Source organism: Malania oleifera, chromosome 4 (genome assembly GCF_029873635.1).
Source record: "Malania oleifera isolate guangnan ecotype guangnan chromosome 4, ASM2987363v1, whole genome shotgun sequence".
Taxonomy (NCBI): Eukaryota; Viridiplantae; Streptophyta; class Magnoliopsida; order Santalales; family Ximeniaceae; genus Malania; species Malania oleifera.
In genome coordinates, this window is record NC_080420.1 from 78,465,737 (window position 1) to 78,609,915 (window position 144,179).

General features: G+C 36.5%; 1 protein-coding gene across 1 annotated transcript; it reads right to left on the reverse strand.

The window, feature by feature from the left end:
* Window positions 1–3,070: 3,070 nt before the first annotated feature.
* On the reverse strand, window positions 3,071–75,490 carry LOC131153375 (probable protein arginine N-methyltransferase 6). The gene is made up of 13 exons (XM_058105645.1): window positions 75,056–75,490; window positions 74,800–74,865; window positions 74,413–74,481; window positions 64,498–64,533; window positions 52,539–52,604; window positions 31,110–31,178; window positions 30,870–30,947; window positions 29,074–29,152; window positions 28,356–28,450; window positions 18,557–18,641; window positions 17,740–17,942; window positions 3,617–3,735; window positions 3,071–3,516 (listed from the first exon to the last, which is right to left on the reverse strand). Exons 1-13 carry the CDS (start codon window positions 75,296–75,298, stop codon window positions 3,474–3,476), a joined length of 1,251 nt encoding a protein of 416 aa, XP_057961628.1. The 5' UTR covers window positions 75,299–75,490; the 3' UTR covers window positions 3,071–3,473.
* Window positions 75,491–144,179: the final 68,689 nt, after the last annotated feature.

Genomic DNA, 144,179 nt, shown 5'->3' on the forward strand with positions numbered 1-144,179 from the left:
TCTACCTAAACCTACCTCAACCCCAAACCCAAACCGAGCCCAACTTAACCCGAGCCCAATTCCACAAAAACCCAATTAGGTTTGGCCAAATTTGACTTAGCCAAAACCAAACCTAAAGCTAAACCCAACCTGCCCCCAAACCCAACTAGGCCTAGCCACACTAGCTTGGCCCAACTTAACCCTGACCCAACTTAACCCTAGCCCAACTCAATTAAGCTCTAAACTCAACCAAAGCCCAAACGAAACATGAAACTCTAACCTAACCCAAGCCCCTAACCCTAATGTAGCCTAACTAGACCCTAATCAAACTTAACTTGCCCTAACCCTAACCCTAACCAAATCCAAGCCTAAATTCTCTTACTTAAACTGGGTTAATACCCGGGTCAACCAAAACCTCAAGCTTTGTTTGGATCCTAGGAAAATCCAAGAAAAGACCTAGATTCTTAGAAAATGACAAAAAAAAAGAAAATGAAAAGAGATCAATGAAGAGAAAGGTATACCTTAAAAGGATCCTTGGGGTCTAGCCTTGGATTTGGTTTTAGGGAGGCAAGGCAAAGAGCTCAAAGCTCTCTGCCCTTGTGGTTGATTGACCAACCTACAAAAACAAAGAGGGTGGGAGGGAACTAGATATCTTGATTAAGAAAGAGATCTGAAGAGAGGAAATAAGGGAGCGAGGACTTTACCAAGCATCACCGTGAACAACGGAGACTGTCGGAGATGATGGCTGGGGCTGGCAGCTGACAATGAGGAGAGAGAGAGAGAGAGAGAGAGAGAGAGAGAGAGAGAGAGAGAGAGAGAGATAAGGGGATGAGAGAAAGAGAGATCGAGGGGGAGCAAAGATGAGGGAAAGAGAGCGGATCATAGAAATAAGGGGTTGAAAGGGGAGAGAGAAATCAGAGAGAGATTGAAGGGGATGAGGGAGTCAAAAAGCAAGAATGAAAGAGGAAAAAAAAGAAGTAAGCAAAGAGTTGAGAAAGTAAAGAACAAAGAGATTAGAGAGAGAGAGCTAAAAGGTGAGAGAGAACCAAGATTATAGAGGTGAGAAACATGAGAGAGAAAGAGAGTGGAGAGAGAGAGAGAGAGAGAGAGAGAGAGAGAGAAAGAGAGATCAAAGCAGAAAGAGGGCTGAGAGGGGGACTTGAGAGTAGAGGGGGGGAGAGAAAGAAAGAAGGAGAAGTTTCGAGAAAAGAAAAGAAAAAAAGGAGACTTAAATTTTGATTAAAAAAATTGGTTGTAGTGGGCCATGTGTCATCCATCGAAGGGTGACATGTGGCACATCCTAAACCACGTCTGCTGGGTGATGTCACCAAGCAACATGTTACAATTTTGGTCACCCACAATGTGTTTTCTGCGGATGGATGGATCGTTGTCACGTCAACAATTCGTGTTTTCAGATCTATCCAAGCATGTGTTGCCATGTGTCACATGTCAACTACAAGAAAAAAAAATTTAAGTAGGACACATGTCACCATTTGGGTGGTGACATGTGGCACAACCATGACCGCGTATTCTGGGTGATGCCACCCAAAGACGTGGCACGATTTGGGTCGTCCATTGTGTGTTTTCTTTGGACAGTCGAATCACTGTCACGTCAGTGATCCATAACTTATCTTTGGGGTTAGTGTAATCTTGCCACATGGTAGGTAACGTCGCCCAACCACATGTCCATCTAAAAAAAAGTTTGATTAGGCTGCTTCTTTACTGCCACTTGTCACCCACTGCATAGGTAACACATGGCAGGTCCAGGTTATTTCTTGCCTTACCTTCACCTGAATTTGACCAACTTGGTTTGACTGTGTTGACCTAGTCAAACCTATTGAATCGATTTGACTTGGTTCAGTTTGGTTGTACTGCTGCCTTTTTCTTTTAATTAATTTTTTTAATTTTTTTTAATTGTTAAAAATTCAAATATATAAAAATCAAAAAAAGCAAGAAAAATTAGAAAAAAAAATTCATCAAGTCTTTTCAGCCTAGGGGACCAAAAAATATTTTAAAAATACCAAAAATAAATAAAATTGGAGGAAATTCACTAAAAAATTTGGGAAATTACCAAAAAAAAAAATCCTAAAAATTCTAGAAGAATACTTGAACATTTGGGATTATTTTGGAGATCATTTGCTTAAATTTGATGCATTCTCATTATCATTTTACATGTTTAACATTTATATGCATGATATTTTGTGTGCTTGTGTATGTGTACTACCCAATGAGAAAACAAATGGTAAAGAAACGTTTTCAACTTCCCTATATCAGTTCTAAATGGGATTTTACCTAGTAAGACCCCCTATTTTGGATATCTTTTTAGACATTCCTAAATGGATGTGTACGCTTGCATTGCCACCATGCAGACGGCACTAAATGCAGGAATCGTTAGCTTCACATTCTTCTCTAATTTCTGCATGCACTTAACAGACATGAATATGAGAGCTGCTCTCAATGTCAGATCCTATGTAAATTTTGTTTCTCATGAATGGCATGCACTAGAGATGGTTCAGGATTCTTTAACTCCTTGAGGGCCAATTAATCTTCTAAATTGAAACTTTGTAAGTCATTACATTTTACTTACTTTTTATAAACCCAAAAAATGGTCTATTTTATATTGAATTAGATTCCTATTATTAATAGATGGTTAATTTTTAGTGATCCCCATGAAGTTCCTATCTATCACAAACCATTCTAATTCTTACTTTCTAGAATTTAAAATAAGGTGTTCAAGTATTAGAATAGATGATTTCCTATTATGCAAATTTAATGAAATTGGAGCCAAGCCCCAAGCTCCAACTACGTGACTCAAAACTTAGGAATAATGCCTCTTTAAAAATCTTTCAAAAGATTCAGAAGCAAGTACCAAAAACAAAAATCCATATTTTCACAGACCTTTTATTTCTTAAAATATAAGATTTTTTTTTTTTTTTTTTCAAAACTGATAGGATTCTATAATGTTGCATTTGGGATCATGAATTTCAAGCATTAAACTTGAATTTGGGTAAATTTAAATAAATTTCAATGCAATTTTATATTACATTTTATCCAAATCCAATACAACCCCAAATATAATCCTCTCCAAACATAGGATAAACGTATATTTTAAAAAATTACCCTCCATAGCCTACACCTATATGCCAAATATAATACAATCTGATCATCTAAAACTGGATTGTAAACACCAGGAGCATAATACATTAATTATAGAGAGAGAGAGAGAGAGAGAGAGAGAGAGAGAGAGAGAGAGAGAAATAATTAACCTACAATTGTATTTAATAATAAACTAACCAAAAGTAAATTCATGTTCTAGGTTTCTTAACATGAAAGCAGTATAAATAAGTAAAGCAGACATGCATTTTTGGCCTGGGGTGCGATTGCAGAAGCATGTACTATAGTAATTGGGGCAAGATGGACAAAGCTAGATGCACTGCAGGACTTGCATAGGCTTCACTTCAAGAAGCTCCAAACTGCCAATGTCAATCCTCTAATCACCTCATTACTGACTCTTTGACAAACGAACGTCCACCAGAACTGCGCATGCAAAATAGGAGGAAAATGTAAGAAGACGGTTTTGCCTAGATGGCTTTGCTGAATCCTCCAGAGTAGTATGTGTTATTGTGCTGGCACTCACGCATATTCAAGATGAATGTTCATGAATCGGGCGTTTTCCTTGCTCTGTGATAATGTCACAGAGCCTTCGATAAGTTGGTCTTGCTCTACCTCTAATGGATCATAAAAATATATCAACGTCTGCAAAATTGAACAATGAACAAAAAGGCCAAAACATAATCCATCAAAAGATTATCGCAAAGAGACTAGCAAAATGAGAAGTATATCAATCATCTTATCTATCACGAGCCAAGCTTGCTTAAGGCATTATGCTTACTTGTGACCGTTTGTCTAGTTCACATTGACTGGGCAACCATCGTGCAAATATTATTATTATTAGGTTTTATTCCTTGGGTAAAGTAACACATTAGAGAAAAAAATGGATTATAGCTCCTCAGTGACACTGATGTTTCCTAGTGCTAGAGTGAGATTAACATAGAAGGCTTTTAGGGGGAGGGTGAGTGCTCATCAATCATTGTAAAAGTTACTATTGTAAAAATATTTAGCCTACTTGCTTCTGTCACTAAACACATGTTGCTTGAGGAAGTTGATAATATAAATTATATTACTTTACTGTTTACGCCTTAACTCATGTTTACTTTTATGCTTGTTCACTGCTTCTACTTAATTTGCATTCGATGCTTGTAAATTGTGGTGAATCCAGAGTTTATTTTCAACTATCTAATTAAGTTTGTGTGCTACAACTAGTGTCATACAGCCCTTCACATGGTGTGAAGTGTTTAGCCCATGACCGAGTAAAAACTTGTACCAAGTTCCCCAAGTTCCATCATAGTCAACATCCTACCTAAACTACAGGGGAAAGCAAGATTTAGGATTGCTCAAACTTGCTTTATTATACACTTTTTCTTAGTCCAACTTCAGGACAATCTCCTTACTCATCAAATCCTGAACAACTTCATTACCATCCAAAACTGAACAAAGAAGACAACACCCTGATCCCACCCTTCCCCCCCACCCCTACCTTTTTTTGATCCAATGAAAGTTATGTACAATAGGGAAATAGGCAAAACCCAGAACAACATGAGACCAAAAGCATTACCAAACCCCTCCTCAAAACAACATCCCCTACCTCTGGTGTAAAAGGTCTCTCAAGCCACCAATTTGCTCTTCCGAAACAGATTTTGATACAAAAACCAAGAGCCTAGAACCATTGTCATCAAAACACAAATCCTTACCAAAATAAGAGAGCCCTTTTATCTTCTTGATCTGAACAGTAGGCAAAGTTAGCAAACACCGTCAAACTTATCCAACTCAGCCACCTATTGATGCAACTCTTTTCACCCTTAAATCAGTGAGGACTCCCTTATTCCAATTTTTTCTAATTTTAAAAAAATAGAAATTTTGTTAACAAGAACAAGTACAAGTAGGAGCATAAGAAATTCTCCTTAAAAGAAAAAAGAACCTATTGTGAAATTAAGACCTAAGATTATACGTGCACACACAGCAAATATGAAAATTAGATAAAATCATAAAGGAGGAGAAGAACACGAATTTACATGGTTTGGCAATGTTCTTACGTCTACGGAGTCCCTACGCAATTTTCACCATTAAAAGAAAAACTGCTTTAGGATGTCAACCCTCGGGTACAATATGTATAATAGTCCTATATGAGAACCATAAAATACCCTTATATGATCTACAGTTACATTGCATCATAACTCAAATATATTGTATCATGCTGCAAGATGGTGAAGCCCATTACACCCCTCAATGCACCCCCACTTAACAAGTTTAAGCAGATAAGGAGGTGTCCTGCAAGGCACTTGAGCCCCCCAATTGGTAACAGTCTTCGAGTGTATGCCTCTAAAATATGAGTCACAACTCAACAATATTTACCTTAACAAATATTCACCCCTTTGAAGCTTTCAGACATATACCTCCACGAAAAGTTGCACAACATTCTTTCAGCAACTAGTAATATGGAGTAAGTTCAAGCAATTCAAGAACTTCTCCTTAGTAACAACCTTCGTCAACACATCAGCTGCATTTTCTCGTGCAGCCACCTTAACCAATTGAATCTCATTAGTACCAATCAACTCTCGTATCTTGTGATATCTAACTGCAATGTGCTTTGTTCTGGCATAATAAAATTAGTTCATTGCTAAGTAAGTAGCACTCTGACTGTCACAATGCAAATGAATAGTTTGCTGCTATATGCCACATTTAGATATCAATCCCTTCAACCAAATAATCTCCTTTGTAGCCTCTGCAACTACCATGTACTCTGCCTTAGTAATAGATAATGCAAATGACTGTAACATGGATTTCCAACAAATAGGTCCACCTACAATAGTGAATACACAACCTATGGTGGACCTTCTGTCATCCAAATCTGCTGCATAATCTGCATCAACAAATCCTTGTACTAGAACTAAATCTTGTCATGTACCGAACTTAATGCCAAAATCTATACAATGCCTTTTGAGTACCTAAGGATCCACTTCAAAGCACTCCAATGTTCCTTTCCTGAATTTGTCATAAACTTTCTCACCATACTAACTGCATGAGTAAAATCCAAACGAGTACAAACCATGGCATACATCAAGCAACCTACTACATTGGCGTATGATATCCTTGACATCTCCTCTACATCCTCCTTTGATTGTGGACATTATGTTGAAAATAGCTTGAAATGATTTTCCAATGGGGTAGACATCGGCTTAGCATTACTCCTGCTAAATTTCTCCAACATCTTCTCTATATAAGCCTTTTAAGAGACCAAAAGCTTCCAATCTTTCCTGCCTCCACTTATTTCCATCCCAAGGATCTTATTTGCAGCACCGAGATCCTTCATCTCAAATTCCTTAATAAGTACTTTAAACAATTAACATCACAGGTATTCTTTGCAGCAATCTATATATCATCAACATGTTATAGCAGAAAGATAAATGAACCATCAAATAGACTTCTAAAATAAGAACAACAATCATACTCACAGTGGGTATATCCGTACTCATTACTGCTTGTATCACTGCCTTAGCGATTGCTTCAAGCTATACAATGATTTCCTCAATCTCCAAACATAATTCTCCTTCCTAGATTCTATGTAACTTTCTTGTCGTTCCATATAAATTTGCTCTTCTAAATCACCATAAAGAAATGTTGTTTTAACATCTAATTGCTCAAACTCCAAATCAAACTAAGCTACCATAGTCAATAAAACCCAAATGGAGGTATGTCGGAGAACAAGAGAAAATACCAAATAATAGTATATCCCTTCCCTCTGAGATTACCCTTTTGCCACTAGTTTTGCCTTGAATCATTTACCATCTCTTTCTGAAATATCATTTTTCTTCCGTAACACCCATTTGCATCCCACCGCTTTCCTTCCCTTAGGAAGTTCCACCAACTCCCAAGTTTAATTTTTATACCAAGACTCCACCTCTTCCATCATAGCTTCTATCCACCTTTTACTCTAGACCAAGAACTGCATCCTTAAGAATATGGATCTCCACTACCACCAACTAGAGCAAAAGAGACCATATCCTCAAAACCATATCACTGTGGTGCACGGGTTATGCATATAGATTTGTCTATAGCTACACTGTGGTCATCTAATTGTTGCTGATCATGTTGCTCAACTGAGAGCACCTTTGGTTGCTGGTCCTAAAGTTTACCGAGAACCACCTACACCTTTGGCTCCATTTTCTCAACTTTGCTGCCTTGTCCCATCTTTGTATCTCAACATTAATGTCTCATCAAACACCACATCTCCGCTCATAAATACCTTTTTATCCTCTAAATCCCGTAACTTGAGCCCTTTAACTCCGTTTTCATGGCCAATGAAAATGCACCTCTTAGATTCAAGGTCTAGTTTGGATCGAAGCTCACCAGGCAGGACAACATAAGATCCTCAATGTAGAGTAGTCAACCTCTTGACCTGTCCAAACTTCCTCAGCTACTTTTCCATCCAACTTTGCAGAAGGTGACCTATCAATAATATAATAAGTTGTGCCGACTACATCAGCCCAAAAATTCTTAAGCAATTCTGCATGTAGTCTTATACTCCCAACTCTCTCAAGTAGGGCTTATTCATCCTTTTAGCCGCCCCATTCTATTATAAAGATCGAAGAACTATAAAATTTCTGAAAATTCCCTCAAACTTGCATAAGTCTACAAACTCATCAAATTTTTACTCCAGCCTATTATCTAACTTGAGGCATTTTACCAATTTTTCCCTTTTATTTCTCAATCTCTGCCTTCCATTGCTTGAATTTAGGAAATACCTAATTTTTCCTTCATGAAGTAAACCCAAAGTTTCCTAGAGTAATCATCAATGAAGCTAACAAAAAATTGAAATTCATTCCTAGCAAGTACCCTTACGAGTCCCCAAAAATCAATGTGAACATAATCCAGAATACCTCTACTCTTGGAAAGATAGCTTGAATTTTACTCATCCTATTTATGCACTCCTTCAACCCTTTCATCAATTTTCTCTTATGGAGTTCTATCATACCTCACTCATTCATTTGTCCTAGGCACATATGCCAAAGCTTAGTGTCAACTATGTCGATATCCAATGAAGTGGTTGCTCCATTGCCTACAATTATATTACCTATTAGCCGATACAGATTATTATCGACTCGTTTACCCTTCATAACAACTACAGAACCCTTTGACACCTTTAGGATTCCACCTCTAGGAGTTTTGAAAGCTCATACAGAGTCTTTTCTAAGTAACCTAGAGAAAGCAAGTACTTTTTCAATTATGAAACATGTCTAACATTTTGTAATGTTCTAACAATGTCATCAAACATTCTAACTTTCATAGTACCAACTTCAATTATAGGACAAGGATGATCATCCCTAAGAATTATCGACCCACCATCACATTCCTTGTAAGTATCAAATCACTCCTTACATAGACAATAATGAAAGGAGCAACCAAAATCCATAGTCCTAGTATCCTAAAAAAAATCGTTGCTTGAAGCAACTAGCAATAGCTGTTCATCATCTGAACTATCTACCATAACATTTGCAGAACTTGAAGGTAGGTCTTTCTTGGCTTTCTCTTTCTTCCAAAGAGGACAATCCCGCTCATAGAGCCCCTTCTATTTGCACTTAAAGCATTTAATGTTCTTGACCCTTGATCTAAACTTTGATCTGCACATTTGCTTATACTTCTCATTGGATTTTCCTTTCTTGTGCTCGGCCTTAGCAACCAAGCCCTCTAGTTCATAGTCCTTTTTGTTGAGTCTTCTTCTAGCCTCATTTGACATGAGAACTCCAGAAACCTCTTTACAGCTTAAAGTGGATTTCCCATAGAGTAGTGTCGTAATCAAGTGTTCAAATGAAGCAGGAAGAGAAGATAACAACATCAATGCTTTATCTTTATCTTCAATCCTTACATCCACTTCGAGCAAGTCGTTGAGAATCTAATTGAATTGATTCATATGTTGATTCAAATCTCCACCCCCGAGCATACGAAGGAACAACAATGACTTCTTCAAGAGCAATTTATTAGTATTGCTCTTCGACATATACAAACTCTCCAATTTCATCCACAAACGCTAAGCAGTTTTCTCCACCACATCGAATACGATAGAATCTGCCAAACAATATCGAATAGTACTAAAGTCAATCTATTCTAGTTCCATCCATTCATCTTCAACCATATTCTCTGATCTCTCTCCTATTAAAGCCCTATGAACCTTCTATTGAACAAACATATCGGTTACCCGCATCTACCACAGGCTAAAGTTTCCTTCACCATCAAACTTTTCAAATCTAGTCTTCACCTTGCTCATCCTTGTTGTGATTCAGACGCAAACCCTAAAAAAACCTAGCACAAACTTGTACTCTGATACCAATTGTGAAATTACGCCTTAAGATTATGCGTGCACACATACAATAAATATGAAAATTAGAGAAAATCAAAAAGGAGAAGAGCATGAATTTACGTAGTTCGGCAATGTCGTTACGTCCACAGAGTCCCTACACAATTTTCACTATCAAATGAAAAAATCCTTAGCGTTTCAACCCTCGGCTACAATGTGTATACATAATCCCCATGTACCCCCACTTAACTAATTTAAGCAAATAAGGAGGTATCGACAAGGCCTATGAGCCCCTCAATTTGTATTAGTCTTCAAGTGCATACCCTCTGAATATGAGTCACAACTCAACAAAACCTTTGTTCCACATTTTGAGCTTCTCAACAAATCTCAACTTTTTTCACAAAAACCAAGCAACACACCACATAAAACCCAAAATTATTTTGGCAATCAACAACTACTTTACTAAATTTATGGTGGATGAACCTCGTATTTTATAAACAGGGCCCCAACCTCACCTAATTAGATTCCAACACATCATAAAGTCACTAGACACAAGCATAAGTGAGGAAACAAAATTCAAAAAAAGTATCTCCCCACTCGATGCTAAACTAAAGAAGATCATTATGAGCAATCTAAGAATCCATGAAGGTCAAAGAGTAAAGAACTAAGTGAAATGATTGCTTGACATAGGAACATCCCATCAGTCACAATCATTGACGAATCCATTAAAACCTTCATACTTGCATGAATGCTCAAACCCACAAACATATAGGATGTGCAGCTCATGTTGATGTGGGGTGGTTGGTTGTGTTTTAATGTCATTAGGACTTCTAAGTTAAAGGTTCCCAAGATGACAATGAGCATCAGTAGGTTTGATGGTTTTAGTTGTGAAGGTGATTTGAGAGAGATTCCCTCGTCAAATATGCTAATTTTACATTATTTGTGTCAAGGGATAGGCAGGTGATTCCACGTTTCAATAGATTCCTTTTTAGTACAGAATGGGATGACTACTTTGTTGATATTGTTCAAGAAGTCCGCATCAGACTGGTTTTAGGTCACTTTCCTATAGTTCCTAATTAGGTAAACAGTGGTCCTATTTTCATTTAAAAATATGTGGTCGACTTATTATGATTTAAATAACTTACTGGCTGGTTGTGGAGTGAATGTCATTTCCAAAGTTGGGTCACTTTGGTTTGATGCAAAACTCAAAATTTTAAAAAATAAGGTAGAAATCTAGAAAATTGAGTTTTTGAGATGTGAGGGTGAGGACAATTGACATTTTAAGGGAGACTCAGGTGTTAGGTCAAATTTAAGAGGGGACATTGATGGAGGATGAGGAGAGAGATAGAAATAATCTAAGGAATGAGTATGAAGAGATTTTATTAAACAAAAACATTAGTTGGTGGAAGAATATTCGAATGACATGGCAGGAGGAGATAATAACATCTTTTTTTTTTTCATAGGAAAGCTTGGGGAGGGAGAAGAAAGAATATGATTAGGGAATTAAAGGTGGAAATGGCATAATTTCTAATTCAGATCTTATTAAAAGGAACTCATTTAGCTTTATAAGTTGTATTCTACAAAGAATGAGCTCAGGCCTATGATTGATGATTTGTACTAAAGCCCCATTTCTGAGGAGCAAGGTGGGTGGTTGGAGAGACCTTTTACAGAGCAGTTGAATGAGGCCATGTTTAGCATGAAAGGGGATAAAGCACCTAGACTAGATGATTTCACATGGTCTTTATCATTTTCATGTATTGTGAAGAAAGCTTTTTCTGAAGATGGGTTTAGAATTTTAGGATAATAGGGTTTTTTGAAAGTGCACTAACTCCACTATTCTTACCATAGTGCATAAGAAAGTTCAATCTTTGCAAGTTAAGGATTATAGGCCAATTAGTTTGGTGATTGGAGCATATGACATTTTGAAAAAAGATGTTGTCCAAGAGATTGTGTAATGTGTGTCAAGCACTACCATTTTTGTGTCTGATGCCACATTTCTTAAAGGTAGATATATTTGGATGCTACATCTATTGAGAATGATGTGGCAGGGGGTACTAAGAGGAATAGGAGAGGGGCTCTGCTTAAATTGGGCTTTTGAAAATATTATGATAGATTAAGTTGGAGTATTAAGTAAAAAAGGGTTAAGAAAGGAGATAACTAGAGAAAGTGGATAAGTGTTAATTGTCTTCTATGTTTTCAATAATAGTTAATCGTCAATCAATAGCTTCGTTCTCAGCTTCGAAGGGTTTTCATCAAGGTGATCCTTCATCTCCTTTTTTGCTTATGTTAGTGGTGGAGGGTTTTGAGAGTGATGCTATTTAGATGTGAGTGTTTAGACATTTTGTAAGGCATTTTTATAAGGTAGGGAGGAGCACGGGTTTCTCACCTTCTGATGATACTATTTGTTCCTTAAAGAAGGTTCAAAGGGCTTTAAGAAAGCCCTAACTGCTTTACAGATTTGTAAGGTTCTGTTTAGGATTGGGTAACTTTTTTGAATATAGTTTGGTTTGATTGAATCTCATTATGCAAGATCTCTCCCATTATGCTTCTTTAGCCGATGTAAATTTCAAGAACAGCCTTTGACATATTTAGGTCTTCTAGTGGGAGGCAATCCACAAAGTATTTCCTTTTGGGATCCTGTGGTAGAGTAGGTTGCTAAGAGGTTGGATGGGTAAAATGTAGCTGTTTTATTCTAGGAGATTGTATTACTGTTATTCACGTTTACTTCATCTCTTTTTAAGATTCCTATAAGAGTGGCTAAGTATTTGAAGAAACTAATGAGAGATTTATTTGCACCAATTAGGGGAAGAAAGGATTTAGTGAGTTGGGGTTTGGAACATTACAAAAAAGCCTAAATCTAAATGCAGTTTTGGATATAAGGGATTTAGCATTTACGGACATTTCTTTAGGGGTAAAGTGGTTGCAACATTTTCTTTTTCTTTTGACATTTGGTTACTAAAAGTAAATACAAACTCTGCAGGAATAGAAGCACCAAACTTCTCCGTCACATTTATCCTGCAATTTTTTTACTTTGACTCAATATAGGGAGAGAGATGGTTCTTGGGTTCATTTTTGGACGATGTGTGGTTAGGCCTCTTCATGATGCATTTTGTTCACCAATAGAATCTTTCAAACATTCATTATGCTCCTACTTTACATTTCTATAATCAGGATGACATAGATCATTGTTGGGAATTGGGATCATTGTTTTTCTCATGATTTCAGTCATAGGGACGTGGATGAGTTTAGTTCCTTGAGTTCATTTCTTGATTCTTAAAGGTTTCAATTTTCTTAGGACAAGAGAATTTGACATTTTCATAGATTAAGGACTTTCACTTGTAAATCCTTTTCTTCTTATGCTATTAAGTTTGCAACTAATCATCTTTTAAAAATAAGGCTTTTATTGGGTGCATGATTTGAAATAAATAAATATATATTAATGCCTGTTTGCGGAGGAGATGCCAAGGCACCCAATCTTTTACCTAGAGAATATGGAATTATCTTCCTAACATTGTTGAGAAGAATGTTGGGTTTGTCTCGTGCTCCTAGCACAGTGCAAGAGTTGTTTCTCATTAGATTTTGAAGTTTTGGCAGAAGGAAAGATTCTAAAATTTTATGGGTTTGTGCTTTAGTCACCATGGTGTGATGCATTTGGCAAAAGAAAAGATTCTAAAATTTTATGGGTTTGTGCTTTAGTCACCATGGTGTGATGCATTTGGTTAAAAGGAATTTGAAATTTTTTTTAAGATAAAACCTTCCCCAAGTGTTTGCCTTTGGAGAGGCCAGTCTTCTATGCTTCTCTTTGAATGACAAAAACTAGTGCTTTTCCAGGAATTCCATTGTCTTATATTGGGAGTAACTAGTGATCCTTATTATAATTTCTTTATGCCTTTTTGTTGTGATATTTTGTAATTTTTTTTTGTTTCTTTTCGGCATGAGCTTTTAGTCCTTTCATTTGCACATTCTTTCTTCCTCTGAAAATACTCAAACCCACAAACCAGATGACTTCTCAACTTATGGGCATAACCTCCCTGAGCCAGCATCTTTTACAAGCACCAAAATTGTTCCACCCTCTTCACCATCTCAATGGAAGTCCATTAGAAAAATGCCATTCTCGCAAACAAAATAGAATTTCCTCATTACTTACAATTACATTAGAAGGACTGGACCAATCCTATTAGAATTTAAAACAGATGAACAAATAGGGACCAACTGAAAATTGTGGTCAAAATCGTTGTCATTTCCAATATGAAAATTACATCCAAAACGTTGTTGATTTTTCCCCACCAGTCAACTTCAATTCAAAGATGCCCCAACTAACTGATGCAGATGCAAGAGTAGCATCAAGGATCTACAACCATGAAAGAATGTAGCCGAATAGAAAGGAAAAAAAAAAAAGGGAAGAGAGGTGAGAAGAGATACAAAGGGGAAATACGTTCACTTTCTGAATTCAAATTCAACAACTGCTACAACATGGCCTTCACACTATTTATATGAAAGCTTCTTCATCCAAAATTACACATAAACCCCTAAAACCACATTACATTACAAAAATACCCCTTAAATTCACAAATACTACAAACAAGCCCACAAATACATGTAATCCTATACTAGTTAAACTAAACACTCAATTAACTACTAACTAAACCCAACAATCCCTTGACCCAAACTTCTTAATTGTTCTCCAACAAGGATCTTCTCGAGATCTTGCTTCTTGCCCTACATCAAATCTCCCCCGGTCAAAAAAACTTCGGCCTTAAATTTTGAAATGCTAGAGGATCAAAAGTATGAAGCAAACTTGGGCTCTTTGAAAGCTAGTGCTTGAGTGACACAAGAAACCATGCTCCGCTGGCAACACCATAGACCTAAACTGAGAATTAGCATCAAAGGACCTTTCATGAATGACAAACTCAACAATAGCAATGTTTGAGAGGCTTTGGATGTCTTCAAACACATGTATTTCCTTGCTTGTAGTGCTTTCAAGTTGAGCAATTGTAACTAATTCTTTGTCTTGGTTGATTGGTAGAGCAAACTTCAAAATGATTTTCTTCCCATTATTGTAAAAAACGTATGCTCTCATGTCCTTAAGTCACACCCAAATCATCCAACCAACGAGAACCAATGAGTACATGACCAACCTTCATAGGTATGATATTACACCTTGGATAGGAACCAAACATCTTTCACAAACATGTAAAGCAGTGTTATCAACCCAAGATATGTCATAAGGCTTCAAATGGTGTTCCATAAGAAGTTGCATACAAGTGACTCCATTCCTAGAAATTATATTCATAGAACATCTTTCATCAATAATGAATTAACAGAATTTTTCCCCAAACTTAAGAAAGGTATGGAATGGCTTGATATTATGCCCAGAGTGTGACTCAAGTTGTTCATTTTTCCAGTAAGTTGTCACCAAGCTCCTAGGTTTATTGATACATACTACAACTATATCATCAAAAGCCTTAACACATTTTTTACCCAAGACCCTGACTCCTAATTTCTCAAGAACCTTCTTCAATTCACATGTAGCCTTAATTGTCATGCTGAAATGTAACAAAATTCACTTACGTTGTGTTTAGGAGCATGGATTTCAAGCCGCATTGAATTAGATGGATTTCAATAAAATTCAATATAGTTTTGCATTACATTTTGTCCAGAACCACAAATCCAAATTCAAGACAATTCCTAAACATAGGGCTAGAAAATTCACAAAATGGAGCAATAAACTCGATTTTTGGTGCTTATAGTGGCAATTTCTCTTCTCTTTTTTTATTTTTGTATCAAATAATTACCCTTGCTAGCAAATTAGTAGATCCACAATTGAAATATCTCATTGCAAGTCAAAATCTCATGGAGAAGGTTGGAACCAATTTCTCGCAAGTTTGCAAGTTGCAGGACAGGGGGGAAATTCAACACGTGCACCGGCGCAAGTGGGGTGCCATCTCTAGTGATGATACTCCAAGAAAAGGTAGATCAGGGGTTGGTGAATGCAATGTTGGTGGTGCAATGAGAAAATCACAAGTTAATATTCAAGAGGGGCATACGGCTAGAATTTTATGGTCAGTGTGTGGGAATCCTTAGGTGGTCAAGCAAAAAAACTTCAGGAGCTAGGGTTTTGGTGGGTTTTGTTTCTGTTGGTGTGCATAGTGCTGGAAATTAGGGTTTTGAAAAATGGAACACGATTAGAATTTTTTGAAAAGTTCAAAACTTGTTTTCATTTTTCTTTTCTTTTCTTTTTAATGTCGAAATTTGATATCAAAGATGATGATTAAAGGTACTTTTCGTGGAGGGTGTTGATATTAAAGATTAATAGAGAAGGAGAACGATACATGGAGAAAACAAAAGATGAAAGAACAAAGAGAATTTCAAATTGCAGAATATCTGAGAGGAGAAGACAAAGCAAAGGATGAAAAGAAGAAAAGAAAATGCTGCAGGACAGAAATGAGAATAAAAGAAGAAGAGGAACAAGAGGAGCCTGTGGGGTAGAGAGAGAGATAGAAGGGAAGAAGAAGAAGAAGCAGCAAACAGGGATAGAGACGTTACGGATCAGTAGGGAGATGGAAGAAGAAAAGAAGAGGGAGGAGAAAAAGAGTGAAAAGGAAAGATGGGGGAATTGAAATGAACGACTAAGATTGTGGTTGGGTTCTAGTACCAAATGATGCAAGGCAACATCAAGGATCCACGGCCATGAAAGAATGCAGGTGAGGAGAAGGGATGAGGAAGAGGGAAGGGAGGAGAGAGGAGATTCAGGAGGGAAACATGTTCACTTTCTCAATTCAAATTCAATAACAATTGTTACAACATGGCTTTCACACACTATTTATAAGAAAGCCTCATCATATGAAATTACAGATAAACCCCTAAAACTAAACATTGCAAATAATCACACATCTCTTAGAAACCACAAATACTTCAAGCAAGCCCCCAAATACCTATAATCCTATACTAATTACGCTAGCACACAATTAACTACAAACTAAACCCAACAACCCTTTGGCCCAAATCTTCTTGATTGTTCTCCAAGAAGGATCTTCCCAAGGTCTTGCTCCCTGTCCTACATCACTTTGTTCTACCGATGAATCTCAAAAGCAAAGCTTCCATTAAGTTACTAAGTACAAGTTTTAGTTCCTACTTTTGATCATCTAGCACAGGGCTTTGGGTACAAGTTGTTTTCCCTTCACTCAACTTCACAGGAAAAATGTCATGACTGGCCATCAAGCCAATGTAAACTGGAAAAAGTTGAGATAGGTACTCAAAACCAACAACGAGAAGATCAAAACCAAGAACCATATTTACCAGAAAATGCAAATACCACAAGGAACCATGAAGTGGCAAAAGTGTTCCGAAACATGGTATGTTTTCATTCCATAACAATAAATCTAGCAAAATAAGGTTTTAATTCAATATTTTTCACATAACGTATCGTTTCCTAGTTAAGTTGGAGAATTATCACATTGTAATTCTATTCATTCATTATTAATCTATTTCACGCAAATATATTTTAGATTTAGAAGCGCACCAATAATATTTCTGAAATATACAAGCTCCATGACATATTTTTATTAATATATCTATATAGATAATATACCCAATGGTCTGCATTTTAGAGATAATACACAATATCATTCTTGTTCCATAGACAACATTCCATGATCTAGGTAACATTGCCGGAAACAAAAATTTTACTCTGTAAAACCATCGAAGCTTCGCTCGTGAGGTTCATGGGTAGAACAAAGTCCTTGCAGTTAAACAAGTTAAACAAAAAAACCAATAATACAGGTCTGAACACCATAGTTGGACATTCCTGAAAGTATTTTGGGGTGCAACCAACCACCACCCTGATGCCTCCACCTCCAACCATCCAAAACTAGAAAATACAGAGACATGGTCCAAGAATCACTTTGAACATACAACCCACATTTCACAATAGACCTTAACCACTGGATTAGATGCCCTGAATAATTTCAGGCATGGAGCACCTCCCTTTATATCAAAAAATGTCAATTTTTGTCACCATTAAGCCTTCATTAAGTCTAATGTGATTGTGGACAATGCCAACACCCCTCCCCCCGTGTGGAGCCCTTTAACCGTAAGGAAAGCATATTCCTCTTAACTACCACGGCTCTCTACATAGGCATCTACATCCAAGCAACCATCAACAGAGAAGTTAGTAAATCGCTCTAATTTTATTCAGCAAATTACATGTGCAACCGCACACCCTTGTATAACATGTGGATATGGATATTGTGTTCCAAGACGACCAACAGGCATGGTTTATTAGTTCCATTAGATGGAGGCACCAAACAAGATACTGCATCAAACTATTTAAATAATAATAATAATACCTGTTGCCAATGTGTTGGAGGGTCCTCAGGTGCAGTGGAAAGAACAAGAGCTTCATTGGGATTTGCACGTTTCTTCCTATGATGCCCATCTAAAGGATTGTTGTTGTTCTCAACATGTAAGGATGGTGCACCAATGTTAGTGGGAGATGTTATGGGCCCACTAAATTCAACATCAAACCAAAAAGCAAACCCATGTAGTGGGACTGAAAAACAAAGAAAACTAGAGATAATAAGAGTTATATCCCCAAAAATTAAAAAATATTATGGATAACAAGAATGGAAAAAACCTATTTCTTCAAAGCATAAAAATCTTCTTGTTTCTGTCCCCACGGTGGAAACAGCAAGAAGACATTGATTAATGATATTTTATGTTCGCAAAAATTTCTTATGGAGAAGACAATTAAATTCATCCGACTTTTACTCCCAAAGAAGAACAAAGAAGCGTAAAAAGTAGATGGAGCAAACCAAAAAGCCCTTGCATATATTTTTCAAGCAAAGAAGTATGTTCCATCTCATTAGAAGACAATGATTAATGATATTTTTTGTTCGTAAAAATTTCTTATGGAGAAGAAGACAATTAAATCCATCATACTTTTGCTCCCAAAGAAGAACAAAGAAGCGAAAAAAGGAGATGGAGCAAACCCAAAAGCCCTAGCATATATTTTTCTAGCAAATAAGTATGTTCCATCTCAATAGAAAAGCCTCTTGAAAGAAAACTTATTAAAGAACATAAATGCATATGTACAAAAATGTGTGTGTGACTGTGCGCATGCACATGTGAGAGAGAGAGAGAGAGAAAGAGAGAACGAGCTCTTACCACACATCATTGACTTGAATTTATATTGTGTTGTAACAGATTCCAGCTCAGAAATAGTGACAGTATAGCAGTCCACATGCTTCACCTGTAAATGAGTGAACAGTCAATATCCACTGCTAGTAGTAGTTATATTAACTGCAATAAGAAGCAACATTAATGACTTATTCGTTCATAAAACCATAAAAGATAAACTTGATGCATACATCTTGAAGCAAACATGTCACAGAAAAATCTTCAAGAGATTAGTTTTGTTCTAGGATAGCATAAGACAGCTTAACCATCTTTTCTGACGGTCAGTTCTCTAAAATGGCATATTTCATTCTGTGTAATAAGACCTATGATGCATCTAATGTAGCTAAGTTGCTTTAAGGAGGGTGGTCAATTCCCTAGTCATAGTATCTGATAAAGACATCAAGTTTATTTAGTGATTTTGGAAGACAGTCAAGACATTAAGGAAGAAATGAGACTCACTTGATAGTAAGGTTTAGCACAAATTTACCATAAGCAATATTGACTATAACATGTTGCTAATGTGCCTTGTGGGGCTGAAGAATTTAATGATGGTGAGAATATCATGGCTTGCATTATCCAAGGAAGCACCAATACCAATATGGAACATGAATACAACATGATACTGACATGCTGATACGGTAATTTTGAAAAAAAAATGACACAAGGAAGAGATATGTTAATTAATTTATATATACAAATAGGCTTGCTTTTCATTTCAGAAAATTTGAAGGGTGGTCAACTAGGGTACCTTCAGGTGGTGCATGGAACCATACCCCTTGTCAGGTGAAGGTGAAATTGCAGGTTAGGGGGTTTCCATGGTGACTGTCTGATGGTGAAGGAAGTGTAGTGAATTGCTGCATAGAAATTAGGGTTTCAAAATCAGGAGCATGACTGTAATTTTCAGAAAAGTTGCAGCCAGTTTTTGGTGAGATTGTCCTGTGGTTTCTGAAATGAGTTGCTGTAGTAATTGATGCCAGTGGAAGAAACAGCAGTTGCATGGTGGATACAGTTCGAGTCCCTGGAAAATCCTTCAATGGAGGTTGTTGTAGGAGTAAGAAATTTTATGGAAGAACAGCAATGAGGAAGGCTCGGACTGAAAATTGAATTTTTCTCTGCTACCAATTTGATGTAGGACAGCAACAGACACAAATAAAGAGAGACTGAGAATTATGGAAGAGAGTAGAAAGAAGAAGAGAAGAACAGGGAAGGGGAGAGAAGAAAAGAGGCTGCTGAACAGCACGGACTGAACAGGAGAGTTGGAGAAGAAGAGAACTAAAAAGAGGCTAGACAGGCAGAACAGAGAAGTGAAGGGGAAAGGAGGAAGAAGGAAAAGGGGGGAAGACTGCACAACAGGGAGAGGGAAACACTCCACAATCTGATTTTAAATAATTAACTGTCATATTACTTACAAACCAGGTATTTATGCCCACCACTACTAAAACACATTTAGATAAGCACCAATAAAACAAGAAATTACAAAATAACACCAAAGTACTTAAATGTACAAAATAAACTTAAAATTAACTAAACTTCTAAAATAACCAAAGTTTTCCTAAATTAAACTTTTTTTAAACAAAGGAGCCTAGCTACAATATAAACATCTAAAGTTCTCCATTGGTGATTCTCCACCCAAGATTCTGACAAGGGCCCTGACAACAACCAAGGTGGTCCTCAGTCACCAAGAATCAAGAAGCTTAAAGGACTGGATACCAACAGTGCTCAACTCCGCCTGTGATGCAATTAATGTTCAATTTTTTCACACACAACCGGTCCCCATCCCGGGTAAAGGAGCAGGGTTGCGTTAGGTAGCTAAGAGCCAATGTAAAATTTGTCAAATCACTATGATATGAATCCTTACCGAATATTTGTTGGGGCGTCCCCTACGAGCGAAGCATTGCACTTGTACCATCCGGATGTAGCAAAAAGTGGGCGAGGGTGGGCTAGGTCGTCGCCCCAAAGCGAGACGCCATGTCGGCACCCGGGTACAGTATCAAATATGCGAGGGTTCTTGCATCATTCTGGACGTGGGCAGGTAAAGACGTTAGCTCAGGAAACCAGGATTAGATTAGCAACTTGGAATATAGGGACACTTACGGGTAAAAGCATGGAAATTGTGGACACAATGATCAGGAAAAAAAAAAAATTAATATAATTTGCCTTCAAGAAACTAAGTGGGTGGGGGAGAAACCTAGAGAAATTGATAAATCAGGATTCAAACTTTGGTACACTGAAAAAGAAAAACATAAGAATTGAGTAGGAATTATTCTAAATGAAAATTTAAAAGATAACGTTGTTGATGTAAATAGAGTAGGGGATAGAATTATAAAAATCAAGATGGTATTAGAATAAGAGATAATAAACATCATTAGTGCTTATGCTCCTCAGGTCGGCTTAGCAGAAAATCTTAAAGGACAATTTTGGGAAGATATGGACAGGATTATACAAGGCATACCAGGGACTAAGAAAATATTTATAGGAAGAGATCTCAATGGATATGTTAGAAGGGCTAATAAAAATTATGAGAGGATACATAAAGGATATGGATGTGGAGACAAAAATGAGCCTAGTGAGATGATCATAGACTTCGCTATGTCATATGATTTTAGTATAATGAATACTTGCTCTAAGAAGAGAGAAGAACACATAATAACCTTTAAAAGTGGACAAAATAAAAGTCAAATAGAAATTTTTTTTTTTAACTAGGAGGGTAGATCGTTTATCATGCAAGAATAGTAAGGTTACTCCAGGTGAAAGCCTAACCACACAACATAGAGTCTTAGTGTTAGATATAAGCGTAAGAGAACTAGATAAAATTTAAAGATAAAATGAAAAAAGATGGGGATTGAATTATAGAGGATGGAATAGATACAAATACTCTTTGGATTAGATTAGCTAGCTCTATTAAAAAGATAACAAAAGAGATTTTAGGTCAATCAAAGGGAAGATTTTCGAATAGCAAAGAAAGTCGGTGGTGGGATAAAGATGTACAAAAAGTCGTAAAGACAAAAAGAATTTGGTATAAATGTGGCAAAAATGTAGAAACAAGGATAACTTTGAAAAGTACGAGGCGAGAAAAGATGCAAAAAATGTCATTAGAGAAACTAAATACAAATCATTTAAATAGTTTGTATGACAAATTAGATACAAAATAAGGGGAAAGAGATATTTTTAAACTTGCTAAAGCTAGAGAAAGGAAGAGTAAAGACTTAGGAAATGAATATATAAAAAGTGAGGATGATATTGTCTTGGTTAAGGGCGAAGACATTAAAGAAAGATGGCGAAGTTACAATGAAAACCAAATAGAAAACTTAAACTTAGAATTGTCAAATGAGGAAAAGACTAAAAATATGGGATTTATTCGCAAAATTAGAGTTAACGAAGTTAAGTTTGCACTAAAAAAGATGAAAAATGGGAAAACTATGGGATCAGATAACATCCCAATTGAAGTTTGGAAATGCTTAGGTGATAACGGAATTATATGGTTAACTAATTTATTTAATACAACTATAAAAACTAAGAAAATGTCAGATGAATGGAGGAAAAGTACATTAATACCTGTATAAAAAAATAGAGATATTCAAAATTGTAATAACTATCATGGAATTAAACTTATGAGTCATACGATGAAACTATGGGAAAGGGTAATTGAACAAAGATTAAGGTTAGAAACAAAAGTCTCAGAAAATCAATTTGTTTTATGCCTGTGAGATCTACCATAGAAGCTATATATCTTTTAAGAAGATTAATGGAAAAGTTTAGGAAAAAGAAGAGGGACTTGCATATAATATTTATTGACCTTGACAAAGCAATAGATAGGATACCTAGGGAAGTTCTATGGTGGGTTCTAGAAAAAAAAGGGTATATGTAGTAGGTATACTGATGTCATTAAGGACACATACGATGAAGTAATGACTAGTGTAAGGTCTATAGATGGGGAAACTAGAGAATTTTCAATCACCATAGGTGTACATCAAGGATCTGCTTTGAATTCTTATCTTTTTGCTTTAGTGATGGACCAACTGATTGAGAGTGTTCAAAAGGAGGTTCTACGGAGTATGTTTTTTTGCAGATTATATTGTATTAATTGATGAAACTAGGGACGGAGAAGAGACTCAGTTAGAATTATGGAGAGAAGCTTTGGAATCTAAAGGCTTTAGGATAAGCAAAAATAAGACAGAATATATGAAATGTAATTTTAGTAATGATAGGAGGAATATTAGAGACAAAATTAAACTTGATGATGAAGAAATAAATAGCACTTGTAGAGTTTGATACCTTGGATTTATCATGCAAGCTGAAAGAGAAATTGAAGATGATGTAATGCATAGAGTTAAAGCAGGTTGGGTAAAATGGAGATGTGCTTCAAGTGTGCTCTGTGATCGTAGGATACCCTTAAAATTAAAAGGGAAGTTTTATAGGAAAGCTATAAGACCAGCTATGCTATATGGATCAGAATGCTGGGCAACGAAGAAACATAATATCCAAAAAGTAAAAGTTGCTGAGATGAGAAAGCTTAGATAGATGAGTGGTATAACATTGAAAGATAAATTAATGAATGAACATATTTGCCAATAAGTTAAGTGTAGCACTTATAATAGATAAGATAAAGGAGGGACAACTCAAATAGTATGGACACTTGCAACGTAGGTCACATAGTGTACCAGTGAGGAAGAGTGAGTTAGTTACTGTGGGGGGCAGTAGAAGGAGTAGTGGTAGACCTAAAATAACTTGGGAGGAGATAGTAAGGATTTAATATCCCTAAATCTATCAAAAGAAATGGTCCATGATCGCATAAATTTGCTGAAAATGATTCATATAGCTGACCCCACCTAGCGGGAATTAAGGCTTAGTTTTTTTGTTGCATACTGACAGTGCTTGCTTCAAAGAGCAAGGCTCTGACTAGATTCTCCACAAGATGATTATTGTTAGTAAGACTATTAGAGCGTCCTTTGAATGAGTTGAAGATAAAGCTATGAGCCTCTTTGATGAGATATTGAAAAATTAAGAGAAGGGAAACACAACAACCAAAAATCTTAGGACAGCAGCAAGAAGAAAGATACAAAAAGTGTGAACTCTGTTAAAGCTTGATAGACATTGTTGGCCCACAACTAATGCCTTAAGCTTTTAGTGAAGTGATAATGTAACATGGTATCAGAGTTGGTTAACAGGAGGTCGTAGGTTCTAGTCTTGTTGCCCAAATTTATTGTGGTGTTTAAAAATTTTTTTATTCCCTGTAAAGGGTGTCGTTTATCGTTTGTTTCTCTCTCCATGTGTGAGGGTTGCACGTGCGTGGGGGCGTTAAAAGACTGATATAAATCGTTGGCCCACAACCTAATAGCTTAAGCTTTCAGGTAAGGTGGTAATCTAACAAACTCAAAAGACTAGAATTCTCTGTTAAATATGATCAGAATGGAGGAATTTTTCCTCAGAGAAGGCCGGTGGCCGCTGGAGATATTTACTGAAATTATAACAATGACGATTATCTCTTCAAATGTTAGGGGTCAGATTGACAGATCAAGAAGTTCCAACAGTTAAATGCTTTCATAAAGATTGTAAAGGTGATATTATATGCTTATAGGGAACCAGAATAGGGAATGTTGAAAGACTTATGAACAGCAATCTCTTGGGTACAAAAAATGCAAATGAGTCTACCTTCGAGCTTCTGCAAGTGCTGGAGGACTTAATTGTTTTATGGAAGGATGATGTGAAAGAAAAAAATGATTGATCACAGAATATGTACACTCTCAGTAACATGCCTCTTCAGGAATTTGGAAGAAAACTTCAGTGAAGGGTGAATTTTCAGTCATTTATGGCCCACTGGACAGCTGTTGTGAGAAGCTTTCAGAGCCAAACAGGATGCCTCTTGACTTATTGGGGGAGACTTTGAATTTTCTCTTGTGAAAGACGCAGTGGAACTTCAGAGAGCAGAAGCATGAAGGAATTGTTAGAATTCATTGACAATAATGCCCTCATTGACCTTCCCCTCCTTGAAGGTTCTTTCAAATATCACATGGTCTAACCCAAGAGATTCCCTACTGCTCAAGGACTGACAGGTTTCTAATCTCAACAGAGTGGAAAAACATTTTCCCAAGGTTTCTTAAAAACTCCCCCCAAAACAACTTCCTTATTGCTAGATACGATGGGAGTAAATTCAGGTACAGCTCCCTTCCGTTTTGAAGATATATAACTTGAACACAAAGGTATTGGTGAGCAAGTTAGGTTTTGGCAGCCCATTCTCCATTTTTGTAAGGCAACCAAACTTTATCACTGCTTTCAAATTGAAGAGGTTGAAAGAAAAGCTGAGATGGTGGAACTTCAGAACACTTTTGGAAACAAAAAGGACATGATACTTACAGAACCCTATGATGTGGGGGTTTAGATGTATCCAGGAAGGTTGGAATGGTTGACAGCTTTGCAGTCACTCTTTCTACAGAAAACTCATCTCTCTTGCGGAACCAGAAGCAAGTTCCCCTGGAAAACTATTTGGAATTCACCTGCCTCCACAGAGGTTGCTTTTTTGGTGTGGGAGGCAACCCTTGGAAGATTCTTACACTTAACAACCTCCAGAAAAGGGATCTGCCCCTAGTTAGCTGATCTTTCTGTGTGAGAAAGAAGCTGAATTTATTAAACATATCCTCCTGCATTGCTCTTCAATGAGATCCAGGTAAACCTCTGATCAGACAGCGGAGGTTTAACTGCTAAGACTCTGGAGAATGGAAACTTAGGAAAGGGCTTGAATTTATTTTCCCTTATTATTATGATTTTAATTCTTAAAACGCTAAAGAAACTGTGAAATTACCATAACAAAATGCTCTTTTTTTTTTTTGTATTGAGTTTATTTTCGTGCATTTTCTCGTTTATGCATGCATATTTTTATTTATTCAATTATTTTTCTTGTTTTTTCTAAAAATTACTTTAAAAGCCCATAAAATTTTGAAAATTCAGAAAACTGGAAAAAAAAAAAAAAAAAAGTCCAGATTTATTTTTTGTGCATATAAATATTTCCTTTTCAAAAGATTTTGATTTTTCCTTCTCTATTTTGAATAGGTCATTAGATTCATTTTTTTCTTCATTTAGGAAAGATTTGATTTCTCAAAAGAAACCCACTTAAAATCCCAAAAATGCAAATTAGAGAAGAATTGGAAAAAAAAATTTATTTGAGGGTTTTCTTTTGCTTCTTAAGATGGTATCTGGAGTAAGTAGGTACACATGTGCTTGTGTGTTAATTTATATTTTGGGTAAAAGGCACGACCTTCCCTGAGGTTTCAAAAATCCTAGGAACCTCTCTTAAGGTTTCAAAAATTTTGTAAACCTCCCTAGAGATTTGCCAAAAAGAAATAGACCTTCCTTCATATTTGGCAAAAAGACAAACTTTTAGAGGGGTGCAAGCATCCCAAAAATCAAATGTCAAGGAAGGTATGAGGGATTTTTGAAATCTTGAGGTATGTGGGATTATTCAAATCTCAATGGAGGTCCTTGTCTTTTTTGGCAAACTTCAGGGAAATTCAGTGTCTTTTGCCCTCATACTTTTGGTGCCTTGATTGCCCAAATAGCCTTTGGTCATCTTATTAATTAATCTTTCTCAAAATAGATAATAGAAGTGAGTTGTCATAGAAATAATATCCAATTGACCTAAATAGGGTTTTGCCTTCTTTGAGGGGTTTCGTCAATCTAACAAAACCCTAGGAGAACATTTTCAAAAGCAAGGTTTTGATTTCATCTTCACCTTCATATCTCGCACACTATTTTTTAATATGATTTTCAAAAGGAAAATTTTAATTAGATCTTGATCTTGATATCTTGCATGTTTCATTTTGAATATGATTTGCATCCTGCTAAACATATTTCTTGAGCCAATGTTTTAGAAAGCTCACTTAAGGAATGCCTAAAACTCATTGAGGCTCAATCTAGAAAGCCAACCTCGAAAAGGCTAACACATTTGACGTTGAGGCTTTTACATTTGCATAAAGGGCACACCTTTTGTGCCTTTTTAGTTGAGGTTTATGCATTTCAGGATGTGATTATCAAGTTAGATTTGGCTAGAAAATTTTAACTACTTGTTTATATAAAAGGAAAGTCATAATATGAGTTGATTTCTAAAATTCTTGAAACTTAATCTTTCAAAAAAAATTGGGACTTGTATCTTAGATCTTGAAAATAAATTAAACTTTGTTATGTTACAAATTATATCTGATTCTTTTACATTTTATTTGTGATTTTTAATATATATATATATATATATATATGTAATTTATTTACATTTTTTTAATCTAAAAATAAAATTCTCAAAAGGCTTATGCCTCAACTCCTTAAGGCTTATGCCTCAACACCTTAAGGCTTACGCCTCACCTCTTAAGGGTAAAATGTCTCACCTTGCACCTTTGCCTTTTAAAACATTGTCTTGGCCAATAAATAATGTTTTGATCACTCCAATGACAGATTCCAAGATGCACCAGCACTTTCTTAGGATTTCTTGAGGTGAGATTTGTAGCATATCTAACAGTGTTGGAAGGGTGCAAAGTGCCTCAACATTAAATGACAGCATTCAATGTTAAAAAATCATGGTCATAAATTTCCACAAAATTGTCGAAATTTCGTCAAAATTACTGATTTCCATCATGGCAGTCGATTTTCACTTTACTTAATTTCGATCGAAATTTCAACAAATCATTCAAAATTTATCAAAATCTCAAAAGTTTAGCAAAACGTGACGAAATTTTAACTATAGAACAAAATTTTCTCGAAATTCAAATGAGAGATTTAGGAGCAAAGTGAAATTTCTCTCTCTTAATTTATGTTATTTTTTTTAATTGAAAAAAAAAAATTATTACAAGAGATTTTGAAATTATATGAAAATATAAACTTGAAACAACATTTTTTTTATCTGAGCATTCGTGTCTAAATTATCATTATTTGTATAATAAATAATATGTAAATGATTTAGAAAATTCATTTGTATTAACTAAATAATTTTAATGCACATTATCTTATACACAAATTATATTACAACTTTTCCACCTCATGCACAGCATAGATGTATTTAATTTGCAATATACTAGTCCTAAAACATATGTTATTACATCTATTAATCATTTCTAAAGTTTCATAAAAGAATTCCATGATTTACTACTAATTTCCATTATTCTTTCAAATCGAAATTGAAATATAAGACCTCGGTTAAAATAGAGGGTGATGGTGAAGTAGTTGAGAATATTTAGCCATGTTGATTTTATTAAAGACAATTTGAGTTTAATTAGCTAAAGTTTGTGGAATAAGTGTACAAGACGTGCAAATACCTTCCCCTATATAACCATACTCCCAATCTTAGCTTGATTACATAGACCAAACCCTACTTGCTTTATGAACCTAAGTTTGACATAGGATTTCATAAGTTGGTAGTTAATTGGGTAGTTTAACCACACTAGGTTAAATAAAAGGTTAGCAGTGACTTTACTGAACTTAAAGGAATAGAAAACCCAAATCTCCATACACTTTTTCTCACCATCCGTTGAGGCATTGGATCTCCAACACATTGTAACAATAGAAATGAATTAAAAAATAAGAAGTTATTATGTTTACACATGTAACATATTTTTTCCTAGAACATCAGCAAAAGAATCCGAAAATGCAAGTGAAACAACTAGAGAACTAAAATGAGGAAACCAACATGAAGGGAATGGATATGATTTTTATGCTTATTAATGGATCTATTTTCTCAAATCACCAGAAAATAAATTCAAAAACACAAGATAGGTGAATCAATGTGGAACTATAACTAAGAACTCACCACATGTGGCCACGTCAAAACATTCTCACCCGTTATTGTTTCCACAGATGGCTCTTCAAATGCACATTGTTTCGCTAATGGTAACATAGCAGACACTGCAGCCAGTGACAAAGGAATCAGAATCGCATACACAAATCCATCAGAAGAAGGAAATCGGGGGAGAGAACACGCAATGATTGCAATCTAACTTCTCATTGGCCATAAATTGCTGGATTCTAACCCTCTTTTTCCAAGCCAGATGTGAATCATACAATCCTAACCTTTAGAAGATAGTTCCACTAACTCATACAAATTCACATCAATTAAATTGGATGGTGTTTACTGTGTGCAGCAACTAAGTGTGTTTTTTCAACAGTCATGTCCTCCCACATAGGCTAATATTACTCCACAATAAAGGCTCTATATTCGCACAATCTTCCCACCTGAGATGGAGGCAGTAGTAAGTTTCTCCTATTGAAATTTTATGTAGCATATACAATTTCATGAACAATAACAAAAGGAGGAAAAAAATATAAATCTGAAAACATTTTATATAGAAGTTTTTGGTTTATATAGAAAAGTTGTGTGTTGACACTGTAAACAAACAATGCATGTAGATGGCTTCATGGCTTGAAGCCCACACCCAGCCATAAGAACATAAAAGAACAATGTTACCCATTTTCACAAAACATGACTTCCATAGAACTTAAAAGTATAAGAATATGGTTAGTTTACTCACTATCAATTCCATAAACATTCCGCCAAAAATCAATGCTTTCACTATATCTGTCAGAATTTGTGACTGGTGCCATGTATAACTGTAAACAATACAAATTCAGAATCAGCATTATGCAGGCGAATTCCAACTCTAGCCAATACTGGATTCAAAAAACAAACTCAACAACTATGGAGATGATTTTATAGAAAATAAGAATCACAGCTTGACTATATTATAATTGCACACTCATATGTTGTATAACTGAACTTTGTAGCACACACTAGCATTGTCTTTCATCTTTAGTTCAAATTGGATGGTTTGAAGATGGTGTATTTGTTGTTTGGGGGTCATGTTAGACACATTACTGCCTCACTTCCCACCATTCCAGTTTATTTCTTTTTTCTTTTCTTTTTTTTCTTTTTCTTTTTTTTTCTTTTTTTTTTTTTGAGTGCCTCCGAAAATTGCCAAGGCTTTAGAGATGTTGATGTGTGACTTTCTTTGGGCGGGTTCTGGGGAGAGCAAGAGAGAATTTGGCTATTTGGGCCCAATCCTAAGGGGGACTGAGGCTTGGCAATGTGGTATCCAAAAACATCTCCCTAATTGGTAAATGGATCCAGAGTGCTGTAAGTAACTCCCTATGGCACAAGGTGATTCAAAGTAAATATGAGCTCCACTGAAATGATGGGAGACAAGAGGAAGCAGTATTATTGTTCATGCATGCCCCTGGACATTTGTATCCCAAGTGGTGAGTCAATTTTGTCCTCTCACCAGCTTCAAAGTAGGAAACGGAAATAGGGTTTGCTTTTGGGAGGATATGTGGGTGGGTTAGATTTCTTTGAAGCTGAAGATGCCTTGTTTGTTTAAGATTTCTTCTCTCCATAACACACCTATCAGCTCATTCATCTTCTCCGAGGGGGTTCTCTTTTATGGGACTTCCATTATTTCAGGACTCAACCAAAGAGAGGTCGATGAGCTCACCACCTTGCTTTCTGCGTTGGCTTGGTTTGTTCTTACCTATAGGGAGGATGAGAGAGTATAGGAGGGTGATTCTCCACAGCTGTTCTATTCTAAACATCTTTTCTCACATCTCTTAGAAACCCCTTCTCCCAACAATTTTTCTTGGAGCCACATCATCTAGAAGGCAAAGGTTCCTTGAAAAATCTGGACCTTACTGTGAACTCTCATGCTGAGCAGGATTAAGGCACATGTTATGTTACAAAAAAGACCTTATAGATGTGCTTGATGTGCCGTGAGTCCAATGAAATGAATGCAAATCTCTTTCTGCAATGTAAGGAGGCACCATGCCTTTGGAATGCTTTTTTCTTTTGCATAGGCAAAGCTTGGGTTGTGCCTTCGAATGTGGGAGATCTCTTTTTCATGAGGCAATTTTGGCTCAAGTAGAAAGGGTTGTGCATTACGGAGTGGAGAAGTTTTCACTGTATTATGGACCCTTTGGATCAAGAGGAACACAAAAATCTTTAACAGCTGCACATCTCACCCTAGGTTCTCATGGGGTAGTGTTCTTGGCTTCATTTTGGGCTCACTCTTTTGGTTTTGTTGGGGTTTAGCACAGTCCAATCTTCAAAGGGATTGGAAGGAACTAAAGTGTAATATTGCTGGTTGTAGATTATTGTATCCAGAGGACATATTGTCCTCATCCATTCTACATTGTTTTGGTTCTTAATACAATTTTCTCTTATCCCAAAAAAATACAAAGAATAAGATGAAATTCCATGTAGAACAATTAATCTATTGAATTTCATCGCAGGAGTCAAACAATCAAATTAACTGCTAAACAAGACAGTAGGGAACTATACCGTTGCATTCGAAGGAAGTATAAGACCTCCAGGCTTTAGCCAACGATCTCTGGCAGTGATAACACTCCCCAGCATGCTCTACAAGGACAGGCAAGTTCCACAAAACAGTAAAACAGAATCCAATTTTGAGGAAAGCAAATGAGAAGACTAAGCACAAAACTTAAACTGTTACATGCAAACCAATGCACATCATAAAAATAATTCAATTCACAACCATGCATTCAAAAACTTTAGGGCCACCTCATACAGAAGCATGTAGCCCATCCACTCTGAAATAATAACATCAACCTCTTCATCAATGTCAATATCCTGCAAAGATCATAAGTGTGATGTTAAGCCCAGCTAGCACACACCTCCGCCAAAGAAAATAAAGAAAAATAAAAGAAAAGAATTCAGAGAGTGGAAAACTAGTTGACATCACCAGACCATATAGGGAAAAGAATTCATAGCAAGCAGACAAGCATACAAGATTACAAGCACCGCCATTCATGTAAATGAAAGGTGCATAATGAATGGAACATCACAGCAATGTCATTCTCATGGGCCATCAAAGAATTTTGAGAAGGCTAGAAAATTTTAAGGGCACATTTAATTGTAGAAAACATTTTCCATTTTCCATTTTTAAAGTTTTCCAAAGAACTATAAAAAATTTGGCTTAATTTTCAGTTTTTCAAGATTTGTAATAAAAAGGTTGAAATAAAGAGTCTGTTTAAATATGAAAAATAGTTTTTCATTTTTTATTTCTATAATTCAAATTAATTACAAAAAAAGCAACTTATTTTCAATTTTTCAAAAATTATATAAGGTAATAGTTGGAATCATGAATTTGGGGATTTGAAATTGGATATGTATTGATCTAAAAAAAAAAATCTAAACATAATCCACACAAATCAAAGCCCAAGATCCGAATTTTATGCTCCTATATGCAAGCAAGGGTTAGAAATTTAGAAAATAATAAAAATATTTTTCCCATATTTTTTGTATAAACTTAGGAAATTAGAAAACAAGGTAGCATTTTCGTAATTATATGAAAAATTAAAAATGGAAAATATGACTATTTCCACACGCAAATGGTGCTAAAACTATTTACTATTGTTCATTTATTTCATACAAAGGTCGAAAAAGTAGCTAACTACTGTAATTTATTTTTGGAAAACTGAAGTTGAAAATGAGAATTATTTTTCACAATTAAATGGGCCCTAAATATTTTTTTTGGGCAAAAGACACTCACCTCCCTTGAGGTTTCAAAAATGTCACAAACCTCCCATGAGGTTTGGCAAAAGACACAAATCTCCCTTAAAAAAACTTGTCTTTTTGTTAAATATAAGGGAAGGTTTGTGTCTTTTTGGCACACCTCAAGGGAGGTCAATGTCTTTTGCCTTATTTTTTTAAGTTTCATTTTTCAGCACTTTGTATTTATATTTATGTTTGGAATGCAGTACTAGGGTGAGAAGCTTTAGAATCTAAAGTTTTTAGGATAAATAGAAATAAGATAGAATATATGAAATGTAATTTTAATAATAATAGGAGAAATATTGGAGACAATTAAAATTAATGACGAAGAAATCAATAGCACTAGTAGATTTTGATACCTTGGATCTATTATGCAACCTGAATGAGAAATTGAAGAAAATGTAATAAATAGAGTTAAAGCAGGTTGGGTAAAATGGTGAAGTGCTTCGAGTGTGATTTGTGATCGTAGAATACCCTTAAAATTAAAAAGGACGTTTTATAGGACGATTGTAAGACCAACCATGTTATATAGATCCAAATGTTGAGTGACTAAGAAATAGAATATCCAAAAAAGTAAAAGTTGCCAAGATGAGAATGTTTAGATGGATAAGTGATGTAACGTTAAAAGATAAATTTAAAAATAAACATATTTGTGCTAGTTAGGCGTAACTCCTATAAAAGATGAGATAAGGAAGGGACGACTCAGATGGTTTGGGCACTTGCAACATAGGTCACATAGCACACCAGTGAGGAAGAGTGAATTAGTTACAATGAGGGGCAGTAAAAGGGGTAGTGGTAGACCTAGAATAACTTGAAATGAGATAGTAAGGATTTAATAGCCTTGAATTTGTTGAAGAAAAATGTCCATGATCTCATAAACTGGGGGAAAAGGATTCATGTAGCCGACCCCACCTAGTGGAACTTAAGGCTTGGTTGTTGTTGTTGTTTGGAATGCAGTATTTTTGTTTGAAAGGGATTACCTAATCCAGCAAATCAATATGCTTAGTCCCCCAACGTAGTGATCAACAAATTTTCTTATTTAACAGGTTTTGATCAGTTTTTTGGGAAATTAAAATTTTGTTTTGGAATTACCTTGTGTTGTTGAGTGTTTTCCCTGCACCAAAGTGGTACTAGAGCCTCATCCCACGGCCACCATTGTCACATTATAATGCTACCCTCCTTCCCACAAAGAAAGTTTACCCCCAAGGCAATTGATAAACATCACCAAAATGCTAGAACAGTAAACAATCATCCAAAACAAAAACAACCATGCTACGTCGATTACTCAATGACCCTACAAACCAAAATGGAAGCTAGTGAGTGCTGACCATCAATAACTGGATACTGATCCTGAAATAGTGGACAACTCAAAAATATAAAATTAAAAAAAAAAATTGAAAAAAAAAAAGAGTAATGTTTTAAAAGGTTCAACCGAGGTGCGCGACTTGTCACGAAAGCATAGTCTAAATACCAAAATCCTAATGAGAGGCTTATGCATTTGCGCAAAGCTGCAGCTAGTTAAGGCTAGTGCATTTTCGGTTTGTCCATTTTTTCTCAGATTTGGTCAGTAGACTAGGGCCATCAAAAAATTTAAACAGTGTATATATATTCATAAAATAAAGAATTCTCTAATCTGAGGAAGCTCTAAACTCGTGTACCTTGACCATCCTAAAACAATAGAGTTGCAGCTTGAATCAATTTTACAATGTTATGATTATCTCTTAGCCTGGTTTATTTGGATGTATTTAAGTTTGTACATTTGAATTTTATTTTTTAAAATTTTGTTTGAAATTTTTCTAGTTATTCAATTTTTTTTTTTTCAATATATATGTACTTTATTTATTTGGTTTTCTATAAAAAATGAAATTTCCAAAACACTTATTTTAGAAGAAAATAGGTTACTTCAGCAATTAGGTTGTGCGAGTGGAGGTAATTTTGTCCATAAGATTTTTATTATTATTAATATATAAGAGGGCGGAGCTGGAGCTGCACATAAGTTTCCAGAAACCGCAGCCTCATTCTTCTCCCCCCTGCTTTCTTTTTCTTTTCTTCTCCTCTTCTCATCTTTTCTTCTACTCTCACCCATCTCTAACTTTACAACATGGTATCAAAGCATTTAATCACCTCTAAATATGATTATCAGAGCTGTTCCTTTGGATACTCTGTTTTTCGTTTTTTCTCTTATCTTCCCCTAATTAGTTCTCAAATCTGATTTTCTGGTTGGTTTGAGAGTCACTTCACAACATGGTATCAGAGCATTAATCACCTCTAAATCTGATTATCACAGCTGTTTCTTTAAATACTCATTTTTTTCGTTTTTTCTCTTATCTTCCCCTAATTAATGCTCAAATCTGTCCTGGCTGGTGTAGGCATGATGAAGCTGTTCTAATTTTACGTATTCATGACCCTGCACCTTCTTCTAGTTGCTGCCAGCAACAGTTCCTGCAGTTGCTGTGCTACCTTTTAGTTTATTAAGTTCCTGTTGTGCTTGCATGCACTGCCTGATTCTCCATAGTTGCTGCATTATTCATACTCGAAACAGGTGGGGGGTTGGTCTTGATGGCCTCTACAGAGAGCTTCGGCTGATACTGTTAACATACAGATCACAGCCATCATATTGGCTGGATCCTCCAACTACTAGTTGTGGACTCAGGCACCGCACATGTATATTAAAGTGAAAGGGAAGTCCAAGTATCTGCTGCATTCTCCTCCATCCCAGATTCCAAGGATTATGAACATTGGATGAAATAGAATGATAACTGCTTGTGTGGTTCTAAAATAGCATGAAGCCATGAATTGCTGCGAACGTGATGTTTCATAGAACAACCAAGACTATGGATGATCTTCGTGAAAGCTTCTCTCAAGATAAAAATCAAACTCGTATATTTGACCTATAAGAGAAGTTTTTCAAAGATGGCCAAGAAGGTAGGTACAATAGTGAGTATTATAGCACTTTGAAGGGTATGTAGGAGCTCAACGTCTATCAACCAATTAGTTCCGGCATTGAGATGACTAAGAAGCAAAGGGCAGAAATTTTGGCTGCCAAGTTTTTGTCTTGGTTGAGTTTTGAGCTTCAACCCATCCGCAATCAGATTCTTGCCAATGAGTACATACCATCCATGAATGAAGCATACGCCAGAATCCAACAGATGACAAACATGGCTCTCAATCATCTCCTTAAGATTCTTCCTGTGACAATTCAGCCATGTTTAGCAACGCCTCCAATCATAGTAAGGGGAGTGTTGGAGGACGAGGGCTGGGTTTGTAAGGCATAGGTAGAGTATATGGCCAAGAAGCCTGTCGTGGCAATTCTTGCATTTGCACACATTGTGGCGAGAAAAACCATGTTGGTGATTATTGCTGAGATTCCATGAGAAACCAACTTGGGCTAACAAGTTTGTTACTGAGAGTGACAATGTTATTGAATGTTCAAGTGTACCTAGCCACTCCATTAGGGAGTTGAGTATATCATCTACCATGTCAAGAGAAGTGTATAACAATCTTGCTCGCATGGTTCAACAACTCCAAACTCATTCTTCTACATTTAATGCTACCGTGGTCCATTAAGGTACAACCAGGCCTCTTGCCTCTTCATCCTCTTGACCTTGAGTTATTGATTCTCTTGCCTCTCCTCATATGATAGGTAGTCCAAATTTATTTAAAGTCCTTGAAACCCACTACTTTACACTCAAAGGTTACTCTTGCTGATGGTTCATATACACCGATTTCCAATTGTGGCAATGTTCTCTCGATTCCTTCTATGTCTTTTTTCTTGGTCTTATATGTGCCTAAATTTCCCTTGAACCAATAATCATTTAGTAAACTAACAAAATCTCATAATTGTTTTGTGACCCTCTTCCCTTCTCATTGTGTAATTCAGGATCTCCAAATGAAAAAGGGGACTAATAGAGGGCTTGAGAAGGACTACTTGTACTATTTCAATGGTGGTGGTGGTGGATCTAGTTCTTGTCAAACCACTTCCTCAATTTCTACTCATGGTGTTTCTCTCAATCAGTGACACGCCTATTTGGGTCATCCATCCCTTCAAAAAGTACAAGAAGTTTGTTCCAATGTTCAATCTTGTTTATCGTTTTGAGTGTACTGTGTGTCAGTTGGGAAAGCATCTTAGGACATCTTTTCCATCTAGAATTAAGTCTAGTAGTAAATCAGTGTTTTTCCTTACTCATTCAGATACTTGGGGTCCATGTGAAGTCAAGAATTTAACTTGCCATCAATATTTTACGTCCTTTGTGGATGATTTTTTGCAAATCACCTGGATATTTTTTTGTTAAAAGATAGATCTGAAATTTTGAAAACTCAATTCTACCAAGAAATAAAAACTCAAATCTAGCATTGGTATTCAAATTTCTCTTTTGATAATGCACTTGAATTTGTTCAAAAAGAGCTTGAATCTTTCCACTTGGCCAAAGGGATTATTCATCAAACATCATATATACATAACCCCTTAATAGAATAGAGTAGTTCAAAGAAAAAATACACATTTACTCAATATAGCACGGTCTTTCCTCCTTTATATGCATGTTCCTTAAACTTTTTGGACTAATGCACTTACAACTTGTTTTTTTCTTGATAGGATGCCCTCCAATGTTCTAGGGGAACAAATACCCTTTTCCATCGTGTATCCAGAAACATCCATATTCTCTTACATGCCTTATGTCTTTGGTTACACATGCTTTGTTCTTGTTCCACATATTGGACAAGACAAGTTCTCTCCTAATGCCAATAAAGAAGTCTTAGTTGAGTACTCAAGAACTCAAAAAGGACATAGATGTTTTTCTTATTTTGATAATAAAAGGAGATATATTAGGAAAGAGAATGTACAATCATAGGGAGGATACCAAATCCTCAAAAAGAAAAGGAAAAAGAAAAAACAAAATACAATCATAGGGAGGAAACTAAATCCTCAAAAAGAAAAGGAAAGGACAAAAGAAAAAACAGAAAAAAAGAGAGAAAAAAATAAAATCAAAATCAAAATAATAACTATTTCAATCAACCAAGAAAACCCCTCTTTAATCCCTTCCCATCATAGTTCACTAAATTGCTAATTCCCTTTGACCCTTCTTCACCTTAGATTTGCCACCGTCAAGCCTAACCTCCTTTCCTCCTTTGACTAGGAAACATGAGGCCCAAGCCATCCAACAAACTGTGAGTTTTGAGGTTTTTCCTAGAAATTTCTTGAATTGGAATAGGCAAAATTCCATCCTTCACCTTATGTTCTTCTTTAGGACCGTCAAAAATATTAATTCCATCAAAGCCTTCTAAAAGAGGAGATGGCACGCAAAATAAATCCCCAAGGTGATCAATAGAAGAATTAGAAGAGTAACTATGTTGATCCTGAATTTGATCAAAAAGTAAGTCCCTGTCAAAATCAAAATCACTACTATTTGCACTATCGCCATGGAAAAATGCCCCCATCTCTTACAATCCTTGTCAGTTAGCCCTCTCACCAATTGGTTCCTCCACTATACTTAACTCACCTCAAAATCTCTCTTAAGAATTTTTTGTGGTTTTACTAGATGATTCTCAAACTTCTTCAAAATATTTCCTCAATTCCAAACCCTTTTGCACTTCCTTATGCCCAAATGTAAACCTTTTAATATATTTAATTATTTGAATTAATTGTTGATATAAACCTCAAAGAGACTTTGACAATAGAGGATCTGTACGTGAGAAGCACAAACTCACAAATTCGCACCCCAATTGAGAAATTGTTCAACATTACGTTTAAGGAAATAGGCAAACAAAAGTGCATCCAACTAGGGGCTCAACTACCATATTCGCTACAACAGCTTTTAAAGTTATTACAAGAATACGTAGATATCTTTGCTTGGTCTGCTAACAACATGGCAAATATCAACCCTGCGGTCATTGAACATAAACTCCAGGTGGACCCTAGCCACCACCCAGTGAAACAAAAGAAGAAAAACTTCGCTCTTGAGCAATCAAGGTAATTATCAATGATTGTATATTCAACAAATGATAAAAATTCTTAAAATAAATACAATCATTTGATGAAATTATGGAAAAAAAATCTACTCTTCAAAATTGTCTTCCTCTTCCTCCTTGTCATCATATAATGAGCACCACTTATAACGCAGCAAAAGACAAGCACTACTCAACAAAAAAATCAGTCTATCTAATGAGCACTGCTTATAAGGCAAAAAAAAAAAATAAAGAGCCCTAATTGACAAAAATTAGTCCATCTGATGAGCACCACTCATAAGGCCCGAAAATGCTCATCTGATAAGCACCACTCATGAGGCAACAAGATATCGGCATTGCTCAATAAAAAATCAGCCCATCTAATGAGCATCGCTCATGAGGCCCAAAAATGTTCATCTAATGAGCACTGCTCATGAGGCAGCAAGAGACAGGCACTGCTTGGCAAAGTATAGGCTCATTTGATGAGCACCACTCATAAGGCAACAAGAAATGGGCACTACTTGGTAAAGTATTGGCACATCTTATGAACACCGCTCATGAGGCCCAAACATGTCCATCTAATGACTTAATCTAAATCTCATGATAATAAAAGGACTTATTGTAAATGTAATATACTCATGAGCCAAAAAGGTAACTCGAATACTTGAAAGAAGGGGGACAACTGATATACCTAAGAGTCCCTAACATTAAACTCAGCATTAACTTATATTAGACTAAAAAATGAAAAAGACATGAAGGGATTAATGTAAAGGAGGTAACGTCCATTAATTAAAGCAAGGGGTTAGCACACCAATCTTTACTCCCTAGTAACATATTTGAAATGTAACCTCTACGATCCATTAGTGGGGAAATCAATACGGATGTACCCTAAATGCCTACAAAAGGGACCCCCTAACAAAGTTAAGGCATCTCATCTCATCTCATTTCCTTCTCACTCACTCCTTTACTATTGCAATCACATAATCCTTCCAAATTTCCTAACTTAAGCATTGGAGTGATTCCTCGAACTACACGCCAGGTCCTCCAAGCCATTTTTCTCTCATTCTAGTCAAGCGATCGAAGTCATGATTAATCCCAATTCTCCCGAATAAATTTTGGCAACAACAATTGTCTTACCATCTGACAGTCCTTCAAAACCCACAATAAAATCCTAAATTTCATTCTCACAATAATTAATATTCTCAGATAAATCCTAATTACATTCTCAAAACCCTGCCCACTAGCATACTTCTTCTGAACAGGAAAATAATTACACTCAATAATATTAATTGAATCTTTAGAAACCAACCTTTCTATTCCCATCTCCTTCTCTTTTCTATTGTCAGAACAACTACTCCTCTCCTCTTGACCACCATGGGTCTAATTTGATATTAGCTGATTCGCTGATGCAATCACATATTGCTTCTGCTTCGGAGGAAGTTGAAGTCCTTCTGCCTAACAAAGACTTAAAAACACCATTAGGAATAAGCCTTTGGGCCTGCCCATTCAGTTGGCCCAATTAAGGCTTAACCAAATTGCTTACTTTCTCATTAAACAAGTTCAAAGAAGGATCAAAATTATGACATTGGTCCTCCTTAACTAAAAGGCCCATCATATCATCTGTTTTAAAAGGATTATGTTGACGCCAAATAGCCATCCAAGGTCTAGCATTATCATAAAAACCCCAAGCCCAACCCATCCAATCTTCATCACTCCTTCGTCCAAGCAGGAAGCCCTAGCTACCTCTAAACTCAGCCCCTCAGTCGGAATCCTCGCATTAATACTCAGCCCCTCAGCTGCCACTAGACTCAACCCCTCAGCCTTCACTAGACTCAACCCCTCTCGCATATTTCCCCCAAAATGAACACACATCACCTCCAGCTTACACTTAGAACTCGCACGAGTAACAAATTTATTATTACCTGAAACTACCAGACTCCGTGAATGATTATTATTACTCTCAACACCATTAGTGACAAGATGAAGAGAGTTTACCAGAGCACTAAATTCTTCCTCAAAACAAAGCCATCCATCGCCTTTGGACCCTTTAGGAACAAATATAGAGTATCTCTTGCCTCTCCAACCATGCCGTAATTCCAAGAACTTACCTGCCAACATTGCATGTATCACCATCCAGTGTTCAATGAAACCAATCCTAGATCTCCAAACACCCTTGCTTGACCTTCCATCAAGAGACAAAAATCCCTGCGAAAACCATGTTGCAGCAGCCAATGAAAGTCTTACCCATCGATTGCATATTTAACCCTTCTCAAGAAACAGAGCTACCACCTTACCCACTTCATCCAATTTCAAGTCAAAGGATTTCCCTTCAATCTAAACTGAACAAATCTCCAACATTGAAATCTACCAGCCCCATGACAAAACACGATATTGATATGCAAGATAAGAACATTTTTATATGTGAGAGAAAGCCATCGTGAAATAGCGTCAACATTGGAGCACTACTAGGTTAGAATCGGAATAGCACCGGCTACATTTGAAACCCTAGGGCTATCGCTAACAGAAAATAAAAAGTTATAGATGTTATAATCCCCACACTCGCAGAAAATATGTTAGTGCATATGTCACCATTTTCAAGGGGCACCTAATTTCTCTAGCAAAGGGTCCTCCTTGGATGAATCTTTTATGTCCAACGTTTTTTGATTCCCCTTCATGTGTTGATCCTTTGATTCCTTACGTTATCCCTCTCCAAAATCTTCCACTCACAACGAAAAACAATTGATGGTTTATGAATGATGAAAAGCAAGCGCAAACATCACTACCACCATGCAATCGCCTCTTTTGTCCATCACTATTTCAACTCTAATCCTAGAGATCCATTCTAGTGTGGCTTGGATTTGCCCATTGCTCATAAGAAAGGTACTCGAACATGTACACGGTCCTTAGTTGCTTATCCTATAGCTCATTATGTTTCAATCTTCACCTTCCTAGTCCAATGTAATCTTTTTCCTAGTTTGTTTCGCTACTTCTATTCCTTACTCGCATGTTGAAAGTGTTTGCCAACCCTAGGTGGAAGCATCCAATGGATGTAAAAATGAATGCTTTGACCACCACTCAAGGGACATGAGACTTGGTGGATCTTCCTCCCATTAAGGAGTTGGTAAGGTGTTGTTGGGTCTACACTATTAAATATCTTCCTAACAACTCTATTGAACGACTTAAGGCTTGATTGGTTACCAAGGTGTACACCCCAACCATATGGTATTGATTATTTTGAGACATTCTCTCCTATTGCTCGACTAAATTTTGTTCGTATGTTGATCCCATTGGCAATTAATTTTGATTGGCTCTTATACCAGTTGGATGTGAAGAATGCCTTTTTATATGGATATTTGAAAGAAGAGATTTACATGGAGCAACCTCTTGCGTATGTTGCTCAAGTGGAGGATGGTAAAGTATGTACATTGCATAAGGCCATTTATAGTCTCAAGTAGTCTCCTCAAGCCTAGTTTGACAAATTTAGTGTGGTGGTCTCTAAATTTGGCTTCATCCACTGTTATTTTGATCATTCAATCATTTTCCATAAAACAGGGGTAGGTTGGTACTTCTAGAAGTTTATATTGATAATATCATCATCACTATTGACTAAAGCAAGATTGCCAATGCTTAGTAGTGGCTTCAAGCTAAATTTCAAATCAAGGACTTAGATACTCTGCATTACTTTCTTGGTATGGAGATTGTGCAGTGTGGGTTGAGTCTATCTTAGCAAAAACCAACTAATACTCCTTTGGATCCTAACATGAAGTTGTCTGGGGATGTTAGACCGGAATCTGAAGACAAGTGTTCGTATAGGCAACTAGTTCGCAAGTTGATCTACTTGACTATTATTAGATCTAACATCTCTTTTTCAATAGGGTTGGTGTGTCAATTTATGGAAAACCCCAAACAACCACATTAGGATGTTGTTTGTAGGATTTAGTGGTATCTCAAAGGCTCCCTCGACAAAGGTTTGATGTACAAATGTAATAAAAAAATAGTGAGATCATAAAATACTTTGATGCAGATTGAGCTAGCTTTGTTGATGATCGAAAGTCTACTATTGGACACTGTACATTTGTGGGAGGTAATTTTGTTACGTAGCATAGCAAGAAACAAACTATTGTAGCAAGATCTAGTGCCAAAGCAGAATACCGAACTATGGCTCATACTATGTTTGAACTTATCTGGCTAAAATATCTTATGTCAAATATGGGGTTTTCAGTGAGAAAACCAATGGATATGTTTGTGATAATCAAAGTTGCCATTTACATTGCTAGTAATCCAGTAATCCATGAGGAGATAAAGCACATTGAAGTTATTTGTCATTTTGTGAGGGATGTTGTATTGAAGAAGGTCGTGAGTACTCTTTTTGCGAGATATGCAGATCATTTAAGCTATGTTTTCACAAAGCCATTAAGCTTGCCTTGTCCGATGGCTGTAACAAGTTGGGTTTGGGTGATATTTATACACCTCCAGCTTAAGGGGGAGTGTTAGGAAAAAAAATAGGTTATTCAGCAATTAGGTAGTGAGTGGGGGTATTCTTGTCTATAATATTGTTATTATTATTAATATATAAGAGGGCAGACTTGAAGCTGCATGTAAGTCTCCAGAAACCGGCGCCTCATTCTTCTCCCCCTACTTTCTTCTTCCTTTATTCTCTACTTCTCTTTTTTTTATTTTTCTCTCATCCATCTCTCACTTTACAACACCTTACATTTAAACACCATGAAGCTTACACCTTGCCTCATTAGGATTAAAATGCCTCACATTCAGCATACACCTTTTAAAATATTGAATAGGAGTGTCCTTGCTTTTTATTATCAAAAAACTAAAAATTTATTAATGGGCATCAAGGAGGTGCCACCATAGTTGTCAAATAGAGATTCGAATAGTGAATCGAAATCCCAATTTCATGAATCAAGAATCAAGAATCGAATTGAGGGGTAAGATTGGGTACAAAACTTGAAAATTTGATTCCAAATGACTTGCATTATAAAATAGTAAAATATGTTGCAATTTCAACAAATATGGATCAACCATGTTGTAATTGGAAGGGCAGGCACTTGCTTCTGAAGCAAGTTTTGTAGTTCAAAATCCTACCAAGATCTATTTAAATCATGCATATATTGATATAAACCAAAGACTAGCCACATAAACAAGATACACCATGATCTAAGCATTCCACCTCTATCAAGTATCAAATTAAGCAAGTTCTATGAAACTATAACACTTGTTATGTGACTCCAAACTAAAGCTAAGAGATCAAGATACACTAAAAAGTAAGATTATACCCACCAAATATTTTAAAAAGTTAAACCTCACGCTTATGGTGTAAGTTTACATGTAAGATTATACCCACCAAATATTTTAAAAAGTTAAACCTCACGCTTATGGTGTAAGTTTACATGTTTAACAATTAAAAAGTTCATGTGCATGCTTAAAAAATAATAATTAAAAAAAATATAGGTATCAAGGAAAAATTGAACTTTTCAGTTTTTAAGGGAATGAATCAATAAAAACAATAAAAATTTGAACTTTATGATGTTTAATTAAAAAAAATTATTTCTAATGCATGGGTTAGTTCAAACAACTAAAACAAGAAGAAAAAGAAAATAAAAAACATAAACAGAACTCATTAAAATATAAAAACTTTGGTTTTCTTCCAAGACTGGTTTCATTCTCACCCATCAAGTCGACTTTGGTTTTCTTCCAAGACTGGTTTCGTTCTCAAACTCTGGTTATCTTCTAATCTTATCTAAAGGCAGAAAAGAAAGGTGCAGAATGAGAGGACCAACAGACTTCTTTCTTCTCAGGACAGAACTCATGTAAATAGCAATTAGAAGGTCACCATGAAAAAAGGACAAAATCCAAAAATCTTTTAAGAGGAGTTGTATCTGAATCAAGCAATTCGTATAATTCAATTCAATTCACCAGGTGAATCGTATGATTCACCTCGACTCACAGCTTTCTGCAATACTCCCATTTGATTCAAACTTATTTATGCCTTTCTTTATATGAATCGTACAATTATAATCAAGAATCAAACGATTCTAACAAATATGGATGCCACCCACGTACATACAATCTAAAGAAAAAATCATCCACTGTATGCTGCCAAAAAGTTCAAGGATTGTATGAGGGTCATCAATCAAAATTAGCCATTGTGCCAACCAGTTACGGTAGCAACCATCAGTCTTTGATAACAATATTTCTTTTTTATCAAAAATAACATTATTTTTTATCAGCAAAGAAAAGGTATTATTAGAAAAAGTCTGGGCAACAAGAAGATGACAGTCAAGTACAGTAAAAACTAATAAAAAAATGCACCAGCAACTGAAGAATGAAGTACATCCAGAAAATCAAGAATTACAGAGAAGTCCCTCTCAATTGTCCCACTCTGCCAACTATAGATCACAGAAATTCAATTATCCATGACAGCCTGCAAAGAAAAGGTTGTCCCATCAAAAGCCCTTCTGTTCCTTTCTTTCCAAACTGCCCAAAAAATTACAAGGGAAATCAAGGAAAGAGCTTTCCTTTTGAACTTGTTGGAGCGGATCCCTTTCCAAGCCCAACTCTCACCCTCAATCAATGCTGCGATGACCCATCTAATTGACCATGGAAATGGCCAAGCTCTAGAGAATCCTGATCAAGGGGCAGTGAAGGAGGATGCGGTCCACAAATTCTGCTTTCTTAAGGCACAGGAAACACCTATTCACAATAGAGAAGCCCTTTCTTTGGAGATTGTCAGGGGTGAGGATCTTCCCCAGAGCAGCCTCCCACATGAAAAAAGCAACCTTGTATGGGCTGCTGTTTCCCAAATGGGCTTCCAAGGAAAGGAGCTGATGCACTTCACCTGGCCGCTAAGATGATTATAATAAGATTTCACTATGAAAATTCCTTCCTTGCTAAGGGATCACAAGGGTTTATGTTTATTGGAAGAGGCCAAGCCTTTGAACATTGAAAGGATATTGTAAAAGTTAATGAGTATCAATCTCCCAATCTTACATTCCTGATCAGGGGAACTTTCCAAATGGTCACATGGATTAAGTGTTCCTGATTTTGGCAAATGAGGGCATTTTTATAACAGGCAAATCTTTAAATGGATGCGAATGAGATGCTAAGCTGGGAGCCATCACATCAGATGTCATGCCAAAAAACACACTGCCCCATTTCCCACGCTAAAAGGTAAGAAGGGATCTAAAACCAAGCCTTCCCTTATGCACGGGTTGTTTGACAACGTCCCACCTCACAAGAAGATATTTGAATTCCTCTCCTATGTTCCCCCAAAGGAAACTTTTTTGAATGCCCTCCAATCAATTGGCAACTGCACTAGGGATGCAAAACAAGGACAAAATAAACTGGGAGAATGGCTAAGGTTCTTTCAATAAGAGTGAGTCTACCACCCATGGAAAGATAATTCCTTTTTCAGACCAGCCAAGTTTCTTTCATATATGTCAATTATAGGATCCCTAACACCCTTGCCTTTGAACTCGGCTCCCAAAGGGAGGCAAGGTAGGATATAGAAAAGCTTTGGAGGTCGCAGCCAAGACTGCCTGCAAGGAGGGGGCCACAAATCTGCCTGATCTACGGAAATCATCAAAGATTCTGATTATATCCTGCTTGACAAGGACCCAATTTGCCTGGTAAAAATCCATAGTAAAACCATCAAATCAGGCGCTTTATCAACATTGTTCTCTCTAAGGGCATGAAAATTTTCCACCTCAACAAAGGGCCTGTAAAGCCATTGCACTGTGGAAGAATCCAAAGGGCTGAAAGCCATGCTATCAACTGTTGGTCTCCAAGTCTTGGTTAAGTGAAAAAATTAAAATAAATAAATAAATAAAAAAGCCTCTTGTTGAATTCATAAACCCTTTCAGTATCTGCTTGTTATACCAAAATCTCCCCTTAATTTCAATTCCTGTTGGAGTGTTAAGCCTGCAATGTGCATTTTCTGTTTGGAAGAAGAAACTAGTGCTCCAACATCAACACCCCCCCCCCCCCCCGCGGGCGGCGGGAGGTGATGAGCCTAAGGCCCTAGATTTTCATCTCAAGGTAAATCTCTCCCACACTAATGACATCAACAAGCTCTTTTCAGAGCAAAACCTTCTTGCCTTACATGCACCATTGAAGCCTTGCGCTAGTTCTTCATCATCCAGCTCCTTTATGCCACTGAGTATCACACACTTTGTTCCGTGAATATTCTAGAAATTTTTCTCTTTATACCATTTTGACTTTGCCATCAGTCCCTTCAATTAGGAGGCAGCTACTAAGCTTGCTTTCCCTTGAAATGAAGTGAAGACCACCATACTTTGAACTGATCTTTGCGCTCAAGCAGCATGTTCTCAAACGGTCACCATTTATGCATTCCTGAATAGGGAAATGATCTGAGATAGGCCTTCTGATAAGATTCTAACCTTAGCGAAATGTTCTTCCCAACCTAAAAAGATTATAGACATGTTGACCCTTGAATAAGAGGGGCTCTCACAGGAGTTAGGCTACCTAAAAGTGCCAGGGAATAGGGGAAGATCAATGAGAGCATTCACATTGATGAAATCAAGGTTCAATCAAGTGATGCACTCCGAGATTCCTCCACTTCTTTTAGTGAGGCAAAAAAAGACCATGTTGAAAGCCTCTTCCAATTACCCAAGTGGCATCTTATTTATCCTTGACCTCAAGGAGCTCATTCCACCAATGCTGCCTAGAGGATCCTTCACTTGGCCCATAAACACTGGTGAAAATCCATTTGAAGTTATCCTCCAAATTCCTAAAAAGGCAAGCAACAGAGAGAATTTTTTGAGTGGCCAACATTTCCATACTTCATCCTTCATAAAAATAGAAGCAGTTCCAAGGTAAATCCACTTCCAATTCTTATGCCCCCACAAGCTGCTAACAACAAATTTATTTACAGATTCAGTTTTAGTTTCTTGTAAGCATGTTTTTCTTTCTAATTCTGCTTCTTTTTTTTTCTTTTTTTTTTTTTGGGGGGGGGTGGGGAGGGGGATAAAAAAAAGATATATGAAGAAATAGTATGTACAATCAGAGCAAGGATACTATATCCTCAAAAAGAAAAAGAAAAAACAAAAGCAAAATGAAATACAATAAAAATAACAATAAAATCAGCCAATGGACCCCCACTTTAATCCCTTCCCATCGTAGTTCACCAAACACTTCAAATCAGCTAATTCCCTCTGACCTTTCTTCACCTTAGATTTACCACCATCTAGCCTAACTTCATTTCCTCCATGATCAAACTACATGGTGCCCAAGTTATCCAACAAACTTAGAGTTTGAAGGTAATTTTCAAAAATTCCTACAACAGGAGTGGGCAGGATTCCATCTTTTACCTTCTGTTCTTCTTTAGAAACACCACCCCCAAAAATGTTAACTCAATCTAAACCTTCAAGAGGAGGAGATGCACATAAGAAAAAATTCCGAGACAATCAGAAGAAGAGTCTGAAGAAAATCCATGCAGATCCCTAATTAGATCCAAAAGTAAACCCTCTTCATATTCAAAATCTCTACTCCTACACTATCATCGACCAAATCATCCCCCCATCTATTACCATCCTTACTCATATCATCCCTCCCACCAATTGCCTCCACTATACTTAAAACGCTTGTTAGAATCTCTCTTAAGAATTTTGTTTGTTTTCTCACCAAACAAAGCTCATTTATCTTCAATATTTTCCCTCCTTTCAAAACCCATGTCCACTTCCTTCCGGCGAATGTAAACCTTTCAATTTGTCAAATTATCTGAATTGGCTCCCTTACCAGCTGACCCCCCGATTTCATCCCTAGAACCCAGCTAATATCATTCTCTTCTTGAATAGGAGAAACATCACCCTCTAGAACATTAGTTGGATTTTTAGAAACCCACCTTTTTTATTCCACCTCCTCCTCCTTTTTGTTTCCAAAGCAACTACTTATCTCCTCTTGACCACCATAGATCTTGTTTGAAGACGAACGAAGCATTGAACCAAACTAACTTGTTCAACTCTGAAAGGAAATGAATTCTCAAGCCTCAAATGTTTAAAAGAAATGGATTCACTTTTATTAGGGACCTGAATAGTTTTTGGCCTGCTCATTCAATTGGCCTAGCTATGAATTACCCAACTGAATTTCTTTCTCGCTAACCAAGCTCAATATAGACTGAACATTCTACTCTTAGCCCTCCTTAACCAATAGGCCCATCAGAGAAATTAATAAGCCATTATTATTTTCAAATTAATAGGCCTTTATTAGTTCTTGACAAAATTAAGCTCACTAGATCACCGAATTCATCCCCAAATCGGGACCACTGTCACCTTTGGATCCTTCATGGACAAAGATAAAATACCTTTTGCCTCTCCATCTATGTACCGACTCCAGGAACTTCCTTGCCCTCATCACATTAATCATCATCCAATAATCAACATAACTCATCCTAACTACAAAACCCTTGCATAAACTTCCAACAAAAGGCGAGAAGCCTTGTGAGAACCATGTTGTTGCACCTGAAGAAAGTCATATCCACCGATTGCATTATCGATTCTTCCCAAGAACGAATAAAGCTCCAACCATCCCTATTTTATCCAATCTCAGATCGAAAGATTTTCATTCCATCTAGACTAAATGAACCCCCAACATGAATAACTAGCAACCCCATGGTAGTTTGCAATAGCAAAATGAGTGACAAAGAGTTCTTCACGCGAGAGAGAATACCACACATCTCTAAGTGAATTTATGGAAAACATATCTCCACTCGTTCTTCTAGCACAAAAATTAAATTTAGCCTCAATTTGTTTAGTTTTGTTTGTTTATTTCTTCAAAAAGGCTTGTGGCCTTTTCATTGAGGCCTTCAAAAGACATGTCGATGGTCTTAGTAACCTCTTCATCTTAAGGAGGACCCAATCAAAGACCTACTCCCTAAAACAAACATTGTCTACACCCAACCCGTTTATCTCCACAATCCTAGAGGTGGGAGGACTATCTGCATGACATCCAAGCATTTATCAAATACCAAAATCAATGGCCAAGTAGCCTTTTTTCAAAGGAGGGGGAGGTGAAAGATTGCAAACAAAGCCCTCATGGTCTTTTACACAATTTGTGCTTCATGAGTTGAGAAACGCTAAAAGGAGTTGAACTGACAAGCGGGTGTAGTCAAGGAGGACCAAATAGAAAAATCACCGATATCAGCAATTAAAGGACCCAAACAAATGCCTTACCCAAGATCAACCACACACAAAAAGGCCTTACACCTATAAGGGTGTGCCTGAGTATCTTATAAAATAAAATTTGAAAAATAAAGAAGAAGAAAGGACAGTTTTCTTCTGGGTCCTTCCTCACGATGCGTGCAAAGGAGCACGTGGCCTCACTCATCTTCCCCAATTAGTGTGTAAGTTTTCTACTACGGTTGAGTGAGAAATTGATGTTTTGTCGCAGTGTGGGCAAAAGAACTCAACCCCTGATGGAACCAAAGTCATGGCTACTTCAAGGGATGCCCTTGGCTTTTATGTTGAGCTGATTTAAATGAAGTTCCCACTGCAAAATGCAAGACCCTCTTCCCCCTTGAGGCTTGGAATGACTACTCCCTCCCAATTTTATTGCTACTCTAGCTATCTTGTGCAATCTTTATGAATTGAAGCCACTAGAAAGGCAACATTCCTCCAACCTCATGTGTTAATCTTTGTTAGGGCTAGAAACTTCTCAAATATATTATTTTTCATGAGTTAGCACATCTGAGTTCCTTCTCTATTCCTGTTTCAGCAAATTCAGGAAGAAAGAACAAACCTTTCCTTGTTGCTAATCCAAAACTCCTCCCAAGAGGCAATGAACCACTCTTTTTCTTCCACTTCCTGCAAGAAGGAGATTTTTCGCCCTTCAATATTTCGTGATTCCAAGGAGGTCAACATGCACTTTGTCGATAACCAAGTCAAATTTCTTCCTTTCAATAACCCCTGGCCTCCTCACGCCTCATATGAGAGAGATACAAGCATTAAAGAGACAATGCTTCTTTTGTAGGAAGTTCCTTCCTTTTTACATGAAAGGAGAGTTAAGTGGAACATTTATTCACATTAAAAATCCTGTGCTTCACCATTCCTCCCTAGTCGCCTCCTTCCTCACAATTCCACCTTTCCACTCCAACCCATCCTAGATTCCCCCAACCAAACCTCATTCAAATTCTAGCATTTTGCATATTTGAGGGAAGGTTTGGTTATATTATGACTATTCTTGATCTTCAATTAATTTTTTTTTAAAAATGATTGGAACACGTATTATGCTATTTTAAACAAGAGGATAGAGATGGCATTACCAAAGATGATGAAACAGAACAAAAGGATTTTGATGAAAATGTAGACAAATCCATTAGCATACAGATGTGATGTAGAAAACCAGGCATAGATCACTTCAAAGATGAAAAAGGTGATCCTATGAACTACAATGCCATGAGTAGTTCCTTTTGGGAAATTGATACCCTTCATCATCAATACTGCCCTCACGTCTCAGAGAAGATAGAAGGGGGACCCAAGAGTTGAAACATATCTCACAAATTGGATGAAAATAAAAGCCCTATTTGTTGGTGGAATTGATATTTCCTAGTTATGTCCTCCTCTACTTGCGGCTCTTATAAGCAACAATAAATATTTTTGGAAGAAAGTCTACAACCATGACCAAAGGATGAGGGAGGATTCAGCCATGATTGCATTATAGAATCATGGGGCAAGAAAATCTCTTTTGAGAACAGGGAAGGTTATTCAGAAATACTGGAATTGAAAGTCCATGGTTAAAAGGCTCACCTAAATGTATTATGTTGCTCCATTGTGAATCAACGATTATGGAAGATTTTTCTCACTTTTTATGCACATGCACAACTTAATGGCTTTGTGTTCCTGATGACAAGAAGGCAATCAATTGAAAAGTGTCATTTGGCGTGGTGAAGGGAACAATCAAAGGCAGCGGCCACAACAAGCCTTTGAGCTTGAGTTACAAGGGATCAAATAGTGATCTCAAAACTATTTTGGGAGGGGTGGGAGAGGTTTTATGACAGCTGACAATGTTTTCACAAAGACTTTATTGAAAGATGCCTTGTCTAATGGTTGTAACGAGCTGGAAGTCTTCATGAAAAAATCGCCCAACTGATCACAGATTTCACAAATGGAGTTCTCACAAGTCACAACCTTCTTCAACATAGCATCCTTCACAAAATGAAGGTCAACTTCAGTATGCTTTGTACACAAGGCGTCAAACCAACAGAGCCAACCAGTGCCACTGGATGTTCGAAAAACACACCCCTTTACAACAACCTGAAGAAAAATTATAAAAATGCAGGAAATCCTATTCTATCCCTAAGTGACTACAACAGTGAATGGCCACGGGACACTATACCTGCAACTATGATCATTCCTCTCCAAATCCAACCAAGTGTTCAGAGCCAGCTCCGCAGTCATTTCTGCAAATATGACTACTCCAAAAACAAAATCCAATCCCCTTCCCAGCCACGAAAGAAGCAAAGGGAACATGACTTAGCAAAGGGTGGCATTGAGGACTAGGAAAAGCAACAAAAAAATAACTACTCCTCAATCACATGTACTCCCAAAAACAAACCCAAGAGTCATCACCCACTTAATATTTGGAAAAATGGAACTAGGGCAGAAGCAGAAATTTGATTTTCTTTTTTTTCTTTTTTCTTTTTTTGTGCTTTTTGTGGGGGTTGGTGAAGGGGGTTTGGAAATTACACATATAATTGAATTAATTGGAACCACCTAAATATTTATGTGACCTAAGGAGAGCCATAATAGTAAAATAAGAAAAGAAGAAACAAATTTTAGTAAAAGTTATAACTCATAAAAGGGGATCGTGGAGGAGAGAGCCATGACGGCCCTTTGTCCCCCCACTTCACCCCTTAAGCTCTAATGAATAAACAGCAGTACCAATGTTTCCATCTGAACCTTTTTTATGCAAACCACCACAACTTTTCCCTATGGAAGCAATGTTCTAGATGCCAAATTACAAAGGCCCAGACTACCCTAAACCTTAGACCTACAATCAACTTCCGAAATGATGAAGTGATCCCTCTTCACACCTAAGCTAAACCAGAAAAAGTACATCGTCACTCTCTTGAACTTAACCACCACCCAGAATCCTAGACAAAAATGAAAAGCAAAATAGAAGAAAGAAGGGCATAAATCAAAGTCATGCTTACATCCAAAGAAAAAGGAGTGTCTTTGATTGTATATCCTTTCTTTAACCCCTCATACCTGGGTTGGCAACCGCTTGGTGCAATTCAATCTACACTCATTCATTAATCAAAAAAATCATCTTCATCTTACCAATTACAAATTTCAATTGACAACTCCTTCACCTTTTGAGCAAGTATGAAAGTCATGAATGCAGGTTATTTGTATGCAAGCCAATTAATGAAAATGGGAGAATGATTTCAGATGCCAGACAACAAAAACTATACCCACCCTTCTCGAAGGATAGAGACATACCATGTTGCTTACAGAATCGTACCTCAACTCGTCCATGCAAAACAATGACTGCATCAGACAGTTTATTTGCCTTCACAACCTCTTTCGCCTGTTCAAACATTCACAAAAACCAATTTAACTTAATTTTGAACAAAGTTTATGATCTCAAAAGAGCTAATAACATACGAAGTTTATACACATCATACATAAGAAATAAGTAAAATAAGAAAAGAAAGAAAATACACACAACAACAACAAGATCAGAGTCATCAGACACAACAGACAGGCTTTTTATTCATAAAATACCTGCAGCATGAAAGCACCATGACAAATTGAGTTTCACAAATACGTGTGAGTCGATAAAAGTTGCTCCATTTTTTTCAGAAGAGAGTGGGGAAGTTCATGTGGATGTAGAAAGAACATTGCACAACACACAAGACCCTCATAAACAAACTTGGACACATCAGAAAATATCTCCCAAACTCTAAGATCCTCAATTATAAGGGCAAATTTTCCCCAGTTCATGTGCAGTTTTGTTGCTGACAAATCTAATATCACATTTACGTTTCTTGTACGGGTCGTGATTCCATCAACAATAACTTGGGCAAAGTCACTAGGCCTATGAAGAAAATAGTATTGAAAAACATCTTTAATTGAAAACATCTGAGTTGCTTCACTAGAAACTTTTTTTTCTCAGAAAACAACTTTGGGATTCTTGAATTAATGCAAAGAAGTCTTATGAATAATAGGCAAAACAAAAAAAGGAAATTGGCCTTGGAAAGAATACAATAAATGAATAATTGTTCTATAATACAGCTAAAAAAAATGTTTGCATTCACCAAACTCGTTTACATTGAGCTTTACTTACTTTATGTATATGACATCCTTATCACAATTTATTTTCATGTGCTCACACTAGTTATGTTATATATTTCTTGTACCAGATACATTACAACATCACAAGGCAAGTGCATTGTGTCTTCATGCCAACCTGTAGTACATATTTATAAGGATAACAAGGCTTTTAGAAAGTTCAGCAACTAAGGCTTTCCTTTATTCCAAATGAAACTGAAATAGTTAAAAAAAAGGGGGGGATGAGCAACAACACGCTCAGTAGACATCCTTAATACGCTTACTCATTTATGATTCACATATTTAGAAAGTAAGTGTACATATACATATACTACAGTAACAAACATAATCACCATTATAAAGAATCTCCTTAGCTAGAGTTACCATAACAAGCCTTTAAAGTTGCATACCCATTTCAGCATAGCAATGAACATTTCAATCAAATGCTAATTTCTAGCCCAGCCAACCAATACATGAACATAAATACCCTTCAGATTAGGGCTTCACTAAAGGGAACATCAGCCCTGAGTTACCATAACAAGCCTTTCAAGTTGCATACCCATTTCATCACAGCAATGAACAATTCAATCAAGTGCTAATTTCTAGCCCGACCAGCCAATACATAAACATAAATACCCTTCAAATTAGGGCTTCACTCAAGGGAGCATCAGCCCCTAATTGTTTGAACTTCACAGCATTTCAAACACATCAAGCGCACGCAGTCACTCACAGCTTACATATTTCTAGATTTTTCACACAACAAGAATCAATAGACAGACACCCTCTAAGTTTTAGTTTAAAGATAGTCCAACTGGGTTCAAATTGGTGTCATTTGTCCTCAACATCCATTATATTTAAAGCTTAATCAACTAAAAACAAGTTATAGGCAGTCAGTCCTGAAAGTGATTGACATCTTTTAGCATGACTATCTCCCTTAACAAGACCGATAAACATAGAAAATAAATTATTCCTGCCATTCCAAGACATAGCGACTCTGATAACACAAGAAAAACACTTGTTTTGGAGTTTGTTAAACAACAAAACTAAAAAAAAAAAAAAAAAAAAAACATGACTTGCTTATGCTCGTTAAACAACAAATAAACAAACTTTATTGCTTTAGAAACTTAGACCTAACAAGTCAATGTCACCGGATGTGTCCCCTTTGTTTCAAGAGTGGAGACACTTGTTCATACCTGCTCTTACATTGTCATTTCTCTGGGACCTTTTGGAGCAAGTTGCTTGGGTACATTTGGCGAGCATTGGGTGTGCCATTCCTCCTCAGAGGAGCTTTGCTCTTTGATGTTTAAGGGGTTCGGACAGGGGAAGGAGAAGAAGAACTTTCTGGCAGTGTTTGATTATGATTATCTTTTGGTGTATTTGGTTGGAGAGAAATGCCTGAATTTTTAAGAACTTCAATCACCCCTTTAACTTGCTTTGGAATAGAATAGAGTTTCTTGCATCACTGTGAGTTCAATGTTTTCTCTTGGCATCTGCCTCTGGCAGATTCCCAGCAGGGCAAGGCAGCTTGCTTTAATTTTTCTGGATAAAACCCAAAGATTAGTATGCACATTTACCAAATCTTCAACATGTTTAGCGATCTTATTGCTTTTCAATGAGTGGATAATAGAGTGTGTATCCAAATTCCACTTACAACAAGAGGACAAGGAATAGTGCCTTTAGGTTTAAAGGCTATCATTTGATGCATAGGTGCCAATGAACCATGGCTTGGATCCAAAGTCCATTGTATCTTGTATGGAGTTGGTGGCACCAAATACATTAATGAAATTGGAAAACCCAGCAAATTCCATGTTTACATTCTTCGTATCCTCGGCGCGGGAAAAAAACTTGTAGTACATTTATTCCAAATTTCCCAATCTTTGTGTGGAGCAACACAGCTGGTAAACAAACCCCCACCCCTCACCCCAAAAAAATTCATTGCTTGCTATAAAACCTAAATAGTTCATGTAGGTTTGCTAGAGAAGGGAATGAGAGCATAACATTTAAAGAATTTGAAGGGTAGAAATAACCTCAGATCCAAGGAGTAAGGCATACAAAGAAGTGGTGTACATTTTTTGGTCCATCAAGAAATTAGTATATCATAAACCACCTCATGAAAGGATATATGTCTAATTCCACCAAGCCTTCACGTCAATATATTGCTTTACTCACATCTTCTTTCGTGACACCCAACATTTCATACACCAAATGAAAACTAGGCTTATCAATTACTAATGCTGGAAGCACATCTTGGATAAGTAAAGGATAAAATGTAACCAACTTTTTCCCATCAAAAATCATTTAACGTAATTTCTTTAGCATGCATAGCTTTCCTCACCAATGACCATGGCTGGGAGGCTTCTCTTATCAGCTTTAATCTTTTAAGCATAACTACTAGGAATCAGCTATGGTACACAATTTAAGAGGCACATACTCAATTGAAAATTGCTAATTCCATTTAGTAATTCATTATGAAAGCACATATCAAAGAAGCATAATCTACAATATTGGTTGTCCAACTAAGTACCTATAAACAATCTCATTTGTTCAGTGCTGTTTCCTGCACATATATTCCAATGCTTTCTTTGTGGACCACTCTAGCCATTGAATACAACATTTATGTCTTTTTCTCTCCAGTCCCCTTGAATGCCCGCAACATCCTTTCAATACATGCCTTCTAATTTTATAAACTAAAGGTTCTTTGAGCATTACACCCAAGAGGAACAAAACAAGCAATAGGAGTATAGGACTATGGCTGCATAAGTAAAAACATCCACACAATATGGATTTCAAGCAAAGTAGAATAGCAGATCACCGGTATATTCTAGTTATCATACTCTTCAAATCATCCCTAGCTTCCATTTGAAAAGCCTTCCAATGGGGAATTTCCAGTCATATTTTTCTTCTTAAACAATGAAAAGTATGGGGTGGTAGACTCTGCAAGAAGTGGTGGGTGGTGGCTGAGCTGACGTAGCAAGGGCACTTGTTTAAGCTTTTTTAATTTTCCTTTGCATCTTCCAAACTTTGTAACTCAGCTAGAGATTCATTAGACCCCTTTGGACAGCACCTTACCATATACCTGCAATTTTTAGTAAATGTGCTTTTATCCTAGCATATGAGCCCTTGTAAATGCGCTGACAATAGTTGCACTGAAAAGTAGCAATTAAAAAAAAAATGTATGCGCATTTAAAGCTAACACATTAAAGCTTAATAGCCTTTTAACACAATCAGAAATAAGCCAATAGCCAAAGAAGAAAAAAAAATAAAAATAAACAAATAATATCACATTATCACAAGAGAGGAGAAGAGTTGAGAAGCAGAGCCATAAGGAAATTATAGATATTAAAAAAATAAAAAATAAAAAAACACCACCTTATCACAAAAGGAGAGGGAGAGATCCAGGCAGTGAGCTGAAATTTAACCAAAAGAAAAAAAGAAAAGAAAAGAAAAGAAAAAAAAAAGTGGATATCATATCACAAGAGAGGGACAGAGCCAAGCAGCAATGATTAGTAAACCATCCCAATTAGTAAATTTTAAAAAAGAGAAAGAGAGAGGCCACAGAGCCATCTCACATCTGGGAGGCTGATGGACAGAGAAAGAGAGAGGAGGGAGAGGGAGATAGACTGTGTTTATTGTAGGGCAAAAGAAAGAGATGAGGAGTACCTGCCATTGCTCCAACAACTCCCTCAGGCCCACTGCACTGGCAGCACCCTCCAGCCATCACTGCTCCAGCATTGCAGGCTGGTGATGTGTGCTTTGTGCACAGCACCAATACTCATTTGTTGACAAAGGAACAAACTTTAAGAAAAGGGGAAATGAATGGTTTGCCACTAGTTTTCCAGGGTTGGGTTTTATACCGCAGGGGCAAGGGGGAGAGAGAAAGAGAGATAGAACAGGTGCTGCATTTTGGAGCAGGTCATGCACGACATTTGTCTCAAACGTGTCCAGGAATTTCCATCCGTATCAAAAAGCTTCGCTCAACAGTGAATAATTTAGTTACATCTCAGAGTGTCTCCCAGGTGTCTGTGCCTATCGCATGACTGATACTGACACTCGAGGTCTCCATAAAGTGTCAGGTGCTTTCCTAGACCATCAGCATTGCAAGATCCAAAATCAAGTTCAACTTTTTCATCTTCCTGAATGATATGTTCAGCTCCATGCAATAACTTCTGTCGAGCCATGACCTTTATTTGCATCCACAGAATGTTCTTTTACAACCATATCACATGCCATTCTTCAATGCTGCTACCTACAAGATCTGCTTAGTCAAACTTCTTGCAGTTCTCCCTTAGCAATGTCATGCCTTTTTGCTATCATATTTGGTTGTATCACTGAATGGTTTAATCTCGTATGTTATTCTCCATCCTTTCCTGATCTTTCAACCAGTGATCGTGGTCTATAAACGCTGGCTCTGACTTTGTTAGCATCCTTCATTTACCTTCAGGTACAATTCCTGCATACGAGCAATGTGTCCAAGCTCTAGGTGGTCACAGAATTCAGCATTAGCCATCTTCATTAGAATTTATGGATTTAATCCATTTTTTAATCGAGCTATGGTCATGCTTTTATTTTCAACAACTCCACAAGTTGAATTGAAATAATTGAGTTTCAAAGCATAGTCAAGAACAAACAATTACCATGTTTAAGCAAAATCATCTCATCAAAAGGCCATTTTCTCATCTTCTTTCCAAGCTGTAATTTACTAAGTCCCTTATCATGCCAGTCCACACGTACACATTCTTTTATGTTGTGAAAACATAATGAAGAAGCCGAAGCTCTAACAACAAACTAATTCAGGCCATATTAAGGAATAGTCTGTATACATGGCTTAGAAGCATTTCATTAAGTATAATTAAGCATTTTAGGGTTTGTCATCATGCTAAAAACTAAGATTAGGTTTGAGAAGTCAACTGGGGATAGGTTTAGTAGGAATTTATTCCAAAAAGAACTCGAATAGATGGAACAGGTAGCAGCAAAAGTGCAGCAAAAGATAAATAAATAAATAAATATATATATATATATATATATATATATATATATATATAAACATTGGATTTTAGGTAGCTAGGATTGAGGTTTTACGGTCGTAAAAGCCAAAAAACATCCAGGGTTTTAGAGCTGTTATTGGCTACAAGGATAGAGTCGTGATTAGGGTTGCCAAGAGTAGGAAAAGAAGTTCAGATTCTGTTAACAGTACCAGAAAAGAAAAGGAGGACAGAATGAGAAGTATAAAACCAAGGAAATCCACCCAGGTTTTGTGAGAAATCCACTTGCAACCACCACACTCACAATAACCATGAAAACCACGTGGCCAAGACAAAGCACTATGCTGGAAATTTCTTATACAGTCATCTTCCAAAATTAAAAGATTACAACCCTTTCATAGACTCCGCATCATAGTTCTCTGGATCACTCCCCCCACCCCACCTCCCCTGGGAACTGCATTCGAGATTGCCAATACCAATTCAAGGGTCAATAGCATCCCAATGGGGATTAAGACCAACATCACCAAAAGTAGAAACCCAGATTTCTTAACCATCTTCAAATAAAAAATCATACAAAAATATTCAAGAATTTTAAAACAAACTGTAAGAAAAAACGCAGATGAATAATCTATGAAGAATAAAATTGCAAAGATTTGTGTCCATTTGTATAAATTAAATCAGCTTGGACTATGGAACCAAGAAGTTTATAGATTTGTGCAATTTTTGTTGCTGAACTGGACTGCTGAATTTTCTTCTGCAAACTCTGCAGTATGCAGCTTTCTTCTGTAGTTATTCTAACATCTTTGCTAATGTATGAACTATGAACTGTGATGCAATAATATTTTTAAATATTGATATATTCTACATTAGATCCTAAGTGAATAATTCAAAAAGTACAGCAACTCAACATAAAGACCCAACTAAATGACCCAAATAAGGGCCTCAATTGTACCACAATCCAAAATGGTGAACCAAATAACCGTACGCCACTATGTGTACCTCTTAAGTAGCGTACCCTGTTCCTGTGCTCATCCCATGACCAAAAACCCCACACTCCAGGTGACCATGCTCCACACCAATCCTACCAGGACTGAAGATGCATGGAAAGAAAGGAACTTCTAAAACCAACCCATGCTTAACTTCCAAGCATATAAGTTGACAACCAGACTCACTAAGAATTCATAAAGCTACACTAAATATAACCCATGAAAATAACCAGAATACGAAAAATATAACCCTGCCCCCTGAAAGTTAAAATTGAAACTCTGCACCTAAAATTTGCTGCTCCAAAAACAACAAACGGCAAGTTGTGCACAGAATTCAGAAGTTGATCAAGTCCTCTAAACTTAAAATTTTAACATGCCTAGTGACCCAACAGCAACCACCCACACATGCACAGCAGGCAGATAGAAGCATACCCATAACTCACCCATAAAAAAATGGGTAAATCCATTGAAATTCAAACAATCAGTCAAATCCACAACAATGAACAGTAAACAAATAGCCAATAAGATATGCAAAATGGAAATGGGAGAAAGACAAAGGGAATCAGGCTCAACAAAACAATAGTACTCGACTGAAAAAATTAAGGGTATATTAAATTCTGTAAAACAGTTTTCATTCCATTTCCAATTTCTAAAGGATTACAAAAAACCACCTCGTTTCCCCAACTTTGCAGCAATTGTATGGAAATCTTGGAAAACCATTTTTATTGTTTTTCACATTATCCATATAAATGTTGGAAAAAAAAATTTTAAAAATAAGATGGCATTTTTTGTAACTATTTGAAATATTGGAAATGGAAAATGAAAAATATTTTCCACAACTAGCAAGCTCTAAAATTTTCCCTACATTTTCTTGAAGCTTAGATGCAAAGAGATTAAATTAAATAAAAGTTCCTTTGCAAAACAAACATCCTTTGGGTGGTGTTATTATTTTTACTTCGTCCATTTGGCATAAAGTAATAAGAAGTAAGTTTGGAATGGATGAGAATGGTAATGTTAATTCAAGATATTCCTTGGGTAGCCCGTGAAGGTCCATTTCTCTTCTTTCACCCCTCACACTAAACTTGAGGTGGGAAGGGATTCCCATCTCAATTTTTGGAGAAAGACCCTTGGCCAAGAGACTCACCATTCCTACTTCGTTCCTTCATCTCTATCATCTGAGTTCCAGGCAAAATAAAGTCATACTTTTATTTTCTGGTGACTTGAGAGTCCTTTGGTTTCTTGGAATCTCAACTTTAGGAGACCTCTTAACAATAGAGATGGTAGAATTGTCATCTTTGTTATCTTTATTGAATGGGAGGAACCTTTCTTTTGAGAAGGATGTTCGTTCTTGGTCTTTGGATCAATTGAGACTGTATTCTTGCAAATCTTTTTTTGAATTTTGATATGTTCCAACTCTTCTTTCTTGCTCTATTCTACGATCTGGAAGGCCATCGTTCCCCCAACAATAAAGGCTTTCACTTGGTTGGTTGTGCTTAATAAGATTAAATACTAATAACTTGCTGCAAATTAGGAGACCTTTGAAGGCTATCTCTCCTGATGTATGTGTGCTCTGTTACAAGAACTCTGAGACAGCTTCTCATCTTCTATTGCAATGCGAATTTGTTTCGGGAATTTGGAGTATCCTTTTTGGTATTATGGGAGAGAGATGGGTATGTCCTTCGGTGGAAGACTTGTTAAACATCTTATTCATGGGCTTTGGCAGAAGGAAAGGGAAGCTTTCTGGAACTGCGGCATTTTTTCTATTTATGGGAAATATGGATGGAATGTAATGCATGGATATTTTCTGATAAAAAATTAAACTGGGTGCTGGTTTGGGAGAATTCAGTACTTGGCATCACTGTGGTGTGTGGGTCATGGATATTCAGTTCTTGGCATCACTGTGGTGTGTGGGTCATGGATTTTTGGGAGGAACGCGTTGACTTGATGATCTCTTCTCTCTTTGTTGTCTTTCTTTGTTTATTTCTAATTTCTCAGTTTTTCCCCAGAGATGTCTCATTCTCCCTCTTGTAAATTCTTTATCTATTAATATAATCTTCTTTTGTTATCAAAAATGTATATATTAATATTTTTACTAAAAAAACATTGAGATGCAAAATCTGAGAACAACCTTTAATCATAAGAAGTTCTAATATGGTACCGATAACGTTGGAGAATAAACGGTTTTACGATCATAAGCGCCAATAAAATCATAAGAAGTTCTAATATGGTACCGATAACGTTGGAGAATAAACGGTTTTACGATCATAAGCGCCAATAAAACTGAGCCCATTCACTTACACTTTCTAAATTAAATTTAACCTCAACGGAAAAAGATGCAGCCAGCATAGCTTAAATCTTCTAGAGAAAATGTTTTATCCGACAATCAACTCATGTCTGTAGTTTCCCACACCTTACTCTTACAAGGTTGTTTGACATGAGTTTTGCTTCTTTTTTATTTCTTAATTTTTTTCTGTACAATTAAAAGCAAATGGTAACAATGTGCTTGTCAGCATTGCTAGTTCTAATTTCTGTTGTCAATTTTCAGAGCTTGAGCTCACGACTGAAAACCATACTTTTTGGTTTTCACTTGCTGCAACATGTGACTGTCTTTTAATAACTAGAATTCACTTTTGTGGTTTGAATCATTATGTATAATTTTTTTTTCATTGAAGAAAAATTGATAAATATCCCTGTGCATTAAATAAAAATAAAACTACTGATAAATTTTCTTAAATTTAACTTATATTTTATAAAATTTTCATTATTCTAATCATATTTATTGTTAAAGCTTGATATACCTTGTCAGACCACAAAGCCTAAGCTTTTAGTTAAAGTGGTAATCCAACATGGTATCTGAGTTGGCAGGTCTTGGGTTCCAGTCTTGTTATCTGCATTTATTGTGTTGTGTTTAAAAATTATTGTATTCCCTGTATGGGTGTTATTATTTTCTCCATGTGCCATTGAGCTGCATATGCCGGGGAGTGTTAAAGCTTGATATATATTGTTGACCCACTACCTAGCAGCTTCATCTTTTAGGCAAACTGGTAATCTAACAATTGATATTTGATCCAAGGACAAAAGTGAAAATGTTTTTTCCAAAAATGTTCAACTTGTTCAATTTTGGGGTTTAAGCAAATTTCCAATTCGCAATTCTTTAGGGGGTCCATTGGTATCGCAGGCATATATTATGAAAATGAAAACCAGATACAAACACTAAAAAACCGATTACCTATATGATTAATGTTCCCAAAACTGACTGGAATCAAAATAATAATAATAATAATAATAATAACTACACCTATGATAATAAATATAGAAGTTAATTATGATCATTTTATTTAACTAATATATTTTTAAACTCAGCTTTTAGTGCTCCAAGAACAATCAAAAGTACATGAAGGTCAAAATGGGAGAATATATATTTTTTTGTATCAATTTTTCAATATTTTGAACTTTTAGGGACTTTTTATTTTAATTTTTTCTTAAATAATTGCTAGACAATTTTTTTTTCATTTTTCATTAAAAAATTTGTCCGCATTGATTTCATCCACAAATGTGAATTTGAGATATTAAAGTACAGTTGACAACATGTTGAAAATAAAAATTTTGCTTTTCAAATTTGGTGTCACTTTTGTTTTCCATTTTTGTTCAAATAATGAAAATGCAAATGTTTACATTGCCCATTTTCTATTTCTATTGTTAGTTTTCAGCTGTTTTTGAAAAAAATTGAAACATAGATTTTATGGTTTTTTAGTTTTCAGAATACTTTAATATCCAAAATTAACTTTTGTGGATTAATTCATTCATTTTATTCATAATTGTTAATTAAAATTCAAATAAAATAACCATACGAATTTAAAATATAATTAAATAAAAATATCCATAATATTTTAAATTTTTTAAATAATAAAAGCCATTTAAAAATTATTTTTACTATTTTTCAGTTTTCATGTAGATTAAGATTATTCTTGTAAAGTGACATCTGGAATATAATAATTAAGTCAAATGATTATAATAATTTTAATTTTTTTATTAAAATATGATGATTTGTATTCTTCTGTGCTTTTATTATTTTAATCATATTTTTTAATTTTTATTTGAATGAAGGACAAAAATGTTATTTGATTGAAGGACAAAAATAAGCATTTCTTCAATCAAGTTTTTAATATGTTTTGGTTTTTGAAATATTAACCAAACAGGTTGCTTGTTTTCTGTTTTTAGTTTTCATTTCAGGTTTTCAGTTTTTTAATTTTTGACAATGATACCAAATGGCCCCTCAATTGTTCTCATAATGGCTGAAAACCAACAACAGACGAACTTGCCACGAATTTCCCGACTCTATTTGATCAAACACAAAAGGCAGAAATGACACCAAACAGCCCCTCAGGGCCCATTTGTTTAAGGTATCAGAAAATGCATAATGCAAAAAAAGCATAAAGGATTCGTGTTTGGTTAAGTATTTTTGAATTTTCAGTAACATCCAAAAACACATCTAAAAATTCAGGTTTTCAAGAAACAATTTTAAGATGTTTTCTGTATTTTGCGTATATAATTTTTTGTATAATGAACACAAGGTATAGGGTGTGACCCACTTTTTTTAATAATAACTATAATAGTAATACTAATAATTATTACTATTATCAATAAATTGCCACGTGAAGCAACCTTAGCTAGGTGCAGCTCCTCTGTTTTAATTTCCAGAAACAATTTCGAAAACAACAAATCAACTTTTTGAATGTAAAATATACATGATACAGTCCCTTGTTTTCATTTTCAAAACTAACAATACTGAAACTTGTCTGGGATCTTTAACCAAACAGGCACTTAGTTTTTTGTTTCTTGTTTTTAGCTTTCATTCCTAATTCTGTTTTCATGTTTTTTACACTGATATGTGCGTAATAAAGTTGGCATTTTTTACACTAAACAATCCATATGTCCCTAATAAAGTTGGCATTTTATATCAACTCATCAAAAAATTGACATCACATTTTAATTAAAAATTAGTGGATTTATTTGAGAAGATTATTGATCCACACTGAATCATTGAAATAGTACAATGACCAAATTCATGGAAAAAGAAACAAAAACTATTGGAACGGTAAAATGTAAAATAAAGTAAGATATAGACAATAGCGGCTAGACAAACATAATCAAATGATGGAAATGAGTAGCAACAATGTACCTGCACTGCAATATCACTTGCATCCACAGCATATACCTGTTACCACAGTTTTGCTTGCATGTTCAGTAAAAATGAAAGTGTGGGAATGATTCAAAATGATGAAAGTTCAAACTAAGTCACACAAACCAAGCAATACTCAAATGCAAGTTTTTAAAAAGCAAGGGAAGCATAAATGATCTCGTGGCTATAGAATAAAGAGTAGCCAGAAGCCTTTTTGTTGTTTTTCCTTTTTTCATGATGATGAGATGGATAGGAAAAGCTAAGAAATAGGAAGTATGCTACAAGAAAAAAAAAATTGTAAACAAGGTAGAGATGGAAGATCGGGGATAATTCTAAGCAATCATATTTTGCTTGAAGATTTGGAAATTAGAGATTTTTTAAGGATAATTTTGAGTTTTTCCAGTTATGTTGAGGTTATTTTACAATTTTTATTGTTGTGATTAAATGTTGTCAATTTTGGGGAAAAGAATAGGGGTTTGCACATGAATTTATTTACCTAGAGAAAAGGTACATGTCAGTAAGGATATGTACCATAAGGTAACAGCCAGTGTTTAGGACTTCAAGTGGAAAGCATAGGGAATCTCCAATCACAATAGGTGTATGTCAAGAGTATATTTTAAGTCCTTATCTTTTTACTTCATTAATTGATGAACATACTAGGAGTATCCAAATGAGGTTCTATGGTGTATGTTGATTAGAAATGATAGTCTTGATTGATGAAAGTGAAGGTGAAGAAGAATCTAACTAGAAATTATGGAGAAAATGTTTAGAATTTAGAGGTTTTAAAACAAGCTTAAAAAAATAAATAAATAAATAAAATAAAATAATAAAAAATACACAAAATCCAATTTTAGTCATTTTAGGAGGAATATTGGAGTAAAATTAAATTTAATGGTCAATAAATTTTTAGTGCTAGTAGAATTTGATACTTCAGATCTATTATACAAGTTGAAGGAGAAATTGAAGAATAAATAGTTAAAGCATCTTACGTAAAATGGAGAAATGCTTTGGGCATGTTGCATTGTTGCGGTCCTGCGGATAGAAGAATACCATTCATATTAAAAGGAAAAACCTATAGAATGGCTATAAAACTAGCTATGCAACCTATGCTTTATGGATCAAAATGTTGGGTAACAAAAGAAACAAAATATCCAAAAACTAAAAAAGTTCATGAAAATTAGAATGCTGTCTATGAATGGTAAACTCTAAAAGGGAAAGGTGGTTAAGATGATTTAGGTAATTGCAATCTATGCCAAATAACTCATGAGAGAAGAGTGAACTAGCCCATGTTAGTGGCAATAGAAGGAGGAGGGGTAGACCTAGGATAAACTAGTCCGGGATATTAAGGATTTGGCAGCACTCCAATTTTTGGAGGATATTGCCCGAGATCATGCAGAATGATGAAGGAGGATTCATGTAGCAACCCACCTAGTGGAACTTAGGGCTTAGTTGTTGTTGTTGTTACTGTTTATGTTTGTGTCAATCAGTTGGCTAGCTGTAAATTGAAATCTAACTTCCCCTATGTTACTCTCTCCTACCTTCCTCTCCTCCTTCCTTCTCCTTCTTCCTCTTTTTGTTCTCCTTTTCTCCTTCACCCCTTTGCACTCTATCCTATTCCCTATTTTCCCTGCCTAATCTCCTCTATTTCTCTCTCTTCTCTATCTGCTACGTGTCCAACATCAAATTAGTATCAAAATAAACACTAATCAACCACGCCAGTCATTCTATTGAATACTCCTGCTCCTCCCTTCATCTTCCACAGCAACCTCCATTTATCGTTAGTCCATCTTAGTTACCAAAAAATATCATTTTGTTCATCGCTGTTTAGCCACCATAAGCATTGAATCCCCCAACCCCACACCACTTTCTCTTATCCTCCTTCCCTTCAGGACTTCTTTTGTGAAAAAATTTGCTCTCAAATCTGATTCTTCGGCCCATAACATCAGGGAGTCTGCCTCTTTCCCATCCCCCAGCTGAAGAGCATTGTTATCACCCAAACAACCATCAGAAGTCACTGAATAATCCATTCACATTGAGCATGCACAGAGAACCAGTGGTATCTGCTGGAAAATTCCATCACTGCCATTTTTGAGATCTACAGCTGTCAGTCCCTTCTGTTTTACAATGCCACCACCATACAGCCCAAGCACTGCTTCTACAGCAGGCCACCAAGCCCCATCCTTGGAAACTGCTCCAACCTTCAGAGAAGTTCCCACGTAAACTTGTGGGCTGGCACTTGATGCATTGTGGGATGGAAAACCATCCAACATATCATGGTAAATGGAACCAAACCAAGAGATATTGATTCTGTTTGCAGGTAAGTTGAAGTAGATTTGTGATATTTTGTTACTGCTTAGAGATATCGAGTCTCTGTCCAACGTTTTTAATATCCTTCATGATAAATTGAATCTGTTTATGATATTTATGGGATTGTGGAGAAAAACTGACCAAGACTCACAATAAATGAGGACTTGTTTAGTTGTGGAAAATAGTTTTTATTTTCAATTTTTATTTTTTTAATTACTGACCAAAAAAAAAATCTAGCTTAAAGAAACAGGGAAACAATAAAAAGTTTCAGCACTATTCACTTCTCGAAAATAGTTTTATTTTCCATTTCCATTGTTTCAAATCACTACAAAAATACTACCTTGTTTTCCAATTTTCTATGCATGTAGGAAAGTTGAAAACACTTTTTTCCTGTTTTCTAGATTTTTAGAGTTCTTATATAATTTTTAGAAAATTGAAAAACAAGGTGTGATTTGTAGTTATTTGGAGATCTACAAATAAATAATGAAAAGTGTTTTCCAAAACTGAACATAACCTTTATTTTCTACCTTTTAATACAGAGCTTGGAAAACTGAAAAATAAGCTAGTATTTTTATACTTCTTCGGAAAACTAAAAATGGAAAATGAAAATTGTTTCCACAACTAAACATGTCCTTCACTTTGCCAAGTGAGAATTTCAAAAATTTTAGCAAGAAATACTTGTCACATAGCTTTCAGATTTTTGTTATTTTTTGTGAGAAAATAAAATATGCTTGTCACATGGTTTTAAATAGTGATTATGACCGTAACGAAATGGTTTTTTGGGTTTCCAATACCATCATGCACCACTAAATTAGTGGGAATAAAAAACACAGCCATAGTGGCAGTTACAAACCGCTACCCGTAATGTAACACTACTACGGCTGTTACGTGACCACCACAAGCCGTTGTAGAAAATATATCTATATATATAAACATGTATTTTCTTTTTTTACTTCTCATTTTTCATTTTTTTCCCTACCCATAAATTATTTCTGATACCTGATGTGTAAAGAGGGAGGAGAAGATTATAATGAAGATGATAATAATGCAAAAATTATTGATTTTTTTAAATATTTACAAGATATGCATTAACTAACAATTTGACATTTTGAAAACACTATCTTGTCCAAAAAAATATATATATTTTTTGATAATATTAGTAATTTTATATTACTTTTCTATATTTTTCACGGTCAACCTTCTTTTCTTTTCTAGCTTTTTTCATGTCTCAATTAGCACTTTATTTATTTCATGTTGGGGCTGTAGGCAATTTTTTGCTCATGAGATACAAGGATTTTAGGAGTAGGAAGGGAGTACAATAGCCCAGTGTGGTGTTTGCTATTTTTTGAACTAAATGGATCGCAAGGAATGCATGAACCTTCATTGATCACATAACCTCCGCATTGTTGTTGTGGATAGAGCAATCTTTTTGGCTTCTCTTTGGGTCAACTCTTTCAGGTTCTTTAGGGGTTTGCCACTGCCCAAACTTGTTAGGAATCCGAAGGCAGCCCTTACATAATTATTTTTGGCTGCATTTCATGCTCTTCTTGGGAGGACATCTTGGTTTCCCTCATTGTACTTTCTGGTTTCGTTCTTAATAAATATCTTTTTCTTGTCAAAAAAAAAGCATCAGTCATAGTTGTACAATATATCTTGTTGGTCTAAATTTCTAGATTTTTACTACTTTAATAAACAAAATAATGGAACTTGTTTTTCTGATCAAAAAAATTAATGGAACTTGTTTAATAAAACTAGGGATGGTAGAATCTAAGTTAGAATTGCAAAGAGAAGCTTTAGAATCTAGAGGCTTCCAGACAAGTAGAAAAAAAAAAGACAAAATATATTAAATGTAATTTCAGTTATGGTAGGAGAAGTATAGGAGAAAAGATTAAACTTGATGGATGAGAAATTAATAGACAACTAGATTTTGTTACCTTGGATAGTTGGATCTAATATGCAAGCTGAAGGAAAAATTGAAGATGTTATACATAGAGTAAAAGCAAGATGGATAAAATGCAGAAGTGCTTCGAACATGTTATGGGATTGTAGAATGCCCCTAAAAATAAAAGGAAAATTTTATAGGATGGCTATCAGACCAACTATTCTATACAACAACAACAACCACATCCAAAAAGTCACATTTCCGAAATGAGGATACTAAGTTGGATGAGTGGTATGACGTTAAAAGATAAACTAAGGAATGAACATATGGACCTACAAAAGATGAGATACAAGAAGGGTCCATCAGATGGTTTGGGCATCTACAGTGTAGGCTAAATAGCGTACTGTTGAAGAGGAGTGAGCTAGTTACTGTTTTTGTTAGTAGAAGGCGTAGGGGTAGACCTAAAATAACTTGGAATAAGATAGTGAGGATTTAGCTCCTATTTGGAATCTCTAAAAAAAATATGTACTTTTTCATAAAATTACTTTTTATAAGTATGCATGTAAATAAGTAGTGTTTGGTATATGCTTACATAAGTACTTATTTCAAGAAGTACTTTTCCAAACTACTTTTTTAAGGAAAATAAATATTTTCTAGAAAAATATTTTTTCTAAAAAAATCCTAACCTGAAAAATTACTTATAATAAGTAATCCTAGACTATTTTAAATAAATACTTTTTCATAAAAGTACTTTTCCATCAGTGGTTCCAAACAATCCCTTAAATGCCCTTGAATTGTCAAGGGAAATTGCCTATAATTGTCTAAATTGCAAAAAGGGTCCATGTAGCCTACCCCAGGTGGTGGGACTTAACACTTTGTTCGTTTGTTTTTGTTGCATGTTCCTACTAGATTAAGGGAGTGTATAATCATCTTGTTTTATTAATTAATTTATCACGCATATAATTAATAAAAAATTGAAAATATATATTTCTTTTTGTCAATAGCAGTTCAAGGGAACATACCTAAGACTGCAATCCCAAAAGAAAAAACGGAAATTTCTCATACTACTAGTCACCCTTGATCCCCCAAACTTTTCCCTGGAGGTCCTTACAACATTTAAATTCCACCTCCCCCCCCCCCCCCCAACCTACCACCCAACAGGGATTGCAAAGCCCAAATAAGCTAATCAGCTTTTCAATAAAGCCTTTCTGTTGGTAGTGTTGTGTAGAGTCAACCACCACTCCTCAACAACCCTAATCTCAAGTAAGACAGACAAGGAGAATGAACTGGAAATACAATCTTTACAAATGGCTAGCCTTGTATCCCAAGGCATAATCTGACCTCCCAATGCTCCTAATGAGGGTAAAGACACCCACTCCTTGACTCTATTGTCCTAAAGGACATAAGAGCTAATCTCCCCTAATTTAGACTCTTGTAAAAATATATATAGAAGGGCAGAATCTATTCGCCAGGTCTCTAACAACCCTTCTCTTATCTTACACACCCCCCCCCCCCAAGGCTCTAACATTCGAAGACAAAAGCTTCATTTTGTAACACTATCAACCCCCAAAAACCACACTGAGGAGGCTAATCTAACTAGTTCTCTGCTCAATTTATTACCCTTTTTTCCCACTCCCCTAAGCCCTCTTTCTTAAGCCTAACTAAATCACCAAAGGGAGCTGTCAAGCTAAGATCCAAATCATCAAGAAGTTCCTGCACCTCCTAGTTTTCTCTTCCACCCCCTAAAAGGTCAAACCCCCAGGCTCTGACTCCTTTGGCATTTCAGCATTTCAGGGTTAATATAAAAAGACACAAGTAAACAGACTACCTTCCAAAAGTCTCCAGTTTTGCTTCCTAAAAGTTATTTTCCAAATAACTTGTCATCTCTTTGGTATTGATAAGAGAATTTGTGGTTCAGATTTATCGAAGGGTTGACAACATGTGGTTGCTGTAGAAAGAATAGTTCCATTTAAAAATCTAACATCATCTGTACTCTGATTACTCGTACTTAGACCAATTTGATTCTCGGAAAATGAAGACAACTCTGATCTTAAGCTAGCTTCATATCCTAACTCCTTTAAGGCCTCAAATTTGAACAAGGACAGCCTTCCTCGTCTTCTGCAAAAAACAGAAAGAACTTCATCCTGACTCCAAGAATCCACAATTTATGTACCCTTCTTCTTGTCATAGAATTCCTCATCACCAATCTTCTTCTTCATTCAATCATAGATTCCTGACAATCTATGCAAGATCCAAGATGAAACTTTAGCTTCTTGAGACCCTGCCTCTGCCCCTCCCATTCCTCTTTAGAGCTCACTGTTTACTGTCTCTCTGAACTTCCAAAAACGTGTCTGTTCCCCTGCTTACTCTTCATCAGACAGTAATTCCTCTAGCTGCATTGAAGATTTCCTCATATGCTCTTTCTTCCAGGCCCAAAAGAAGTGCTCTCTTGAGGAGGGGGCTCCTGCCCACTGAATTGAGCATAAGCCCAAATTCCTACTAGCCCAACAAATCCTTGGCCTCTTTGAAATTCTGGTTCGGCCACATTTGAGCCCAAATCCTCCACCCCAGGCTTCAAGAATTGGCTGTAAGTGGATCCCCTTTGGCTGGACCTGGAGTACACCGGTTTAAGCGGCCCAACAAACCTATTCCTTCCAACCCAATTGGTCTCTCCAAACCTCCTAAATGCACCAGTTGTTCCCTGAAAATTACTTCCCCTATTGTGTTGGGAAATCTTTGATTCCATCTCTAAAATCTCTCCCCAATTCCCCCATTTGAGGAGCAGTCAAACTTTCCATGAGCAGAACCTTTCTTTATTTCCTTCACCAAAGTTCCTCCCTCTCTGCTGATCTTCTCTGGAAATCTGCCCACTCCTTTGATCTGTTACTTCACCTAACCTCGGGGTGGGTTCTGTGCTCTCACAGTGAAACAGATATGTATTCCCAACTTCTGTTGCACATTTGTAGAGCCAGAGCCCATGCAACATATTATAGGCCCATCCCTACGGTTAGCACTTTCATTTTACTGTTCTTATTTTATACCTTTAACTGTCCCAAAAAATCATTATTCCTACCTCCTTCCCTTCCAGAGCACAAATCAGCTGCATCATACCGTTGTTTGGGACCTTTCTATGGATATAAAACTACCAGAGCTGTTATCTTTCATTCATAGCATAAAAAAATGGCATGGTGCTCTGAAGGTCTTGATCCAAGGGTTCTCAGTTTTTGTAAAGAGAAAGCATTGTAACTGTTCAGAAAGCCAATTTCTTTCCTCTTTTGTTAGGAGAATATGATGAAACCAATGTCTCTCTTCTTTGTAATTTTGAAGATCTCACCATTGATCACAAACAAAAAAAGCTTTTTGCCTAACAAACAATTTGCCTCTCCCATTTCTTCTAGAACAGACAAAACCTAACTCAACTTGATGCAAAGAAACGTGTTTGCCGAAGGAGCAGAGGCAAATGTCAAGTTGATAGCAAAATGGCTTCATCAGAGGAGCTATTCACCTAATTTACTCTCTTTTTTTCCTTTTCTTTAATTTTACTGGAAGATGTATATCAACTCGACAACAAAGCAACTTCGCCAGACAAGTCATGGTGGATCTTCATCTCTGTCAAACACATCAAAACGTGAGTTTTCACCTTGGGAGAATGATGTGAGAAGAAAGAAAATTTCAGATTTTCTTTCACCTATCATTAGCTATCATATCTTCTGACAAATGTAGCACTACAATCCTCCTCCATAACCCATTGAAATCTAGTCGTTTTGCCTGCAACTCATATCCTCTTTCAATAACAAATCCTCTTAACTAATTCTTTAGATTCACTCTCTTATGAACCAAGTCTATTATAGCAGTATTCAAACCCTCCAAATGATCTATATCCTCCATGTCCTTTAGAATCCTGGTCTTCTTATTCCTTATCTTACCAAAACCCTCCACATTCCATTTCTTCAAGGCTAATTAATGCAATTTCAACCTAGGCAGTTCCTTCAAAACTTCTCAATAAAATAACAAAAAGAAGGATAGTAAGCCACATATTTTCAAAATGAAACAAATCTTTAAGCCCATCTAAATTTGGAAATTTCCAAAATAAGAGGAAAAATATCAAAATGTAGATTAACAAGAACCTTGTGCGTAATATAAGGAAAAACATCCTCCCACTCACTACCATACCAGAACCTACCAATACAAATAGCCACAGACATTCCCCACAACAAACCAAGTAAACAAAGCATTACCCGGAATCCACACTCTAATAAAACTATCAAAGCCTACATAATGAGGTAACAAAACACACCCACCCAACTCCTCTGACAGAAGAATATAATAAGATAGTAAAAAACAAAAAGGACAAGATTTGCATCATTTGAGCTTGTGGGATATGCAGCTGATGGGTGGGAAGAAAAACAATCCTATAGTACTACTAAATACACTAAGATAAGACTCCAAATTAAGTTTATTTTAAAAATTAAAAATGTGTTAATGTCAAGGTCTTTTCCTAACTATTATGACGAGATTCACTATCGTATCAAAATACGAATGTATTCATTTTGGGCAATATGCAATATGAATGTTAAGAATTTCATGGGCTTCAAATCCTGCACCAACCTATAAAATGAAACTGATGATCAAACAGAAATAACAGTCAGCCTTAGAATTGGGGAAGGGACCAAAGAAAGAAAGAAGAGGATAACAGAATGTGTAGAAGAGAAGGGCCTGCGACAAGCTGTCTATTATCTTAATAAAAAAGAAAAAGAAAAAAAAATCTGCAAATTAACGAAAACATAGAAAGGTTAAGCTCCCCTGGGGGAAACAAAAATTCATATATAGTGTGTTTCCTTATATCCTCCCTCAAACATGTTTCGTTATTTTTTCAAGATGCCAAGATTTGATGCATAGAGCATCAAAAAGAAATTAGAGGATCATTTTTTGGCCCATGCAAGGATGTGCAAAACAACTTCAAGTACAACAAACCACTAACCCATTAGTTTTAAAGTGTTTAATCAGCTGCATAGCCAGCATACCTCAAGAAGGAATATTACAGTTGTGCTAGAATGTTCCCAGTAGAGTATTCAAAAGGTACTAATACATCATCCCTTGGCAAAAACTGTAGTTATCTTTCTATAGATATTATGGCTAGTGAAATTTTTTTATTCCAGAAAAACTGGAATATAGATGTTTACAATAAAGCACTATTTGACATAAAGGAAAATCTTCTAAATTATCAAATGCATGCTTAGTAAGGCCTGTCATTTAACACGGGCTAGAATATTATACTAGGATAATTGAATTGATATTATACAGGCAAGGATTTAAATTTCAGTTTTGAGGCCTGAAGAGCATGGGAATTTTTTATGGAAATTTCAATGTTGATGTAAATTTTGATTTTCACCTTTAAAATGATGGAAATTTGCAGAAAAGCAAGGAATTTTTTTATGAATATCAGAATTTGTTAATAGACATTATAATTTAATATTTGCAACTAAAGTATTGTAAATACAATTCAATGACAAGTATGCAAGCTATAAGGTGCAATATCTATATAACAATTTTTTTATATAGAAAAAACACATTACAATTCTGGGTTTTGAATCTCACGATTCAATTTCAAGGAAACTAGATTCTATAGTCAAGTTTCACCGAAATTTTGAGATTTCAATAAATTCTAGATTATTTGAGGAAGTTTCTATGGAAAATCGAACAAATTTATAATTAAAGAAACTTGCCCTTTTTGCACCAGCAAGAGCGCAGAATATAGAAAGAATGCCTGTTCCACAGCCAACATCAACGACAACCTGTAAGTATGCAACCCAAAAAAATGAGGAAGCAATCTGCAGAAATGTATAGTCGTCTGAATATATTCTTTGAACCAGGCAGTCCCTGTGTGCAAAATTCAAAGAATTTATGCTGACAGCTAGATTTATTCTGATATCATGGGAGTATTCCAACGAGCACAATTAAATACTGAAAAAAAAAATTGAAAAATTTGAACTCAGCAGACGTCTGCCTAAACACATATAAAAACGACCAGACATCCTATAATCTCCTTCTACGTCTTCACAAAAAGTTTTGTGTATGAAAATCGCCCTAATATAGAGAAATAACACCATTACTTTGCCTGCAATGGAACTCTGATGTTGCAAGATTGCCGCCCTATATGTTTCAGTCCGCACGCGATCCTACATCGTTCGAAAAAACAATAGTGAGATATTTTTCCCAGTTAACCAGCAAATTTTTATAACGGAAAAAAGTAATATTCGATCAGGAAAAATTCGATGAAACTGAAAAGTAAACAGGGCCACAGAGTGCAGCGCGACCCCCACATACTAAATGCTCAATCATTAAGTGCGACAAGCAGAGAAAGGTAACCTTGATCATCTCCTCGTGGATACCGAGGTGTGAGTAAGAGTGAAAATAGGCCATATCGAAGTCCGTACAAGGAGGTCTCTCCTGCCCCGAAACCCTAAGCCCATTGCCACTGCCATGTCCCTCCCTGGAGTCCCGCGCCCTCCTACTCCCCTTCCTGAATCGGTCCCTGTGAGTGGTGCCGAGTCGCCTCTCAGACGACCCATGTTGCTGGTGACCATTACTGTAATCCGTGCTCGACAACATTCCGACCTCACCTCACGCAGAGAAGAGAGAGAGAGAGAGAGAGAGAGGTAGAGGGGTTGAAGACGGGGAATAGAAAATTGGACAAGCCCTCTCGACTCTCCAGTCTGCAAACAGTAAAACGATCGGCGCTTCTGCCGCTCGCCCCCACGGCCCCAACCCCAAGGGTAAATTGAACAAAGTGCTCAAGGTATATTGTCATTTACGCCCTCTTAGGTTTTTGAAAATTTATTTGTTTTTGTATGAAAATCTATAATAATAACTTAACGAAGGATTTTGGAGCTTTCTTACAGTTGTCCACGTGGCTATTAATGTAAAAGTTATTTTATTTTATTTTATTCTAATCTTAAGAGATAAAAATAAGTGGGCACTTCTTCAGCTCCGTCCATGTGTTTCAATTTTTAGGTGTTTTATAATTTTTGCTCTTCATCTTTCATTCCATCAATTTTAATTCTGATTAATAATCTAGTTCATTCTCTGTCTCATACTCTCCGGTCACTGGGTCGATTCTTATGCTTCTAATTAATTTTGGTCATTCATCTACTCTTTTATCTCAACTCTCTCAAAATTTCTCTACTTAAATGTACACAATGGGTCTCTATAGCTACACAGCGGCAAAAACTCTGCTATAGTTGTATGTCATGCAATGATTGAATTCTGCTAGAGCTGCAACTTCCCTTTATGTCCTCAAATTCTAGGAAAATGTTCAGTGTCATTCACAAAAGGGAAAAAATATTTGGAGAGAGAGAGAGAGAGTGTGTGTGTGTGTGTCTTTGAACTTGTTATTGTTCTAAAATCATGCAGATTGTGTTAGATATAATCTAGTGTGGATAATGCCTAGAGTGTCTTTGAATTTGACTAAAATTCACAATTATTATAATATGTGACTCATATGTTAAGTGGAACGCATGCACAATGAGAAAACATGGTAAAAAACAATAGATGCGGTTTGTAGGAGCAAACCGTCGACAGTTTCCCTATAATCATCGACGGTTTTGTCAGGATGACAAGAAACAACCAACTATTTTGGTGTTATTACTTCAACTGTTTGCTCTCGGTATTAAATCATCGATGGTATGTCTGAAACCGTCAATGGTTTGGCTTGGTAACTCAGCATTGGTTTTCGAATTTTGAGTTTTGGAAGTTGTATGGGTTGGGTTTCGGGGGAAAAACCTCTAAGAGGGTTATATATACACGGTATATGTTGTAATTCTGTAATGTTCATGTTTTTGGACACAAGATAGTGAAAAATGTTGTCGTTTGCTCCCGTGGATGTAGGCATTACCGAACCAAGTAATTCTTTGTGTTATTATTTTATTGCTTTCATTATAATTTGTGTGATTGTGTTTTCTATATATTTCACTATTGAGTGTTGCATTGTGAGATCATTTGTTTCCGATGTGCATTCAATTTTCACAACACATTGGTATTAAAGCATTGTTGTAATGGCTTCTGGAATTTCTTCTGCAAAGTTTGATGTTGTTAAGTTCGATGGAACAAAAAACTTCAGACTATGGCATAGAAGGGTTAAAGATATGTTAGTGCAACAAGGTATGGTGAAGGCATTATGGAGGTCAACCGGAAGGCATGGATGAAACAAGTTGGAAGGAATTGGAAGCAAAGGTTATGTCGACTATCAGGCTTTGTTTGGTTGATGACTTGTTGTATCACGTCATGGATCCTCCGGCGGCAATTTGGCAGAAACTGAAAAACTATTATATGTAAAATTCTTTATTGAACGAGTTGTTTCTTAAGCAAAGCTTGTATTGGCTTTCTCTTCAATTTCATATATTTCTAAAAGTGCATGCTCACAAACATTCCATCTAGAGTTTTTGTATTCCAATCACTGTTGAAGTTGCAAGTTTAAGCCTCTATGGCTCTTCCCGGCTCTGTTCTCTTTTCACTCTCTCCTCTTGTCTTTCATTTCATTTCTTATTCGTTTAATTTCAACAGTCCATCCAAAAGTAACAACAAACATATTGCTATTTAGAGAACACAATCTTCAATTCAACACGAGTATGAATGAAACTTGATGTTTCAACATAGTATCCAGTTACATTTTTGAATACAAATATGCACACAAAGACTTAACTTTGAAACAAACATGACACGAAGGTTATGATTTTCATGAACTCTTGGGATAAAGCTTGGGATTTTAGCATAAGCATGCAACAAAAACTAAAATTTTGACACATATATAAAAGAAAATTCCAAATTAAACACCAAAATCAATGGAAGTTCAAAGTATTTTGGCCTGAACATGCCATAAGTTTCAAGAATGCATTGATAAAAACATTCAAACAACATGAGAGTGAGACGTCCTTGTTCTTCGTGAAGATTTAAATATCAAGAAGCCTCGATAATCAAAGAAACCTAAAAGAGAAACAATAAACTTCAAAAAAAAAATTCTCTTTAAGCTTGTGCTCTATAAACCCTAATCACCCCCTTTCCTCTTATCTCCTGGCCTAACCTTGGTGCAAAATACGAAAAAAACAACCCCCCCCCCCCAATTGAATACAACAGCTGCTAACAACCTAACTTGTAGCCCCTCTACTACCTTAAAGATGTATACTCACAAATGACAATGTAAAAAAAAAAACGCTTAAATGACTTCAGTATGAAGGGTGAAACATACCTTGATGCATTTTACCCAAAATATTTAAATAGTACACGTAAGAATGAATGAACTTACCTCCAAAACACCACCTTCACGAGATCCCATGTAAGATGCATCGGTTCTCATTCGGGCTTTGGGAGTTCTCCCTTTCTTCAAGTTCTTTGCGTGGTCTTAAGCTTCCTCCTCCTTCCTTGTGCTTGTTCTTCCTCTTAGAGTGAGAGACCCCTCTCTAGGGTTCTTTCTCCTTCTTCCTCCTCTTTTGATTTCTTTTCTCTCTCTCCCTCCCTCTTGTGCTTTTGTGTGCAAGCATGTAGACTCCCTTCCCTTTGCACTTTTTTCTCTCAATCTTTTTTTTTTTTTTTTACATACACCCTTTTTTTCTCCTTTTGTACACACACACACACACACACACACACACACACATATATATATATATATGTAAGAACTCTTCTCTCTTTTTTTCACTCTAGCTCCTCTCTCTCTCTCTCTCTCTCTTCTCTTCTTTCCCCTTTTCTATGCAACTTCTCTTGTGCCTTTTCTTTCTCTCTCCCTTTTTTCTTATCTCTTTTTCTATGTAACCTCTCCCCCTATTCTTCCTAACTCGCCTTCCTATTTATAGGCGAGGAGGAACTAGGTCTCCCCTATAGGGGCTTCCCTCTTTTAAGCCTACTAGCTATTGTAAAAGACCATTAGGTCAAAAAATGGCATAAAAAAGAACCAGTATTCATCAATATAACATGGTAAGGAACCAACACTGAGTCGGACAAATCAACCAGGAACCAAGAAAGAAGAAAGTTAGTCAAAAGGAGACAAAGATTGTATGCCATATATTAAGGTGCAATTGAGATCAATCCAAGTAATACAAGATGGAGGAGTAGGTGACTTTGAATATCTCTAATTCTTCATAGATGTGGTACTTCCAAAAAAGTTCAAGGTTCCATATTTTAATAAATACAAAGATAAGGGTTGTGTTAAGATTCGTCTTCAATTGTATGCAAAGAAAAAGGCTCTAGATGCAAAGAACCAAAAGCTACTTATGAATGTGTTCCATGAAAGCTTGACTAGACCACCATTAAATTGGTATGCTTCATTGGACAAAGTAAAGTGCAAAAAATGGAGAGATCTAGCTAATTTGTTGCTAGAGCAATGTCAATTCAAGACCGACATTACTGTTGACTTTTTAAATTTTTGGCTTAATTAAAAAACCTTGGTCGATCGACCCATTCAGTTATAAACACCTCGATCAACCGAACACATTGTATGTGATGACCCCAATGTATGTAAAAATAAACATAAATAAATAAATAATTAAAATAAAATAAAATAATAAATAATATATTATTTATTAATCAATTAATAAATTAAGGATTTTTAAATTAAAATAATTTAATAAATGATGTAAAAGATATATAGGTATATATATATATATATATATATATATTCTTTCTTCTCTCTGCTTTCTCTCTCACGCTCTCTCTGGCTCACCTCCATCTCTCTCCCACTCTCTTCAATTTCTCGGCTGATTTTCGCTCGATCGAAAATCAGAAAATACCGTTAGACTCCATTCTCCACCACCGACATTTCTATTGGAGTGGATTTATCATAGGAGCGGCGTAAGCATATCTCCTGGGGTAAGCTCAATTCTCACTTTTACCTTAATTTCTCGTAAATCTTAAACCCAATTGACAATCGCACACCAACACGAGAATCTATGGATGATTCTCTACAAGTCTAGCAGAGCAAATTTCCTATGGGGTCGTTGTAGGCATAACCCCAAAATTAGGCTAAGGGGCTTATTATTTAATTATTGTAGATTTGGAAATGTTAAATATTGGGCATTCTGAGGTTGAATTAGGATCATTGAATTCAGGGCTCGGGTAAGTGTCGTGGGTGTAATTTCGGGACTCTGCAGGCATAATTCAAGAAAACCAAGGTAATTTGATTATTTTGGAGTTTAACAATTTATTTAGGTTAGTGGGAGCCTAGGAAATGTTTTATGGAAATTATGTTGAAATTTTATTAAATGTTATGAGGAAATCGAAATTGTAGATTTTTACCAGAAATGCCACGGGCTCAAGATTGAACTGTGTGGGCATCTTAGTAGGCCAGGTAAGGGGATAAACTAATTCAATTTTTTTTTCATAAAATTAATCATTATTTTATAGCATTTAATTTCAGGCAAATATGTATATTGTATAACTATGTTTGGAAAATACCGCAATTGAACAGAGATATGATTTTAATGGGTCACCAAAGAATATGATTTTAGAACAAGTTTTATGTTCCGGATGTTACCCATTTCTGTGTGGTATGAGTATTATTTATCATGAAATTTATGTCAATGGAATATCATGTTTTCCCAAAATTATCACGTATTTTCAGTTTTCAGGAAAATTATCAAACAGTACATGAACCATGAATTTATGAATATCACGTAAAATAGTGTAAGAAATTCATGTTTAGCATATTACGATATGCCGGCGCAAATGCCAAGATTACATGCTATGTTATACTAGCGTAGATGTTGTGATTCATGTTGGCGCAAATGTCATATTCATGTATGTTATGACATAATTCGTGAAATATTATCATGTCAGATATTATTATGAAATATGAAACAGTTATGTTCAGTATACAAATCATATTATATGATATCAAAACCCGAATGGTATGGTTTAGTTCAGTTTTCGGGAGCACGGTACCGTAACTATATGTTCAGAATTATGATAGTGCTACCACATGACTAGTAGTGTGAGAGATGACAGTCGATGTGGGTTCAATGTAGAGTGGTGATGTTCCCCTGGCAGTCTGAGACCAGGTGGGGCAGGCCCATCGTACTTATAGACTTATGTTTGATCTAGCACGGTCGGCCAGTCATTCCTAGGTCCCACCTTCAGGCTGCACAACCCAATCATGTGGGGTAAGACATGACATCAGCTAGCTATCCATCCTGAGTGTAATTTCAGTATAGTATAATTATATAAGATGTTTTCCATGTACAGTATGCAATATGTTATATTATGAATTGACAAATCATGTTTTACTCAATTTCGTATAGTCAGACTTTTCTAGTTATGTTTTATGTATTATTTATATGTACTACACGAAAATACTCATGTTGCCACACAATGATACTAATTTATTTCCTTTACTAAGAGGTGTCTCACCTCAGCATTAAAACATTTTTAGAAATCTAGGTAGAGGAGTAGATAGAGCTCTGCGACAGTAGAGTTGGACTGTGCTACCCTATCAGAAGGGTGAGTTGTTTTGCTAGGGTCAGATTTATTTTAGGAATTGGCCCTAGGATACCTTCAGTCTTATGGTGGATGATAGTATATATATATAATTAGCGGATTTAATAGAACTCTAGTATTGTGATTGATTGGTTGGTTATATGTAAATTACGTTTCTGGCTACTTAGGTGTCAAAGTTGTTTGGCGGGTATGTCCCCGATACCCACGGGTCTGGGTGGACCATGTTTATATCAGTATAACAGGGAAGCAGGGTAATTAAGAATGATATTATGTTTTTATGTGAAAAAAATAATAATAATATGGTAAAATAGGCATGTCCTTACATTGTAGGCCAAAAGTCAAGAAGGGGAGTCTCTGCCCCGTAAAAGAGATCGATTCGGTTCAGCCTGGTAATTGAACTAGGGTGTCTCCACCCCGTAAGGGAGACTAGTTGGGCTCAACCTAATAATTGAGTTGGGGTTTATCTTTACCCGTAAGGAGAGGTTGTAACGGTTGGAGAGTCTCTGCCCCGTAAGAGAGACCGGTTCAGTTCAGCCCAGTAATTGAATTAAGGTGTTTCTGCCCCGTAAAGGAGACCAGTTGGACTCAGCCTACTAATTGAGTTAGGGTTTACATCACCCCATAAGGAGAGGTTGTAACGGCTTCTGCTCCACCCATTTAAGTGAGCAGGGATAGTGTAATCCTTGGGGGGTATGCCCAAGGCGAGGATGTAGGCTGGTTTGATCGAACCTCGTTAACAAATATCGTGTAACTCTTTCTATCTTAATTAAATTATTTCACTTTAAATTCCACACGTATATGCCTATTCATATTTATTGTCATAACATTTTGCATACATCCATTTAATTTTAATAAGATACAGCAAACATGTATGCTTGTTTTCACTGCTTAAATTATTTTACATACAAGTGTACATTTTGAATGGGATATGACATGTGGGGAATCGACAAAAGTTTAAATTAGCCAAAATATTTTAAAACCCAATTCACCCCCCTCTTGGGATCACACCAATTCTAACAATTGTTATAGATGAGATAAGTTTGAAAAATATAGAGAAGAAAGGTCTTGAAACCTTTAAGTATTATGCATAGAGATGGAGAGAGGCTAAGAGAGACTACTACACAAGTGAATCCATCATTATCAGACACAAACATGGTAAGTACCTTTGTGGGTTCACTAAAAGGAATTTGTTATGATAAACTAATCTTGCATAGCTTATCCAACCTTTCAAAGTGGTGGCAATTGGTGAGAGAATCAATAGTGGCTTAAAGTCAAGAAATCTTACTGACTATACTACTTTGAAAATGACTGAGCAAGTCACTACGAAGAAGACTTTCATCAAGAAAGAGAAGAAATAGGGGGAAGTCAGTGTGGTATCTTAGGGGCAAGGCACATAATAAAATTACCCAAGTCAATTGCACCTATACCATCCAACCCATTATTAGTCAACTAATCAGCACTCGAAATCCATCAAACCTCAATTCCAACCATACTAACTACAATCCCAGGCCTAGAAGAGAAGCTAGAACATTGCCAATACCCTTGGTTGGTATTTACCATCAGTTGGTGTCCTAAAGAAAAATCGTCTTTGTTCCTCAACAATATCAGTAACATGCATTCAATAATGATAAAAGGAGAATCTATAGGTTATCTATGGGATATTACATTAGTAAGGATACTTTGAACAAAAGGGGATCACATATGTCTATTGAGATGTGCGGTTGCCAAAGAAGCAACTTAAGTTATGGCAGAATTTCATGGAGGGTCTTGTTCTACCACCAACATAAGCACATGTTGGCAAAAAGGATCATAAGAATGGGCTATTATTGGACCATTATGGAGACTAATTGTCTTGAATTTGCAAGAATATGCTAAAAATGTTAGATATTTGCAAAGAAGCTAAAAATTTCACCAATTCTATTGCATTTCATGGTTGCACCTTGGCCATTCTCAATGTTAGGCATGGGTGTAATTAGACCAATTTCACCTAAGACAACAAATTGTCATTGTTTCATACTAATGGCTAGTGATTTACTTTGCAAAGTGAGTTGAAGTTGCATCATGTGCAAGTATAAAAAGAAAGGTAGTAATTTAGTTCATTAAGAAAGAAATGATTTGTAACGCCCTAACCTGGGTCTGTCAGGGAGCACTGCGTCTCTCCTCCTCTACCTGGATGAGACAATAGGGGGGCGGGTCTTATTAGACTAATGACTAGCCCCACAGACCAATACATGTCCTTTTCAGTGTGTTTTGTCCTTACTCACACACTTCCTGAGAAAACTTCCCAGAAGGTCGCCCATCCCAAAATTGCTCTAAGTCAAGCACACTTAACCGTGGAGTTCTTATGGAACGACTCCCGAAAAGAAAGGTGCACCTTGTTAATATAGGTAGTAACATCAAATCATTTTTAAGCCTTTCCACGGGGTATCACATTCTCCCCCACTTACAGAACGCAGCGTTCTTATTGCGAACCCACATTTCCAAACTCAGGCAATGTGAATCTCATCACACTTCTGGCTGGGTAAACGCTCTGATACCATTTTGTAACGCCCCAACCTGGGTCTGCTAGGGAGCACTGTGTCTCTCCTTCTCTACCTGGACTAGACAATGAGGGGCGAGCCTTATCGAACTAATGACTAGCCCCACAGACCAATACATCTCCTTTTCATTGTGTTTTGTCCTCACTCACACACTTCCTGAGAAAACTTCCCAAAAGGTCACCCATCCCAAGATTACTCCAAGCCAAGCATGCTTAGCCATGGAGTTCTTATAGGAAGGCTCTTGAAAAGAAAGGTGCACCTTGTTGATATGGGTAGTAACATCCAACCCTTTTAAGCCTTTCTTCCATGGGGTATCACATTCTCCCCCACTTATAGAATGCAACGTACTCGTTGCAAACTCACATTTCCAAACCCATGCGATGTGAATCTCACCACACTTCCGGCTAGGTAATGGCTCTGATACCATTTGTAACGCCTTGACCTGGGTCTACTAGGGAGCACTGCCTCTCTTCTCCATCTGGACTAGACAATAGAGGGGACGAGTCTTATTGGACTAATGACTGGCCCCACAGACCAACACGTGTCTTTTTCAGTGTATTTTGTCCTCACTCATACACTTCTTAAGAAAACTTCTCAAAAGATCACTCACCCCAATATTACTCCAAGTGAAGCATGCTTAACTGTGGATTTCTTATAGGAAGGTTTTCGAAAAGAAAGAGCACCTTGTTGATATGGGTAGTAACATCAAATCCTTTTTAAGCCTTTCTTTCACGGGGTATCACATGATTTGCAAATATGGTCTTTTGAAATAGATCATTTTATACTATGCAACACATCTGAATAATAATATAATAAAGGACTTATGTCATCAATTTAAGATTCAACATCACAATTCTTCCACTTATTATACTAAAATGAATGGAGCTATTGAAGTTGCAAATAAGAATGTTGAGAAAATTTTATAGAAAATGAAAGTTACTTATGAGGATTGGTATAAGATGTTACCATTTGCGTTGTATGCTTATTGAATAGTTGTCCGAGCCTCAATAGGGGCAACTCCTTATTCCTTGGTATATGGAATGGACACAGTGGTACCAATAGAGGTTAAGATACCATATTTTAAAGTTCTTATAAAACCTGAATTGTATGAAACTAAGTGGGTTCATAACATATTGGATTAATTGAACTTCATTGATGAGAAAAGGTTGAAGGCTATACATCACGAGCAACAATGTTAGCAAAGGATTTCCAAAGCTTATAATAAGAAAGTTCGACCTCGAATCTTCAAGAAAGATTACTTGGTATTGAGGAAGATCCTAACTAATAGAAATTATCTAAGAGGAAATTTTACTCCAAACTACCAATGGCCCTACATTGTGAAGAAAGTTTTCTTAGGAGGTGTTATAATTTTAGCTGATATGGATGATGGAGTGATTGATTAGCTATTGTAATTTTAGTTGATATGGATAATGGAGTCATTGATCATCCTTGTAACTTTGATGTAAACAAGAAGTTTTATCCCTAGGTCTTGTTGTAAGAACTCGACCCGTGAGATATGAAATAAATGAATAAGAAAAGGGTAAAATAGTAAATTGAGTAGGCTTCGTCGATGAAGCCAGGGTTTCGTAGACGAAGGCCGTTCTATTGTTCAGTGATGAAATTCAAAGGTTCGTCGATGAGGAGAAGCCGAGAGGTTTTAGGAAATCCGAAAATCTCATACTTGTTGACGAGACCACCACTACGTTGACGAACTTCTTTCGTTGGCTCGTCGATGAGGTTAGCCGAGTCAAAGGCTCTATAAATATCCATTTCTTTACTTCTTGGCTAAGTTATCAAGGTTTTCTCTCTCTCTCTCTCTCTCTCTCTCTCTAGAGCTCGAAGCCACACACACTCTCTCTAGATTTCTTCGTCATTGCGAGGATCAGGGAAGAAATCTCTATGTGTTCTGCAGAATGGATCTTCATTTTGAGGTCTTCGGGTTTTGACCCAAAAATCAAGGTAAGGCTTGGTTTTCATTTCCGTTTCAGTAGAATTGTAGGAAGTAGGATTGTAAGTAATTATTGTACTGTGGTTTATAGGTTTTGGGATCTTGGTTTGCTATTTAGGAGTCGTAGAGTTCGGGTTGGATTTTCGGGGAAAGGCAAGGAGATTTTGTTTATATTGGTTATTTTTGAAATTAGATTTAGTAGAACTGTGGTTCACGATCCTCTGTGTGTTTTGGCTACTTATTTGGGAAAATCTAACAGGTAAAATTATGAGGTTTTCATGTTACAGTTTTGGGAAAAAGGGGGCATCGGGTTGCATCTCTAGTTTCGTTGGAAAATTGTGAATATATTGTGTTATGGAGATGGTCGGGCCTTGACTTGTTTTAAACTATATTTTGAAAATCATGATTTTGTGATTACTAAAGAAGTGTGGAATGAATTGTTATATGAATATGCATAAGTTATGATTTGCTAAAATGAGATATAGGAACATGTGTTCCGAATTGTTCTAAGTTGTGAAAGAGTGTTCGGCTCTATATCTGAGGGTGTGAAATACCACCTACCAGTGGCAAGAGTATCTGGATCTATATCCGAAGGCGTGAAATATTGCCTCTTACCAGCAGATCATCGAAGGGTGTGGATCCACCTAATGTACCGGTACGATTCCATGGGAGCCTGGAGCTACACCATGTGTCGGGGACGCCGTGTAATGCGGGTCAGCTTCGTGCCGAAGGGTGTGACGACACCAGGTTACTTGATCATATGTGTGTTGAGTATTGTATTTTGAAAATACTAGAACTGAACTGTGTATATTTTTATATGTCATGATAACATTCATATGCCACACACCGATATAACCTGATTCTGCCTTACTGAGAGGTGTCTCACCCTTATCGTACGTACATGTTTTCAGGTCCTCCAAGTAACCGGAACTAGTGTTCTTGTGTTGGGAGCATGGTAGTTAGTTTACTGCGTACAGTACTAGTGTAAGTACTTGGACTGTTACAGGGTTGTCGTTTTGGGTATCGCTGGCACCCTGGGTTATGTTTGTATTATGGAACTTAGACTCTATTTGTATAGACTCTGGTATGGTACTATGTATATATGGAGTGAACTTTTCCGCTACGTATATGTCATGTGTGTGAATGTGTATAGGGTGTATGGGAACCCCACAGGGTCGAACTGTCACGACCTCAAAATTTCCTTTCTATTTTTTTTTCCTTTCTTCATATTATATATATATATATATATATATATATATATTAACTGTTCTGATACCCTCTGTTATGAAACTCGGGCCTTAGCAGGCACCGGGGTAATCTTGTATATAATATTCATACCTACGTAGTGGAAACATAAACCATACATCCATACATACTATACAATACCAGAATCCAATACATTTAAACCATAGTCATATAAAACAACTCCCTCCAGTATCACCTATCCCAAAACTACAAAACTCAGTCACAAACTCACCCTAAAATCAGGGCTATCAAGAAATCACTTTATCTGTGAGCCTGATCTGCTCATCTAGCCGGCTCACCTGAAAAATGGTAAAATAATAGGGTGAGACGACGCTCAGTAAGTGGAAATATGCTATTACTAGTGCGTGGCGGCCGAGTCTTAAAACTATAATAATAGTATGTAAAACTGCATGTTTTGGTAAATCTGTAAAACATATATATCACATATATAATAGCTTAAAATATATGTATCATCTGAACTTTCTATCATTCATACTGCTAATATCATACTATATTCAATAAAAGCTGTAAAACAGTATATATATAGATAACTGTACTTTATCCCTGGAACTCTGTATGTTATGATTTGACCCCTCATGACAAGGTTGTGCGGCTCGTAGGCGGGACTTAACCTGGTCGGCCCTCCAGGTAAGTCACTATACTCTACACTACCTCAGCTCGGCCAAACTGCATACTCTACTAGGTGCGGGACCGTCTGCTACCTCGTCAAATTGGTCCCCTCAACCTAGTGAACTAGGGAGCTGCATCCTCTCTGAGCACAATTTGACGGTACTCACACACTATCTGAGATATGTAGTTGCACTCTATTTGTATTAGCAACGGTACCGTGCTCTAAATTTTGTATCTGTACTGTATCTGTATGTAATCTTTTGACGGGGATTTGATATCGTATATATATATATATATATATATATATTATACTCTTTATACTGTTTTCATTATGTTTCCAAAATAACCATAACACCATAACTCTGTACTGTAAATTCTGTAATATCTGTAGCATCTTGATGCTATAACTGTATACTCTGTCTATACTTTCTATCTGTATAATCTGTCTATACTTTCTATCTATATAATCTGTCTGTACTCTCTGAGTGTTATGGCATTTAGGAAAACATAACTTTCTATATACACCATATACACTGTTCTATCTGTATACTGTTAAATATCTGTCTGTGTAATCATCTGAGTAAAACTGTATATGTATACATATTCTGTCTATATAAAAATCTGTAAAATATCTAACTATATCTGTATAGCTTGCTATACTGAAAACTATACAAAACTTCATATCAGGTAATATCTACTTCGGTCACACATACTTTAAAAATTCATATTCTATAATATAACTGGTATACATGCATATATAAATGTATAAAATTTTTTATAACATAAATGAATCTCCTAGCATAGCATATTTTCCTTACCTAGTTTCTAAAAAGCCCCTACTGAACTCTGACCCTACACCTGTAGGGTTCTCCACTCAATACCCTGAAAATGACATCCCCCTAGAACAAAACATCAATATTTTCCGGTATACAACATTTCCTATAACTACAAAGAAAGCATATTCTGAATAAAATACCTTACCCTGAATTTGGGACGAATCTCAAAGCTCTTCCTTCCACCAACGATCCGCTCCGGTAGACTTACAAAAAACTTCGCTAGGAGCATCGTGGTGGCTTTAGATCATCGATCCAGTGTGAAACGGGGCCGGGATCGAAGAAAGAAGGAGAGGGGTGTGTTTTAGTGAGAGAAAGGAAAAATTTGCACTGGATTTCTGTCAAAAATCCAAGTTTTAGCAATTTATAGAGCCAGATTCGTCGACGAGACACGTCATCTAGTCGACAAGATCTTAAGGAATTTCGTCAACGAACTTCCTCCCTCATCGACGAATTTCAGACTGCCCCAAGAACCTCTCTCGTTACTTTCTCGCGACGAAACCTACCCTCATCGACGAGCTCCTCTTATATCCTTGTCGATGAATCCCTTGTGTTCGTCGATGAGGACCCTTCTAATTTTTCTGAGTTATTACATCCTTCGTATTCGTTGACGAAGCCTGCTGCCTCCTTCTGTTTCTATTTCTATTTCCCCCCCTCTTTATTATTTAAATACCATTATTCTTCGGATCATTACATTCTCCCCTCCTTATAAAATTTTATCATCAAAATTTACTATTCATATAACTCATTATTCTTTAAAGGCAAAACGGTCTACTTATTTTATTAGCTGCCCTCACTTATGGCGGAGGAATACCGTGGTTACATTTTATGTTTTGGGAGATTACACAAATAAAATTAAAAACTACTTACTAACTAAATAGTACATGTACCTACAAAAGAAATATTACCTAACTATTTACATTACATGATTACTCTTGAAACAAATGTGGGTATTTCTTTTTAATTTTATCATCGAGTTCCCATGAGGCTTCTTCCACAGCATGGTTCCTCCACAAAATCTTCACTAGCTGAATTTCTTTAGTACGCAGTTCTTGTGTCTTTCTGTATAAAATTTGTATTGGCATCTCTTTATAAGCTAGTGAATCCTTGAGTTCTATCTTTGCATAGCTGATTATGTAGGACGGGTTTGGGACATATTTCCTTAACATAGCTACATAAAACACGTCATGAATTCAAGCCAAAGTTGGCCGCAAAGCTAGCCTATAGGCAACTAATCCTATTCTCTCTAGTATCTCAAAAGGGCTAATATACTTAGGGCTCAACTTGCCCTTCTTTTCAAACCTCATAACTCCTTCCAGAGGAGCTATCTTAAAAAATACTCGATCTCCCACATCAAACTCTAGTTCTCGATGATGAGTGTCTGCGTAGCTTTTCTGCTGACTCTGTACTGCACTGATTCTTTCTCTAATTAATCGGACCTTGTCAGATGCCTGTTGTATTATCTCTTAACCCAAAACTCGCCTTTAACCTACTTCATCCCAGAAAAGAGGAAAACAACATCTCCTGCCATATAATGCCTCGTAAGGTGCTATGCCGATGCTAGCCCGATAGTTGTTATTATAAGCAAACTAAACTAACGGCATAAATTGAATCCAATTGCCTCCAAAATCAAGCACACAAGCACGAAGCATATCCTCTAGTGTCTAAATCGTCCTCTCAGTCTGAGCATCTGTCTTGGGATGGAAAGTAGTGCAAAAAGCTAACTATGTACCCATAGCCCCCTGAAAACTTTTCCAGAATCGTGAAGTAAACCGAGGATCTCAGTCTGAGACTATGGATATCAGCACACCATGGATGAAAACTATCTCTTGAAAATGTTCAGTGTCATTCAAAAAAGGGAAAAAATATTTGGAGAGAGAGAGAGTGTGTGTGTGTGTGTGTGTGTGTGTCTTTGAACTTGTTATTGTTCTAAAATCATGCAGATTCTGCTAGATATAATCTAGTGTGGATAATGCCCGGAGTGTCTTTGAATTTGACTAAAATTCACAATTATTGTAATATGTGACTCATATGTTGAGTGGAACGCATGCACAATGAGAAAACATGGTAAAAAACAATAGATGCGGTTTGTAGGAGCAAACCGTCGATAGTACATAGGGCACAAAGAGAAAAAGAAACTCACTTTGTGGGTGAATAGGGAATTGAAACCAATTGTACGGATGTGACCAGGTCGTGCCAGAATGAGTTGGTCAATCCCTTGGTCAACCCCCAACTTAAGGTGGAAAGGAGGTTGTCTACCAGGTCGCAGCTGATAGGATTGATGATCGCGCAATGGTCAACCTATTCTGTGAAAATTTGGAATTTTGTGGCTTGAGGAGGCGAGAATGGTTGACCAAGTCGAATCTGGTGTAACTAATGGTCGAACCCTGGTCGACCTATTCTATGAAGAATTCCACATTTTCCTAATTAAGGGTCATGGGCTGTGGACCTAGTCGTAGCTTGGGAAGCCCTAGTTGCACCTAGGTTGAATGTAACACTAATGCTAAGATCTAATCTAAATACTCTAAACTCTAACACACCCTACAATGTACAACCTTAAGAAACAAAGAGCAAGAAAAACACTTGGGTTGCCTCCCAGAAGCGCTAAGTTTGCCGTCTTTAGCTAGACGCAATGAAGCTCATGTGGGACTTACCGGGTCATGAATAGGAATTTCTTCCACTAGTCCCTCACTAACCCCTCCACACATGGCATAATACGCTAACCATTCACCTTAAAAAGGGTGTTGGTCATCGGATCCTCAATTTCGACTGCCCCGTGGGGGAACACACGAGTCACTGTGTATGGACCGTGCCATCTAGACCGTAGCTTACTTGGGAATAATTTCAACCTTGAATTGGAAAGCTATACTTTTTTATTTGGCTTGAAAGTTTTCAAGACAATGTGCTTGTCGTGAAAAGCCTTCGTCCTATCTTTATAAATCTTGGCATTTTCATATGAGTCATCCTCAATCTCCTCCAACTCATTGAGTTGGAGTCTTCAAGCTCAACTTGCTCGCCCCTTGTGACTCCTTGGTCGCACCATATGGTTGATTAGGGACACTTTGCTTTAGTTGAAGCCTTGGAGACCTAATTGAACACTTGGTCGAGCGATGTGCTTCCAGGTTTTTGCATTGATTCCTTGCACTTCTTAACTCCTTGATTTAAGCTCCAATTTCCTAAAACATTTAATATACCACGTGTAACTCTGCACAATGGTAAGAAGTGATATTCACATAGGTAAATGGGGGCCTAAATAAGCATACTTTAGGAACAACCTACACAATCACTTTGCTAGTCCTCAAGCAAAGAAACCTAAGAAAAACCTACAAAAGAAAAATAAATTCCTAACTACCTCCTCTTTTACCAGAAAAACGATTGCATTTACCATATGCAATGAGGCTTTAAACCCCTAGGTGACCCTAGTGGACGAGTTATAGTCTCGTGAGGGTTTCCAGGGCAATACCGACAAACACCTATCCCAGTGAATAACAATCAAAAGCTCAAACAACTAACATAGCCATACTACTTTACATACATACATATAACATCATTACAAACATACTCCTCTACAAATAACTCCATTATAAAGACAACTTCAAAGGAAATCACCCATACATGCCTCAACAAGATATAGCCATTTAGATATTACAAACCTTTGAGAATCAATCAACAATTCATATTCGAAGTTAATATCATCGTATACATATTAGTATAAACAAGCATAATCACAAGGCACGTGTAAAATGAATGACTCATTTCACTCAGATAATACTCATCCACCTACAGAACGGTTGTCTTGACTCAGCCTTGCCGGTATACTCTAAAAAACACTCATGAAAATGGGGTCACTCTCGTATGTGAGGAAAAAAATGCATGGTCAAAAATCTCACATACATCAAAGAACTGACCAAGAAAGTGGAGTGAATTAGTCACAAGAGAATGGAATCCAGCCTAATATCGAGGTGTTGGGTCCTTCACTCTAGTGTCTTCTCACCTACTCACCACAGCCTACCAAGACCACCCTAGATTGATAATTCATAAACCCCGCGTAGATCGAATCAAATGCATCGGAACACCCGTAGAAGATTAATACTTGTAGGAATGTGGTGTCCTTAACTTGGCCATTATCTTTTCATCAACTTTCTACTCTTTATTTTGTTTTTGGAGCAGACATCTCTATTTTTTTTCATCATTTTTTCATTTTCTTTCTTTTTTGCTCATTAATTTTCTTTTCTTTGTTTTTCCTTTTCATGGCCAGCAGGAACAACTAATACACTTTATATTGTCTTCGTCCTATTGATAGAGGAGTAAACTCGGAAAGAGAGTTCATGAACTATGTTCATCTCTAGGGTTGGCTTAATATTCGTATCTTGAGTGGGCTACAAGACCTAGGTTTATATCTCCCCACTGAACGTCACCTTTAGGCTAGCAAATGCAACTATAGAAACTAGGATAAAAGGAGTATCCTAAGAAGAATGTTTGAGTTTCGTGAACTCACAATTTCATGTAAATAATTCTCACAAAAATGAAAGACTCAACAAAATTCTCACAAAGGTGTCATAGTTGTCACAATTGTTCTCTAAGTGCTCATAAGGAAATATAAGTGAAACGAATCATGTGTTAGTGTGACTAAGCCTTGTAATACACCATATAAATACCAAAACTTCTATAACGACATTAAAACTAATGAATAACCATTAACTCTCATTGAGTTGCTAAAAACGAAATACTGACTACACCTCATAAAAATATGCATGAACAACTCACTTCATCGCTTGTGATCATAAGAAAGCCATTTAACAAATACAACATGAAGTTGTAACAAAAATGCTATATAAAACTATGCATAGGGCATAGGCTGTGTTAACATGAATTACCTACCACATATATAGTGTTTATTGAAATTTCAAAAATATGTCATATATGTGCCCTATATGCAATGTGTAGTGCCTTCCTAACCCAACAACCCCCCAACTTAAGATTTTAGTGTCGCCACTGAAGCAAAGAAAGAAAACACCTATAAAACAGGGGAGGGAAGCACTACACGGTGACAAGAGAAAAATAAGTGTACCTACACATGAATGCACCCAGCATAAAACTAGAATACAATAAAGAAGCATTGGTACATAGGGCACAAAGAGAAAAAGAAACTCACTTTGTGGGTGAATAGGGAATTGAAGCCAATTGTACGGATGTGACCAGGTCGTGCCAGAATGAGTTGGTCAATCCCTTGGTCAACCCCCAACTTAAGGTGGAAAGGAGGTTGTCTACCAGGTCGCAGCTGATAGGATTGATGATCGCGCAATGGTCAACCTATTCTGTGAAAATTTGGAATTTTGTGGCTTGAGGAGGCGAGAATGGTTGACCAAGTCGAATCTGGTGTAACTAATGGTCGAACCCTGGTCGACCTATTCTATGAAGAATTCCACATTTTCCTAATTAAGGGTCATGGGCTGTGGACCTAGTCGTAGCTTGGGAAGCCCTAGTTGCACCTAGGTTGAATGTAACACTAATGCTAAGATCTAATCTAAATACTCTAAACTCTAACACACCCTACAATGTACAACCTTAAGAAACAAAGAGCAAGAAAAACACTTGGGTTGCCTCCCAGAAGCGCTAAGTTTGCCGTCTTTAGCTAGACGCAATGAAGCTCATGTGGGACTTACCGGGTCATGAATAGGAATTTCTTCCACTAGTCCCTCACTAACCCCTCCACACATGGCATAATACGCTAACCATTCACCTTAAAAAGGGTGTTGGTCATCGGATCCTCAATTTCGACTGCCCCGTGGGGGAACACACGAGTCACTGTGTATGGACCGTGCCATCTAGACCGTAGCTTACTTGGGAATAATTTCAACCTTGAATTGGAAAGCTATACTTTTTTATTTGGCTTGAAAGTTTTCAAGACAATGTGCTTGTCGTGAAAAGCCTTCGTCCTATCTTTATAAATCTTGGCATTTTCATATGAGTCATCCTCAATCTCCTCCAACTCATTGAGTTGGAGTCTTCAAGCTCAACTTGCTCGCCCCTTGTGACTCCTTGGTCGCACCATATGGTTGATTAGGGACACTTTGCTTTAGTTGAAGCCTTGGAGACCTAATTGAACACTTGGTCGAGCGATGTGCTTCCAGGTTTTTGCATTGATTCCTTGCACTTCTTAACTCCTTGATTTAAGCTCCAATTTCCTAAAACATTTAATATACCACGTGTAACTCTGCACAATGGTAAGAAGTGATATTCACATAGGTAAATGGGGGCCTAAATAAGCATACTTTAGGAACAACCTACACAATCACTTTGCTAGTCCTCAAGCAAAGAAACCTAAGAAAAACCTACAAAGAAAAATAAATTCCTAACTACCTCCTCTTTTACCAGAAAAACGATTGCATTTACCATATGCAATGAGGCTTTAAACCCCTAGGTGACCCTAGTGGACGAGTTATAGTCTCGTGAGGGTTTCTAGGGCAATACCGACAAACACCTATCCCAGTGAATAACAATCAAAAGCTCAAACAACTGACATAGCCATACTACTTTACATACATACATATAACATCATTACAAACATACTCCTCTACAAATAACTCCATTATAAAGACAACTTCAAAGGAAATCACCCATACATGCCTCAACAAGATATAGCCATTTAGATATTACAAACCTTTGAGAATCAATCAACAATTCATATTCGAAGTTAATATCATCGTATACATATTAGTATAAACAAGCATAATCACAAGGCACGTGTAAAATGAATGACTCATTTCACTCAGATAATACTCATCCACCTACAGAACGGTTGTCTTGACTCAGCCTTGCCGGTATACTCTAAAAAACACTCATGAAAATGGGGTCACTCTCGTATGTGAGGAAAAAAATGCATGGTCAAAAATCTCACATACATCAAAGAACTGACCAAGAAAGTGGAGTGAATTAGTCACAAGAGAATGGAATCCAGCCTAATATCGAGGTGTTGGGTCCTTCACTCTAGTGTCTTCTCACCTACTCACCACAGCCTACCAAGACCACCCTAGATTGATAATTCATAAACCCCGCGTAGATCGAATCAAATGCATCGGAACACCCGTAGAAGATTAATACTTGTAGGAATGTGGTGTCCTTAACTTGGCCATTATCTTTTCATCAACTTTCTACTCTTTATTTTGTTTTTGGAGCAGACATCTCTATTTTTTTTCATCATTTTTTCATTTTCTTTCTTTTTTGCTCATTAATTTTCTTTTCTTTGTTTTTCCTTTTCATGGCCAGCAGGAACAACTAATACACTTTATATTGTCTTCGTCCTATTGATAGAGGAGTAAACTCGGAAAGAGAGTTCATGAACTATGTTCATCTCTAGGGTTGGCTTAATATTCGTATCTTGAGTGGGCTACAAGACCTAGGTTTATATCTCCCCACTGAACGTCACCTTTAGGCTAGCAAATGCAACTATAGAAACTAGGATAAAAGGAGTATCCTAAGAAGAATGTTTGAGTTTCGTGAACTCACAATTTCATGTAAATAATTCTCACAAAAATGAAAGACTCAACAAAATTCTCACAAAGGTGTCATAGTTGTCACAATTGTTCTCTAAGTGCTCATAAGGAAATATAAGTGAAACGAATCATGTGTTAGTGTGACTAAGCCTTGTAATACACCATATAAATACCAAAACTTCTATAACGACATTAAAACTAATGAATAACCATTAACTCTCATTGAGTTGCTAAAAACGAAATACTGACTACACCTCATAAAAATATGCATGAACAACTCACTTCATCGCTTGTGATCATAAGAAAGCCATTTAACAAATACAACATGAAGTTGTAACAAAAATGCTATATAAAACTATGCATAGGGCATAGGCTGTGTTAACATGAATTACCTACCACATATATAGTGTTTATTGAAATTTCAAAAATATGTCATATATGTGCCCTATATGCAATGTGTAGTGCCTTCCTAACCCAACAACCCCCCAACTTAAGATTTTAGTGTCGCCACTGAAGCAAAGAAAGAAAACACCTATAAAACAGGGGAGGGAAGCACTACACGGTGACAAGAGAAAAATAAGTGTACCTACACATGAATGCACCCAGCATAAAACTAGAATACAATAAAGAAGCATTGGTACATAGGGCACAAAGAGAAAAAGAAACTCACTTTGTGGGTGAATAGGGAATTGAAGCCAATTGTACGGATGTGACCAGGTCGTGCCAGAATGAGTTGGTCAATCCCTTGGTCAACCCCCAACTTAAGGTGGAAAGGAGGTTGTCTACCAGGTCGCAGCTGATAGGATTGATGATCGTGCAATGGTCAACCTATTCTGTGAAAATTTGGAATTTTGTGGCTTGAGGAGGCGAGAATGGTTGACCAAGTCGAATCTGGTGTAACTAATGGTCGAACCCTGGTCGACCTATTCTATGAAGAATTCCACATTTTCCTAATTAAGGGTCATGGGCTGTGGACCTAGTCGTAGCTTGGGAAGCCCTAGTTGCACCTAGGTTGAATGTAACACTAATGCTAAGATCTAATCTAAATACTCTAAACTCTAACACACCCTACAATGTACAACCTTAAGAAACAAAGAGCAAGAAAAACACTTGGGTTGCCTCCCAGAAGCGCTAAGTTTGCCGTCTTTAGCTAGACGCAATGAAGCTCATGTGGGACTTACCGGGTCATGAATAGGAATTTCTTCCACTAGTCCCTCACTAACCCCTCCACACATGGCATAATACGCTAACCATTCACCTTAAAAAGGGTGTTGGTCATCGGATCCTCAATTTCGACTGCCCCGTGGGGGAACACACGAGTCACTGTGTATGGACCGTGCCATCTAGACCGTAGCTTACTTGGGAATAATTTCAACCTTGAATTGGAAAGCTATACTTTTTTATTTGGCTTGAAAGTTTTCAAGACAATGTGCTTGTCGTGAAAAGCCTTCGTCCTATCTTTATAAATCTTGGCATTTTCATATGAGTCATCCTCAATCTCCTCCAACTCATTGAGTTGGAGTCTTCAAGCTCAACTTGCTCGCCCCTTGTGACTCCTTGGTCGCACCATATGGTTGATTAGGGACACTTTGCTTTAGTTGAAGCCTTGGAGACCTAATTGAACACTTGGTCGAGCGATGTGCTTCCAGGTTTTTGCATTGATTCCTTGCACTTCTTAACTCCTTGATTTAAGCTCCAATTTCCTAAAACATTTAATATACCACGTGTAACTCTGCACAATGGTAAGAAGTGATATTCACATAGGTAAATGGGGGCCTAAATAAGCATACTTTAGGAACAACCTACACAATCACTTTGCTAGTCCTCAAGCAAAGAAACCTAAGAAAAACCTACAAAAGAAAAATAAATTCCTAACTACCTCCTCTTTTACCAGAAAAACGATTGCATTTACCATATGCAATGAGGCTTTAAACCCCTAGGTGACCCTAGTGGACGAGTTATAGTCTCGTGAGGGTTTCTAGGGCAATACCGACAAACACCTATCCCAGTGAATAACAATCAAAAGCTCAAACAACTGACATAGCCATACTACTTTACATACATACATATAACATCATTACAAACATACTCCTCTACAAATAACTCCATTATAAAGACAACTTCAAAGGAAATCACCCATACATGCCTCAACAAGATATAGCCATTTAGATATTACAAACCTTTGAGAATCAATCAACAATTCATATTCGAAGTTAATATCATCGTATACATATTAGTATAAACAAGCATAATCACAAGGCACGTGTAAAATGAATGACTCATTTCACTCAGATAATACTCATCCACCTACAGAACGGTTGTCTTGACTCAGCCTTGCCGGTATACTCTAAAAAACACTCATGAAAATGGGGTCACTCTCGTATGTGAGGAAAAAAATGCATGGTCAAAAATCTCACATACATCAAAGAACTGACCAAGAAAGTGGAGTGAATTAGTCACAAGAGAATGGAATCCAGCCTAATATCGAGGTGTTGGGTCCTTCACTCTAGTGTCTTCTCACCTACTCACCACAGCCTACCAAGACCACCCTAGATTGATAATTCATAAACCCCGCGTAGATCGAATCAAATGCATCGGAACACCCGTAGAAGATTAATACTTGTAGGAATGTGGTGTCCTTAACTTGGCCATTATCTTTTCATCAACTTTCTACTCTTTATTTTGTTTTTGGAGCAGACATCTCTATTTTTTTTCATCATTTTTTCATTTTCTTTCTTTTTTGCTCATTAATTTTCTTTTCTTTGTTTTTCCTTTTCATGGCCAGCAGGAACAACTAATACACTTTATATTGTCTTCGTCCTATTGATAGAGGAGTAAACTCGGAAAGAGAGTTCATGAACTATGTTCATCTCTAGGGTTGGCTTAATATTCGTATCTTGAGTGGGCTACAAGACCTAGGTTTATATCTCCCCACTGAACGTCACCTTTAGGCTAGCAAATGCAACTATAGAAACTAGGATAAAAGGAGTATCCTAAGAAGAATGTTTGAGTTTCATGAACTCACAAATTCATGTAAATAATTCTCACAAAAATGAAAGACTCAACAAAATTCTCACAAAGGTGTCATAGTCGTCACAATTGTTCTCTAAGTGCTCATAAGGAAATTTAAGTGAAACGAATCATGTGTTAGTGTGACTAAGCCTTGTAATACACCATATAAATACCAAAACTTCTATAACGACATTAAAACTAATGAATAACAATTAACTCTCATCGAGTTGCAACAAAAGAAATACTGACTACACCTCATAAAAATATGCATGAACAACTCACTTCATTGTTTGTGATCATAAGAAAGCCATTTAACAGATACAACATGAAGTTGTAACAAAAATGCTATATAAAACTATGCAAAGGGCATAGGTTGTGTTAACAGGAATTACCTACCACATATAGTGTTTATTGAAATTTCAAAAATATGTCATATATTCTCCCTATATGCAATGTGTAGTGCCTTCCTAACCGAACAACTCCCAACTTAAGATTTTAGTGTCCCCACTGAAGTAAAGAAAGAAAACACCTGGAAAACAGGGGAGGGAAGCACTGCATGGTGACAAGAGAAAAATAAGTGTACTTGCACATGAACGCACCCAGCATAAAACTAGAATACAATAAATAAGCATTGGTACATAGGGAACAAAGAGAAAAATAAACTCACTTTGCAGGTGAATAAGGAATTGAAGCCAATGGTACGGATGTGACCAGGTCGTGCCAGATTGGGTTGGTCAATCCCTTGGTCTACTCCCAACTTAAGGTGGAAAGGAGGCTATCTACTAGGTCGTAGCTGATAGGATTGATGGTGGCGCAATGGTCGACCTACTTTGTGAAAATTTGGAAATTTGAGGCTTGAGGAGGCTAGAATGGTTGACCAAGTCGAACATGGTGTAACTGATGGTTGAGCCCTGGTCAACCTATTCTGTGAAGAATTCCACATTTTTTAATTAAGGGCCATGGGCTGTGGACCTAGTCGCACCTTGGGAAGCCCTAGTTGCACCTTGGTTGAATGTGGCACTAATGCTAAGACCTAATCTAAAGACTCTAAACTCTAACACACCCTACAATGTACAACCTAAAGAAACAAAGAATAGGAAAAACACTTGGGTTGCCTCCTAGAAACGCTAAGTTTACCGTCTTCAGCTAGACGCAATGAAGCTCATGTCAGGCTTATCGGGTCACGAATAGGAATTTCTTCCACTAGTCCCTCACTAACCCCTCCACACATGGCTTAAGACGTTGATCATTCACCTTAAAAAGGGCGTTGGTCGTCGGATCCTCAGTTTCAACTACCCTATAGGGAACACATGAGTCACCGTATATAGACCGTGCCATCTAGACCGCAGCTTACCTGGGAATAATTTCAACCTTAAATTGAAAAGCTATACTTTTTAGTTAGGCTCAAAAGTTTTCAAGACAATGTGCTTGTCGTGAAAAGCCTTCGTCCTATCTTTATAAATCTTGGCATTTTCATATGAGTCATTCAGAATCTCCACTAACTCAATAAGTTGGAGGCAGCGATGGGAACCAGCAACAACAATGTCGAAGTTGAACTTTTTAACTGCCCAATATGCCTGAAGCTCTAACTCAACTAGGAGGTGACAGGCTTTACCATAGACCAACAGATAGAGGTCTTGTAGGCTGTTCTATATGCCAAAAAAGCATCGTCTAGTTGAAACGACCAATCTTTTCTACAGCCTTATAGTTTTCTCAAGGATGTTTTTGATCTCACTGTTCAAAACCTTAATCTGTCCACTAGTTTGCGGATGGTACAGTGTGGCTACCTTATGAGTGATGGAATATTTTCGAAGGAGTGCCGCAAAATGTCGATTGTGGAAATTAGTTCCCTCATCGCTAATTATAGCTCGGGGGCAACCGAAATGACTAATGAGACCCTTAATAAATTTAACGACCACTCGATGGTTATTGGTCCTTGTCGCGACCGCCTCTGCCCACTTTGAAACATAATCCACCGCCACGAGTATGTACTCGTACCCATTAGAAGGAGGGAATGGACCTATAAAGTCTATACCTCGCACATCGAAGAGCTAGACCACTAGGATAGGGTTCAAAGGCATCATGTCACATCAAGAGATATTCCTAGTCTATTGACAAAGCAAACATGCTCTACAAAACTCCAAAGCATCCTGAAAAAGTGTGGGCCAAAAGAATTTGCTTTGAAGCACTTTGGCTGCTGTTTTCTTCCCACCGAAGTGACCACCACACTTTAAGATATAATAGAACTCAAGTATGCGGAGGTACTCACTCTCGGGAACATATTGCTGAATAATCGAATCGGGGCAGATTTTGAAAAGGTCAAGGTCTTCCTATATGTAATGGCGCAATTGGGAGAAGAACTTGTCATTCTCCCACTGTGTCCAATCGTGAGGAATGGTTCCCGTGGCTAAGTAGTTCTCAATAATAGCAAACCATGGGAGCTGAGAAGACACTGCAAAGAGCTGCTCATCGGGAAAGGAGTCTCGAACTGGATAAGGTTCGGTCGAGCCCTCAATTAGAATGCTGGATAAATGATCAGCTACATAATTTTTTCATCCCTTTCCTATCCTGAATCTCATAATCAAACTTCTGTAAGAGCAGAATCCACCTAATCAACCTAGGTTTGGTCTTTTTCTTTGTAAGAAGGTACCATAAAGTGGCATGATCAGAATACACGAAGACCTTTGACCCAAGGAGATATGAGCAAAACTTATCTAGTGCGAATACTACTGCTAGAAGCTCTTTCCCGATGGTAGTGTAATTCAATTAAGGTCCTTGAAGTGTCTTACACTTTCAAATGCAATTAAACAAGCTTGATCAAACTCAAAGGGTGCATCTTTGACTAACAAGTTGGTCAAGGGCTGAGAAATTTTTCTAAAATCCTTAATGAATGGCCGGTAGAAACCGGCATGCCCTAGGAACGACCGAACTTATTTAATGGAGGCAGGGGGAGGAAGTTTTAAGACTAACTCAACCTTTGCTCTATCAACTTCAATTGCCCTATTGGAAACAATGTGACCCAACACTAGGTCCTCTTGAACCATTAAATAGCTTTTCTCCTAACTCAATACTAGATTTGTGCCCACACATCTTTTGAGAACTTTAGACAGGTTCTCCAAGCATGCATCAAAGGAGGGCCAGGGCCAAAACACAAAAAAATCATCCATGAACACCTCGAGGAATTTTTCAACCATGTTAGGGAAAATGTCTAACATGCACTGTTGAAAGGTCACAAGCACATTGCATAACCCGAAAGCCATCCTCCTATAGGCAAAGGTCCCAAATGGGCAAGTGAAGGTGGTCTTCTCCTGATCATTTGAGTGGACTGCAACCTGATTATACCTGGAGTACTTGTCCCAGAAATAATAGAAGTTTTGGTCCGCTAGCCTCTCTAGGATCTAATCAATGAATGACAATGGGAAGTGGTCCTTATAGGTGAGGTTATTAAGTTTCCGGTAATCAATGCACACCCACCACCCACTAGTGATGCGAGTGAGGATACCTTCACCCTTATCATTTTCAACAATTGTGATTCTTGATTTCTTGGGAACCACCTACGTGGGGTTCACAAATTCACTATTAGAAATAGGAAATATTATCCTAGCATCTAGGAGTTTTACCACTTCCTTCAACACCACCTCCTTTATATTGGGGTTTAGCCTCCACTACATCTCACGGATAGGTTTAGAATTCGACTCAAGGTGAATCCAATGCATACAAACATATGGATCTATGCCCCTAAGGTTTGCCACCGACCACCCTATGGCTCTCATAGATTTTTTTAGAGCATGAATGAGCCGAGACTCCTACGAACTAGTCAAGCTAGATGAAATGATAACATGTAGGGTCTCGTGGGGGGCTAAGAAAACATACTTGAGGGAAGGCGGAAGGGGCTTCAACCAAGTGATGGTGGGGCCTCGATGGAAGGATGTGTTGGAAAGCTAGAAAGTGTAGGAAGGGTTTCAAACTTAGCTTTATAGGGCCTTTTCTCTAGGCTAAAGGTCGATTCACAGACATTAGAAATATGTGCACATAGGTCTTCTAAACCTAAGATGGAAGGACGATCAAATTGAAGCCTAGCTTCAAGGGGACCCCTCAAAAGAGTCAAGGGGGCAACCTCTTCAACACACTTGTTGATCATACCCACATCCTCGCATTGTACATCATAAGATGGGTGTTGGGTGGCATGGAACACATTTATCCTGAGCTTCATGTTGTCGAAGGATATATCCATAACACCGGTCCTACACTGGTTGCATGCATTAGCCATGGCTAAGAATGGTCAACCAAAGAGGACAAGATCCATTTTTTGGCTAGGTTGGTAGGTTCCATATCTAAGACAACGAAGTCAACTGGAAAATAGAATGTATGGACCTTCACTAGGATATCCTCAATAACACCCTGAGGTACTTTCACGAATCGGTCAACGAAGCTTAAAGTGACTGGGGTAGGCCTAAGCTCTCCTAGACCAAATTGTTTGTAGACTGAGTAGGGAAGTAGGTCCTTCCAAATCCAAAAGGGCCCTATTGATGGTGTAATTGCCGATTACACATGAGATAGTGGCAGCGTCGAATGTGACCTAAAAGAATGGAGCTCACATGCTCAATCAAACTGAGTCTTTTCTTCATGTGCACCAAAGATTTGCGCTTTTGGGTGCATTGGTCCTTTAGGAATTTTGCATAAGGTAGAACTTACTTAATTGCATCTAAGAGAGGAAGATTGACCTTAACTTACTTAAATGTGTCCATCATGGACTCTACATTGGCTTCCTTTTTAGAATTAGAATGTGTTTGAAGAGCTGCAGGATATGGTACTGTAGGTATATAGTAGGGCAATGCTCCATCATCAGAGGAGGTGGACATCATTGGATTACTCACCTAATTAGAGGAAGAAGGGTTACATGGTTTAGCAAGGGGATCTACCCTCATCTTTTCCTTATCTTACCTAAGTCTGACTTTTCCCTGACTTTGTTGTCTACCTCCCTGCCACTTCTAAGGGTGGTCACGACTTAAGCTTGCTCATGGTAAGTGTTGACTTATGAGTCCTATCCCATTTTGATTATGACAAATCCAAACAATAGATAACTCTTTTAGAAGGCACGTAGAGTCTAGGTACAAATGGAAGCCATGAAGAACTGAAAGCTCACGTCACTTGACTTGTAGCATGGCGGAATTAAGAGCAAAGATTGGAGATATTTTAATTTGAATTGTTATTGCATTTAAGTTTGGTCTATAATAATGCATATCATACATGATGTGGTTTGATGCTCAAAGACCATAGACTGACATTAGGAACCAAAACCTTCAATGGAAAACCCTTCACTTAAAATGTTATACTCACACATATAGAGTTAAAAAGTTTTAAGGTCAAAACAGGGCTAAATTTGAACTTTCAAGTGATCCCGGTTGACTGGCCCCTTTCATGTTTTAAACACCCCCGTCGACCAGTCAGGACACAAGGGCAATTTAACATATCCCGACCGACCAATCATCTTTTGTACTTGAGAAGCCCAGCCAACCGGCCTTCGTACACGACCAATTTCTACTAGCCTAGCTGACCAGTAATCTTAGAACAAAAAGCCCCCAGCTAACTGACCTTGTATTTTGACTAAGATTCCAAAGCCTAGCCAATTGAACCTTGGCCCGGCAGGCTGTTTCTCAGTCTTTTGGAAATCGCCAAGGGCCAATCGACTGGCGCTGTACCCAGCCAACTGGCCTTCTTAGAGATTTGAAAATTTAACAAAGGCCAGCCGATCGGGACCTTGCCTAGTCGAACGGGCCTCTTGGGTTGGCAATTTTTTCAGTGCTAAAATGGGATTAATTTTTAATTAAACAAATTTAAAAATTCCCATTTTGTCCCTAACTGTTAGATTTTTAGGGAATTCTATATATATCCCATTCTAAAGCTTAATTAGCAATCTTGATTAGCTTGAAATTCTCTCAAATATCTTGTGCAATTATTTTACTACTCTCACACATACAAGCATATTTTTCATTTTGTTTCTCATACTCATTTGCAAAATCATCTTAGAAAGAGAGGATTAATTCATCTTCTTCATTTGCATATTTATTACAACTTGAAGATTGTTTGAATACTCATTCTTGTGGGCATTATACATTTTATCTAAAAGCATTTACTCTCACTTATTCATTTATTTCAAAATAATTTTTTTGAGAGTAAGCTTTGAGTTCTTCCCATATTATTTTTCTTGATAAAATTTTTGGGGAAACTCTTCTTAGCTTGTGAATCTTTGTACATACTCATTGCAAGATTCAAAAGCTTATATTATGTTTACAACAAATACATTTTCATAAGCTAATCTCTAACATCTCCTACACTTCATCTTTGAAAAACATTTGGAGATATTATTTGAGCTTTTAGATCTTTGAAATACACTTAGTGAATACTTCATATTTGATTTAAAGATCATTTTCATAATCATCTCTCACACTATCTCATAAATATACTTTTTGAGAGATAGATTTGATATACTCTATTGAGCATTAACTCCCATCATACAAGAGTGCATTGAGCTTAATCTTGTACACATTTTCTTATTGTAGAAGCACTTTATTTGTACACAAAATCGTTCTTATATTTGTATCAGTTTGGCTCCACCTGTTAGTGAGCTAGGAGGCGCTCTATCTTGTAAGGAGTGGTCTATAAACGATTTGGCTCCACTCGATAAGCGAGCTAGGGAGAATCTTGATGAGTTCCTAAAATGCAAGATTTTAGGCCCTCATTTACCTTTGTTTTGTCTTCTTTTATTATGTATATGCCTTTTGTTATCATATTTCGTAATTATGCAAGGTTTGTTCGTGTTTTAGGAAAAATAGGTTAAAATCGAGGAGTTAAGCAATACGAGAAGCCAAGGGAGTATTTGGGATACTTAAAGCTTAAATTAGTTGTCCAGCCAAACTCCTAATGCCTCAACACACATAAAAGAGAAAAAAACTCCGTTCAACAATGTGGTGCGACCAGCTAACACAAGGGGCGGCTAGGTCAAACGCTGCAGACTCCAAGGTTCAGACTTAAGAAGAGATGCTACAAGGTTCGACCAAGTGTTCGACCATGTGACCCTTAAGGGCGACCAAGTCGAGATATTCAAGCTTATTAAGCCCAGAAATACCGAGAGTCTCAACCAAGTGCTCGACCAGGAAGACCTTGAGGGGTGACCAGATCAAGTTTCTAAGCTCAACTGAATAATGAAATACTCAAAGTCTCGACCAGCAGCTCAACCAGCAAAAACAGGGGTGCGACCTGGTCTCCGGCGATGACCTTCTGCGCGAGATTTTGTGCTAAACTTTCCTATTTCACATTTAAAATATATTTTTTGGGGTTTTTAAAATAAGGGCTCTAAGTCCATTTTATCCCTTAAATAGCTTCATATCATCCAAAATGATATTTAGAGTTGAAGTACTTACACGAAGCTTCCTAAAACTTAAAAACTCTTTTGATCTTTGAAGTCTTCATGAATGTCCTTTATTTTTCTCTGAACTTGATCATTCTTTGAGCTTCATTTGCTTTAACTATCTTGAGTCTCCTTGAGCTTCCACTTGATCACTATGTAAATGTAGTATGACTTTAAGCACTTGGTGATCTTTGGTCATTCTTTCTTGATCCTTTTTGAACTTGTCATTTTAGAGTTCCTAAAATCTCATCACTTGAACATGAATTAGTTAAACCATCCTTTATTTTTTACCATCAAAACAAGATGTGAAATCTTTGTTAGGCCAACAATCTCCCCCTTTTTGATGATGACAAATAAGGAGCAAAAATGAGAAAGCCTTGAAAAAGACTCCCCCTTACAATAAGCATACTTTTTTAAAATATCAAAGTGATGATTTCTTATAATTTCAAAAATTAAAAAATCATATGAATCATAACATCATGTCATTCATTAAAACATATTTTTATGTTGCTTATATCCTTATTGTATTTTCTCTTCCCCATACTATAGGTTATATGCATTTGTGATGATTGGTCATATGTTTTTAGGTCATATGCTTTTATTCTTACATTTTCATATCCTCATATTTGCTTTAGAATATCTCTCCCCCTTTGACATAAATCAAAAAGAGATAAGAACCAGTAATTCAAAGAGCTATAACATAATAAGCATATGTATATATAGATAGGCATCAAGGTCCAACAAGTCACAAGTATTTAAGGCTACCGACCAAACTTAGCATAAAAAGCAAACAAAGCAGTACAAGACAAAATGAAAACATAGAGCTATTTTTTTTAATACAACGGAAAAATGCTAAGCTAATCATCAACATTATCATCACTTTCTTCATTAGCATCATCAGCGTCATCAACCTCTTCTTCTTCTTCTTCTTCTTCTTCTTCATGTCCTTCCCCACTACCTTCTTCAGATGTTGCATTTGAGGAATCGTCACTACGAGGAATAGAGCTAGTGCCCATAGGGTCACCATGATATGAACTAGCCCTAGCCTGCTCAATCTGCGTAAGACGTTGGTCTAATGAAGAGTAATTGTCTTGAAGGTACTGAAGACCTGAACGCATATCATGGTTGAATCATGTGAACTCAGTATTTAAAGGTACGAACCATGTAGCAATTTCAGCTGTAGGGCCTTGGTGCTGATCCTGAGGAGGAGGAGGAGGAGGTACAACTTTTGGCCTTTGTGATCTCCCTCCTTTCAAGAACCAACCCTCATCGTGCTTTTCATAGCCCATCTGTTTGAGGGTTGTAGAAGTAAAAAGGTCATGCTGAGTTCTTTCGATGAACAGTTTTGAAGGAGTGGTAATACTAAGATTGGAAAAGATAATATTGAGAGCACCACCATATGGAAGGGTGACTCGATTTGCTTCCAACTTAGCCCACATCCATTTCAAAGTTAGGCTTGCTAAATCAAGCTTCTTCCCTTTTAGCAAGCATCACAATACAAAACAATCGACGTATAAAATATGATTATACGAACCGGTGTGTGGTAGTATGTTATTGGTGATGATCTTATGAAATATCTGAGCTTTCAAATTTAGTTGTTTGTACATAGGAGGATGCCCAAAGTAAACAGGTTCATTGACCATGATGAGTGGCAGAAACTCTTTGGGTGTGAAGCCTTCTTCGAGAATCCATAATTGGGCAAAGGCGGGGCATTCAAATTCGCCCAGAGTAATATGGAGAATAGGAGCTAAAGTTTGAGGGGTTAGAACTATCTTCTTGCCCCTAACTTCGGTAGTCAAAACATTCTCCCTATGAACCATGTTAGTATAAAATATTTTGACGAGGTTGGGAAAGAAGCCTTTGGCTTGATAAACAACAAAATTTTTCCACTTGATATTTCGAAATAAAGGTAGGATTTTTGGGAATTCAGAATCAAAGAAATGTGTGTCAATAATTTTACCAAATATTGGTTTGATGGAGCAAAGATGGGTTTGATATATATGCTTCAAATGCGAAGAGACCAACCATTGTTTGATGTTGGTGTCATCTTTTCCTAAAGAAAAACCCCGATTTGTTGTTGTCTTAGTACGAGGCATCTTCAGGATCAGAGAGCAAACGAACACCTAATTGGAAACCCTAGAAAGAGTAGGATCGTGTTAGGGAGGCTTTGATTCAAAAGACTTTGAGTGAGAAGTTGAGGGAAATTAAGGATAGGGGCTTCGGGTGAGTGGTGGAGCGAGGTTCAGGAGCCTAGAATTTGAAAAGAATAGGGTTTCTTACTAAAATATATAAAGTACCCGCGACTTCAGGCGCCTAAAGAATAAGCTCAGTCATCTAAAGATTCTCTGAAGGTGATTATCAACAAGCAGTAGCAGCTCAATCGCCTGAGGTCTGAAGCTTAGGCTCCTGAGCCTCTATTTAGGTGCTTGAACTTTCAAGTTCAGTCGCCTGAAGTCCTCCAACTTTTAAATTTCTCTTTACTTTTAACTTTAACTTTTTTCTTTTGATTTATCATTTTATTAGGCTTCAAACATCTTTTCAATATTGACCTTTTTGAGACATTTAGCTTCTTTTAATCTAAAAAATAAGCCATGTTCAATCAAAGTTTTCTTGATTTGAGGCCAACAATGACACTTTGTGATTTGTCAATTATCTCACAAGCTCTTCTTCAAAGATATTTAATTTAACTAGTTCATTATCCTTATAGAAAATTGGATTTAAGTGACTTTCTTTTTTTTTTTCTAAAAGAGAATGGCTAAAACCTAATATCTTTGTAGTTCTTGGTTTGAGATCTTGACCTTGATCTAGGTACCCATACTTTCTTGGGTCTGGATGATTTAGGAAAAGTCGATGTTTCTTTTATTCTCCAAACTTGTCTAGTTTTCACACCCTTTCTTTTTAATGGACATTCAAACTTTATGTGTCCTTTCTTATTACATAGATAACATGTGGTGTAAGTGTAAGCATATGAGGAGGTTGCTAGCATAGTATTTGGAGGCTTTTGTAAAGTATCCCATGTAGAGGTTCTTTTTCCTTGTATTTTCAACTCCATTAAATCCTATGCCTTCTTTATTTAAGGACATCCTTTGTGCACCAATCATTTTATCAAAATTCTCTTTTCCTTTAGTAAAATTGTAGATTATTTTAGCTTGATCTTCAATTTTTCTTTTAAAATCACTAATTTGCGAGTCTTGTGAATTTTTACTTTTTTCTTGCAGCTTTACTTGGTCTTGATACATCTTGCTGATTTTGTTTTCTAATTCAAAAATATATGTCTTTCTCATGATTAATGGAATTTTGAGATGTTAGGTATTCTAGTTCTTTCATCACCTTTTCATTTTTGCTTTCTAATCTCTTGCTTTTTAAATCTTTTTCTCTTTCAGCAAGTTTTAGAGATTCCATTTCTTTTATTACACCTTCATTCTTGTTTTTCAATGATGTGCATTGTTTAATCACATTAATTAAGATCTTATGCACCTTGAATAGTTAATTTTGAAGTTCTTCATAAGATGGTATACTTTCATCATTGGATTCATCGGCTAAGTCATCACAAGAATCAATAAAGGATTTGGATGAGGAGCTTTGTTCCTCATCATCGCCCCATGCCATAAAACAATCAACCTCTTGGTCACTTGATTCATTATTTGAACTACTTGTACTCATATTATCCCAAGTTTTCATTGCCTTTTTCTTTTTCTTTTTGTAATCTTCCTTAAGTTGTGGACAATATGTTTTTATGTGTCCAACCTTCTTACAATTATAACGTATTGGGGGGATCAACCTTTGTTTTCTTCTTACGGATTTCCTTTTCTTCATCTTCATCTGATTTTGAGTTCTGTATTTTTCATGTGGATTTATTCTTTCTTCTAAGGATTTTTGCAAGTTTCATGGATATGAAGGCTATTGGTTCCCAAATGGGTGGAAGTTCTCTAAGGATTTTACGTATCATCTCATAAGTGGAATAAGTTTTCCCTAAAGCGTTAAGGAGTCTATGATATGTGTAAACCTAGTATAAATATTTGTGATGGATTTGTCCGGATTCATCCTAAAAGCTTCGTATTCACTAGTCAACATATCAATTCTATTGTCTCTAACATCAATGGTACCTTCATAGGTTACCTCAAGTTTATCCCATATTTCCTTTGCCATTTTGCAAGCCATGACCCTATTAAACTCATTTATATCAAGAACACAATATAAGGCATTTATAGCACTAGAGTTGTCTTGTAACATTTTATGGTCAATTTTGGTCATGTCTTTTTCTTCCTTAGGAACTTCTTTTCCATCTACTAGTTTTGTAGAAACTAAGTCACCATGTGTGACAACTTTCAAAGCTTTCCAATCCATGGTTTGAAGATAAATTCTCATTCGTTGTTTCCAAAATGTATAATTGAGTCCACAGAAGATTGGTGGTCTGGTTGAGGATTGACCCTCTCCAAAGGGAGCTACTCCTATGTGTGCCATTTAAATCTTTATATAACTTCTTTTTAAGATTTGTTATAACTTGTCTCTGATACCAATTGAAAGTTAAGGTGTAGTCCCAAGAGGGGGGTGAATTGGGTTATTAAAATTTTCTTTATAAACTATTTATGGATTCACTACCTTTTTGTTACTTTATCAATCACACAATAATGCTTAGGTGTTTAACCAATCCACAAACCACACTCAATCTTAGCACAAACAATCAACAAACAAATAATCCAAACAAACACAATAAACAAGCTGCAACACTTTGTTGATTTCAAATACTCAAAGTAGAGTTTGGTTCTAGCCCTATATTAATTTGATTCATGCCCTGTTATAAATGAAATTTTTTTTTTTCTTTCAATTAAGACTTCTGCAAACGATCAACGTACTCCCTTTAAGGTTTTCGCAAATGATCAATGTACTTTCTTAAGTCAAAAGTCTTCTCAATCTCAGTTTTGGCATCCTGCACCTTGAATACACACCACACAATTTATATATGTAGAAAATAAAGAGAAAGGTTAAGAGTGAGACCGAGCTTTTTTACGAGGTTCGACTTATCCCCAACCTATGTCATCGCCTTAGGCCAATACCACCTAAGGTTTCAACTATACCGTTCCTTTCTAGGCGGAACAAATCGTTACAAGCCTCCTTAAAAGTAAAGCCCCCTCTCCAAGCGATACCCCACGCTTGGTCCAACGATCCAAACAACCTTGAACCGTCAAAAACTACAAGAAAAAGATCAAATATGTGTGTACAAAGAATGCTCTCAAATATAGTTGGTTAGTACAATACAAAATCTCTAATATACTTCAATCAAAATATAAAAAAGAATGAAGTATGAAACTCAAGAATTATTTCACCGATATTCTTCTCTTGATAAGATTCAAGAACTCGGAACTTTTGCTCAGAGAAAAATCAGCAACTCAGAATAATCTTAGTTGATTAGTAGCAATTCATTAGGTAAGAAAACTTTGAGAACAAATGAGCTTTGAGAGATGTTTTTCAATTCTTCGTATTAATTTGATTTCATAAACCATGTATTTATAGGCTTAGAAAAAGACAAATTCATGCTTCCCAAGATTACTTGGAGTGTCCCCAAGTCTTAAGAAAGTTTGGGGCACAAGAAATTTAAATTTGAAATCAAAATATTTTTTAAAAATATAACCGTTGTTGAAGTTCGGTCGCCTGAACTATAGGTTTAGTTGCCTGAGCCTTCAGCCCACTATTTTTTTTTTCTGTTGAAAATAGGGATTGGCGCCTGAGGTCTAACTTTAGTCGCCTGAGGCTACACTGCCTCTTTAGAATTCTTTCAAGAAAATCTTCAGTCACTTGAACTTAATCTTCAGTCGCTTGAGGAAATTCTTTAGGTGCTTGAGCTTTGACTTCAGTCGCTTGGACAGAAAAAATTCATGTTTTCTATTTAGTTTTCAAAACCTTTGACTTTCTTGCTTTCTTTCATTTATAATATATTTTTTAATATTTTTAAAATAAGGTCTCTAAGTCCATTTTATCCCTTAAAGAGCTTCATCTCATCCAAAATGATATTTAGAGTTGAAGTACTTACATGAAGCTTCCTAAAACTTAAAAACTCTTTTGATCTTTGAAGTCTTCATGAATGTCCTTTATTGTTCTCTGAGCTTTATCATTCTTCGAGCTTCATTTGCTTTAATTATCTTGAGTCTCCTTGAACTTCCACTCGATCACTTTGTAAATGTAGTATGACTTTAAGTACTTGGTGATCTTTGGTCATTCTATCTTGATCCTTTTTGAATTTGTTATTTTAGAGTTTCTGAAATCTCATCACTTGAACATGAATTAGTTAAACTATCCTTTATTTGTTACCATCAAAACAAGATGTGAATGCCTTGTTAGGCCAACAGGATCATAAGAGATATTTTTAACTAAAAAAAATCTGCCCATTTGAGCATTGGAGCGTCAATCCGCCTATTAGACTCGTCGACAAATGAACACACTAGTCGATGAGTGTTCTACACTCGTTCGGCAATGAAACCAGGGGATTCGTTGATAAGGCACTAACTGAAATTATTGAGGCCTCGGTATTTTCTCGTCCACGAGAACAGGGAATTAGTTGACGAGTGGCCTTAATGGATTCGTCGACGAGGCCAGGTGACCGGTCAACGAGTCACCTACTTCTCAAGCCGATAATATCTTCTAAATGACTTAACCCTTTGAGTAAAATATTTTTATGAAAACTTTGATTACCTAGGGTCAATCTAAGGTCATTTTGAGCTTCTTATCATATCATGTGAGCATGCATATACAAATACAACTAAATGCAATTACAATTTAAATACAATATGTCTTCACTTCTTCACCAAGTTGAATGTGCTTTAAGTCCGTTCTTGGCTTCCATTTTTCCTCAACCATATGTGCGTTCTAAGTTACAAGCCTGTTCAAACACTAAACGCATAGATAGGATAATTGTGTTTTGTTATCATCAAAATAGAGATCGGATTTAAAAAGTCAACAATCTCCCCCTTTTTGATGATAACAAATATAAGGGAGCAAAATGAGGTTTGCCTAAAAAGGCTCCCCTTTTCAATATGCATACTTTAAAAAATAAATAATGTAGCGCAAGTATATTGTAAGAAAGAAGATTTAAAGTAACATAGGTTTGGCAATGAAGCACATGTCACACATGTCATTTAAAATATGAAGCCATTTAAAATATGAAGCTCATTTAAAATGCAAGGAGTATAATAAGATTTATCATTTTGCTCAACAATCCTCTCCCCTTTTAAAGATTTATCATTTTGCTCAACAATCCTCTCCCCTTTTTGGCATTAGCAAAAGGGTTAAGCTTAGCGTAAAAGAATTTGAGTAAAAAATTTCTTAGCTTTTAAAAAAATAACTTCCCTTTTTTGAAACAACTTTTATTTAGCTTAGAAAAACTTTCCCCTTTTTTGAAACAATTTTTATTTTAGCTCAAAAAAACTCTCCCCCTTTTTGAGAAACTCTCCCCCTTTTTGGCATTTAAGCTCGTAAAGATAGTATAACTGGCCATTAAAAGCCTAAAATAACAAGTGAAACCAGATCAGATTGGAAATATTCACAAGACATTGCAGTTCAAACAATACATAAGACCTGCAAAACGAATGGAGTTCAAAACATGCGGCTTATGATAGCGAAGAGTAGGTTTGCGAATAATTTTAGTCTAACTAGTTCGCATGTATTTTCATATTTAATCAAAAAATTAGTAATGCTTTGCCCCTTAACAAATTTAGCATTTTAAAATTTTATGACGTAAGATTTCGAAAAGAAATAGCACAAGTCGTGAAGCATTTAAGTTCACAAGCAAGAACCAAGATATATTATATACAAGTTCATTTCTTATATTTGGAAAATTAAATGCATATATACACAAATATATACATTCCCTTATGATTATCAATAAATACTGCGGACATTGCTTGTTGAAAAAGAAATTTTAATATAAAAGATCAAACAAGCATCATTTTTCTAGTTAATTATTTACGAGCATTCCAAAAAGAATATAACCAGAAAGATAAACCATATGGATCTTAAATATAGACAATTTAAATGCAAGATCATACGACAAAGTTTGCAAACTTTGTGGCAGAGTAAAATATTTTCATTTAAGATTTACAGAAACATTATTAGACTTTAATGCACATACAACAATATAGCTCAATGCACATCTAAGCATAAAAATATTGATAAACATAACAAGATAGGAAATAATTTCTAGACGCTCCCTCTATGTGTTTGAATACTTGTTTAGGTGAAATGAAAAGCTTATACTTATCAAAGATTCAATTTCACTAATAGTTCCAAACCATATAAGCAATCATTTTAAACTATCTTAGACTAACTATACTAAATAATTATCAATTATATTATGATCAGTACAGTCGTCCCTATAGGCCATAAATGCATCCGAAAATACATATTAAGGCATACAATAATGTTCATAACCAAGAACAATTCATATATGAACACAAGGCTATAACAGTAGGATATGATGTTCCAGGTTTTCAGAAGTGTCTCAATATCCCAAAAGTGAGAGTGATGCATATGAGTCCTTTGTGCTTTTTATCTAGGGATGGAGCTCAGCTCCCTTGAATATGCAATGATTATGAAATTTAATATTTAATTAATTTTCACTCATCCTTCAAAAATATTTTAGCATTTATTTTATCATAATCATCTTATCATGGTTTTATTTTGGGAAAAATTCTAACAAAATTTTGGCTGCATGCCGTCTGTAAATTGAACTTTTTCTCGTAAAACCTGTTCTCGAAATCTAGTTGCTTTTCAACAAATAATTCATTTTTAGTAAATAGCAACCTAGAGTATCTACCAGCATGCATTACACATCACTGCATCAGCCATGCAGATGACATTCAATATAAGCATGCATTTCAGTAGACCAAATAATAATTCATGCTATAAAAACAGTTAACTATCCATTAAAAATATCTAAACACTTAATAATATATGGATAGTGATTCGCAGGTTTCATAAAGCATGTAGGTATATGAGCATAAAATATTTTATAATATCAAGAGAGTATTTTAATTTATAACCATGAAAGATAAATACTCCCCCTGAGTTATGTACTCAATTAATTTAATGTCTTTCTCATTTTCTAATTTCTTAGCCAAGTGCCTTAGATTTTCAATGATTTGAACTTGGCTTTGAATGCATAGGCTTGGAGGACCAAAAGTCACAATAAATACTTCTTTGGATGAACTAAACCTATTTAGCCTCCTTTTCTTATGAATTTTAATGTGTGAGAGGCTCAAGTTTGTGCAATGGACGAAGTATGCTTAACTTAGGATTTTTATATTTAATCATGGATTAAGCATTAAGAACTATTTTCCAAGAAAAAGTGTTTTGTTCATTTGGAAGTGGATTTAATCTTCAATATTATGATTTATGTTACTCATTTCAGAAGTATAGTGTTCCTGATATTTTAGTTAGTTAAACCTTCAACCTTTTACTTTGAACAAATCAAAGTTAGCATGCTTTAACTAATATTTTTATATTTTACCCAATCATTATAATATATACGCATTAAGTTCAGATTAGATATATTATTTTAGTTTTCATATTGGCTTAACTTTCTTGTAAAATTCTTAGTATGCATATACTAAGATTTTTCATTTTAAGCACATACCACTTTCCGAGCCTTTTACTCATCACTTACCCTATAACTAGTCCTAAGAACAAATGAAGAATTAAATGACCATGTAAATCCAATTGGAACCTTTCTTGGCTATCCATGTCACTTTCTTGTCTTTGCCTCGGGCACCTCTAAATATGCAAGTAAACCAAATATTCCCTTTTCTTTCACAATGAAGACACACTTTATATACATGTGAAAGACTGTGTATTTGTTTTATTTTTACTTGAAAAAGCATAAAAATAACTATGGGGTTTATGAGGTGAACCCATTTTGAAATATTTATTTCGTTTAACTCCTAAGGGTTTATTATGATTATTCTTATCATTTGCAATTTTAAAATCATCCCCAATATTTCCATCTATGCAGATAATTTTCAATATCGTTTTGATCTTCTTCTTTTCTAGACTAGCATGATAATCTCTTAATTCTTCTAGATGTTTTGCTAGCTTTTTATTCACATTTTTTCAAAAATAATTTCTTCTTAGACATCCCAACTAGAAATTTATGTATTTCAAATGAGGCAATTTCTAGTTTAACGTTAGAAGACATACTTTTATCAACAAATTTATCACAAGATTCAATACAAGATTTTTCACTAAAATAATCACATGAAGTATTGTGTGAATCATTATCAGAGTTATGAACAAAATATTTAACACACGATTCATTACACAATATAATGCAGGATTTATCACATGATTTTTCATAGGATTTATCACAAGATTTATCGCAAAAATCACCACACGAATCAATAAGTGAATCATTAACTAAAATAGGCTGAGATACATGTACCTTCTCCTTGACTAATTTAGTTTGTTCATGAACTACCACTTCTTGCACGTTTGAGCATGAAGCCTCGGGACTGGTGGACACTTCTTTCTTAGTCTCTCCATATCTTCTGTCAAGTTCTTCCCAATGTCTCTCACACATGTGCATGCCGTAATTTCATGAAAAATATTAGAATCTAACGCATGATATAACATATCCATGGCATTTGAAGTTGCATGCATTTCATTTTCAGTTATTGGCATACAAATTCCTTTAACAATAATTTGTCAAGCCCTCTAATCCATTGATTTTATAAAAACACTCATTTTTAGTTTCCAAATCGAAAAGTTTTCACTACAAAATACTGGAGGACTAAAATAAGATCATCCCTCACCGAATGGGAATACACCAACATAAGCCATCGTGATCTTTTACAAAAACGGTTAAGTTTATGTAATGAGTCTCTGATACCAAATGTGAATTTAAGTGTATTCTCAAGAGGGGGGGTGAATTGGGTATTTTAAAATTCTTTGGAAGTCCTATCTTTAATCTCAGTATTACTCAATCAATCTCAAGTATTTTAGATATTCAGATATGCCAATATTTAAAACATGCACAGCAGATCAAATAAATATAAGTGCGAAATTGTAAAAAGAGATAGAAAGAGAGAGCGCAGACACCAAATTTTTAACGAGGTTTGGCCAAACCTGGCCTACATCCTCACCTTGGGCAAAATACCCAAGGATTCCACTATTACGCTCCTTAAACTGGGACAGAGCTTCTCGTTTACAATCTACTACTTACAAAAAACACAACTTCTTCCTTTAAATTTGCTGCTTACACGAGGCGTAACTTCCTCCTCATAATCTACTGCTTACAAGAGGCGTAGCTTCCTCCTCTTGATTCATCACCCGAACCGTTAATACAACTGATAAACAATGATTTTAAATACACTCAGATACTTCTCTATAAGCTAATGAGTACAATAAGCCTAAGCACTTTCACAAGATATAATATGAAGCTCAAGATACATTATATGGTTTTTCCAATGATGCATTTGCAATAAAAATATGATCTTTGTACGAACAATATATATATATATATATATGTATAAGATGCTTCAAAGATCTAAAGCTTATTCAATATTTTCCCCAAAAATAATCTCTTAAAGATATGAGCGTTGAAGATACTAGGGTTTGCTTTCAAATACCTTTTGGAAAAATAATAGAATATGATATGTTTGAATAAAAGTATAAACTTGAATACCACAAAGATTTAATCCCTAGAAAAAAATTTTCTCAAAAGATTTTTCAAATAATGATTATATGGAAAACTAGGGTTCTTGCTGCCAATAAAGATTTTAAATAAAAGAATAAGGGAGTAGATAAACTTTAACAATAATATTGAATGCACACAATAAGCTTTATCTACCAAACCTCAAGATCAAACAAGTTTTACAAGATGATGTGAGTGTATACCCTTTGAAAATTGAGAGAATGCCCAAAGAATGTTTGAATGTGGGAGCGTCAATCCGCCCGTTAGACTCGTTGACAAGTGAACACACTAGTCGATGAGTGTTCTACACTCGTTTGGCAATGAAACCAGGGGATTCGTCGATGAGGCACTGACTGAAATTATTGAGGCCTCGGTATTTTCTCGTCGACGAGAATAAGGGATTAGTTGACGAGTCGCTTTTTCATGGATTCATCGACGAGGCCAGGGGACCAGTCGACGAGTCACCTACTTCTCAAGCTGATAATACCTTCTAAATGACTTAACCCTTTGAGTAAAATATTTTCATGAAAACTTTTGATTACCTAGGGCCAAGTAAGGTCATTTTGAGCTTCTTATCATATCATGTGAGCATGCATATAAAACTACAACTAAATGCAATTTCAATTTAAATACAATATGTCTTCACTTCTTTGCCAAGTTGAATGTGATTTAAGTCTGTTCTTGGCTTCTGTTTTTCCTCAACCATATGTGCATTCTAAGTTATGAACCTGTTCAAACACTAAACACATAGATGAAATAATTGTGCTTTCTTATCATCGAAATAGAGATCGGACTCAAAAAATCAACACATGACTATGCAAAATTTTATGCATGAAGCATTTATTTTTTACATTTTCATGATCCCTATACATGAAGAGTTACAGCCCATGTCCATCCATGACTCTGCAAAATTTTATGCATGTTATGGCTCCTCCCATTCTTGTTTTGAATTGGAATCATACTATCAAACTCTAAGCCATAGATCTATGAAAGAGAGAGTGAGAGAAGAGAGGGAGAGAGAAATTTTACAACTGTCTTTCATAGGCGGTTAGTACTGGCAGAGCCCTTTAGCATGGAAATGGACACGTCGATGGAGTCAAACGATGATGACAACGCCTCCAATATGGGTTATAACCAGGCATAGCCAATGTTATAGGAAGATTTCTCTAGCACGTTCACCAGTTAGATAGCTGTGGCATTAGTCTAGTGCTTAATGTACGGAGGCATCAAGTTGGTTCTTAGAGGTCGATGAACTTAAAACCACTTAGTGGCTTGCGAAGTGTTGACCTTATAGGTCACACCCTGGTTTTGATAATGACAAATACAATTGTATTTAATAAATATCTAGTTCATGTGCAGGTTCATATTAGCATATCTTCAGTGGCATGTGAAAAACTTAAAGAGTTGAAGACAATTTCATACTCTTAATTGTAATAGTTTTTAAATGAAATTTGTCTGTAATAAGGGTTTTCGGTTTGTAATAAGCTCACACACATCACATGCATGATTTAATTTGCAAGCTCAAACCAAACCATAGAAAGACCTTAGGGTGAACCATCGGTCGACCGACACCGGAGTTTTTCGGTGTTTCCAAATTGGACCCAAGTGACCTTAAGACACTCACTTTTGCACTTGTATGTAATAGGCACTTGAATAGGGTTTGAATGTTGCAAGAAGGGACCGAAATGCACATTTGGTGCACTTTCGGTCGATCGGCCAACTCAGTTCAATTTGGCCCGGTCGACCGAAACCGGTCCGGGTCAACTTTTGACCCAGGCCCGGTCGACCGAGCCCTTATAGGTCATTTGACCTTGGTCGACCGAACCACCTGGGAGTCAACTTTTTGACCTCCCGGTCGACCGACCATATTTGTACTACATCTACCTGGTTGACCGAGGGGTATTGGGAGAATTCCCAACAAACTGGTCGACCGAGCCCTGTAGTTCAAAAAGGCCCCGGTCGACCGAACCTCGGTGTTTTTGAAAATCGCCTTTGCCCGGTCGACCGACCACTCAGTTCAAAATGCCCCCGGTCGATCGAGTCACTTTTGGTCGACCGGACCTCTCGGGTTGCTCCTATTTTTACCGCGGTTAATAATTTTTTAAACAGGGTTAAATTATCTTAAGTGTCATTAATCTTTTCCAAAAATCCCTAATAAGTCCCCAACGGTCAAAATTTTTAGTATGTCTATATATACTCCTTCATTTGGTGATTTAAGTACGGATTAGCAAAAAGATTAACAAAATTTCTCTCAAGCCAAAATACTCATTTTTGCCTCTTATTACTCACACTTCTTTTGAAACCTACTCAAGCTTACACTCTTCATTCATCTAAATCATTTGTAAGTGTATTGAGTACTTTTACTTAAAGGTTAGCTCTCCTTATTGTTGCAATATTTGAATCGATTTTTGAGAGCATAACCTAAGTTTTCTTAGGAGGCTTTGCCAATAAGCCTGCCCTAAGAAAGACTTGTTGTGACATCCCAAGTATTGCATTCTCGTTGCAATATCTTAAGAAGTTCGTTTTTGTTTGGAGATTGCAAAAATACTTTCAAACATTACCAAATATCTTGTGGTGCTCATATTGATATACTTGTGAAAAGATATTCGTGTGTGTGATATATCAATCTTTGTGGTATTATTTATACAAGTATATATATATCATTTGCCGAAAACAAAGATTATCCTTTTTGCAATCCAAGCATATACGCATTCTATTGATTGGTAATATTGAGGCTTGTTTGATATTCTGTGTGAACACTCTTGACTGAATATTTTGAAGTACACAGATTATTATTGACACTCTCACGTACTTGCTACACAGATAGAAAACATTGTTGAGAGTTGACATATTTAGACCACACAGAGCTTACATTATTAAATCATCTGTGGTGTTTGTGTTTGTGCGCACTCGTGGTACAAATCTGCTTTACATGAAAGCACTCTTGTATTGTACCTTTGATTGTATATCTGAGAGATTCCAGGCATGGCCTGAGGGGCCGGTAATCCAGCTCGGTAAGGATTGGTGTAAAGGTTGAGGTCAGCCCTGTGGTAATTTGACCTGGTTTGTATAGGTGCCGCTCCACCCGTTTAAGTGAGCAAGCTATTGTGATAATCCTTGTGCTGGTTAGCCAAGGCGGGGACGTAGGCAGTTGGCCGAACCTCGATAACATATCTCTGTGTCATCCTCTCTTTACTGCTTTCTAGTGCTTATATGATTGTTTAAACTGCCTTATTTAATTTCAGGTATATTTACATTAATTGCATTAGATTGACCCTAGGCTTGTGAACATACTGTTGTTAGAAAGGAATACCTAGGAGGTAAAATTTAAAAATACCAATTCACCCCCCCCCTCTTGGGATCACGGTAAAGCTAACAATTGGTATCAGAGCCACGTAGCATAGACTAATTGTTATTTTGCACAAAGATCACACATGGCTCATAGCTCCGTGACCCCTTTCCCTGAGGGACCATCTTCCACACGACCTCCCGTTTTCAGCGGTGTTAATTACACCTTCTGGAAACAGAGGATGGGCATCTACCTTCAGAATACTGATTGGAAGGTGTGGAGGATTGTCTCTAAGGGAAACTATGTCCCTATGAGAATTGAGGGTGCAGCTAGGGTTCCTAAGACTGAGGATGAATATGATGATGATGATATGAAAGCTGTTAGTCTTAATGCCACTACTATGAATATTTTATATTGTAGTCTTGATGTAAATGAATTTAATAGGATTATGGCATGTTCAACTGAAAAAGAAATATGGGATAAGTTAGAGGTCACATATGAGGGTACTAGAGATGTGAAAGACAGTAGGATAGATATGTTGACCAGTGAGTATGAGGCCTTTAGGATGAATGTAGGTGAGTCCATTCAGAGCATGTACACTAGATTCACACACATCATAAACTCACTGCATGCATTAGGAAAGACCTATCCCACATATGAGATGATCAGGAAAATCCTTAGAGGCTTACCTCCTGTTTGGGAAGCTAAGGCTACGGCCATTGCTGAGGGTAGAGACCTTAAGGCCATGAGCTTAGATGAACTGATAGGTTCCTTGATCACTTATGAACTGTTTATAAATGAAAGACTTAATGAGCATAATAGGGCTAAGAAGGTGACTGTACTAAAAGCATCAAATGACACATCTAGTGAAGATAGTGAGTCTGACAATGAGGAGGAAATGGCAATGCTAACCAAAAGATTTAGTAGATTTTTCAGGAAGAACAGGAAGCCGTTCAAAAAATATAGAGACTCCACTAATGAGAAGGGAGAGTTCAGCAAAAGAAAGGAAAAATCAAATGCTCCTACATGCTACAACTGCAACAAAGTGGGGCACATCAAACCCGATTGCCCACTACTGAAAAAGGAGGCTAAGAAAAAGAAGAGAGCCATGAAAGCTGGAACTTCATGGGATCAATTCAGCAGCAGTGACTCGAATTCAGATCATAGTGACACGGAGGTCGCTAATCTGTGCTTAATGGCACACGGTGATGAGGTATTGTCTTCTAGTTCATCATCTTCTTATTATTCATCTGATGATTGTGATTCAGACAGCATGCCTACATTTAGAGAATTGCAATTTGAATATATTCGTGTTTCAAAATTGCTAGGCAAAATGACCAAAGAGAAAAATGATTTGAAAAAGAAATGTGAAAATTGGTCAAAATTGTTTAACATGGCAAAAACTTCTCATGCATCTATTTTAAAAGAAAAAGATACCACTATTGCTGAGCTTGAGAGTAAATTGGAGGATAGCTCCAAAATCATCTTTAAATTCACAAAGGGCAAAGAAAATTTTGAAAAATTACTTGGTGCTCAAAGAAATTCCTTAAGTAAAGAGGGTCTTGGTTTTAATGGCATCGAAAATATTAGACGACCTAATCTTTACTTAGGACATTTTACACGTGAGTCAAAATCTCATATCCCTCCTAAAGAACCTAAGTGTAGATTAATATGTTTTAAATGCAAACAGATTGGTCACATTCAATTTGATTGTCCACTTAGGAATAAGCATGCTAAAATTAGGAAGGTATGGGTAGTTAAAGGAGACCTTGCTACTAACCCCCATGGACCCAATAAAATTTGGGGACCAGCATTAGTCACTTAGCTTATTTTGCAGGTATGCCTAAGATCATCCTCATCCAAGGACCGGTGGTACTTAGATAGTGGGTGCTCACGACACATGACCGGTGACAAGGGAAAATTCACTTCAATTGTTCCCAAGGATGGAGGCTACGTGACTTTTGGCGACAATGCCAAAGGATGCATCATCGGGGTAGGTAAGGTTGGTAAGGATTCCTCTCCTACTATTGATAATGTTCTGTTGGTTGATGGATTGAAACATAATCTACTTAGCATAAGTCAATTGTGCGATATAGGATATAAAGTATCATTTGAAAATGACAAATGCATAGTAGAAAATAAAACGGACCACAAAGTGCTTTTTACTGCTGAGAGACATGAAAATGTTTATACTACATCTCTTGATAATTTAGCTTCACAACAAGTAACATGTTTTTCTGCTATAAATGAAGCTAGTTGGTTGTGGCATAGGCGTTTGGGGCATGCTAGCATGGACTTGTTGTCTAAACTTGTTAGAAAAGAATTGGTTAAAGGATTGCCTAAAATGTCTTTTGTAAAGGACAAAATTTGTGATGCATGTCAAATGGGTAAGCAAACAAAGTCTAGTTTTAAGAAAAAGAAATTCATATCTACTACTAGACCATTGGAGTTGCTTCACCTAGATTTATTTGGGCCTAATTCTGTGCAAAGTCTTGGTGGTAAATCTTATGCTTTTGTAATTGTGGATGATTTTTCTAGATTCACATGGGTGTTATTTCTTGCACATAAAAATGAATCATGTGAACATCTCACCAAACTTTGCAGGAGAATTCAGAATGAAAAAAGATATAAAATCACTCACATAAGAAGTGATAGAGGCACGGAATTCAAAAATGAAAGCATAGAAAAATATTGTGACTTAGAAGGCATATCTCATAATTTTTCTGCACCTAGGACGCCTCAACAAAATGGTGTAGTTGAAAGAAAGAATAGGTCACTACAAGAAATGGGAAGAACTATGTTGAATGAGCATAACTTACCTAAATATTTTTGGGCCGAGGCTATTAATACTGCATGCTATGTTATGAATAGGGTGTTAATTAGACCATCAATTAATAAAACCCCTTACGAATTGTGGAACAACCATAAGCCTAATATTTCCTATTTTCATGTGTTTGGTTGTAAATGCTTTGTGCTTAGAGATAATGAGCATCTAGGAAAATTCGACTCTAAATCTGATGAAGGCATCTTCCTAGGCTATGCACTTAATAGTAAAGCATATAGGGTTTTCAATAAAAGAACTTTAGCTGTAATTGAATCCATTCATGTTGTGTTTGATGAGTCTAATCCATTCTCTAACAAAGATGATGAAGATGATATCGATATTAGAAAATGTTTAGAGAAAATGTCCATTGAAAATAATGCAAGTGAAAATCAAGAAGCAAACGAAAAATCACTTGAGGATAATGAGAATGGAAATCAAGAGTTGCCTAGAGAGTAGAAATACATTAGAAGTCATCCTATAGATCAAATCATAGGCGAACCATCCCGTGGAGTAGCTACAAGATCATCATTGAGAAATATAGTAAACCACTCCGCTTTCTTATCCCAAGAAGAACCTAAAAATATTAAAGAAGCCATAGAAGATGAATCTTGGGTAATGTCCATGCAAGAAGAACTTAATCAATTTGAAAGAAGCAAAGTGTGGACCTTAGTTCCTTGGCCAAATGAGCACACCATCATTGGAACTAAATGGGTATATAGAAATAAGAAAGATGAAAATGGGATAGTAACTAGGAATAAAGCTAGATTAGTTGCCCAAGGGTATAACCAACAGGAAGGGATTGACTTTGATGAAACATATGCTCCTGTTGCTAGATTAGAAGCCATTCGTATGCTACTTGCCTTTGCCGCTTTTAAAAATTTTAAATTGTTTCAAATGGATGTTAAAAGCGCATTTCTAAATGGCTACATCAATGAAGAGGTATATGTAGAACAACCACCCGGTTTTGAGAATCATAAATATCCCGATCATGTTTACCGGTTGTCTAAAGCCCTGTATGGATTGAAACAAGCTCCTAGAGCTTGGTATGAGAGGCTTAGTGGTTTCCTATTAGAAAATGAGTTTACCCATGGCAAAATTGACACTACACTCTTCATCAAGTCCAAAAATGATGATATGCTCCTTGTTCAAATCTATGTGGACGATATTATTTTTGGAGCAACCAATGATGAGTTGTGTAATGAGTTTGCCAAATGCATGCAAAGTGAGTTTGAAATGAGCATGATGGGTGAACTTAGTTTCTTCTTAGGTCTACAAATTAAGCAAGCTAATCATGGAACTTTCATATGCCAATCTAAATACATTAGGGACTTGCTAAAGAAATTTAATATGGAAGATTGCAAAATTCTTGGCACACCTATGAACTCTTCCATAAAGCTTGATAAAGATGAGCAAGGGATCCCTGTTGATGTAAAATTATATCGTGGCATGATTGGAAGTCTCCTATATCTCACTGCTAGTAGGCCTGATATTATGTTTAGTGTGTGCATGTGTGCTAGATTTCAGGCTGACCCTAAGGAATCCCATTTGAAAGCTGTTAAACGAATTCTTAGGTATCTAGTTGGAACTATAGAGCTAGGTCTCTGGTACCCTAAGCACACTGCCTTTGAGATTGTTAGTTATACTGATGCTGACTTTGCCGGTAGTAAGGTTGATTGAAAAAGCACTAGCGGCACTTGTCATTGCTTAGGACAATCTCTTGTTTCTTGGTTCTCTAAGAAACAAAACTCAGTTGCCTTATCCACCGCCGAAACTGAATATATTGCAGCTGGAAGTTGTTGTGCCCAAACTCTTTATATGAAACAACAACTTGTGGATTTTGGATTGCACTATGAAACAATACCTATTAAATGTGATAATACTAGTGCAATCAACATCTCTAAAAATCCTATCTCACATTCACGAACTAAACACATTGAGATTAGACATCATTTTCTTCGTGGTCATGTGCAAAAAGGAGATGTGGCTCTTGAATTTGTATGTACAAATGAACAGTGGGCTGATATATTCACTAAGCCACTACCTGAGGATAGATTCATACAAATTAGACGTGAGTTAGGCTTAATGCATAGTAGAGAAGCTTCATAAACTAAAATATTTAATAACTTGCATAAATTTAGGGGAAGCTCCTTTATGAAAATTTTGCAAATCTAAGCAACTAGTTCCATTGTTGACTTATCTTTTTGCTTGAGATATTGTGAAAATTGGTTGTTGATTGGGTGCTTATGTCATACGCTCATTTATTGCATGTTCATCTTGACTATTATCTATGATTGCATCACTTGTCCAATTCATGGTCATTTTGACATTCTATTTGTTGTGTTGGACCATACTGAACTGTTTGAGTAGTTATGGATAAATTGTTAGGAAATATAAACTCAAACAGGTTACACTTATACAGGTTTACTTTTGGAAAGTCCTATTTACAAACGGCACTCTGCCGAAATTTTTCAAAATCCCTTTCCAAAATTATTCTTGTGTAAATATACTTCATAACCCATGCCTAGAGCTTTAAGTCCGATGACCCTTTTTGCTGTTGCCAAAAGGGGGAGATGGAAAGAGAGGCAAATTGGATACATCTTGTGAGGGGGAGCCTTCTTAGGGCTTAACCCCTATAGTTTTGCCAATCGGGTTTGTCATCATCAAAAAGGGGGAGAATGTTGACCTTATAGGTCACACTTTGGTTTCGATAATGACAAATACAATTGTATTTAATAAATATCTAGTTCATGTGCAGGTTCATATTAGCATATCTTCAGTGGCACGTGAAAAGCTTAAAGACTTGAAGACAATTTCATACTCTTAATTGTAATAGTTTTTAAATGAAATTTGTCTGTAATAAGGGTTTTCGGTTTGTAATAAGCTCACACACATCACATGCATGATTTAATTTGGAAGCTCAAACCAAACCATAGAAAGACCTTAGGGTGAACCATCGGTCGACCGACACCGGAGTTTTTCGGTGTTTCCAAATTGGACCCAAGTGACCTTAGGACACTCACTTTTGCACTTGTATATAATAGGCACTTGAATAGGGTTTGAATGTTGCAAGAAGGGACCGAAATGCACATTTGGTGCACTTTCGGTCGACCGGCCAACTCAGTTCAATTTGGCCCGGTCGATCGAAACCGGTCCGGGTCAACTATTTGACCTAGGCCCGGTCGACCGAGCCTTTATAGGTCATTTGACCTCGGTCGACCGAACCACCTGGGAGTCAACTTTTTGACCTCCCGGTCGACCGACCATATTTGTACTACATCTACCTGGTCGACCGAGGGGTATTGGGAGAATTCCCAACAAACTGGTCGACCGAGCCCTGTAGTTCAAAAAGGCCCCGGTCGACCGAACCTCAGTGTTTTTGAAAATCGCCTTTGCCCGATCAACCGACCACTCAGTTCAAAATGCCCCCGGTCGACCGAGCTACTTGAGTCCCGATCGACCGAGACACTTTTGGTCGACCGGACCTCTCGGGTTGCTCCTATTTTTACCGCGGTTAATAATTTTTTAAACAGGGTTAAATTATCTTAAGTGTCATTAATCTTTTCCAAAAATCCCTAATAAGTCCCCAACGGTCAAAATTTTTAGTATATCTATATATACTCCTTCATTTGGTGATTTAAGTACGGATTAGCAAAAAGATTAACAAAATTTCTCTCAAGCCAAAATACTCATTTTTGCCTCTTATTACTCACACTTCTTTTGAAACCTACTCAAGCTTACACTCTTCATTCATCTAAATCATTTGTAAGTGTATTGAGTACTTTTACTTAAAGGTTAGCTCTCCTTATTGTTGCAATATTTGAATCGATTTTTGAGAGCATAACCTAAGTTTTCTTAGGAGGCTTTGCCAATAAGCCTGCCCTAAGAAAGACTTGTTGTGTCATCCCAAGTATTGCATTCTCGTTGCAATATCTTAGGAAGTTCGTTTTTGTTTGGAGATTGCAAAATACTTTCAAACATTACCAAATATCTTGTGGTGCTCATATTGATATACTTGTGAAAAGATATTCGTGTGTGTGATATATCAATCTTTGTGGTATTATTTATACAAGTATATATATATCATTTGCCGAAAACAAAGATTATCCTTTTTGCAATCCAAGCATATACGCATTCTATTGATTGGTAATATTGAGGCTTGTTTGATATTCTGTGTGAACACTCTTGACTGAATATTTTGAAGTACACAGATTATTATTGACACTCTCACGTACTTGCTACACAGATAGAAAACATTGTTGAGAGTTGACATATTTAGACCACACAGAGCTTACATTATTAAATCATCTGTGGTGTTTGTGTTTGTGCGCACTCGTGGTACAAATCTGCTTTACATGAAAGCACTCTTGTATTGTACCTTTGATTGTATATCTGAGAGATTCCAGGCATGGCCTGAGGGGCCGGTAATCCAGCTCGGTAAGGATTGGTGTAAAGGTTGAGGTCAGCCCTGTGGTAATTTGACCTGGTTTGTATAGGTGCCGCTCCACCCGTTTAAGTGAGCAAGGTATTGTGATAATCCTTGTGCTGGTTAGCCAAGGCGGGGACGTAGGCAGTTGGCCGAACCTCGATAACATATCTCTGTGTCATCCTCTCTTTACTGCTTTCTAGTGCTTATATGATTGTTTAAACTGCCTTATTTAATTTCAGGTATATTTACATTAATTGCATTAGATTGACCCTAGGCTTGTGAACATACTATTGTTAGAAAGGAATACCTAGGAGGTAAAATTTAAAAATACCAATTCACCCCCCCTCTTGGGATCACGGTAAAGCTAACACGAAGGTGCTCGGGCATTGTTGCAACACACCTGTGGTTGAAGCCTAGGTTACAGTAGAAATAGGGAAAAAAGGAAGTAGGATTGGAGCAGGTTCAACATTAGCTTTTTTGGCAACAAATACGACAATGGTGATGTCTAAATAGTGGTCTAATGAATGGCTAAGGCTTGGTAGTGGAGCAAGCCAGCGGCGTTGTAATGGGGAACATGAAAACTGTAGCACCCAGGTAGAAGACAATGAACAGATAAGAGTTACCCATTTTCCCGCGTACGTTTAAAATTGGCCTTGTCTACCGATTCAATTAGATCAATTGACTGGTTTTCTCGTTCCTGTTACTTTTATTTCTTATTTCTTTGTTCTTTTCTCTATAAGTAATTAAAATTAATTTAAAATGGATAAAATCTAGAAAAAAATTATAAAAATAAAAAATCTAATTTTGTTCTCGTCATTTTGAGGGTTTTTTTTTTAAAAACATTTTTAATTGCATCTTTATTATTATTATTATTACTATTATGATTATATTATTATTTTTGTAGAGACCCAGAAATATAATTTATGGAAAATGATAAAGAAAAGAAATAAGGGAAAAAATTTTAAAAAAAGGGAAACAATAGGCTTCGTCGATGAAACCCCTGTTTTCGTCGACGAAGGCCCTTCAATAGTTCATCGACGAAGTTCAAGCGCCATTGACAAAGAGATCCCGAACGACAGGAATTTCAGAATTTGGGTTCGTCGACGAAGTCTTTCTTTCATGGACAAATATCCTTCAGTAACTCTTTGACGAAGATGTCATCTCGTCGACGAGGTTGGCCGAGTATAAATTTAATTTTTTCGTTTCTTATTCATTAAGCAACCTCAATTCTTCATTTTCTCTCTCTAAAAACAACGCTCCTCACCTTCTCTCTTCGATTTCTTGTCTTTCGTAGCCTCATTCGATGATTGAAATCCGCTACGAGGATCTAGGGAAAATTTTCTACAAGTCTAGCAGAGCAAATTTCTAAACCGGGCTTTTCAGGAAACGCTCCAAAGTTGAGGTAAGGGTAGAAATGAGCCATTTGGCTAGTATATGAGTTTTTAAAATGGGTGTATGGGCTTGAGAATGTTTAATAGTTGTTGATTTGGGATTTGAGTTGATAAACTAGGGTTTTTGATCAAGGTTCAGGTGAGCGCTGCATGTATTATTTTAGGGTTCCTGGCGACATAATTCAGGAAACTAGGTAAGAGGAATAGATTAAGTCAGTAGTTTTTATGGATTTACCTGTTTAAGTGGAAAATATATGAGTATATAAATGTATATGATTATCATGGGAGTTTTTAAGAGAAATGCCAACCATTTGAGCTACGATTTTGAGCCTAGGGCAATGTAGATATTATTTACGAAAATGAAATATGGAAGGTAATAAATTTTCTGGATATATGTGAAGAATATTACATGTGTATTTTCAGTAAACTGAACGATGAACATGGGTTGGTTTTTGTTATTTTAAATGATATGATTATGAGTATTATTTAAACGATGTGGCATGAGTAAAATGTAAATACTGTGATGACTTATGATATGTATATTTATAAGATGTTGGGAATACTGAAATGTAATAAGAATATGTATTTCATGCGTATTGTTAAATTTGACATGGGAGTCACATGATGTGAACTGTTATAGAGGAAGTATATGACATGAGATTCACGCGATGTGAATTGTTGCAGATGATGTATTTGACATGAGATCCACGTAAAGTGGACTTTACATGAGATCCACGTAAGGTGGACTTTACGTGAGATCCATATAACGTGGACTATACATGAGATCCACGTAATGTGGACTTTACACGAGATCCATGTAATGTGGATTGTTACAGATTATATATATGACATGAGATCCACGTAATGTGGATTATACATAAGATCCACGTAAGGTGGACTATACATAAGATCCACACAATGTAGACTATATGTATGAGATTCACTTAATGTGAACTATGAAAGTGAACTACGTAATATGAACTATTGAGAACATGAAAAGATGTATATTACAGAGATAGTAGATACAGAGTAAAGTAATAATGAATTGTATATTATAGTATCATATTTATTTGAGGCGAAGTATACTTTCCGCTCGAGGGCTTGCTGAGAAAGGCGAGTGCCCTAATAAGTATCAGATGTTGTCATATTGGGTTGCATAACGTATTAAGGCAGATGGAAGCTATTTGTATGGGAGGGTAATCTTCCATATTCTCGGGAACTTCTGCCAGTAAACTTTTGTTTGAATGTGTGTGTGAGTACAAGGTAAATTATCCACTTGAGAGCTTATTGAGTAAGGTGAGTGCCCTGATATGTTTCAGTTGTAGCTATATGTTGCATAAGGTATCAGAGCAGAGGGGTACTGCTTGTATGGGTGGGTAATCATCCCAATCCTTAGGAACTCTCATTTTATTAAAATACACTACATGTATGTAAGTAGGGATAGAGAATGTTTTCATAACTGTGATATGTTTATAAATGATGATTATATATATTTGTACACAAACTTCATGAAAACCACACACCGGTGTTAATCTATTCCGACTTATTGAGATGTGTCTCACTCGATATGGAATTTTATCCCTTTTGAGACCTTCACGTTGTCAAGCCTAGTGAGTTCGGGGCTAGTGTAGCATTTTTGAAAAAGAGCAAGGTTATAAACTTTGGTTATAATTTTTGGTATTGTAATATATTTATCTTTTTAGAGTTGTAAATATTTGTGAATACTGGATGTTGGGTTATGTTTTTGAGATGCATATAGATGTAGAAACTCTGATATATTTTGTGGAATTGTTGTTATTTCCACTGCGTGATTGAGATTAGGATGCCAGGTACAGGTAATAGAACATGTGGCACTCAGGCCTCACTTGGTGCGTTCGGGGCATCACGAGAGGGTATTAGAGATTTATTTCAAATAACACTCCGAACTCTAGTTTTGGTTTCGGGGCGTTACATTTTGGTATCATAACATTAGGTTTTGAGATTCTGTAGACTTAAGAATGAGTAATACCAGAGTATAGGAATATGTGATAATGGGGTTAGGTGTTAAGAAGTATAGGATTGTGTTTTATAGCCTAGAGGCGAAAATACGTCGACGATTTACTGTGATTTTTCTGAAGCAGTTGATGGCCTCAGAAAAGCCACGGTAAACCTTAGATGATTTCATTTCTAAGCTGTGAGACTGGTCCTAAATTAAAAAGTTGGGTGTATATTGGAATTTAGATTAATGATTGTGTTGATAGGGATTATGATAATGGAATTCTTATCTCTTTTCTGTCCTATTTGCAAGATGGATCCTAGGGGTGAGGATGTAGAGGTTGAAGGAATGGATGATTTAGTGACCTCTAGTGAAGAGGATATTGATACATCTACGATGCTGTAGGGTATAGCCCGTCAGGTCAAGGTAGAAATAAGAAAGGAACCTAGAGAGCAGAACTGTCCAGCAGTAGATCAAGGCAGTAGTATAAAGTAATTCATGAGGTTGAATCCTCCTACTTCTGAGGGAGGACATGATCCAATGATTGCACAAAACTGGGTCTAGCAAATAAACGAAATACTAGAAGTACTTGCCTGCGTGGACGAGTAGAAGGTCCGCTATGCCACATTTAAGATGGCAGGAGATGTGTAACACTGGTGGCTTTCTGCGAAGCTGCTAGAGGGAAAGAGGGTGATGAAAGTGGCACTAACTTGGGAACGATTTAAGGAGCTATTCTTTGACAGGTATTTTCCTTTATCCACTAGAGAGGAAAAGGTTGAGGAGTTCACCAATTTGACCCATCGGAATATGATTGTTGGGGAGTATGCGACAAAATTTGTGGACTTGTCTCACTTCACACCCTTTATGATCCCTAATGAGGCGAGGAAGGCCAGAATGTTCAAAAAGGGCCTGAGACGAAGGATTTTTGAATTGGTGGTAGGGTTCCAGGTCCAGAATTTTTCATACTTGGTAGATAAAGCTTCGATACTGGAAAAGAGCATCCAAGGCGGTATAGAGCCATCAGGGCAAAGAAAAAGGCCTGCACCTCCTAGCTTTTAGGGTGAGGGTAATCAGGGCTCGTGGAAGAGAGAAAGAGACATGGTGGGACTGAGGCAGGAGATGAGAGATTAGGGTTATTCTGGTTACCAGAATGACTCATCTTACCCTACATGCCATAGATGTAACAAGAGGCACAAGGGGTGAATATTGTGGTGGGGGTCCTAATTGTTTTACGTTTTGGCCTTACAAGGCTTAAAATCTTGTTTTGATGATAAAATATTAGAGGAACTTAGCATATTTTGTTAAGTGATGATGTGACAGGTTTCAAGAAAGAGAATACAAGGTCAAGTGCTCACAAAGATCAATGAAAGCTTATACTTCAAAAAAAGATGATCAAACGAAGCTTAAAAGGCATGGATTCAAAGATAATCTAACAAAGCTTAAAGATCATGAGAGCATGAATGAAAACTTGGTAAAGTATATTGATGCTTGAAGACAAGATGGAGTGAAAACAAAAATATCATGGAAAACTTCAAAGCTTAGAGTTGTAGGCTTTAAGAAATATGATGTAAGTACTTCACGTTTTAAATATCTTATGGAAATATGTTGAAACCTCTTTAGAGGTAATTATGAACTTAGACACCTTATTTAAAACCTCAAAAAATATTTTATGAAAAATCAAAGCAAGAGAGCAAAAAGGATTTTTGAAAACTAAAATGAAAAATTTGAATTTGGGCTACCCAGACGACTGAGGTGCACCCTGAGAAGATTGAAGATGTACTTCAGAAGACTGAAGTTTTACTTCAGTCTACTAAAGAATTTCTTCAGAAGACTAAAGAATTAGTTCAATCTACTGAAGATTTTTCTAAAGGAATACAGAAGAGGCAGTACACCCTCAGAAGACTGAACCCTCAGTTCAGTTGTCTAATCTAGGACTTCAGAAGACTGAACTCTCAATTCAGTTGTCTGACCCTGTGTCCAGTTCAAATTTTTCAGTGTGCTAAGAAACATCAGAAGATTGAACCCGATACTTTAGTCGTCTGAACACTGCTAACGATTAGAAATTTTAATGTTTTAAATTTCAAATAAAGGTTTCTTATGCCTCAAAATTTATGAAAACTTGGGCCATACTCCAAGTAATCTTGGGCAACATGAAATTACTTTTAGAAGCTTATAAATACATGGTTTTACAAATCAAATCACAACCAAGAATTGAAAATCTGCTGAAAGCTATCTTGTTATCAAAGCTCTCTCTCGCTCAAATCTTTGCTCAACTGAATTTCTGAATCTCTGTATTGGTGATCACCATTCTCTGAGTTCCCATTGCAGATTTCTCATCTGGAGAAGTAACTTGGTGAATTCTTACTTGAGCTTCAATCTTATTTCAATTTGATATTTAAATATTGAAGTATCTAGTGTTTGAAATTGTACTAATCTGCTTTATGTGAGAGTGTTATTATACGCAGAGTTCATCTATTGTTTTTTGTCTTGATTGACGATTTCGGGTTGTTGAATGGTTGGACCGAGCGTGGGGTATCACTTGGAGAGGCATTGCTTTAGCCTATTGAAGGAGTGACCGAGCATCGGGTATCGCTTGGAGAGGCATTGCTCTAGCCTATTAAAGGAGTGTTTGAGCATGGGGTATCGCTTGTAATGGTTTGTTTTACTCGGAAAGGAATGGTATAGTGGAATCCTTAGGTGGTATTGGCCTAAGGCGAGGACGTAGGCTGGGGATAAGCCGAACCTCATAAAAAACGTGGTGTCACTCTTTTTCCTTACTCTCTTTAAATTCGAGCATATATTAACTGTGTGGTTGAATTTAATTTTTTTGTCATATACACTACGTGGATTGAATATTAAATAAAATAAAGATTAATTTGATTTTGGGATTTGTGGAAACCGAAAGGAAGTACGTTGGTTGATCAATTCAAATTGAGAAAACTATAGGAGAGAACGTTGATTGGTTAACACCCAGGACTCATTAACTGAAATTTTATTTAAAGTTCAAGTTCTTGGAAGGAGTTTTGGATTTCATATTGAGAAATCAAATCCATCAATACAAGGCTTACATATATTCACAGGGCTACAAATAAGCAAATATCTTGAGTTCTTGCAAAAGCTGAGAATTGTCAAGAAGCTGCAAATTATATCTTAATTTGGTATTTTGTGGTTGATTACTTTAGTTGTTGGTTTGCTTAAGTTTTTGTTTAATTGTGATTGGTTTGTGGTTTGAATAAATAACTAAGTTCTTGTTGTGTGTTTGTTAAAGTAACAAGAAGTTAAGAATTCATAAAAAGAACTAAAAATTTTAATAACCCAATTCACCCCCCCTTTCGGGACAACTCCTTAACTTTCAATAGGTGTGGTAAGTCGGGACATATTTTGCAGAATTGTCATGTGTTGTTGCCGAATACACCTGCACCGAATCATAACCGAGAATATTAGCAAGTACCCTGAGGTGGAGGTGGACTAGCACGTGTCTACACGATGATCCTGGATGAGACAGATAAGGCCAAAGGGGTAGATATGAGTTTATGTTTAAGATAATGATGGTATTATTTAATTCTAGATGATGCAAAAGTTTATATGGTGATGTATACTGAACTGTATGAGATATAATGAGTTAGTAAATTGCAGAAATGTGAAAATGAATGATTAGCAAAATTTCGAGGACAAAATTTCTTAAAGGAGGGAGAATGTAGAGACCCAAAAAATTAATTTATGGAAAATGATAAAGAAAAGAAGAAAGGGAAGAAATTAAAAAAAAAAAAATGGAAATAGTAGGCTTCATCAATGAATCCCCTATTTTTGTTGACGAAGGCCCTTTAGTAGTTCGTTGACAAAGTTCAGGCGCTGTCGCCGAAGAGATCCTGAACGACAGGAATTTCTGAATTTGGGTTCGTCAACGAAGTCCTTCTTTCATTGACGAATGTCCTTCAGTAACTCGTTGATGAAGATGTCATCTCGTCAATGAGGTTGGCTGAGTATAAATTGAATTTTTGGTTTCTTATTCATTAAGCAATTTTTCATTTTCTCTCTATAAAAATGACACTCCTTACCTTCTCTCTTCGATTTCTTGTCATTCGTCGCCTGATTCAACGATTGGAAATCGCTACGTGGATCTAGGGAAAATTCTCTACAAGTCTAGCGGAGCAAATTTCTAAACTGGGCTTTTCAGGAAACAATCCAAAGTTGAGGTAAGGGTAGAAAGGAGCCATTTGGCTAGTATATGATTGCTTAAAATGGGTGTATGGGCTTGAGAAGGTTTAATAGTTGTTGATCTGGGCTTTGAGTTGATAAACTAGGGTTTTTTTATCAAGGTTCGGGTGAGCGCCGCAGGTATTATTTTGGGGTTCCTGTCAGCATAATTCAGGAAACCAGGTAAGGGGAATAGATTAAGCCAGTAGTTTTTATGGATTTACCGGTTTAAGTGGAAAATATATGAGTATATAAATGTATATGATTATCAAGGGAGTTCTAAGAGAAAAGCCAACCATTTGAACTACGATTTTGAGCCTAGGGCAATGTAGATATTATTTGCAAAAATGAAATATGGAAGGTAATGAATTTTCTAGATATATGTGAAGAATATTAAATGTGTATTTTCAGTAAACTAAATGATGAACATGGGTTGGTTTTTTTTTATTTTAAATTATATGATTATGAGTATTATTTAAATGGTGTGACATGAGTAAAATATAAATACTGTGATGAATTATGATATGTATATTTATGGGATGTTTGGAATACTGAAATGTAATAAGAATATGTATTGCATGTGTATTGTTAAATCTGACATGAGATTCATGTGATGTGAACTGTTACAGAGGAAGTATATGACATGAGATTCATGTGATGTGAACTGTTATAGATGATGTATATGACATGAGATCCACGTAAGGTGGACTTTACGTGAGATCCAAGTAAGGTGGACTTTATGTGAGATCCACGTAACGTGGACTATACATGAGATCCACGTAATGTGGACTTTACATGAGATCCACATAATTTGGACTGTTACAAATGATGTATATGATGTGAGATCCACGTAATGTAGACTATACATGAGATCCACGTAAGGTGGACTATACATGAGATCCACGAAATGTGGACTATATATATGAGATTCACGTAATGTGAACTATGAAAGTGAACTACGTAATATGAACTATTGAGAACATGAAAAGATGTATATTACAGAGATAACAAATCCAGAGTAAAGTAAGAATGAATTGTATATTGTAGTATCATATTTATTTGGGGCGAAGTATACTCTCCGCCTAAGGGCTTGCTGAGAAAGGCGAGTGTCTTATAGGTATCAGATGTAGCCATTTTGGGTTGCATAACGTATTAGAGCAGACGGAAGCTATTTGTATGGGTGGGTAATCTTCCCTATTCTCAAGAACTTCTGCCAGTAAACTTTTGTTTGAATGTGTGTGTGAGTATGAGGTAAATTATCCACCTGAGGGCTTACTGAGTAAGATAAGTGCCCTGATATGCTTCAGTTGTAACTAAAGGTTGCATAAGATATCAGAGCAGAGGGATGCTACTTGTATGGGCGGGTAATCACCCCAATCCTTAGGAACTCTCGTTTTATTAAAATACACTGCATGTATGTGAGTAGGGATAGAGAATGTTTCCATGACTGTGATATATTTATAAATGATGATTATATATATTTGTACAAAAACCTCATGAAAGCCTCACACTAGTGTTAATCTATTCCGACTTACTGAGATGTGTCTCACTCGATATGGAATTTTATCTTTTTCGGGACCTTCGCGTGGTCGAGCCTAATGAGCTTGGGGCTGGTGTAGCATTTTTGAAAAAAAAAAAAAACGAGGGTATAAACTTTGGTTTTGATTTTTGGGATTGTAATATATTTATGTTTTTAGAGTAGTAAATATTTGTGAATACTGGATGTTGGGTTATGTTTTGAGATGTATATAGATGTAGGAACTCTTGTATATTTTGAGGAACTGTTGTTATTTCTGCTGCATGATTGAGATTAGGATGCCAGGTACAGGTAATAGAACACGTGGCACCCGGGCACTGCTTGGTGGGTTCGGGGTGTCACGAGGAGGTATCAGAGATTTATTTCAAATAACACTCTGGACTCTAGTTTTGGGTTCGGGGAGTTACAATTTTTTTAAATGATGATGTCCGATGCCTTTTCTACACTCGACTTGTAACGCCTTGGAAAATTCTGCTATATATATATATCTATATATTCCGCATAATAATAATAATAATACTAATAATAATAATAATAATAATAATAATAATAACACATAAACTAAATCAACCTGGACCCCAAAGGAAACTGAGAATATACCTGTCCATACATACATGACAACTATGCAGCGAAAACCATGATTTATTCATCCTTATATACAATACCAAAGTTCTACCATGGCCATATATACACATATACATCCCAAAAAAGGACCATAAATATCCTAGGGTTATACCCCAAAAATTCATCCTAATCTCAACCCAACTACTTACCCTTAAGTCAGAGTAACGCTAACAGCCTCCACTATCTCGGAGCTCGCTCCGCTCGCCTATCTAGGTTTCCTAAAATGTTTGTATTTTGGGGGTGAAACACCTCTCAGTAAGGGAGATAGACTAAAATCAGTGTATGGTAACATGAGTATTATTGTGTTATAAACATATACTATTCGTGATAAATTGTATCTGTTAAGTAAGGAAAATATGTACATAGTTTAATTGGATTTGGCAAAATAGTAAAACTGCTCTGCATTAATAAATCATAATTCAACATAACATACGGTATCATGCTAAATTTCTGTATACATACAAATAATCTGTTATACTTGTATATTACTAAAATCATACCCTAGATGGATAGCTAGCTAATGTCAAGTATTACACCCACATGACTGGATTGTGTAGCCCATAGGTAGGACCTAGCTATGGTTGGCCTACCTCGCTAAGCCAAAATAGATTAGTCTATAAGTACGATTGGCTTGCCCAGCCTGCTCTAGACTGCTAGGGGGCACACTACGACACTGGGCACAATCGATTGTCAACTCCTACACTCTATCTGAGATGTGTGGTAGTACTATCTGAACCAATATTTATGGTACTGTGCTCTGAGACTAAACTAAGCCATCAGGGTTCTGCTATCATATAGTATATTTCATATGTAACTGTATAATATTGTTTCATGATTCTATGTAAAATCTATCATAGTAATATTTCTGAATATCACGGCATCTGCGCCAGCTAAATATCACGACATCTGCGCCGACTAAATATCACAATATATTGAAAATATAATTTCTGTACTGTTTATAGTTTTTCTAAAAACTATCATCAAATAATGCTTATACTATGAATTTATAAAATATATTGACATACCATTACTTACAGTAAAATTTATACTCATGCCACACACAAGTGAGTACTACTCTGTAATATATTATCCAGCCTCGGAAAACATATTTTGTTGACAAAATAATATTAAATCGATTTTCAAAGTTTCCTCAGTTCAACATCAATATTCCAAAAAAATATAATAAATCATATATAAATTTTTGAATCAAATACTGTATATTCAAAAATTAATTTTCTGAAAATACCTGACTTAATTTATCCCCTTACTTCTTTCCTTTGAAGCCTATTGAAAAACCTTAAACCACGCCCGCGGCATTCAGAACTCCAAACCTTGAAATCGTATTATTCCCTGTTCAATCAACTCAACCCCAGTATACTCATCATCTAACACATTTCCTAGGTTTTCATATTCCAATTAATCATTTAAACCCTAAAATAACTGACATACCCTGATTTTGGAGTGGTGCCCAAGGACTCCAAATCAACAATCCACTCTGATCAACTTGTAAAGAATCACCCCTAGATCATCATGGCGGTTCCTAATCGTTGAAATGGGCTAAGAATGAAGGAGGTTAGGGCCATAGGGTTTAGAGAGAGAGAGAGAGAGAGAGAGAGAGAGAGAGAGAGAGAGAGAGTGAGTGATTTTGTTTTGATTTAGCAAAAAGGGTTCGCAGTTCTTCTTTAATTTTAGCACTGCCGAGAAAATTGTCAAAGGTTTGAGTTTTAACCCGCCCTTTTTACCATTTTACCAATAACCAGCCCGCGGTAAATACAAAATCGTCGACTATTTTTGCCCCCCTCTCCAAACCGTCGACATTTTGGTCTTCACCAAACCGAATTTCCTCCTTTTCCTTATTTTCTTATTATTTAAAAATTTCAAGTCTCTATATTCTCCCCTCCTTATAAAATTTCGTCCTCGAAATTTGCTATTTGTCTTATGTATCAATCTCTATGGAAAAACTCACTTTAATTTTATTAATTACCCTTACTTATGGCGGAGGAATACCGTGGTTACATTTACGGTCCTAAGAGATTACAATAACTAAAAAAAACTCTCCCAAAACCATTAAAACAAAAAACTATTACATACAACTGATTAGCTTGCACAAAAGTCTACTTACATAATTTCTTACTTGAACCCTTACCTTTCTCTAAATGATCCTAGACCCCACTAAAACATATATAGGTACTTCTAGTGCATTTCCTCCTCTAACTCCCACGATGCTTCCTCCACTGCATGGTTTCTCCAGAGTACTTTCACCAGTGGAATTATCTTGGAACGTAATTCCTGCTCTTTATAATCTAAGACCTGAACTGGTATTTCTTCATAAGACAAAGTCTCACCAATCTTCAGTACTTCATAACTTATTATGTGAGATGGATTTGGGATGTATTTCTTCAATATGGACATGTGAAATACATTGTGAATTCTGGATAGCACTAGGGGTAATGCTAACCTGTAGGCAACTGGGTCGACTCTTTCCAATATCTCAAATGACCCAATATACCTAAGGCTAAGCTTCCCTTTCTTCCCAAATCTCATTACTCCTTTCATCAGTGCAATTTTTAAAAACATATTATCATCCACATCAAATTCCAGCGCCCGTCGCCGGGTATTTGCATAGCTTTTCTATCGGCTCTGAACTGTTTTAATCCTTTCCTAAATAAGCTTGATTTTCTCAGAAGCCTGTTGTACCATCTCTGGCCCCAATATCTGCTTCTCTCCAATTTCATCCCAATATAACGAAGATCAACACTTCTGTCCATACAATGCCTCATATGGAGCCATCCCGATACTGGCCTGGTAGCTGTTGTTGTAAGCAAATTCCACTAATGATAGGTACTGGATCCAGCTACCTGCAAAATCTAGCACATAGGCACACAACATCTCCTCCAAAACCTAAATAGTCCTCTTAGTCTGTCCATCGGTCTGAGGATGAAAGGTTGTGCTAAAAGCCAACTGGGATCCCAAAACTCTTTGTAAGCTTTTCCAAAACTGAGAATTTTATGAAACTAACTAACATAATCGAAATTTACTTACAAATAAACTTGGGTATGAATTTTAAATAAAAATCTAACATAATCAAATTTACTTACCTCTTCCTTTAACTTATGCTACGAACATAACGAATATCTCTAAACAAAATGAGATCAAAAAGAGTGGGTGAGTGAGAATTTTAATTATAACAAAAATTCTCCCTCCACCACTAATTCTTTCACTTACTAATCTTTCTCTTCCTTTGGAAATTTTTGTGAAAAATGTAGGTTGAGAGTTTCCTATTTATAGGAAAATTTTGGGGGGGAAAATTGAATTTGTAAAAGTGTAAAGAGAGGGGTGAAATTATAATTTTTTTTAAAAAATTAAAGAATGGGCATGAGATGGGTTAGGTATGGGTTGAGTATGAGATAGGGATGGAGGCCATGTGGGAGTGCTTGCCACCACTCCCATTTAATTAATTAATTATTTTATTTTATTTTAATTTTTTTAAATCATTATTATTATTATTATTATTATTATTATTATTATTATTATTATTATTATTATTATTATTATTATTATCATTATCATTGTTATTATTTTTAAGCCATGTTTTAGTATTTTTTTTAAAAAAAATTAAATTCAAATTTTAAAAACTCATGTCCACATGGTCTTGTGGGCCCACACAACTTGGAGACTCAAGTGGGTCGTACATAACTCTAATAGTCCTCACATGGTTTTATGAGCTCTACATAGTTTTGGGACTCATGTATACCTCACACGACTTCGGAACTCATGTGGGCCCCACATGATTTTGTGGGCCCCACACAACTTTGAGACCCAAGTGGGTCTTACGTAATTCAAATAGTCCTCATACGGTTTTATGAGTCATACACAGTTTTGGGACTCATGTGAATCCCAGATGACTTCGGGACTCATGTGGGCCCCACATAGTCTTATAGGCCCCACATAGGATACTTATATTATTATTATTATTATTATTATTATTATTATTATTATTATTATTATTATTATTATTATTATTATTATTATTATGTATTTCTACAAATTATGTCTGTCAAAACACTATCTTATGTATATGTACTTATTTATGTGTATAAATAGTGTTTATCCTGTTTATCCTATGAAATTCCATTTTGACCAAGCCAACCTCTAGGGAGCGACTGAACCGCAATGGTCTCTGAGCACTCGTTACGACAAGGTTTTTCTAAGGCATCAAACATGGAATCAATGATCCTATAGAAAAACACTTTTGTATTGATATTAACTAAATGAACATTTTTATTATTTTATTATTATTATTATGCTTCAATCGTATATATATATTTTTTTGGGTTATCACATTCTCCCCTCCTTATAAAAATTTCTTCCTCGAAATTTGCTAATTTAAAATGAGTACTATATAATTGGTTGCGCTATTTGAAAGAGTAAATTGATTAACGATTTGACTAAATCTTAGAATAGATCGAGGGTCAATTTGGCGAAATATTTTATTTTGGGAACTGAAGTGTGAATCATCGGTCTAATAGGGGTTGAAATGGAAAAGAAATTCAGAAGATGTGGAAAAGGATAATTATATATATATATATATATTATAAATGTCCTATAAATTAAAAACATATATATAAAATGAAATGAAATTTGGCCTTTAGAGCCTTAGATCAACGTCAACATCTATCGAAGTGCTAGCAGTGTCATTGCTAACTGCCTGGGTTCTTTCTTGGTGGAGTTGACCTATTGTAATGTCGCCGGCTTGGGTCAGAAAAAGGGAGAGAATGCCCGTTTGTTCGGCGAGGGAGGAAGAGCTGCCCTCTTCCCCTTGTGGCCTTTGGTGGGGATGATCATAACGAGTCATCGGTGGCCCGTACATGAGTCTCAACGCGTATTTGATCTCTTTGCAATGGTGGAGTAGACTAGCATTATCCGAAACCCTTAGTATAGTGACTGCGATACTGCCATTGTAAGGGGTATGACTCATTGGTGTGATGTTAGTTGTGAGTTTCATAGACAGAATATTGAGGGTACAAGTGGTTGGAAAAATGGCAGGGGCACTGCTTGGGGCAGTAGTGGCGGAGGAGGTAAGATGGATAATTGATGGGGGAGTAGTTGAAATAGTGGCTTCTTCAACTGATCCCTACCTACGCCTACGGTTCTCAAACAAAAAACGTACATTTCTCTGCTTGATTTGACCATACCGTCAGAGTTGTGCTGCAAGCAAGATAGCCCGCTCCGCAGAAGGGAGTTCCCCTTGACTGCTGTGGAAGGCCTCCTCTAAAATCTCTAGCTATTCCTTACTAGGTTTCCATCTTTGGATCGACGATCTAGTGCTGCTATCAGCAACTTGGGGAGTTGGGTGATTTGCCCACATTTTCAAGTAATGAGACAACTAAGAGACAAGTTGGGAAGAGCTAATCTCTACAAACCGAAATGTGATTGTTCAAGATGATAGAAAGCTATGATACTTAGATTTTGAGAAGGGCAAACCCTTTTTATAGGGGAATGGCCGTGTGTTGTGGAAATCGAGAGAGAGCGACATGTGCCCTGAGAATCAAGTGAGAGCAACGCGTGTCACAGATATCGAGCGACGCGTTTTGTAAAAATCGAGAGAGAGCAACACGTGTTACAGATATCGAGCGACGCGTTTTGCACAAATCAAGGAAGAGCGATGTGTGTCGTGAGAATCGAGAGAGAGCGACGTGTGTCACGGATATCGAGCGACGTGCTTTGCAAAAATTGAGGGAGAATGATGTGTATTGCAAAAATCGAGAGAGAATGATGAGTGCCGCAAAAATCAAGCGAGCGACGTGTGTTGGAAAATTTGCGGACTTAAGGTTCTATTCATGTTTCTACATCTTTATTAATGCTTTAACTATAATTAATTTCATACTCAAGTCACCACTCGAGTGGGTGGCCTAGTGGTAAGGAACCAGTCGTGCATCTATGTGATCGCGGGCT

Excerpts from the sequence above, each read along its gene's own strand:
- LOC131153375 (XM_058105645.1), bottom strand. The coding sequence starts at position 75,298 with ATGTTGTCGAGCACGGATTACAGTAATGGTCACCAGCAACATGGGTCG. Across the intron at positions 17,943-18,556 it reads ATTCAAGTCAATGATGTGTG|TCCCACTACATGGGTTTGCT; the intron begins GTAAGAGCTCGT and ends TTTGTTTTTCAG. Across the intron at positions 3,517-3,616 it reads AACATTCATCTTGAATATGC|TTCTGGTGGACGTTCGTTTG; the intron begins GTGAGTGCCAGC and ends TTGCATGCGCAG.